At 46.4% G+C, this 142,582-nt stretch overlaps 3 protein-coding genes across 33 annotated transcripts; 1 reads left to right on the plus strand and 2 right to left on the minus strand.

The window, feature by feature from the left end:
- Positions 1-622: 622 nt before the first annotated feature.
- On the minus strand, positions 623-9,467 carry ANAPC13 (anaphase promoting complex subunit 13). 3 transcript variants are annotated; one of them, XM_014828704.3, is made up of 3 exons: positions 9,329-9,467; positions 6,217-6,342; positions 623-1,866 (listed from the first exon to the last, which is right to left on the minus strand). In XM_014828704.3, exons 2-3 carry the CDS (start codon positions 6,313-6,315, stop codon positions 1,741-1,743), a joined length of 225 nt encoding a protein of 74 aa, XP_014684190.1. In that variant the 5' UTR covers positions 6,316-6,342; positions 9,329-9,467; the 3' UTR covers positions 623-1,740. The 3 variants fall into 3 exon arrangements, with proteins under 3 accessions (XP_014684190.1, XP_014684193.1, XP_014684191.1); XM_014828707.3 differs by lacking the exon at positions 9,329-9,467 and adding an exon at positions 8,654-9,108; XM_014828705.3 differs by lacking the exon at positions 9,329-9,467 and adding an exon at positions 8,774-8,913.
- Positions 9,116-55,567, plus strand: CEP63 (centrosomal protein 63). Of its 28 annotated transcripts, none has more exons than XM_014828694.3 (16): positions 9,405-9,530; positions 12,071-12,108; positions 17,356-17,424; positions 18,366-18,543; positions 26,044-26,139; positions 26,923-27,045; positions 30,072-30,185; positions 40,833-41,066; positions 41,313-41,452; positions 42,267-42,404; positions 44,963-45,077; positions 45,959-46,156; positions 47,517-47,603; positions 51,837-52,042; positions 52,831-53,110; positions 55,061-55,460. In XM_014828694.3, the coding sequence occupies exons 2-16, from the start codon at positions 12,080-12,082 to the stop codon at positions 55,217-55,219; spliced, it is 2,166 nt and encodes a 721-aa protein (XP_014684180.2). In that variant the 5' UTR covers positions 9,405-9,530; positions 12,071-12,079; the 3' UTR covers positions 55,220-55,460. The 28 variants fall into 28 exon arrangements, 23 of the variants coding, with proteins under 23 accessions (XP_014684182.2, XP_070349427.1, XP_070349422.1 ...); XM_014828693.3 differs by having other exon boundaries at positions 9,445-9,566; XM_044753996.2 differs by lacking the exon at positions 9,405-9,530 and adding an exon at positions 9,543-9,871.
- Positions 55,568-73,021: 17,454 nt separating this feature from the next.
- On the minus strand, positions 73,022-117,396 carry KY (kyphoscoliosis peptidase). 2 transcript variants are annotated; one of them, XM_014828738.3, is made up of 11 exons: positions 116,260-117,396; positions 112,948-113,010; positions 109,106-109,168; positions 98,814-98,888; positions 96,667-96,729; positions 93,683-93,765; positions 91,028-91,136; positions 89,871-89,988; positions 82,101-82,289; positions 80,566-80,756; positions 73,022-77,462 (listed from the first exon to the last, which is right to left on the minus strand). In XM_014828738.3, the coding sequence occupies exons 1-11, from the start codon at positions 116,393-116,395 to the stop codon at positions 76,567-76,569; spliced, it is 1,986 nt and encodes a 661-aa protein (XP_014684224.2). In that variant the 5' UTR covers positions 116,396-117,396; the 3' UTR covers positions 73,022-76,566. The 2 variants fall into 2 exon arrangements, with proteins under 2 accessions (XP_014684224.2, XP_044610801.2); XM_044754866.2 differs by lacking the exons at positions 98,814-98,888; positions 109,106-109,168; positions 112,948-113,010; positions 116,260-117,396 and adding an exon at positions 97,893-98,037.
- Positions 117,397-142,582: the final 25,186 nt, after the last annotated feature.

Genomic DNA, 142,582 nt, shown 5'->3' on the forward strand with positions numbered 1-142,582 from the left:
AACTTGGCCAGAGGCTATTCCTGGGTGTGGGGGCAGTTCTCAGATGAGGGTCATAAGCCAAGCAGATAAACCAACAGCTATTTTACAGGCATCATACTCTGTTGGAATCAAGACAACTTTTATATTTTACTGGTCTACCAATATTCCCAGGGAAGGCCGGGCCCACAAGCAAGGCTGGATTCATGTGAACATCCACTAAGTTCCCAGACATCAAGGTCTTATATATTACATACCATGAATAAAGTTGTTGTAAAACTCTCATTTAACTAGAATGTGAAAGAAACTATGGCATTCTAGGTACCTTAATTTTTTGAAAAGCTTTGTTTTCTTTTGGTATAAACATTGTTTCTAAACATCCTAACTCTCTCTCTTCCTGGGTTGTCTTTCTTTGGTGACTGAGGGACTGGTGCCTTGGGGTCTTTCTTCTGAGTGAACGACTTCCGGGCAGGACAGAGACGCACAGGGGGAGCTCAGCCTGGATGTGTCTGGCTTACAGGAGAGCGACTACAACCATGTCTCTGACTGGAACTCTAAAAGAAACTCATTTGTTTTGTGATGTACTTTTTCCTCCTAAAACCTGGGTAAACAAAAAGACCCCGTAAAGAAAGGATGAGAAGAGAGATTTCCATTATTCAGTGTTTTCCTTTTTCAATGAGGGATACAGATGTATAAGCCAGGGACTCTTCCTAGAGTTTATGATCTGGGTAGAGAACAACAGACACACCACTCAATACCACTTAACAGAGGCAAATAACTCCAGGGGATAAATGTTCATGAATGGGTTCTACAGAATAAAATTTCTTATTCAAATGCATAACTAAATCCTGACTCCACAGTGTTTCAGTTACATCTGAAAGGGCTTTGAGAAAATAAGAAATGCCATTGCTGGATAAAACTAGCAGTCCAGGGGCTGGCCCCACGGCCTAGTGGTCAGGTTTGGCATGTTCTGCTTCGGCAGCTGGGGCTCAGTTCCCAGGCGTGGGCCTACACCACTTGTCAGCAGCCATGCTGTGGTGGTGACCCACATACAAAATAGAGGACGACTGGCACTGATGTTCGCTCAGGGCGAATCTTCCTCAGCAACAAAAACACCAGAATCTAGTGGTCCATCTAGCCAAAGTGGCTAGTGGTCCATTCCCATGGTACCAAAGGAAGTTGTAGGGAGAGCAAAGGTAACTGTTAGATAACCTTTTAATCTGTAAATGTATCCAAAGTTTGAAAATACCATGGGGAATCTTGGGAACCCCTGTAGCCCGTGAATAGGCTGTCTATCTATCCATTGCATCTATAGGCTTCACACACATCACTCAGAATCTTCTCAGAATTAGGCTGTATGAGACAGTAGTAATTCTCATGTCTGGCTTCCTCTTCTTTGCCTCTCCCTCTCATATCTTCAATCACCATGTTACGGGACACAGAAGAGCGGTTGGGATGTGTTAAACTCTGATAGCAAAGCAAAATCAGAGTTAAAGGCACATGTTTAACCAGTCATGTTCAAACACAAGCCAGTGAATGACGAACTTTAGGGTCAAAGGGCCAAATAGTCTGCATTCCTGAGAACTCTCAATCAGTTCCTCGTTCCGGTGAGTATTTCCACACTGCACTCTGCTGCCACAAACTAAGTGGGTGCACATTTTTGAGTGCTGATCTACTACTAAAAGATTTCAATTAGCAGACTGAAAGAAAACATTTTGTATCTACGTATTTTTTAAAAATCCATCCATGAAAAAGGAGCCAGTGTCAGTTTCCTGTGGGGGGAACGTTCTCGTGGAGGTACTGTAAGGCTAAGTCTGTCCACTTCATTTCTTGTTCTTTAACAGATTCTGTGGTGCCGCCGTTGTCCTGTTCAGGTTCAGGAAGCTCATTCTGAAATGGTACAATGGACATTCAGAATGACGGTACACACCACATTAACAAATGCCTTAAAACACAAGAGCACTTAGAAGTAAAACCTGTGGGGCCAGCCTAGTGGCATAGTGGTTAAGTTCGCATACTCCACTTTGGAGCCCTGGGGTTCGCAGCTTCAGGTCCTGGGTGTGGAACTACACACCGCTCATCAAGCCATGCTGTGGCGGCATCCCACAAACAAAATAGAGGAAGAGTGGCACAGATGTCAGCTCAGGGCCAATCTTCCTCACCAAAAAAATAAATAAATAAAATAAAACCTGTGAGTTCCTAGGAATAGGCAACATAATGATAGAAGTGTATTCCACAGAAAAGAGCTAGAATAAATAGATGTGAGGAAATATTAGAAATATCGCTCAAACATAGGCTGGTCTGCCTCCGTAGGGAATGATGGCATTATGACCCTGGCACTTGTGCAGGAGGCAGTGTGGCAGAGGCTAAGGGCACAAGCTACAGAAGCCACTGGGATCCAAACCCGCGACTCCACCATTTGGTGGGCTACTCGGGCAAGGTATTCAAACCCTTGGGGCCTTTGTTTCCTCTTTGGCAATGAGAGAAAAAGGCAGCCATCAGCCCACAGTACTGCTGTGACGACTAAACGAGGTAATCTAGAGCCAGTGCTCAGCACTGCACGGAGCATCCTGTGCTCTAGGAATATGTGCTATTATTATTAGGGCCTAGGAACACTGAGAAGAGCCAATACTAAGTCTCTTTTTAGGAGGCTGCTTTAATAGAATAACACGTTTGCTGACATATTCCTTAAGCACAAGTAATGTATTAAACTATCCTGTACCCAGCATGCCCATTTTATAATGGAGGCAAGTAGGGAGCCCAGAAACTGTAACATAAGGGATACAGGCTCCCCCTAGTGGTGGAGCGGGCAACATAAAACACAGCAAATGAACAATTCACAGCCTACCAGCAATTTTCTTAAAATGGTAAGCCATTCTACATGTAGTGTAGAATCTGGGACAGTTCCCTTATATATTTTTTTCCCAGCTTTATTGCGATATAATTGACACATAACATTGTGTAAGTTTAACGTGCACAACGTGATGATTTGATACACGTATATATTGTGAAATGATTACCACATTAAGGTTAATCATCTCCATCATCTCATAGTTACCATTTTTTTGTATGTGGTGAGAACCTTTAAGATAGTTTCCTTGTACTTTTCCATTTAAATTTATTACTACCAGAACTCTGTTTTGTACCAGAGTTCACTGATATCAATATTTCTTTTCAATTATCTGAATTTATACTTTTTTAAGAGTTAGCCAACTGTTAATATCCAGACTTATGATTTCCCACTAGATTCCAATTTGCAGGACACAAATATTATAATGTTTTTCTCCTTTAAAATTATGTTCAATATATAAAAACTGTTTTACTTACAATATGTACAAGTATATTTGAATAATACACATCTTACTCTACAAATGTAAGACAGAGTCAAACATGCTTGTACAAATTGAAAAAAATTATTTACTGTAAAGCAGTAATGCCCTCAAAGCAAAAGTTTGGTTCTAATAATTACCTATAGCTGACAAAGCACAAACAAGTCCTTGGCTAATAAATTATTTAATTCAGAGACAGGCAACTTTGCTTAATTTCATCCCATCTGTGGTACGCATTCTAAAATAATGTGTCTTGCATTTCACCGCTATTGTCTCCTGCAATGAATGGCAACATACAAAACTGCATATGTGTCTGGAAAACAAACACGAAGTATCATAAACACAACCACCTTCATGGTATACTGCAAAAATGGTCACGATTCTCTGCAGCTGCTGCTCTAAAAGGCTGAGTCTATTGCTCCAGTCTTGACCTGGACCGGCCATGTGATTTGCTTTGCCCCACAGCACGCAGCTGCAGTGCCAGTGTGCCAGTTCTTGGCCTAAGCTCCAGGAAGCTTTACAGTTTCCTCTCATGCTGCTCTTGGAACCCTGAGAGGCCATGTGAAGAGGTCTGGGCTACTCTGCTGGATGAGAGACTGTGTCCTCGTTACCTCATGATCCCAGCTGATGGCCTACTAACAGCCAGGACATGTGAAAGTGTCCTGAATTACCCAGCCATCAGCTAGCTGCTGGCTGACTGCAGAACACGGGCAAGGCCAGCAGGGAGCAGCCAAGCTGGTGAAGACCAGAAGACCCTCTCAGCTGAGCTACAAAGTCATGAGACAAACAGCTGTTGTTTCACACATGGACAAAGAAAACAGTCCAGTGGTTACAGGGGAAGGGGAGGGGGAGGTGGGCAGAGGAGCTGAAGGGGAGCGCTTACGCGGTGAGAAGAGATAACGTACAACTGAAATCTCACATTGATGTAAACTATTATGAACGCAATAAAAACAAAAAACAGCTGTTGTTTGAAGCCACTATGTTTTGGGGTGATTTGTTATGCAGCAAAAGCTAACTGATAGCTTTCCCATGATAGCAGACATGGGAAAAGAGGGATTAGCAACAGGCTAGGTTACAACCTGGGAGTCGGCATGGAAACTTCCCTCTCCCTCATCCCCTAGCACACAGATGGTCCCGAAATCCTGCCATAAGCATGTCTGGATTCAGAAATTCCCCTCCACTTTCGTACCTTTGTTCAGGCCCTCCTCCCTTGCCTAGACCACTGCAACAACTTCCTAATTGGTCTCTCTGCCTTGTCACTTGCCCCATTCTCCATGGCACACATTCTCTAACAATGCTGATTGTTTAACTGATTTTCCAAAACCCAAACCTGAGCGTGGCAGACTTCTATTCTGAAGACCACTCATTCCTGGACATCCCTAGGATGAGGTCTATGCGTGGCATCAAACACTCTTCTCAAATCTGCTCCGAGCCCAGCTTTCCTGCTGACTTATGTGACGAATGTATTCACCATCCACACTGAGCGCTTCAGCATCTCCCAAAGTCTTTACAAACCCTGAGCCTTCGTACCTCTGCCCCTCTGCTGAGTGCCCGTGTCCACCCCACTAAACTTCTGGTCCTCCCTTCTGACCAGCTTAAACATGACATTTTCTCTGAAGCCTTTCCTGACACCCAACAGGCAACCGAACACTTCCTATACTACACAGCTGATCACGACCCCCAGTTAGAACACTATTTATCACTATGCATTTCTGTGTTACTTCACTAGACCTCCAGTGACAGAATCAATGTCTTATGTTCACTTAGTCTTATGGTACACAGTGGGCTTCAAAAAATGCTTGTGGAATGAGAATGAACAAAAGTTTACAGGATCTGGAGCCTCAGAGACCTAGGTGTGAAGTCCAACCCAGACTTCGGCAAGTTCCCCTCTCTGATCCTATTTCCCTCCTGTACAATGGGGACAACACCATCACCCCCACAAGGTTGCTTTAAGGATTAGAGATAATGTACATCAAATTTCAACCTCAGTCCATGGCATAAAACTGATATTCAGTAAGTGGCAACTTTAATTCTCATTATGCTCTCTCTTTTGACTATTTTTCTAAATTCAAACTAAGCTGTGACTTATCATCTGGTGTGTCTTATTCATTGAACATATTATTATCTCTTATTCTTAAATGAAAATGTGGGTGAGCTGAACTTTACTTCTCTGTAAATAGCAGCAGCAGACCGTCTACCTGTAAGCTCTATTTTACTAATGACGCCTCTCAGGGCAGATGGCATGCTCTAAAGAAAAACAGTCCCTAAGTCCTGATCTCCTTGTTCTTTGTTAGGCCTCTATGACATAAATAGGATTTTTTAATAGGCATTTATAAAAGCAAAACTTTTAGATCACTTATTACATGAAGTTTAGCAAACTCCTTGCAGGTGAGTTTTCCAGAGATCAGGGAAGAAGAGTATTCTAGGAGCCTGTTGGTATACATGCAAAAGAAGAAAAGCCAGGTGTCTTCAGAATATTTTCCAGGGAACCTGGGATAGGCATGTGTTCCAAGAATGCGAGTTTCTAAAAATGTCAACTGAGAAACCACAGGTAGAAAGGTGAAGAAATGTAGTGTATATGCCACTGCTTCCTGTTCCTCTCCACCTTATACATTAAACTCTCATTATCTGCTTTACTAGTTTTGGTGTGGTGGACAGAACATGGCTCAGAAGACCTGTGTTCCAGGCCTGGGAGGACCCCTAGCTGAGCCGGTCATATCAGCTCTCTGAACCACATTTCTCTTCAAATAAAAGTCAAGCTAAATGCTGTCCAGAGGCTTCCAGAGATAGAGGACTCCACAGCTTTGACTTCTCCACCCTGCTAGTTTATTTGTCCACTGATTCCTACCTCTACTAGGACCCACCAGAGCACACCTTTCCCCCATCATCCTCAGCACAAACTAGAGCCTACCAGTGGTATTGCAACATCCTCATAAGGCAGCTTGTCTTCTCGCCAAGCATCGTCAATCAAATCCAAGATTCTTCCATCTCTCTGTACCTCACTGTCCATTCTTCTGCAGCTTTGATGTTGTCAGATCTGTAAGCCAAAGAAGTTATTTCTTAAACATGAAGACTGAGATGATGTAGTCCCACCCTAGGAGTCCCCCGGCTTTTTAGCCTGGATGTGTCTTTTGAGATATCATCACCCTGGGAAAGACTCATCTTCCCATCTGGGTCAGGTGACAACTTATTTTATAAAATAAGATCACAGTCCCTTTCTCCCTCTACCCCAGCTGATGGAGGCTTTATAGTGTACGGCAGAGAGACAACAGACACAGCCCAAGTGACACACCAGTGTCTTGTGTGACAGGAGGCCAACATATTTGAGGGCCTCCTTTATGAGGCCACAGCACATCTTGAACGTAGCTTTTCTCTCCTAACTTGCACATTCACCTTTCCCTGTGTGAGACGCCTTTGATGAGCCCTTGATTCACGACCAAGTCTCCCCTCCGGCCCCTCTAGCCTTTCCTGCACCATTTTTACAAAAGTCTCCACTCACCTTGGCTCTAATCTTAGGCATTCTTAGGCACAGGAGCTAAATGAACATACTGAGATAATGCTGAACAGGGTTACCCAAAGCGAGCAACTACAGAGCTGACAGAAATCCTCAGCTGAGCTTGCAAAGGAAGGTGCTTCCTTTCTTAAGATAGCGCCCAGCCTGAGCTCTGAAAGGAGCACCTCCAGGTGAACAACAGTGGCAGGACCCCATGCTGCTTGTTTCCGCTTCCTTTTGGGGTCCCTTCCTCCGATTCTTTTTTTTTTTTTTTTTAAAGATTTTATTTTTTCCTTTTTCTCCCCAAAGCCCCCAGTACATAGTTGTATATTCTTCGTTGTGGATTCTTCCAGTTGCGGCATGTGGGATGCCGCCTCAGCGTGGCTTGATGAGCAGTGCCATGTCCGCGCCCAGGATTCGAACCAACGAAACACTGGGCCGCCTGCAGCAGAGCGCGCGAACTTAACCACTCGGCCACGGGGCCAGCCCCTCTTCCTCCGATTCTTAACGCTATACCCCCTTCAACGCCTGGCCCAAGTGGTCAGGATGTTCACTTAGCTCCTTGACCACAGCTGATTCCCCATTTTTCTCCTAAACAGCTGCAGCCAGCTTGGAGGGTACCTCTGGATCTCATTCCCAAGTTTGGGCTCTTGCTTCTTCATCACAGGCACCACCCTACTGTGCTACCTGCTACAAAGCAGCCATCCTGACAGCCTGGAAGCCAATGACATCAAATGACATCTCAGTCACTCCCAGTTTGAGAATACGAAGATTCATAAAAGAAACAATCTTTAGGGGTGGAATCCAACTCCTTCATATAGGCCTGTGCTTCTCCCCAATAGTAGGATTGCAAGGTAGCCCTAACACCTGGGTAATAATTGTACAGGTTGGAGAGGGGAAGGGTTTTTACCCCCATGATGAGGATCCAGGCAAAACTGAAGCCAAAGGTGCCCAACTACTCCTGCCACCAGTGAACCTGATGAGGTCTTACTGGTTCACTCAGCAATTAATCCAGTATTGCCCAGTGGATAACTCAAATGGAAGGATTCTATCTTTAGGAAACTGACACACAAGGGGTTCCTGCCCTCAGTTCCAGCCGTACCTCTGGAGCCCTGGTCCTACAAGAGCCATCCCTTTTCCTGCTGCTACTCCTTTGTTCTTGCTGCTCTGTCCCCTGGGATACCCTTCTCACTTTTCTATGGTGACCAAAATCAGCCGACTTCCCCAGACACAGATTCCACCTTCTCTAAGGTTTTCTAAAATCACTGCAGCTTTAGCAGGCACTCTGCCCTGAACGCTTCCTTCTTCTTCTTATGATCCACCAAACAAGCCAGGTCGCCTCTAGGACCGATTGCTCAGGTGTAATTGTCTCCAACTGTTACACATAAATTTTGTTTCAATGCCTCAGCACATCTTTCTCCAATTTGGTCTCAATCTTTGATCTTTTTTCATCTGTTCCTCTTCTAAACACCTCTAACCCTGTCATACTTTCCAGCCTCTGCACTTAAAAGCCTCTTTTCCCCCTCACTAACACTAACGTTTCCTTCCAAACTCAAGGTGGGCATCAATTGTTCCGGATCAACGTCCCACTACCACACTTAGGTGCTAAAGTGTCTTGACTCTTTTTTTAAAAGACCTTTTTAATTTATTATTTTTTTTTAGGAAGACTGGCCCTCAGCTAACACCTGTGCCCATCTTCCTCTACTTTATATGTGGGACGCCTGCTACCGCATGGCTTGACAAGTAGTGCGTAGGTCCGCACCCAGGATCCAAACCCGCGAACCCCAGGCCGCCGAAGGGGAGCGCGAGAACTTAACCACTGCGCCACCGGGCGACCCTATGCCTTGACTCTTACGGGGCTGGAAGAGTGGAAAGCATCAAGACAGGCGATGTCCAGGGCACGGCCACTGTCTCGAGCACTCGCCACACTCGACAGAATGAACCACTCCCAGTTTCCTGAACAAACTCTTCTTACGCATGTGACAGTCGCACCGCCTGGAATGCTCTCTCCTCTTCCTTTCTTCCCAGCTAACCGCCAGTCTACAAACTCCCAGGTCGCTTCCCGTAGGAGGCCTTCTCCCAGACCCAAGGATGCGTGATGCCCGCCCCTGTGAGGGTCCCACAGCTCCCCTGGGGCACGAAAGGTCCCGATGGGAGCTTGTCACAACGCCCGTGACACGGTCCTTCCTCTGCGCTCTAGAGCTCTGTAAACGCGCAACTACAACTCCAAAGCAGGAGCGCCTTTCCCCTGCCTAGAAATGACCTTCGCAGGCCACCACCGTCGGCACAGGTGTGGCAGCCCCGGGCCGCAGCTTCCGGCCCGGGGCTGGATGTACCAAACGTGGAGCGGGGACGGGGGGGACGGGCCCTCCACGCAAGTCCTCTCCGCCCGAGCCAGCGCGTGGCAAGGGGACGAGCATGAAGAAGAAGTGAAGGCCTCGGCCGACGGGAGCGGGAAAAGGGCGTGGCTGAGGAACCAACGTGTTCCTGCCCCGCTGAAACCTAGGCCAGGGCCGCGGGGAACCCTTACCGGCGCCCGACCCACGCTGCACCCGCTTCCTCCGGACCCCGCCCTCTGCGTCACGTGACCCGCACGCCCTTCTCTACGATGGCCGGATGTGGGTGAGCCCATTCGCTGGCGCAGAGGGGAGGTCAGGGAGGACGTAGCTTCAATTCCAAGTGAGGGCGCAGTGGGCGGGACTAGCGAGCCGGCGACGGAGCCTGGACGTCAGGTTGGTGGTGACGCGCGTGCGCGTCCCCGGCCGGAGGTAACGGCGGGAAGGCTCGGGGGCGCGCTGCGGCAGCCCGTAACCGCCTGTGCGCACGTAGGGCTGGCGAGGGCCCGGCGGGTTCTGGTCCGGAGGCCGCCCTGGCTGCGGTGGGGCCGCCGGAGCCCCGGTGGCACGGCCCGGAGCTGGCTTCCCCAGCGGCCCGCCTGCGGCCAGGCCCGCCTCCGCCGCCCGCGCCGCCCCGGGTCCGCCCCGGCGCCCCGCCCCTCGGCCTCGCTGCGCACGCCCTGCGGGCCCGCGAAGGCGGCCATGGCCGTGCGGGGCGCGCTGTCCGCGCCAGCCAGGTGGTCAGCCCCTCCCCGGAGGCCGGGCGGCGGGAGGGCGGGGCGAGCTGCTCCCGGGCCCTCACCTTCCCCGGCAGAGCCAGGCTTCCTCCCCGGGGAAGGGCACTCGGCGCAGCCCTCCGCCCGGGCTCGTTGTCCGGTTAGCTGTCTAGCGCAGTTGTGACTTAGGTCGTTGACGGCAGGTGATACCGGTTCGTGTATGGTGGGAAGGTTAGCAAATTTTAGCAAGAGAGTTGTTTTCAAAAGGCTAATGTTAGTACAGGAGATACGGAACTGTGGCAGAAATCGTGAAGGGCTGAAGTTGGGGAACCCTGAACTTATGGATTGTTCCACGCAGATCACGGCTGGGAAATAAATGATAGAGTGAGGGTTTAAAAGGGACGGTTCTTTAGGAACACTTGAATCCTCAAGATGCTTGAAGATAGTAAATCTAGGCTCATAGTGTGGTTTTTCTTATGTCCCTTAAAACATAGGAGAGTCTGCTGTCTGTGACTGGTCTCCATTTACAGTGCACTTATTTGCACGAAGTAGTTTTCGTTTTGAGCCTTATGTCCGATTCCTTAAACCAGTCTTTAAAAAAGTTATTTTGTTCCTTTAATAAAGCAGTATTGTAGGGTAGGTACCCTGTAGTTACACAGTTCCCCACATGCTTGCATTTAGTTTTATTTTATAGGTATGAAGAGGAAATCGTAATAAGGATCATCAACTACATGTTAACTTCAAATATATTTACATTTATCCTTATTGTAGCTGTGGCTTAACGATAAGCTGTATGTATTTTCTTATTCAGGATGCAGTAGCATCTTCACATTGATTTTTATTCTGAGCGTTTTGCCCTTTGTGTCATTATCAGTGATCAGGATAGTAAAAAAGACTGAAATTAAAATGGGTTAGAGATTTATAAACATTCAGACAGTCACACTGCCCTTTAAAAGGTACATAGATTCAAGTTTTAAAAATTATTTGTAACAATTGTGTATGTTAATTGTACTGATGCCATTTTCCTTCCATTGAAAGGTGATGGAAGACTTTGCTTGGTCCTTCCTGTTCTCAATTATGTAGTAGTGCTAGCCGGTGGTGACAGCATCAGTGGTCTACTCTATCAGAGCTTCTTTAAAAGTCAACTTGATTTGAAGTTCAGCTGAAGCCAACATTAACATAAGTTTCAGGAACTGAATTTTTGTTTTTTTATGTTGCATTATGTTTTTTTTCCTCCCAGAACTAAGTTTGTTTTTTCAGTTTTACAAAACCACAGTATTGTCATTACACCTACGAAAATTTTACAAATTCCGTAATGTCAATATTCTTTTTGGGTTCACGTTTCCCCAGCTGTTCCTTAAATGTCTTTTTACGATTAGCTTGTTTGGCTCAAAATCCCATAGAGAGCCACATGTTGTATGTGGTTGATACATCTTTTAAATCTTTTAGCATAGTAGTCCGTTGCTTGTCTTTTTTCCCTGAACATTCTAGGTTTAGCTGATTGCATCCACATGGTGTCCTTTAACATGTACATCTATTCCCTTTATTTCCTTTAAACCACTAGTTAGATCTAGAATTGCTCTGTCCACTATAATAGCCGCCAGCCAGCTGTGGCTATTTGAATGAATTAAAATGAAATAAAACTGAAAATTAGTTCCCTAGTGGCATTAGCCACGTTTCAAGTGCGCAATAGTCGCAGGTGCCTAGTGACTACCTCTTGAATGGTGTAGATATAAAATATTTCCATAATTGCAGAAAGTTCTTTTGAACAGCGCTGATCTAGGAGCTTGATCAGATTCACCCTTGGTTTTTTTTGGTGGCGGGGCAAGATTTCCTAGATGGTGCAGTACACGTTCTGTTGCATTAATTATCAGAGAGGCACTGACGGCCTCAGATGTCACTCTTTTTGTGACAGTAAGATCGAGCAGTGTAGTGGGTTCAGGTGTTGTTAGCCCAATCCAGCCATCATGAAATTCCCGTGCGCCTTTCACTCCCTGATGGATTCTTTCTGTGGGTTTAGGTTGCCTATAACCATTATTGCATTAGGGGTTGCAAAATGGTGATTTTCTAATTCTGTCATTCCTTCAGTATTTATTAGTTGAAAGTCTTTTATGAAGATGAACTTGCCCCCACCAGCTATTTGAGTACCATCAGGTGTTTGAAATACAGTTTGGGCAGGAAAGGCAAAGAAAATACTTAATTCTTTCCCTCTATTTTCAGACTACAGTAATGAGCTGGTGGCCTAGCAACCTCGAAAGGTAACCATGAGGCTTTTGCCTTTTTAATTTTCATCATCATGAACTTACAGACTTGAATATGTTTAAACTGTTCCAACCTATTGTAGTCTTTTTTATTTTGTTTTTTTGGTTTTTTTTGATACTCAATTTGTCCTGTCTTTGGCCAGTGGCAGCCCATTTAAGTTGGCTCCTGTCCACTTTGAGATGACCGGTAATCTTTGATAATTTCCTTGTTTTCTGGTAACACCTGTTCCTGGCTCATTTGTCCGTTTCTGGCCACCAAGAAGCTCTTGTTCCTTTGAGTGGGAAATGATGTGTAGCGACTGCAGTCTGGGTGCTGCATGTGCTCTTGCTCCTTGGCCGGTCATCGGTTCTAGATAGTTTAAAAGAGAAATATGCAGACTTCATACTGCTGTTTCTGGTTTACGTTTAGTTTTATAGTTTTTTTCTTTGCATATTTGATTTTATATTTGTATCTTTTTCTCTTTTGCTGAAAATCTTAGTATCTCATGTCATTAACGTAATTAGTTTTTTCTTATCCTATATTATATTTAACAGTTTCAAACTAATAATAATAGTTTTATTGTTAATGATATGATTCCTGAATAGTGTTTAGGATTTCTTTGTAGTTCTTTTTTATCCTTTTATAACCTACTTGGGATATGTACGGTAAAATCATTGCATGTTAAAGACATATGAAACAATTTGTTTTATGGTTAGGCTGCCAACTTGATATCTAGTTGATTTATTTCATTTTGTTTCCAATTTTTCAATACTGCTTTTTTTTCCATTTGGATTTGTTTTATTATATGTAAAACATTAGCATAGTTCCTGTAAAACAAGTACCTGTCAAAGCTACATCCAGACAAGTTTAGCTTTCATCCCTGTTTTCTCCACCCTATTTCCCTTTCTTATAGGTGTCATATTTACTAGTTTTGGGTTTATCCTTCCATAAAAACAAAGGCACCATATATATCTATCTATATTTTTTTTCTCCTTTCTTAGATAAAAGGTAGTGTTTGCATACACTGTTTTGTATCTTGCTTTTTTTAACCTAATAATATATGAGCTGTAGATCCCTCCACAGAAGTATGTAGAGATGGTTGTCCCTTTTCACGGCTTCGTAGTGTTCCATTGGTGGATGAACACTCTACCAGTCCCCGGTTGATGGGCATTGGTGTTGTTTCCTACTATTGCAAATAGTGCTGCAGTGTATGTCCTGTGCATATGTGATTTTGTATTTTTACCAGTGTATCTTTGGGATAGTTTCCTGGAAGTGGCATCGTTGGATCAAAGGGTAAATGCATACGTATGTGTCAGTTGCTAGGTATTGCCAAAATCTCCTCTCGGGTAGTTGTGCCATTTTGCATTCATACCTACCGTGTATGTGAGTGCCTGTTTTCCCAAAGCCTTGTCATCAGAGTATGCTGTCAAACTTTTAACTTTTGGTTAATCTAATACAGAAGAAAGGGTAACTCCGTGTAATTTGTATTTCTCTTATTGTGAGCAAGGTTGAGCATCTTTTCATATGTTTAAGGTCGTTTGCATTTCTTTTTCTGTGAACTACTTGTTTGTATTTTCTGCCCATTTTTCTACAGATTTCTTTTTTCCCCTCAATTTTTAGAATATCTTTATGTATTTGGATAATTAACCTTTTGTAATAAAACTTTCAAATACTGTTGTCGTTTGTCTTTGAACTTTGCTTATGGCATTTTTCCCAAGTAAAAGTGTGTTTTTATCAACTCAGATTTCTCAGTCTTTCCCCTTATTATTTCTGGATTTTTGAGTCATAGTTTGGACAATGTTTTTAAACTTCATTTTTCTTTTGGAAAATTTCTTTGATTCTTTATCTGCTGATTTGTTTTCCTTTTAGTTTAAGTAGGAACCTTTCTGGGCAATGGTAAATTACATTGACTGTTTGTTGGAGCAGCCACAGTTTATCAGCCGTAGTGTAGCTGACACAGCCATGGGTCTCTGTAGTCACAGCAGCACCATGGCAGGTGGGGCAGAGCGCTCTTATCCTCCTTTACGTGAGACGTGATGGGTAGGCGTAGCCCTTCCATTAGTACACACAGATTCATAATTCTGTGTGGAGTTGTTTTTTTCCTGTGTCCCATTTGTGAGTAATTTGATCATGGGCTTATACTCTGGATGTTTTTCCTGATCTATAAAATGAAGAGGTTAAATTGGAGGTTTTCAGGTCTTTTCTAGCTGTTAAATTCCAGTATGTTAATGAATTTAAAAGATTTGCCCATTATCAGATATCCTATTTGGGTTTGTTTTTCCCTAAGATTTAAAGTGTGTTTTCCCTGCTTCCCAGACTTGGTGAGGAAGCCTGTGTTTCCTTTAACCATCCTCTTCCAGATTTCACTGATGTAAAATAGCCTTCATTCCAAAGGAGAGTTAAAATTAATAACTTCCGTTTGTTGATGTCTTGGTCCAGCTACAGAAGTGACGAAGATGGTTCTTTAACAACTGTAGGGCGGCATAGTTTCCATTTAACTGTACTAGCATTGTATGTTAGTGGCAAGGAGTAGCAGATCATCAAACAGTAATTACTTAAATTTGTATTTAGTATTGTGAACAAATATCTAACTTTATATAATTTTCACATGGCACAGGCAAAGAAGAAACCAAAGGGATATAGTGCATAACGCTGAGTGAGGATCAGGTTGGTTAGGAAAGGGATCAGTGATGTAGCTGTGAGGAGAGAAATCCACGGCAAATCCAAGTCCTTGCTTACCTGGTCCCAAAGAAGGAGAACTGATGGTGTCAGGCAGCTGCTCCAGCAGATGGTGAAAGTATTATTAAAGAAACACAGTACACATTAGGAAGATTATTTTCCATGGAGAATGTTGCTGGCCCCCCCCCCCCCCCCCCCCCCGCTTAAAACAGAGATCTCTTTGTCTTAGATCATTATTTTGGTTTCTGAAATGGCATTTTTCCCCTATGTGGACTATTTTCATTATTGTGCTCCTGCCACCTGGTGGCCATGGAGGTGATGTCATACGTTAGTTTGTGTTTTTTTCCTGTATCCAGACTTTGGTTTGGTTTGATTTTGTTTATTGCCAAGAAGACACTATTAAACTGAAAGAAGATATGAAGGTATTTTAAGATCTGGAATACTGTAAAATATATAAAGATTGAACACTGGCTGTCACACTGCCTAGGTTTGAATCCTAGGACTATAATTTGTAGTTTACTAGTCAGGTTATTGAACTGTCCAAGCCTCAGTTTCCTCAAAGTAATAGTATCTAAGTATTGTGAGGAATGAATTATACAGTATATACAAGGCAGAACAGTTGAGCATTCAACGATTTCTAGCTTCTATTATAAGTATTGCTAATCATTAAATCATGTCATCCAGAAAATATATTAATGTATTATATATTACTAAATATATTAATGTTTAAGAATAATATGACCTAAAGAAGTATAATTGTCTTAATGGTAATTTTGAGTAACTGTATCAGCACTGTCCTTAGGAATAGCACTTTCCTACATATTTAATAAATATCCATATGTAGTTGTCAGGAACATGGACATTTAATTGACTATTAGAATCCTATGAAAAAGCTGGAAGAAACCTTGGTGATTATAGTTCATACCACTCATTTTACAGATGCCAAAACTGAAGGCCAAGGGCACAAAGCTCGTTGGCTGCAGAGCAGGACTATATCCTGGGTCCCCATCTACATAGTACCCTGTGAACTAAGGACTGCCTTTCATTTCCCTAGAGCGGACCAAACGCGGGATCTGGGTTGCCTTGTGACTGACTGTGTTGTGATTTGAAAGAAAGTAGAGTAGAACATGAAAACTGTTTTCTTAAGGTTTTTATTTTTCTAATGTTGGTATAATGTGAAGGATAAATGAACTAGAAGAAAAACCTCTCTGCCATTCTTGTGCGTGAATCGTTAGTTTACTCCTCCTGTTAGTAACTGTAGAAGTCGATGTGGATAACGTGTAGTGGTTGTTTTTTCCAGGCTTTTCATCCTCCTCTGTGCCTTCAGGACACCCTGTGCATGTCTCTGACACTGTATTTATTACATTGGGGGAACCTTTTTGGTTAATTTTTTCTTTCCCTATTAATTCCTTGAAAAGAGCCATATCTTTTATCACTGTATGTCTCGTGGTTAGTACAACACTGAAATCTTTGTTGAACAAAGGAATCCCCTTCTCAGAGCAATATAATTTTTAGATGAGGCTTTAGGACGAAAGAGCAGAACCTTCACACTGGTCTTTGGGAACTACCTAAAGACTGGGTCAGGGTTGAGCCTTTGAAGGATTAAGGAAGTGAGAAGTGGTTTGACATTGATTAGTTGATTAACACGTTGAAGATTTGTGGTAAGAGGTGAGAAACCTACGGCAGGCACACTTACTGGTACTTCCAGATTTGGAGGTGATCTTTCCTCTCTGCCTCTCACCTTCGTTTCTTTGTGGTGGTCTTTCCTGTTCTCCGGCAAACTGTTCTGTCTCCCTTTCCTTCTTTCTCTTGCTAGACTCTTCTCTGTATTTCTCCGTCTATGTCCAGTTTGCACAGGAGGATAGGTCAAAGGGAGGGGAATTGGGATAAGTTCAGCCAAAAGCATCCAGCACCTGCCATGTTGAAATGCTGCACTGAGCTCTGGAGCTGCGGGCATGAATGACATTGGTTTTCTGCCCTTGAGGGATGAATAGTAAGGGGAAAAGGTGTGCAAAAAACTCATTTCCAGTGTGGTATAACTCCTGTGAAAGAAGCTGGTAAGGACCAGGAGTGATGAAGTGCTGAGGAGGGAGGGCCCACATAGCTGCCTTCCAAGGCCTGGAGGGTGCTCTGGGGCAGAGAGGGTGCTCCAGTGTGGGGGGTGGTGCTCCAGGAAGCTTCACGTGCCAGTCATCTCCAGAGTGAGTAGGATCTCCAGTCATGGACCAAGGAGTTCAAGGGGGTTTGTGTCAGTGTCCCTCAGCTTCTAGCGCCCCACCTCCGGCCCGGCCCCCCTTACATTAGGAAGTAGGAATACAACAATGAGGTGTGTGATATCAGTTATTTGGGGAGAGTGTCAACAGCCATTCAGATCCTTCTGAGTGATTTTCTTGCAGTCTGACATGTATTTGGTTGTAATACTTCTTGAAGTGATAGTCCTTTCCTGCTCCTACAGTCATCCTAAGAAGTGCCGCGCTTTCTCAGTGTCATCTGTGTGCTTCTCATTCACATTCTTAGATTTGTAAGTTGGAATATTAGAACTTAAAAAATGCTTTTCCTCCTGACTGATTTTTTTGCTTTCCCAGTTGCCGAAACCAAGGAGATTTGGCGATGGAGGCTTTGTTGGAAGGAATACAGAATCGGGGACGTGATGGGTAAGTTTGCTTGTGACCTTAAGCTTCTCACTGAGTTTTCAAAAGCATATCTGAGTTATGCCTCTGACCATTTTGTGCTTTGGGTACAGAAGAAAAAGTTGAGCAAAGCTAGGCTGATCCATGTCATGTTTGTGGACAGCACCTCTCTTGGGGGTATTTGCCTCATCTGAGCAGTGTGAGCACTGGCCTTCATCCCACTTTAAATTGTCTACTCTTAAAAAGCAAAGGTAGAAGTGCAGAGGCTTTGTGACATGAAGAACAAGTGCTTTTTTGAGAAAGGCTTTAAGCCTTAGTAGTTATAGCTCTCTGTGCCCGTTCCTGGACACCTCTTTGAATCCAGTACGTCTCTGTCCACTTCTCTTTCCGCCTCTGCAATACCTGGCATCTTCTGAAACTTGGAAGGACATCAGTAAGTTTATATAATAAGGTTGGTGCAGTAAGTGTCTCATAAGAAGGTGGGAAGCAATAGTTGAAATAAATCTAGCTCAAGGATGAATTTCTTGTAACAGCTCTTAAAATTGTATCATTTTCCTGATAGCCTACTTGCTTCCAAGGCTTTTTTCTGTGGCTAGCTGAGAAGTGACTTAGCCTGCCTGGGTTCTTCCTGAAAGCTTCCGTGGAATATTACAGAAGAGCTGGGTGTCAGTTGTGGACGTGTCACTCACAAGCCAGGCTTACAACATCAGCCTTGTGTTTGACCAAATGACTTAAGCTTGAGGTTGGTTATTAGGGGAAGACAAAATGTTCTGTGGAATAAGTAATCATCTTAGTAGGAACCTTAATGGGAAAAGCTGAGAAATCCTGTTCTTTGCTTCTGGTAATTTGTTTATTGACACTGTCCCACCTCAGGTAACTTTACATATGCTATATTTAACATGTGAAGGATGAAAAGCTGCTTGGACACATGTTCTGTGTTCTTAAGGGTCTGTTCTTATTTATAGGAGTTTTTTGACATCCTGTGAAGCAGAACTACAGGAGCTCATGAAACAGATTGACATAATGGTGGCTCATAAAAAGTCTGAGTGGGAGGGGCAGACACATGCTCTGGAAACTTGCTTGGACGTCCGTGAGCGGGAGCTGAAGAGTCTGAGGGGTCAGTTGGAAATGAAACACAAAGAGGTAAAGCAGCTGACTTGCTCCTGTTTTTGATATTTTGTTCTTGCCTTTTATATTAAATGTTTCTTAAATACTTGTTGAAGAAAGCATTTGTGTGTCAAATAAGTTTCTATATTGTCTTTTAATTCTGATAGTTTCTTTTAGGAGAAAAATTTGTCATGAAAATGCTAAGAATATTTATTTCAAGGATCATGTTACCTTGGTCACATGTGATACACACGTAACTTCTTTAAGAAAATGTAAAGGGTGTCATATGATCTTTGTATAGCTTTCATTCTGTTACATGTCCGTATTAACATTCACTGAGTTTAGTGAACCTTTTTTTTGGCCTCATTGTATGGCTAGTGTAAAAAAGTTAAGCCTGAAATTCAATAATTTGCCTCTTTTGGTTGGAGTTAAAACAAAATTCAGAAAACCCTTTTAAAAATATTTGTATTTTCCCTTGTTGAAAATTAGGAGAAAAGGAAAAGAAGAGGAAAATAAAAATTACTTGTAATCCCATCACCTATAATTACTGGTGATTTGGGGGAAAAGTTTGATAATATTTGCTGATTGTTTTCTTGTAATTTCGCTGGTACAGTAAGAAGGGGTACACTGACTATTGGAAGGGGAGCAGAAAGCGTTGATAAGTGCAAGAATTGCCTCTTAATTTCTGGCGTGAATGTCAATCTCAGAAGGATTGGAAGAGTTACAGAGACACTGGTCCCAAGCCCCACTGTGAGGGACTTGCCTGCCGGGAGGATCACCGCTCACAAGTGCTGTTACTCAGCGTGCTCAGGAACACGTCCCTGAGGGTTGCGCACTGGGACTGATTCTGCTGATGGCCTTATCAGGAGGTCGTCTCTTGATATTTTAGAAATGTTTCATTTAACAAGGGAAGAGTTAGGCTTGATAAAAGTGTTTTTATGCTTGTCAAGACAATCTTTCAGTGGTTGGCCATCTGCACTTTGGGTCAGAGCAGCGCATGGTAATACTGGCCGTGTCAAATTCAGTTTTCTGTGAATGCCATTTGCTAAACTGGAATTTATTTTAACATTTGGGTAGACCTTTGAAAATGTATTTTAAAATTACACTTCATGCAAAGATGTAGAAGGTGGTGAAAAAGTACGTGGACTGATAATCATGTTTGATTTTTTTAAGTGTAATGTAGGGAGGGTCAGTGCTCATTGTTTGGTAAGCTACCTAACCCTCTCTTTATTTCTCCTAGGGCAGAACAAAAGTAGTTGTGTTTGGTAAGCTAAAGTGATAGTGGTTTCCTAGTTAAGGAAAACACCATACACATAGATATCTAAGTTGTTTATTTTGTTAGAAGCTCATTAAAAAAATTCCTGTGTGTGTGATTATGAGAACATTTAGTCACTCCAAGGCTGTTTGAACTTATTCCTGTAGCTTAATTTTGACGTCAGGGGCATTATTGCCACTGCTTAATACTTTCAAGAGAAATTAAAGGGATCGAATGGATAGGTTCTATGGTAAGGATTTGAAGATTACAAGTTTGGCCTAGGGACATAAAAGAAATTTAGAGTTGTGGCTGTCTGGTCAGTTTGCTGCTTCATTGATTGGGCTGCTGAAAGTTGATTAAGTTTCTAGAAGTGAAGTGAAGTGCTTTTACCAAACACTAGTAATGGGGATTTATTCCATAAAGTTTGTCTGTGAAACTGTGTTGGTAATAATGTGTTTGTAATCTACTTTGAATGGTATATGATATAAGAACTAGAAAATAGGGCTTTAAGTTTTTGTCGTTCTTATTTGTTTGAAAGTTACAGACCTAAAAGCAGCTAGTCCTATGGTACAAACCAGTGGTACTCAGATTACAGGTCCACAGTGTGATAAAAAGCTTGCATCAGAGCATCTTTCTCTTCATAGGAAGTTTTGCTATATAAAAATGTCAATTACACTAAACAGTGTGTTTCGTGACACACTTGATTTACATTCTGCCTCAAGTTCCTTATCTCCTGCTGGATTGCTGTTGTGACCACTTCCACCCCTCTGCGGATCATACTTGGAGGAGTACTGGTATAAATGACTCGTTTTGAAGTGAATGCTTTAGGTGTTTGCTGATTACACTGTTGGGAATGCGTTAGTTTTGATGGATGTTTCTGCTGCTGTTACCTTCTAATGCCCTACAGAGCTGGTAGACCTAAAGATATGTAAGGAGTCTGGAGTCCTGGCCCTGCCTCTTTTCAGCTAAATGGCCTTGAACAAATAATCTCACCTCTGAGCCTGTTTCATCATGTGTAAAATTAGGATATAATTCCTATGTCCCAGTGTTGTAAAGATTGAGTTACTGTTTGAGAAACCACTTTGAAGGCTCCAGATTGTACTGAAACTGATGAGTTATTTCTGCTGTTTTTCTGTGACGCATACTGACAGTTTCAAATCTCAGCTCCCATTTCTCTACCTAGTGCCGCTCCCTCACTCTGAGCATTTAATCTGTTTTTCTCCTCTTCTTCTTTAAGAAACTTGAGTATTATTGAGTGCCCATTATGAACCAGACACTGGTACATAAATAAAATTAAGCAGTCTTTTCTTCATATTTAATACTTATGCTTGCCACATAGAGTAAATAAAAAGAAAAATGGTTCTACAGGGCTCGCAGGGAAAAACAGACCTCACCCGCACCATCCTCTGCACCTGGGACTCCTGCTTCGCTGAAGCAGTCCTTTCAATGCCTTTAGCTGTTTCTTTTGTCATGCCCCTCATGCTCTAATTAACATTTTATAGAATATTTCTTAATTGTCAGTTTTAGCTGTTTATCTAATGACTTGCTACTATAAAAGATAAGGGTTTGCTCCCTTACATACAATTTCCATCTCCTCGTCCTGCCAGGATTGTATACCTTAATTTTTGGTTAGATCAGCGTTCAGTATTTACGTCATTAAGATAGTAAATATTATTCACAGCTGAGTCAGATAGTATAATGATAATCAAACTTATTTCTTGTACAATTATTTGTTTTCCCAGGAATTACTAGTCTCCTTTTCATTTGCTTTTTAAAAATGTGCCACCATTGATTCTTCCCTAACTCTCTGACACGAGTGTAAATCTTCGCTCAGTGTGTTCAGATGTGTCAGGTATCCATCCACTTCCTTTTTCTCCTGTGAAGACATGTTTCCTGGAGCTCACAGTTCTCAAATGTAGATAAGGTACTCTTTGTGCTAGCTGTGGAGCTGTCCTCACCGTTATTCTGGAGGTTTCTATGCTTTTCTCCTTTTTGCTCCTTTGTAGTTCTGTCTTCTTCTTCATAAGGTTGTTTCCTCATTTTGGTAGAACATACTTTTGAGATCTTATATGTCTGAAAATATCTTTATTCTCATTTCACATCTGATTGAAAGTTTGATTGGCTGTAGAATTCTGCTTGAGAAGTAAATTTTACTCAGGATGTTTTTGGTGAAATGTGAGTCTTTCAGACTTTAACATTGGGTAATGGCAAACTAGGTAATTTGGGCCAGTCCACCCCCTGAGAACAACTAGGTAAGTTAGATTAAAAAAAAATCTGCTTGAAGTGGAATGCTAACAAGATAGTGAAGAATTACTAGGCCAGGATCTGGACCAGGCTAGAGGTCTGGGGAGGTGAGCAGAGGGTTTGGGGGAAATTATTAGCTGAAACTAGAGAAGGCAGCTGAGAGGATGAGAAGCTGGATGGGGTTTTTGATAACTTCAGGGGGCTAAGAGACTAAAGGATTTGGTGTCCAAGGTGGCTGTGAATACCTCCTCACCTTGGGTTGGGACCCTGAAAGCCTGCACCTTGGGAGTAAAGATGGGCCAGATGAAGAACAGACCCTCTTGAAAGTGCCACGTAGCTGCAGACACTTAAATCTCTGAAATCAGTTTAAGATGATCCTAGAGTGCCACTCTCCCCAGGTATCTCCAAAGTGGTAGGACTTCCAGGGGCCTGGAGAAGGCAATCCAAACTTTCCCCAAAGGAAAAGCACCATTCTGGGTCTTAAATTATTTCTTCAAATAATTTTGCTAATGCAATGCTTGATACCTACACAGAAAGTAACCTCACATACACAAGGAGACAAGACAACAAAAATGAGAAAAAGCAGAAGCAGTAGAAGATAGAAACAAACCTGTGGCAAATCTAGATATTGGCATTATCATGCTCAGACTTTACAATAGCTGTGTTTACTGTGTTCAAGGAGGTAAAAGATAAGATTCTCTTCAAGAAAGAGTTGGAAACTATAAAAAAAAGAAATTAGTGGAAATTTTGGTATTGAAAAATAGGTTAACTAGAATTAAGACTGTAAATATTAAGAGATAAAGAGTGAACTGGAAGATAGGACAGAAGAAAATGTTTAGACTAAAGCCCAGGCAAATGATGGAAAATATAGAAGAGAAAGTAAGAGCAGGAGGATACAATGAGGAGGTCTAACAGGAGCATTTTGGAATCCTTGAAGGAGAAAAAAGACAGAATGAGCAGAAGTAATGTTTGAAGATAAATTGGCAGAGATTTTGCCAGAAGTGAGAAAGGCATGTATTTAAGAAGTCTAAGAGTCTCAAGCAAGATAAATAAAAAGGAATATGTACCCAGGTTGAAAACTGAAGACAAAGAGGAAATCTGAAAAGCAAGAAAAGAAAAAAGAAGCAAACATTATCTACCAAGAAAAAAAGACAGATTGGCTGCAGCAGCTGACTTGTCAGCTACAACAGTGAAAGCCAGAAGACAATAGAGTGATATCTATGAACAAAGAAATGACTTTTTTTCCTGCCAAACCAGAAACCTGTACCCAGAAAAAAGGTGAAATAAAGACATTTTCAGATCAACAATAATTGAAAGAATTTGTCACCAGCAGACCTGCACCAAGGAGATACGGAAGAATGTTCTTCAGGCAGAAGGGAAGTGATCCCAGATGGAAGCTCAAGAGAGAAAGCGAGAAATGAAAGACAACAGTAAACACGTGGGCAAATCTCAATGAGCGTTGTCTGTATCTAACAACAGTAGCCTTCTCAGTTTAACGATAGTGGAATTATGGTGGCGTTTAAGTCAGTTCCATTAATAAATGGAATTAAAGTATCCGTATGAACTTGGGTTGCCTGGGGGTTGGTAAAACTAATTAACATTAGATCTGTTAAGTCACAGACTCATGTTTTAATCTTGAGAGAACCATTAAAAGTATATTACTATATATATAATTATATGCATATTAATATATCAATAGAGTGTATATCTTCCAAGCTAATAGGAGAAAAGTGAAATGATAAGAGGTTATCAGTCCCAAAGAAGGCAAAAGAGGAGAGAAAAAGGAATATTGAACTTATTAAGTACAAGTAGCACTTAATAAGGTGACACATTTAAATCCAGATGGATCTATTAAGTGTAAATGCACTAAATGGCCTAATTAAAAGATAAAAATTGTCCAAATGGGTAAAAATTGTTAAACTCAATTATTTGGTGTTTATAAAGATATAGCAAAGTTGAAAGTAAAATGTAAAATAAAGATATATACCATACAAACGCTTTGAATAGAAAGATGGTGTAGCTGTATTCATATTAGAGAAAGTGTACTTGAAGCAGAAGCAATGAACATTACTAAAGGTGAAGAGAAACATTTGAGTGATAAAATAGGAAATTTGAGGATATGTAGTAGCAGTCATTCTCTGTGGCCCGTACCATGTCCTCTTTGCCCCCTCATTTAACCTTGGTTATTACCTGCAGCTCCCTGTGCACTGCCAGCATCCTGCTACTCTAGGCTTCTCTCTCTGGAGCCTTAGAAAGCTGCTCTGGTAAAACGTGGAAGTGAGGGGCAGTTAACACTTCCCAGGGCAAGCCTGAGCAGTGGAGGGACTGGAATCGGTGGATCAGTTCTCCAACTTCCCTTCCCTTAGGGGACAACTCTGAAACAGTCTGTCTGGTTCCTTGGTGAGTTCCCCGTGGGAGTTAGCGTCGGCTGCTTACTGCAGAAATGGGCTCACTAACGCATCCTTTATTGGCTTTCCTCCCTTCCCTGGGTCCCTCTCCATTTCCTCACTGTGCTTCTGGGATCACCTCCAGGTACCTGTCCTGAAGTCTATGTCTCAGGCCACGCTTTTAAGGGAATTCAAACTAAGACAAAAAAATCAAAATTTTTAAGTAATACAATAGTCTTAAAAGACATTTCTGTCTCTTTTTCTCTCCCTTATCTGTATGCAAGATGTGGCAGAACTATAAGGAGAAATAGATGAAGCAGCAATTGTAGTTGGGGATTTTAACCCACTTTTCCTAGTATCTGATGGAACAGGAGACAAACATCAGGAAGGATATAGATTTGAGCATCCTAATCAATAAACTTGACCTAATTTACACATACAGAACATTGCGCAGGAGAACTGCAGTGTGCACTTTCTTTTCTAGCACAAGCAGAATTCTTTCCAAAATTGACCGTATTCTAGGCCATAATGTAAATCTCGACACAATTCACAAGCTTGAAATGATAAGAGTATGTTTTATGAACATAGTGGAAACAAGTTAGAAAAAGATACCTAAAAATTAAAAATCCCATGATAGGTTTTTGTAAATGTTTTTCTCAGTTTACTTTTTAATTTTAATGGGATTTTTTTAAAATATAGACGTTGTAAATTTTTACATAGAGCCATCATTTTAAAGTGACTTTTTCATTAATTTTAAGCTCAGAAAGTTTCCTTCTACCTAGAAGTGCAGTAAATATTCACTTAGAACTTTTTTTAAAAGTAGTTTTCTCTTTTCCATTTTATTGGCTATATTTAATCATTCTTTTAGTTTGAACTTCAGAATCATTTTTTCAAGTTAAAAAAAAATTAGACTAGAATTTTTACTTGGAATTGCATTAACTCCTTGTTCCTACAAGAAATTTATTTTTGTTTTTTTAAAATTACTCTTCTGTATGGTGATTGAAATTACTACCTCCTGTTCCTGTTCTCCCTCTCTCCTCATTCATCAATAGATGCAATTCCGACTGGTTATCGAGAGATGTAGAGAAATACTGATGGGTGGCGATGCGGCTGAGGGCTGGGCATGGACTAGCTGTGGCTGATATCAAGCCATTGAGAAATTGGTTAGGACAGCGTCCCTCCTCTGGTTGTTGGTACTGGTTTCTGTGAAGTCAGGGAAATGGTAAAGCGGGTACAAGGCTCCTACCGTCTGACGTTACCGTTCCACACTCTTGATTTATGGAGCTTATTCTTGAAGTCTCATAGATTTTTGTTCAATATTCTTAGTTCCCAAGGTTTTTATAACTTTATATCTCTTAATTTTCTCATGAGCTTTTTTGATAAAAAGGGTTAGGGAGAATAATTCAGACAGTGAGAGCAAGTTTTCATCTAAACCTAGAAATTTTAGAACAGTTGTTCATTTTCCGTGTTTTGGTAGTGTTATGGATTAGTAAATACTTAGATATTTGACTTCTTGGGAACTGGGGTATTACCATATACACTTGAGAACTTGTGTTTACAGATAAGTATAAGAGTTATTTCCTATTTTTGTGTTCCAGGGATACTGTTTCAATGCTAATAATAGAAATACTCCCACCTCTCTGCTTCCAGGTTGGAATGTTGCGTCAGCAGGTAGAAGAGCATGAAAAGGTCAAGCAAGAGATGGCCGTGGAGTATAAGCAGGAGTTAAAGAAACTACATGAAGAAGTGAGATTTTAATTCTGTGTTGTGTAATTCTCTCTTTTTAACCCTTGAGAATTTTGTTAATGGGCCAGTTTCTACCTATAAAGTGGGAAGTATGTATTCCGTGGGAAGTATAGGGTGGAAATCTATTTCTCTGTTCTTAAAGCCAGGCAGAGAATATTGCCTCACGGTATGTTTGATGCTACCTAGAACAGGGATTCTCAAATACATTTCTCACTTAAGTGCCTGAAAGGAATAGAGCTATTTCTATGTAATACTGTGAAATGTTGATACCAAAAACTTACATTAAATATTATGTTTTAAGTCAGTTACTAGATTTTAAATAATGGAGGATCCAAAGGTTTCAGAAGCATTTTGGGATTAAATAAGAAAAGTAAGGAAATTCTATATGTTAACTCAATTTTATTGTTTAGATTGGGGGGAAAACTGCTTTTATTTTTATTTAATTCCAAAGTACTCCTCTCCTGCTTACTGAATATCGGTGTTTCACAGGAGAATGGCTCAAGAACCACAGGCCTAGAGAAAAGAAAGAGTTTTTATTTGCTGCTTTTATTGTGGGGGAGAGTTGTAGGGCCCTTTTTTTCTTTGACTCAATATATTTCTTTTATAGTGTTTTTTATATGTAGTTTTGAGTTTTGTGTTTTAATTTGCAAATCTAACATGCTCTCAATCTGTTTTCAATAGTACCATTTATCATGCTCTTGCTTTCATCATACCAATTTGTTCCACCACATAATACCAATACAAATTCTTAAATTTTAAGTCTAGAAATAACTGTGTCTACAGTTAGGCAGACTGAAGAGAAGCTATGAAAAGCTACAGAAAAAACATATAAGGGACTTCAGAGGAAACACCAAAAATTACAGGGAAGATCCGTCTGAAATTGAGAGGTTAACTGGAAAAATAGAGGTATGTTCATAGTAATAACTTGTTCATAGTGATTGTCAGCCTTTGTGTAGGAAAATGCTGTTTCGGTAGTGCTCTTTCCTGAAACCAATTTTCTGCCATCTCCAGGACTGCTGCTGAGCTATTTCAAAGGTGGGCGGATGATCCAAGTACATCCTGTCATCATCTGGCTCCCTGTGGTTGACGGGGCTACTAGCATCAGTAGTTCTTAACAGGGCAGTACCACCCTTACAGGGCATTTGGAGTGTATGGAGACGTGGTTTCGTTGTCAAAATGACTGGGAGCAAAACTGGTGTTTAGGGGCCAGAGACCAGGGCTACTAAACGTGCCTGGGACTGTTCTACACAGGAAGGGTCATTGTACCCAAAATGCCAATATTGAGAAACATTGATCACCAGTTACTAGCAGTCCTCCACGGGCAGTGTCCTTGTCTTATTTATCACCTGCTGGAGAAGGGGCTTAGTAAATGTTGAAAGTACATGGCTTTTTTTCTACAGAGTACTCTGCATGATCAGATTGTTTATCCTTAGTTTCCATCTAGATATAGTAAGCCATTTACCTGCCTCTTTGCTGACTTCATTTTTATTAAGACGGAGTAACTCTGCGATTGTTGTATATATTGATTCCTTGCAGGACTTAAGGGAGGTGGTGAGTCAACACTGCTAAGAGTAGATGAAAGAGCAGCACAAGGCTATCCGTCTTTTCCCCTTGAATCCACCGCCCCCCTCCTCTGTCTGTACCACTGGTTCTCTGGTATACCTGAGAATCACCCAGGGTCCTCTTTGGGCTCTCTGAGATTCTGATCCAGTGGTATGGCATGGGACCTAGGAATCTGCCTTTTATCCAGCCCCCCTAGCTGCTTCTAATTTGAGAAACATTCACATCTTTGTATGATTACTTACAACTTTTCTACTCAGAGTGACCTGTCACCCTCAAATGCCAATATATTATTACTATCTAGAACTGTAATTTCTGTGTTTAATATTCTTTTACATCTCAATATTTTCATACATTTGAAGAGCTTACAATTAGGACTGCCTTCCTGCTAGAGGAAGTGTCCATGCTCTCCCCCATCCCGTTTGTCTCCAGTAAGACTTTTGCCCCCTCATTCTACAGAAGCTATTTACCTGGAGGTCACCAGTGTCTTTGACATTACTAAAGCCTGTGGCCAGCCCTTATCTTCCTTATCCTATCTGCAGCGTGGGACCCAGCTGGTCCCTCCATCCTCCTTAAAACACTTTCTTGACTTGGCTTGGAGAACAAACACACTTTCCTGGTTTTTATCCTACATTGTTAGCCACTCTTTCTCCATCTCTTTTGTTCCCCAACCTTTTAACATTGGAATGCCCTAGGGTCATGTCGTTGGACCTCTTCTTTTTTCTCCCTATGCTCACTCCCTTCATGATATCATTAAATCTCATAGCTTTAATCACTGTGTATATGTTGATAATTCACAGATTTATGTATCAAGTCTTGACCGCTCCTCTTTATTACAGAACAATTTCCAACTGCTTATTTCGCATTTCCACCTTGATATCTAAAGCTCTCAAACTTCACATGTCCAAAATAAAGGTCCTGATTTTATCTTCCCCCCATCTCCCCAGCACCATTCCTGTTTCAGTCAGTGGCAACTCCATTCCTTAGTTTGCTTAAGCCTAAAACCTCGGAGTCACCCTTGACTTCTCTTGTGTCAGCACCACAGCCAGAATGATTCTGTTCTAATGTAAGTCAAGTCATGTCCTCTCTTGGACACAAAACCCTTCCAGTAGCTGCTCTTAAAAGCTGAGGTTATCCTAATGACTACACAATCTCGCTCCCTGTTAACTCTCTCACCTTTCTCCTCCCACTTTTTCTTTTACTAACTCCATTCCAGCCATACCAGCTTTCTTGCTCATCCTTAAACATACCAGGATGCTTCCACTTCAAGGCCTTGTACTTGCTGTACCCTCTTCCCAGAATAGTATAACTTCATCCTCATGTCCCTGGTGTTTACTTAAATGTTCCTTAGTCTGGCCATCCCTTTTTAAAATTGCAACCCCCAAATCTGAGCACTCCCTGCTCTGTTTTCTCCAACACAGGTATTACCATCTAATGTACTATACATGAATGTGTTGTCTATTGCCTTCTAATTGAGCGGGGCTAGGATTTTTGTTTGTTTTATTAAATATTGTATTCCCAACACCTACCACAGTACCTGGCATGTATAGTAGAGTGAATGAATGGGTGGCTATCAGAAAGCTGGTTAACAGTAATTACCCTGAGCTAGCATGAGACTTCTGGTATTGAGGGTCCTGGAGGACAGTGATAGAAAGACCAAGTTTCCTTTCCCTTTGATTTGTCCTGTTTTCATGAATATTGAGCTCATTTTCTCGATCATGTGACTTGAAGTTACTATTGATCTATCATTAATTTTGAACTGTTTGGCTTTGAGTTGCAAATATCTGTTAAAATTTAGCATAGAGCTCCCTTGTTATTCAAGTCGTTGCAGTTCTGTAAGAGAGTAAAAATTTGGATATCAAAGAATATTTTGTTATTCATCTGAATCTATTTGGTTCCTGATTTTTAGATATTGAGAAGAATTCTGTTACCAACAGACTTATCTGAAAATTTATTTGAATCTGATCAATTCCTGGGTTTGGATATCAAGAACTTGGATAGTGAGGGATATCTGTAGTGATATTTTGAAATTTTAGTTATCTTAGGATCAGTTTTCTGAAAAATTATAACAACCCTTAGGTGGCAGCAAATCTGTGAGAATCATCGTGAACCCAGTATTTAGCATCTGTGTTTCATACTCTTCACCATTAGGGTGTTAAATTTAGAGAGACAGACATCCAGAGGCACAGTGTGTGAGGAATTCAGGATTACTCTACAGTTGTGGCAGCTAAGTGAGTAATGGGGCTCCTGCTGCGGAGAAAGGTGCGTGTATACAGGGGACGTGGGGAGAAATTAAAGGAAAAGTGACTCTAGGAAGCTGAGACAGCAAGGGGGAAGCACTTAGAAGTTAAGTACCTTAATTGCCTCTTCAGGAATTCCGCCAGAAATCACTGGACTGGGAGAAGCAGCGCATGATTTATCAGCAACAGGTGTCTTCTCTGGAGGCACAAAGGAAGGCGCTGGCTGAACAGTCAGAGATAATTCAGGTAGGTCACAGACGTTTTCAAATAATGAGAGGCAGAGATTAAATGAGTAAATTTGATTAAATATGAACCAGCTTAATGCAGTGCACGTGAGCTCCCACCTGTCTTCTCAAGTCCATGTGTCCATCTGCTCCTTTGCCTGCTTTTCTCTCTGGCTTCTTTCTCCCTCCCTCATTCTCTCTCTCTCTCTCTCCCCCCGTCAACTCTTGCATTCTCGTGTTCACCCTATGCTCACATTCACGTTCACTCTCCTCACCTTGGTCTCTCTCCACTTCTCTCTCTATCCTGTTCTCCCTCTCTATCTCCTATTTCACTTCCTTCTGTCTCTGTCCTTGGGTCTCTGGCTCCCTTGTTCTGTCTGTGTCTTGCTCCATCTCTGATAGCTAGGGGACCTTGGCTCGTCTGCCTGTTTGGGCACAAATACTGAGAGATTCACACTGTGCTGGTGTGCAGTCACTAAAAGCTGGATTTTTGTGGCAGAAACAGAACACTAGTAGAAACCTTTTTTTAATGAAGAACTAATGGCTTAAGCAAAAACAAAAAATAGACACCTAATTTAGGAATATTTCTTCTTAGAACATATTTTGCTTGTTTTTTTCAATTAAAAACCAAGAACATACAGGAAAGTGAACATAGAGGAAATGAATATTTGCGACCATCTATTATGTGCTGGTCAGTCTCGTTGCTTATTCTAGATGCATTTATCCAGAATATATAGTTATATGTTATCTGTTTAATTTCGTGGTAGTCCATCACTGTTGGTGGTGATCTTGCTTTTATAGAAGGAGGGAACAGACCGGATAAACAAAGAGAGCTGGAGGGAAGCTTGTTTTTTTTAACCATCTGCATTATTTGCTACTTTGTCTCAATAATGAGTTGGCTTTTGATCGTCCCACTGAAGTATCAGCTGGCTGATAAACTACCAAGAATGCTTCTGCTCTGAGTGCCTCCTCGCAGAATGGCAGGAGGGCCCACAGCAACCTCAAAGAAGGAATTATTTTCTAGGCTGCAGCAACCTCTGGAGCCAGAGTGGGCCAATAAGATCCTGGGTGTCTTGACCAGAGTTTTTTGACCTGAATGCTAAAGTACTATACAAACATAAGTAGCTATAAGATAGTGTTGTATTCTAATTGTAGCCTTCAGATTGGCAAAAAAGAAAATTGAGTTTTAATTTTTAATTCTCGGTTATGAATCTATGAGTATGCTTGTTATTGATTGCAGATCCTTTTTTCAAATTACTATTGTGATTATTCTGCATAATTAAAACTTCATTGTTAGTAAAAATTAAGTTATTTGCCATGGTTTAGCAAGGGCTAGAATAAGAAACCTGTAAAAGCCAACATTTGTTTTCCCTACTAAAGATATTTGAATTATTCTTCTGGTAATTTTGTTTAATATAAAACTCTGATTTTTTAACTCAAAAAATATCACTCATAACATATTTATCTTGATCCCTTAGCAAACTAAACAAAATGAAATATTTCTGTGATTCAGTATGTAGCAGTGCTGAGTGGTCATCATTTTTTTTTAAACTTTTAAATAAACTTCTGTATACCCATTACCTAGCATTAATATTTATCATCATTTTACCAATCTTTTTTTTTATTCTGGTAAAAAACATTAAAATTTACCATCTTAACCATTTTAAAGAGTATAGTACAGTAATGTTAACTATATGCATATTGTTGTGTAACAGATGTCTAGAACTTTGTCACCTTGTAAAACTAAGACTCTATACTCATTGAACAACAATTCCTTTTGCTAATCTTGTTTCATTCTTCCCTACTTTTTATTTTTGGCAGGAATATTAGAAAGCATATCATAGACATTCTTATTTCCCAAAAGATAAGGACTGTAAAAAAAACATAAATACATTAGACCAGTATTACATTAGCAGAATAAATAATAACTTCCTAATATAATTTAATATCCAGTCTGTTCAAATTTCCCCAGTTGTCTCAAATAGTCTTTTTTTTTTTTTTTGAGGAAGATTAACCCTGAGCTAACATCTGCTGCCTATCTTCTTCTTTTTGCTGAGGAAGACTGGCCCTGAGCTAACATCCATGCCCATCTTCCTCTACTTTATATGTGGGACGCCTGCCACAGCATGGCTGGCTGAGTGGTGCCATGTCCGCACCTGGGATCTGAATGGGGGAACCCTGGGGCCGCTGAAGTGGAACGTGTGCACTTAACCGCTGGGCCACCGGGCTGGCCCCTGAAATAGTCTTTTTACAGTTGGATGTTCAAATTGGAATCCAGTCAAGGTTGACGTGTTGCATTGTGTTGATATGTGGGTCACCATTGAATAATAAAGGTAGAAAGTCTGAGAGATTGGATACATGGATATCAGCATTCACACTTCCTCAAAATTTTAAAAAATTCTTGATATAAGCTTTTTTCTTATGTATTTTTTAAATCTAAAAGTGAAGTTCAGGGGCTGGCCCTGTGGCCGAGTGGTTAAGTTCACGCGCTCTGCTGCAGGTGGCCCAGTGTTTCATTGGTTCGAATCCTGGGCGTGGACATGGCACTGCTCATCAAACCACGCTGAGGCAGTGTCCCACATGCCGCAACTAGAGGGACCCACAACGAAGAGTATTCAACTATGTACTGGGGGGCTTTGGGGATAAAAAGGAAAAAAACAAAATCTTTAAAAGTGAAGTTCAGAATAACTTCTCACTCTGTGAGTCCTGTATTTGCTTGAGTTCTTTTCTTTTAGTCAGCTATTAAGATTACATAATACATGTTCATTTTAGAAAAATGAGAAAATGTAGATGAAATGAGAATTAAGTAAAATTACCCATAATTCCATCCTTTAGAAATTTACCATGATTAACATTTTGGTGTAAATTTCTTCTGACTTTTTTTATGCTTATATGCAGCGTATGTTGTATTCATGTACATTTGGTAGAAAAACACAATAATATGTGTGTGTATGGGAAGGGAGGGGTAGTTACAAACCTCAAATATTACCAAGAAGAGCAAAATGTTGATAATTGTTGAAGCTAAGTGATGAATATGTATAAGTTTATCGTCTTATTCTCTCTGTAAGTGTGTATATTTGAAAATTTACATAAAACAATTTTAAAAGGTAGAGTGCTTACTATGTGACAGGCACTATGCTAAGCACTTTATAATACAATATTTTATTTAATTTTCACAAGTAAAATATTTTTCTTTTTAAATATGACATGCCAACAAATGGGTAGTCATAATGATTGCATAAAAGTCCAGGCCACCATTAAATGTACCATAATTGGGGCTGGCCCTGGGGCTGAGTGGTTAAGTTCTCGTGCTCTGCTGCAGGCGGCCCAGTGTTTTGTTGGTTCGCATCCTGGGCGCGGACATGGCACTGCTCATCAAACCACCCTGAGGCAGCATCCCACATGCCACAATTAGAAGGACTCACAACGAAGAATATACAACTATGTACTGGGGGGCTTTGGGAGAAAAAGGAAAAAACTAAAAAAAATCTTTAAGAAAAAAAAATGTACCATAATTTATGTAACCAGTCGCTTATTGTAGAACATTTAGTTTTTCACTTTTTCACTTTTGTAATTAGTGCTTGAAAGAACATCCTTATGTAAACGTTTAGGAGTATATGTCCATTTATTTTCTTAGGAATTGGCCCGAGAAGTGAAATTGCTACATCAGAGTAGTTGTACATTCTTAGAGATTTTAAAGTTTATTATCAAAGTACTCTCCAAAAATAGACCGATACAGACTTTCACCAGCAATATTTAAGAAAGTCCGTTTCCTCACACCTTCCCAATTTTAGGCACTATTATTTCTTTTTATTTCCCCTACTTTTAGTCTTGTCTTTGCCTATCTGATAGGCAAGAAAAATGGTATCCAGTTATTTGTTTTAATTTGCATTTCTTTCATTATGAATGAGGTTGAGCATTTTTGCATCTGCTTATGGCCATTTCCATTCTTCTGTAAATTGTTTGTGTCCTTTGCTCATTTTTTTTTTAGGATATTTATGTTTTACTATTTTGAAAGAGCTCTTCATACATTAAATATACTAACCCTTTGCTATTTTGTTGCATTTGTGTGTGTCTTCCCAGTTTACCTTAATTTTGCCTAGTAGTTTTCATGGAAATATAATTTTTTTAATAAACAATTATTTAGAATTGCTTAATTCTATTAATTTTTTCTGTAGAGTTTCTATCTTTGATGTCCTGCTATAAAGGCTGACCTAAGCCAAGATTTCTTCTAATGCTTTATAATTTTCTTTTTTATATATTTGGTCTGAAAATTATTTTGGTGTAAAGTGTTTGATAGGGATCTAAATTTGTTTTTTTCCAAATGATTATCTACATAATTACTGACTGTTACATTTTGAGGACTTGACAGAATGATTCTAAAATTCGTATGGAATAATAAATGAGTGGTACTAGGCAACATTTTTTAAAAGGAGAGTAAGGGGGGTATTTGTTCTATCAAATATTAAAAGGTCTTATGTTAAAAAGTACGGTTGTTAAACAACGTGGCGTGGGTAGATGCAGTGACGGAGCGATGGTTATGTCAGCAGAGGAAAAGGACAGGATGGTCACTAAAACATAGGGTCGTTTCTGTTTGAAAGGCAAGGAATTGCCTGCTACTTTCTCTCTTATCCAAATAATACAAGTGTGAAAAGGAAATTTTCAGAGAAATCTTAGAGAACATTAAGAACGTTTGATAAAAATTAAAATATTAAGCCAGCACAAAGTATAAAATATTTAGTTGATGAATGGTATGTGAGAAAAGTAGAGGTTACATTATATATGTTTTCCTTTTGAAATATTTAGATCTGCTGTAGGATATTACTCAGGTTAGTTTTAAATCCACTATTCGATTATAAATATATTTATATTTATTTGTAAGTATAAATATATATCACTTTTAAAGGCACCATTTTCCTGTCACAACTTATGAAGAAAAGATGATCCTAACTCAAAAGTTAATCTGTCACCTTGGTAGAATTATCATAGAGTTAATTGAATTGGCTCAGATCTACTATTTAAAGTTTATGGTGACACAGACACAACAGAGATAAGAGGGTCTTACTGGGAGCTGTACTCTTGATGAGCTCTCCAAGCTGCTACCTCGTGGAAATGCTGCAAGGCTGTGGCCTGCACTGACACCTTTGGAGTTTATGCTCCTGGGGAGCTTGGTAAAGACTGAAGCCTGCAGTGGCCATGGCTTCACACTGGGATCCTTTGGAAAATTAAAGAACGCTCATCATCGCTTCGTTTCACATTGTTCTCAGTAATTTCACTGTCTGGGAAAGTCATTTCCTTGAAGCACCAACGTTACAGACCACGAAGCCGGAGGAAGATTTGACTTCAGCCCCCACTCCCAGCCCCTTCCCACCTCTCACATGTTCGATGCCCGACCTTGGCTTTTGTTTCATCTCCCTGATGTAGATTGCCTTCTTAATTCTCTTTACTTTTAACCACCTCTGCTCTGTTGTCAATAGAATTCCACCCACTTCAATAGAATAGTTAGAATGCTACAAGTTAGATTAATGAGAGGAAATTCTGGTTTCTGGTTCGAAAAATTAGTGGCAGTGATTAGGACAAAAAAAAAAGGTTCAAAAAATGTATTAGCCTTAAAATACCTCCAATGCCAGGTATTTAAGAAAAATAATCATTATTTTATAAGTAGTATATATGGTTATTTCTGACTTTCTTAGTATTGGAAGAGGTATTCTGGAGATATTGCTGTGCAGCTCTGTCCAATAGAAATATAAGGAGAGTCACATACGTAGTTTAAATTTTTTTAGCAGTCACATTAAGAAAGTAAAAAGAAACAGGTGGAATTAGTATATTTTATTTAACCCAACATATCAAAAATATTATCATTACAGTATTTACATTTTTGTTTCTTTAATTGTCTTTGAAATCCAGTGTGTATTTTACACTTTGAGTACATCTTAATTCGGATTAGCCACAAGTCAGATGCTCACTAGCCACACGTGACCAGTGACTGCCATATTGGACAGCACAGGCCTAGTGTATGAATTCTAGTTACTGAAAATTTAGAATTTGTACTTGGCATGATTATGTACTTTTCACTATGCTTAAAAACACTTTGTATTTTTGTGTCACTAAAACAGTGAATCAATAAAAGAAGGCGATGTTCTTGATTCTTCAAAACCAAGAAGTTGGTTAGTTTTTAAGTGTCAAATCTAGACTCACTGGTTAAACTAGTATAACTTCAACATTGGGTTTACTCTGAGATCACAGATTTTTAACTGAAGGGTATTAAATAGCTATTGCAGCGTTAAAAAGACAATGGGATGTTTTGCAATTGTGTATTGTCTTTCATCCTCAGTGTCCATTGGGCAGTGGTTTTCTAGCTGTGTTCTGCCAAGCCCCAGGGCTGCTGTGCGGGTGAAGCCAGGGTTGGGGAGGTTCTGCAAGCCGAGTTTCAGCCCTTTTCTCCTTCTCACTCTCGCCCAGTCTCTTCAATTATTTATTCTGCACAGGATTCTGTATAAGATTTCCTCTTGGGGAAAAAAGTTTATATTGTATTTTAAAAATTTGGAGACAGTTGCATGCTTCGCAGTTACTCTTGTGGATCTAAACCTATTTGATGTTCTTCTTTCTTGCTATTGTAGGAATCTGGTAAAAAAAAAAGTTTGATTTTTTACACCAGAACCTTGATCTGTAATTTATACAAACACCATTTGTCTGTCTCTTCGCCTTTCTCCTCCCACCCTCTCCGTAGCTCACTGGCATTATTGACCATCTACTTTATGTGACTACAGTATGGAATTTGGCCCTGTACTGTATGCAATAAAATCGTTAAATCTGCACAGAGTTCCCAGAGACATTTCCACTTTAATTTCTAAAATAAAATTGTGTATCTTTACCTTTTAAAAATATTTAGAATAAGAGGAGTTTTCCTTACCCAGATGATTTGTGTCCATCTTCCGTGTGTAGGTGAAGAATAGGATGCTGGAGTAAAACTTTTGAAACCTAGGAAGTTGGGAGCTGAAAACCAGTGTGCTTAGGATGCAGAGCCTAAAAATTGTCTATGTCTGCAGGAACTATATACTACAGGTCTGTGAGACTTGCTAATTGCTTTAACCATCAGTAGATACATCATTGAAAGAAACTAATTTGAGATGCACTATATTTGGTTAAATCTTTTAGCGCAGGGAATGTCCAAAAATTGATGATGGAGCCAATCCCTCCTCCCTCCGAACACCTTTTTCTTCAAGGAACAAAATTCCACATTTCCCTTCCTCCAACTCCCCCCTCCCCAGTTTAAACATTTTGTCGTCAGTTTGAATCATCTGAATATGTATGTTTATAATATATCTGAAAAGAAATTTAGAATAATTGACCACATGCAACATCTTCTTGGGTGGGCAGAGGGGAGAATTTGACTTGCAAATTTAAGAAGTTTAGTGATTTTTAAAAAATTTTAATTTCTGAACTTTCATAAGAAATACAATAATGCATTACAGTTCCTATTTCCTATATTTTAAACAGGAGATAAATCCAGTTTTTCCATATGATGACTCCTGAGTGCAGTTAAACTTCTGCATAAGGAGATAGAATAATGCAGCTGTCTTTTCAATAGGTGGGCAGGTCTCTTCTCCTGAGGAATCCCTTTACTCTCTCAATTCCTTCTTACCCCTCTTTCCTAAGATATTTATCATATAAATGTTTTTATGACTTTATTTTTTTAGAGCAGTTTTAGGTTTACAACAAAATTGAGAGGGAGGCACAGAGGTTTTCTGTGTACTCTCACATATGCACAGCCTCCCCATTATCAACATCACTCACCAGAATAGTACATTCGTTACCAAGCATGAACCTACGTTGACACATCATAATCACCCGAAGACCATAGTTTACCTTAGGGTTCACTTTTGGTGTTATACAGTCTTTGGGTTTGGGCAAATGTATAATGCTATATATTCATCATTATAACATCATACAGAGTATTTTTACCGCCCTAAAATTCCTCTGTCCTCTGCCTATTCATCTCTCCCCTGCCCCCTTCACTATAATCACTGATCTTTTTATTGTGTCTATAGTTTTGCCTTTTCTAAAATGTTTTCTAGTTGGAATCATGTATAATATAGCCTTTTCAGATTGACTTCTTTCACTTAGTAATATGCGTTTAAAGTTCCCTCATGTCTCTTCATGGCTTGATAGTTCATTTCTTTTTAGCACTAAATAATACGCCATTGTCTGGATGTACCACAGCTTGTTTATCCACTCACCTACTGGAGGACGTCTTGGTTGCTTCCAGGTTTTGGCAATTATGAATAAAACTGCTATAAACATCCATGTGCAGGTTTTTATGTGGACATATGTTTTCAGCTCCTCTGGGTAAATACCAAGAAGTGCGATTGCTGGATCGTATGGTAAGAACATGTTAAGTTTTATAAGAGAACACCAAACTGTCTTCCAAAGAGCCTCTGTCATTCTGCATTCCCACCAGCAATGTGTGAGAGTTCCTGTTGCTCCACATCATCGCCAGAGTTTGGTGTCATTGTTTCAGATTTTGGCCATTCTAATAGGTGTATAATTGTTTTAACTTGCATTTCTCTTATGACAGAGATCATTTTTTTATATGTTTATTTGTTGTCTGTATATCTTCTTTGGTAAAATGCCTGTTCAGGTCTTTGGCCCATTTTTTAATAGGGTTGTTTGTTCTCTTATTGTTGAGTTTTACGAGCTCTTTTTTTACTTTGTGCAACAGTCCTTTATTACGTGTGTCTTTTGCAAGTATTTTCTCCCAGTCTGTGGCTTGTCTTCTCATTCTCTTGACATTGTCTTTTGCAGAGCAGAAGTTTTTGATTTTAATGAAGCTCAGTTTATCAGTTATTTCTTTCAGGGGTCGTGTCTTTGGTGTCATGTCTAGAAAGGCAAAAGGCCTTGCTATACCCAGAATTATCTACGTTTGCTCCCATGTTACCTTCCAGAAGTTTTATAGTTTTGCATTTTACATTTAAGTCTATAATCTATTTGGAGTTAATTTTTTGGAAGGTGTAAGGTCTTTGTCTAGATTCATTTTTTTCGCATGTGGATGTCCAGTTGTTCCAGCACCGTTTGTTGAAGAGACTGTCTGGGCTCCATTTTGTTGGCTTTGCTCTTTTGTCAAAGATCAACTGACTATATTTATAGGCGTCTATTTCTGGACTCTCTATTCTGTTCCATTGATCTACTTGTGTATTCTTTCACCAGTACTACACTGTCTCGATTCCTGTAGCTTTCTAGCAAGTCTAGAAGCCAGGTAGTGTCAGTCATCCAAGTTTGTTCCCCTCTTTCAATATTACATTGGCTATACTGAGTCTTTTGCCTCTCTGTATAAACTTTAGAATCAGTCTGTTGATGTCCATAAAATAACTTGTAGGGATTGTGTTGAATCCATAGATCACATTGGGAAACACTGACATCTTGACAATATTGAGTCTTCCTATCCATGAACACTGAATATCTCCCCATCTGTTTAGTAGTTCTTCTTCTTCTTCTTTTTTAATTCTTCTTCTCCCCAAAGCCCCGCAGTACATAGTTGTATATTTTAGTTGTGGATCCTTCTAGTTGTGGCATGTGGGACGCCGCCTCAACATGGCCTGATGAGCGGTGCTGTGTCCGCACCCAGGATCTGAACCAGCAAAACCCTGGGCCACTGAAGCGGAGCACTGGAACTTAACACTTAGCCACGGGGCCAACCCCTAGTTCTTCTTTGATTTCATTCATCAGAGTTTTGTAGTTTTTATTTATTTATTTAATTTTTTTGTGAGGGAGATTTGCCCTGAGCTAACATCCATTGCCAAACCTCCTCTTTATTTTGCTTGAGGAAGATTGGCCCTGAGATAACATTTGTGCCAGTCGTCCTTTACTTTGTATATGTGATGCCTGCACAGCGTGGCTGATGAATGAAGTAGGTCTGCACCTGGGATCCAAACCTGCAAACCTGGGCTGCTGAAGCAGAGTGCACAGAACTTTAACCACTCAGCCGTGGGGCCAGCCCCTGTAGTTTTCTTCATATAGATCTTGTACATATTTTGTTGGATTTATCCTTAAGTATTTAATTTTTTTAAGAGTTAATGTAAATGGTATTGTGTTTTTGGTTTAAATTCCACATGTTCATTTTTGGTATATAAGAAAGTGATTGACTTTTTGTTTATTAACCTTGTATCCTGCAACATTGCTATAATTGCTTATTAATTCCAAGAGGATTTTTTGTTGATTCTTTCAGATTTTCTATATAGACAATCATGTTATCTGTGAACAAAGACAGTTTTATGTCTTCCTTCCCAATCTCTATACCTTTCATTTCCTTTTCTTGCTTATTGCATTAACAAGGATATCCAGTGTGATGTTGAAAAGCAGTGGTGAGTGGGGACATCTTTGCCTTGTACCTGATCTTAGTGGGAAAGCTTTGAGTTTCTCACCATTAAGTGTGATGTTAGCTGTGTGGTTTTTGTAGATGGTCTTTATTAAGTTGAGAAAGTTCCCCTCTATTCCTAGTTTTTATCATGAGGGTTTTTTTAAAATCATGTATGGGTTATTATATTTTTTTAATGAGTGAATGCTTTATGTTTTTATAGAAGTAAAACTCAAGTTCATTGTAGTCTTCCTTATTCATTGGTTATTCTTTTATCATTTCACTTTTACCTATTGATAATCTGTGTGTTTCTAGGCTCAGCTGGCCAATAGGAAACAGAAGTTAGAGTCTGTGGAGCTGTCCAGCCAGTCGGAAATTCAGCACCTGAGCAGCAAGCTGGAGCGGGCCAACGACACTATCTGTGCCAATGAGTTGGAAATAGAGCGCCTCACCATGAGGATCAATGACTTGGTTGGAACTAACATGACTGTTATGCAACAGCAGCAGCAAAAAGAAGAAAAATTGAGGGAATCTGAAAAACTGTTAGCGGTGTGTTTTAAAATTACTATAATTGGGGAAGTGTGTGTATGCATGTTTCAAGAGAAAATAATTAACTTAGAATTAGGTTCTAAAATCTATTGTTTCTTCCCTACCTTGTAGCCAATGGATCAGAGATTGATAGCCTTATTAATATTGTGTCTGTTGTCTAACTTAGAGTCTGACTCCCTGGCTTCCTTTTCTCATGAAATAGAAAAATTGTAATAACATCCGACTTTTTTCCTGAGTATTTTGCAGGTTCTGCAAGAAGAACAGAGAAAATTGAAGGCAACTCTTCAGTCTCAAGAAAATTTCATCCTTGAAGAAAGAATGGAGAAGGAGAAGCTACAAGCAAAATTAAAGGCAACTGACACTGAACATACAATAGAGGCCATAAGGTATATTTAATTGGAAATCTTAGCCACTTGGTGGTTTGGCATTGAGCACCAGTTTTAATATTGCATATTCATAATTTTGTGTTTCATCATATTATGGGGTTTTCTTTTACAGTTTTAATTTCTGAGTTAAATTTTTATAGTGTTAAAAAAATTTTGTGTTTAGTTTTTTCTACCTCCAGTTTGGATCTCTAACCAAGAGACTCTGATGTTTAGAAAGTTAAAAACCCCTTGGTCAATCCATATCCTTGGTGAAACTCCGAATGTGAAAGAAATTGTAGTCCACATCTCCTGGAGGCCTCCCTGCCTTGGGAGAATAGGTCATGATTAGTAGCTACTTATCATCAATGTCATCAATAAGCAGCTTTTGAGATAACCCTTGTAAAAAAATTCCTAAAACTAATTTTATTTCTATATGTGAATTATTGCTGTGAGGTTTGTGGTGGAAAGTAGGAGAAGGAGCTGTGTTCTTTTCACTTGATTTAAGTCTGCTGCACATTTCTCTTCTTGCCAGAACTCTCCTGTAACTTTTTAGTTTCTTTGACTCAAGGTATCAAGTGTCAAGAAGTGATTTTTGTCCTTTTGTCTTTTTCCCTTGAAAAAGAGGCCAAATTACAGTTAAATAAGGGGTAAACTGCTGCTGACTTTTTCGAGAAGCATCATCTCTTGCCTCTTTACTCTTTTCGTAAAGCAGGAGACAAACTGAAGAGTTCCAAAGAGTTTCACTACCAAGAACACTTGGGAAATATGAAGAGGTTGCGCATTATTGTTGTTTGCAAAGATAAAGGGCCTTTAACAGTCCTGTGTCCTTTCACAGGTCACTGGAGGAGGCTCAGGCAGAAAGGAGGTACAGCTCTCAAGGGCAGGGGGGCTTAGACAACGTGCTCTCCCAGCTGGATCTTACCCATACAAGTGAAGAAATTCTGCAGGCAGAGGTGACTCGTCTGGAAGGCAGGTAGATAATTATATACACTTTTTCAAAAATGTTCAAGTTTAAAAAATGATTTTTCATCAGCATATTGATAAAGTAAACTAATATAGTAGTTTTACTGAAAAAGTAAGTTTTTTTCTCTGGTGTCCACAAATGGCCTAACTTCTTATTTCATTGAGAAAACAGAAGCAATTAAAGAAGAACTTCCTAATCTTTTTCCCACCAAATCGACCAGGCCGCCTGCGTCTTTGCTCATAATCGGCTACAGTGGATGCACTGGTGGATGCTGTGTCTGTGCTCCTGCGACTCCACTTGTGTACTGTTTCTACAGTTTTTCTTTCTTCTTTTATCTCATAAACTTCTTTCTTCCTGCTAAATCATTTCCAGTGGTATAAAATATGCTTTAATATTTCTCATCTTGGGAAAAATATTAAAACTTTCCATTAATCTTATATCCCCATCAAGTTACTTCCATATTTCTCTGCTCTCCTTCAAAACCAAATTCTTCTAAAGAGTCGCCTATACTGACCATCTCTACTTCACCTCTGCCTGCGTGGCACTGCCTCCATCAGGCTTTCCTGTCTACCAACCGCCCCCCTGGAGCTGCTCTCGGCCAGGTCACATGGGACACATGGTGCACCTTCCTTCTGCTTGAGTGCTGTTGATATTTCCTTGGGCGTTAACTGAATCCTGGCTTACGCTCTACCATGCCCAGCTCACTTGTATTGCTGTCATACTTGTGAACATCTTTTGTTTTTCATACCTCTAAACTTTTTGACTAGGCAGAGTTTGATATTTTGTTTTGAACATGAATCATGATTATTTGTACACTAACATTCCTGTAAAATGTAAAAGATGAAATACATAAACTATTGGTCTTTAGACAAAGAACAAAAAAATTGCCATTTTATGCTTTTAAAAGTTTATCTTTAAGCAATACATTTTTTATTTTTACTTTTCTTTCTGTTTTTGGAAACCACTAAATATTTTCTGTACATATGAAATATACATGCATACACATAGATACACAGTTTTTGCTTTATTTCTTTTTCACTTTGGGATACTTACGATATTCTTGGTTATTATTGAGATATACACGCACACTTTAGATTGAGTAAAATGAAGTTTATTATTCCTTTTTGACATTAGAACCTAAAATTTACATTTTTATTATAGATTTTCCACTGATTGGCTTTTTAGTAATCTTTTACTGTGCTCTCATCAGGCTCGGAAAACATCTCTTGTTTCTGATTTCCAGTGTGACCTTAGACACTGTAGCCTCCCTAGGCCCCCATTTTCCCATCTGTCCATAGGGCAAGATTATCTCGGATTTTTCTTTTGTCTACCTTAGTGTTTGACACATCGGTAATCACATAGTAAGTGCCAAATAAATGAGCATTCTAGGATTTTTAGAAATAGGTAAAATTGGAAGAAATACATACAAACACCAGTGTTCAATATAAAACAATGACTTTAAAAAATTATTCCTTTGTATCAAAATGCAGGTAGAAAATGTACCCTTTTAGACAGTTTGTGGTGTTCAGTTTGAACAAAGTATTCTTTAAAACAAGAACTGGAGGAATTTAAGTGATTGTGTTTGTGCTGTGTTGCGAAGATGGTGTTTTTAGTGATAGCTTCTCAGGTAAGCTGACTGTGTTGTTGAAACAGTCTAGGTGGTTATTAAGCATTTATTGAGCGATCTAGAACCAGAGGATGCAGGAGCTGAGGGAGTGATGGACAAGGTTGGAGGGAGATAAGAAGTGAAACACATTATTTTAATCATAGAATTTGTAGTTTGAGAGACAAAATATATACATTAAAGGGCCTGAAAGCAATTTAAAATAGAAAATTCTAGAAAATTTCTACATTCAAGCTATAAAAATTAAAAATAAACTGTATTGAAGGTGATTAGGGGAGTGAGGGTGGGGTAGCTCTGTCAGGTGAATGCTGGTCTGATTCTTGAAAGGGTGTTGACCATCCATTGCCCGCTGGGAGGGGAAGGTGCTTTGTGGTCAAGGGGGTGGTATATGAAGAGACGACGTCAGGCATAGCAAATGGCACATGGCAGACAGTAAAGCCTATCGATTTAGAAGCAAAAGGTTTTATTAATAGAAATGAGCAGTGAGATAAGACAAGTGTAGTGCGCCTGAGGTTCTTCTATGTGATGAGAGATTGATTCTTAAATAAGGGTGACAAGTTGGAAACTCTTTAAAGAAGATTATTCTGGCAGCTGTGTGTAGGATGGAATTGTAATTAAGTGTAGTAAAGATTGGGATTATGATGGCAGCTTCTGTACAAGCAGAGAGAAAAAATTAGCTAAATTGCTGTAATCTTCAGAATTTTGTAACCAGTTAAATTTTAAAGGGAAGGAAAGACTATCGGTAAACACAGAAATCAAAAGTATCTTCAAAATTTCAATAGATTTAGCTTTCTCTAATAAGAAAGTTGGAGACGAGCTTTAATTTGGAGTGAGAGGTGAGGTTTAAGATATTTCTTGGACATCAAGAAGATAGGTTAGATAATTCCATTTGTGGCTTTCAGTGTTTTTCTTTTAAGTATGTGGTCTTATTTTTTTCGTACAGCTTGGAATCTGTGAGTACAACATGTAAACAGCTGAGCCAAGAACTAATGGAAAAATATGAAGAATTGAAGAAGATGGAAGTGTATAACAATGAGTACAGGGCAGAGATCAAGAAGGTAAAAATTGGCATGCCTGGGATCACAAAGTTGTGTGTATTTATGGACTGAGCTGTGGGCTGCAAGGTTATAGGCGTTATATCTAAGGAGAGAAGTGTGTAGTCCAAAGGGCCACTTGATACTCAGGAGTAGATGAGCACCTGGAATGTGTCTAGGAAAAGTGTCTTTCTTTGTCATCCTCAGGGATGCCATGTAAATATTTTCAAGATAATTGAATCCTGCCCCCTTTGAAAACTCTAAAACTTTATTTTAAACGTGTTTTAAGGAAACGCTTTCTAAAAGGTGTACATTTTCTTGCTTGCAAAAAGATGTTTTATATGAGCTATCATTGACTAAAGATGGTTATGGATATGTATTCTCTTCTGTGCTGTGGTCTAGTTAATACCTTCATTGACTGTTGAGGTTTACAGAGCTGTTTGTCTCTACGTTATGGGCCCTCACTGTCCTGTGTGCGGACTCGTATTTTTTTATCTCTTCTTTGAGATTACTCTAGCCCCTTTCTTCTTCTCATCTTTCTCTTATCTTCTGTGGACCAGGAAACCATATAAGCAAAATTTTTAGCTTTGCAACTAAAAAAAGTATGAAAATCACTGGTGCTGTCCTCTAAATAATGTGTCCATGGACTTTGATGCTGGCTTTCAGCATTTGGATAACGCATCTCTCCCTGACGTGAGATCTAATAAATGATTGTGGGTATAAACACCTGACCTTCAGCACAGATATGCAGCTTGGTAAATTGATAGTTTCCTGCATATTTAATCTAGGAAAAGATTCATGTCTGAGGTAAGGTAAAAATTACCTTATTATTTTAACTATTAATATATTTTCTTATCTAATGCTTTCTCATAATTTTTCATGCTTTCCTTTCTGTTTCTTTGTAGTTGAAAGATCAGATTTTACAGACTGAACAAAGTTACAGTTCTGCTCTAGAAGGAATGAAGTTGGAAATCTCCCAACTCACTCGGGAGTTACATCAGCGAGATATCACTATTGCCTCCACCAAAAGTTCTTCCTCCGACATGGAAAAGCGACTCAAAGCAGAGATACAAAAGGCGGAAGAAAAAGCCGTAGAGCGTGAGGTGACGCTTGAACAAAAACTCTTCTAATTTAAAGTTTGTTTCTGAAGATTGAGTTTATTAAAAATATAATTTCCACAGTATTTAATTAGACACCTGCTTCGGGTGAGAGTATGCTGGTGAACAAGCATTCTAGTGAGGCTTGGTGGGGAGGTGAGAGTGGATACAGACACGTAGAGAGACTGTTTCTGTGATGTGTGGTGACAGACTAGAGTTCCAGGGGCAAGTGGCAGGGATGAGACAGGAAAGCAGGGACCAGCTCCTGAGGGGCCCTGTCAGCCACATAGAGGAGTTTAGTGTTGTCCTGAAGTCAGTAGAGAATGGCTTTAAGCGGGATAAAAGGTCTCTGTGGTCATCACATGGGGAAGAAGCAAGGACACAAAGAGACCACTCAGCGCTATTTCACCAATAAGATGGTGGCCTGAGTGGGGGGCAAGGGTGGTAGAGGGAAGGGGATGAACTCTGGAGATATTTGACTGGTAAAATTGACTGGGCTTTGTATTTGGTTGGATGGAGAGCAGGAGTTGCACAGAATTAGGAAAAGATGTCACTCAATTCCAACTCGGGCAACTAAGTGGAAAGTGATGCTCTTTAGTGCAATAGAGAAAAGGTAGGGAGGTTTGGGGAGAATGCTGAATTTGTATGAAAAGTACAGAAAATAGGGAAGCCAGTGGAGGCACCTTGGTTTGGCACATTTGATTTGATTTGTAAAGGCTGGATTTTCATATGGAAATATCTAATATTCAGTTCCACAGATGGCCTGGGGTGCAAGATTGAAATCAGAGTTGGATTGAGCTGGAAGTCTGCATGAAACTGGCATTTGAAACAGCCCGAGGGACTTAGAGATTCTGATGAGAAAGCATAGAGTGTGAAGAGCAGAGACTTGAACCAAACTTAGGATACTACTCATTTAGGGTAAAAAAGGGTTAGAGTGGAGCTAAAAAAAGAAAAAGTAGCAGTAAGGAAGGAAATGACATAGTTTTCACTGAGGAAGCAGGAAGCCAAGAAGGCAGGAATCTTTTTAAGTAGGACTGGTCAAGCAAAAAAGCTAAGGAGAATGAGGACTGAAACAAATTAATATACTGTGAAAGGAGTGCAATACATGATGTTGGAGGTAGAAGCCAAATTAGAGGATTGCGGTTTGGGATTTACCAGTGAACTGATTCATCCTCTTAGAGTATTTTAATTACGTGTCTGTTAATTCATCTCGAAACACCTTTTTAAAAAATATTTTCAGAAAATATTTATGTATATATCAGTGAAGAATGTAACTTTGCTTACTGAAAATTACATGCACAAAGATTTTTGTAAGATGCATTTGATTTGTTATGTTTTTGTTTGTTTTCTGCTTTTCCCTTCTCAGGAGATTTTGGATCAGCTGGAGTCACTCAAGTTGGAAAATCGTCATCTTTCTGAAATGGTGATGAAATTGAAATTGGGTTTACATGAGGTGCATAAATAGAAACTTAAGTTTTTCTACTATCTAAGCCTTTAAACAGATCACTTTGTAAATACTCATATTGTAAAGAGAGAATTAAGATCAAACTATGGAATGATCCTTTGCAGAAACTTTCTCAAAAAAAGAAGTCAAGACAATGATAGAAATGAACAAAATATGAATCTCCACTCCAGCAATTGGAAGATATTTTTTATATTGTGTATGTGATAAAATACATGTACAGTCTGTGTTCTTAATAGGGAGAATGTATTTAAAGGGCTTAGCACAGTGCCTGGCATTTATTAGTGTGCAATAAATGTTAGAAGCTGTTATTATTATTGTAATTATTATGTTCACAATATCTTTTCATTATAAAGTATATCATCTTTTAAATAATTCAGTTTTAATTATATTTATACAAGATATAATTCATTTAATCAAATATTCTAGAATCTCTTATGTTCAAAGTATTTTAGTAGACTGTACACAAGAAAGAATAAGATAGGATTATTGCCTTTAAGAGATTGAAAGTAATCCAGCAGGGAAGATGAGAAATGTGGACAAACTCCTGTGAAACCAGAGAGAGTGTGAGTAGCTAACAGTGAATCAAAGAGTGCCGATGCTCTTTTAACTATTTTTTTATAAAATTTTTATAATTTGCAAAATGTTCCATCTATTCTGAGCCATCTTTTCTTGATGTAGGTCAAATGCCCAAAGATTGTAGAAATTCTTTTTTTCTGTACTTCCAGAGAGTATGTGCCTCTGAAGATGCATAGTTACACAATCCCCCTATTTGCTCCCAAGTAGTTCTGATTTCCTAATTACAGATTATGGGGGCTGGGGTGGGAGAAAGTGCAAATGCTAGATGAATACTTTATTTCAACTAAAAGAAAATATGGGGCATGACTTTTATAATCTTTTGGGAAGGTAAGATTCTCTTAGCATCATGAAACCATAAAGAATTTTACAACATAAAAATGTAAAATTTCTGGATAGAAAAAGACCCCATAAAAAAAGACTTAAGAGACTAGGGGAAAACAATCTCTAAACAGACAAAAGATTATTATAAAATATTAGTATATGGGGAATTCCTACAAAGATAGTAAAAAGATAATTCAGTAGAAAAATGGGCAAAGGACATAAGGAGATAATTCATAGAAGTAATACAAAAATCCAGTAAACAAGGAAAGCTGCTCAACCTCCCTAATAATCAAAACAAAATAAACATTCTTTTGCTAATTAGATTGACAATGATTTTTGAAAACTAATGTAGCCAGTGCTGGCACACTTATAGGGAAACAGCCTTGCTCATGTTCTGTTGATGAGAAAGTGAACTGATAGAGCCTTTCTAGAGGACAGTTTAGCAATATCCATCAAACTTGTAAATATGTTTAGTCTATAATCTCCTCAGTCATGTGCGTTTCTGATTTTGATAGTCATTGCTGAGTAGTTCTCCAGAAAGCCATGTTAGTTTGCATTCCCAAAGAACCCTTCCTATAGGAGCAAATGTGCAAAAATGGTCATTTCATTGTTGTTTGCAATAGCCAAAATTTTGAAATAAACTAAATGTTAATCTGTAGAGGGATGATTAATTTGTGGCTCTCTATAATATGAAATATTATGCTGTCATTGAAGGTGGCAGATGAAAATATGCATCTAATCTTGCTCCCTCCCCAGATCCTCTAAAACTGTAATGAGAGGATTTTTTAAAAAGCACAAACCTACAAGGATGGAAAAAATAGGAGGGGAGACAACAGCTAAACGTTTTGTAAGGGCGGGAGATGATGGATGGATGGAGGGAGGGAGGGTGGGAGGGAAGGAAAATGACTTTATATGCCCTGATAAAGCTAATAGTAAACCGGTAGTGGAGAAAGCCAAGAACCAATCTGATTTACACCACAGAATCTTCAAAAGGCTTAGGATTCGTCAATACCTGATTGAGAGGATCTTACGGAATGATTACCCATTCATATTTAAGAGTTGGGACCTCTCAGGGGCGCTTAAGCCAGACTATGTTCAGAGATTCCATTTAGCTTAATTTCTTCTGAAACCTCCATCTAACGGTGGTTTTACTGTCCTTTCCTTACACAGCCAGATGTGTGCTTGCTATACAGTTTCTCTATTATCTTTCACATTCATTTATCTGTAATTGTTATTAATAAAATAATAAATCTGAGAAAATTTTTTAAGATGCCTGGCAAAGGCAAGCATTATCTTTTTTACAAAAGTGTATTTAGTGACATCAGACATCAAACTCTGGCTGATGAAAATCCTGTCAGCAGTTTAAACTTCCTCTGGTCTTGAAGTTACACACTGTGTGAACATGTTGCACATATTAAGAATAATTATTAGAAAGTAACTTTTTGTGGGCCGACCCGGTGGTGCAGCAGTTAAGTTCGCCCGTTCCACTTCTGAGTGGCCCGGGGTTCTCTGGTTCGGATCGCCGGTGCGGACATGGCACCACTTGGCACACCATGCTGTGGTAGGCATCCCACATATACAGTAGAGGAAGATGGGCATAGATGTTAGCTCAGGGCCAGGCTTCCTCAGCAAAAAGAGGAGGACTGGCAGTAGTTAGCTCAGGGCTAATCTTCCTCAAAAAAACAAAACAAAAAGAAAGTAACTTTTTGCATTTTACCACCTAGGAAGGTGGAATACCTTTACAAATGAATGTTTGGGTTAAATAACTATTTTAATAAAATTAATTATCTTAATAATAAAAGCAATAGCTCTGATAACACAAATTATTTACCACATTTAAAAGATTGACAGTAGTCTACAGCTTAACTCCTATGTCCTGCAAATTTTTTCTTTTTGAGATTTTATTTGGCATTGACAACTTACTAAAAAATTTTTGTAGCTTATTGTCACTACAGGTACACAGATAGCTAAAGGTTGTATTTGAAAGTTTATGTTTTTGTTAGATAAATTCTCTTTGTCAAACCACCCCTTTCTTTTTGGAGGAAGATTAGCCCTGAGCTAACATCCACTGGCAATCCTCCTCTTTCCACTGAGGAAGACTGGCCCTTAGCTAACATCTGTGACCATCTTCCTCTACTTTATGTATGGGACTCCTGCTACAGCATGGCTTGATAAGCAGTGTGTAGGTCTGCACCAGGGATCTGAACTGGTGAACCCCAGGCTGCCGAAGCAGAGTGTGCAAACTTAACCACTGCTCCACGGGACTGGCCACTTTTTATTTATTTATTTTGTGAGGAAGATTGGCCCTGAGCTAACATCTATTGCCAATCTTCCTCTTTTTGCCTGAGGGAGATTGTTGCTGAGGTAACATCTGTGCCAATCTTCCTCCATTTTATGTGGGATGCCACCACTGTGTGGCTTGATGAGCAGTGCAAAGTCCACGCCCGGGATCTAAACCTGCAGACCCCAGGCTGCTGAAGCGGAGTATGTGAACTTAACCACTACACCACCTCAAACCACTCTTGACCCACTTATTTTCAGAGAATTCTTTATAGAAAAGACCAAACTAAATATCATGTTAAACTCAATAGAAGATTACTGTAATCTCTCAGAATGCTAATGAAAATATTTTGATATTAGAAAAAAATGGTCCAGACTACTGTTTTTTCAAATACTGTATTACCAGGAAACACCTAGAATTGAAGAGCAATAGAATTTATGATGACAGAACCCAGACCAGAGCAGAGCAGTAATTCCCACTTTATACTTGAATGCTGCCTTATCATGTCCAAATTTACTTCACACACGAGAATAGCTGCCAACGTTATGTATAAGTATTTAAGACCAGAGAGTACTTATTTAGAAGTTGTCCCTGCCAGCCAGAGTTCCTTTTCAGAACCTTTTGTTGAAATTTCTGTGTTTGGACTAAGTCTCTCGATTTTCTTCCACGGGTGTTCTGGGGCTCTTCAGCCTTCTCTTTCTTGCAGAACTGGTGGCTGCTATTTTCTTTCTTTTTCCCTGTTTCTGATTCTCACTGTAGCTTTCCTCCGTTCTAGTTCCAGCCTTCCTCCAGCTCCTTGGATATTCCATTGCTCATCGAGAAAGCCCATTGTGCTTCTAACTCCCCACCCCGTTTACTATAAGGAACAGTACCCTTTTCCTCTCTTAGTCTTAAGAGGGCCAAAAACAAATCTTCATTTTTTCCAAAGTCAAGCCATAGATGAACTAATTACAACTAAAAACAATGTGATTTTCCACCAGCAATATCACAGATCACAAGTATTCTTATACAAATTAAGTGACTCGAATATTCTTTTTTATTAGGCAAAAGAGATTTCACTAGCAGACCTCCAGGAGAACTATATTGAGGCCTTAAATAAATTAGTGTCTGAAAATCAACACCTACAGAAAGATTTGATGGATACCAAATCTAAGCTGGAGATTTCTACTCAGATGTGCAGGAAAAACCATGACAGGATCTTTAAACCAACACACAGCAGAGCACCTGAGTTCAAGAATACAGAGTTCAAGTACAATTTCTTCACAGTTTATTTAAAATGTCTCATTGTAATATAATTCTCATTTCTTTGAGAATAATTTCTGACTCACAGAGATTAAGTCTTCCTCAGAGGACTCTGTGTTAATTCTGAGGTACAGTGTGCACAAGTAAACTACTTTAACCTGCTACTCCCAGGGTAACGAGTGAAGGGGGTTATGTAGCACTTTGATTCAAGCTTTGGTCGTAGACGCTCAGGATGTAGATGTAAGCAACATCCTTATCCTCTGAGCCTTTTCATGCTGCCTCCCACCTCCCCAACCCCACTTGCTCTATAAGAAGTAAAAGTTGGCTTTTTATAAGAAGCTTCTTTTGTATCTTTGGGCAATTAATTATAGGCTGTTACCCTAAGAAGTCAGCATTCAATGAAAAACCGCCCAGCTTCAGCTCTTACTATATGGTTTATATGTTCTCCTACCCAAAGCCTTTGCTGACGCCCTCACCTCCACCCCACATGAGGGTAGGTGCCCTTCTGAGCACAGTGCTGCCCCTGCCCGAGCACTGACCACACTGGACTACTCTGGCGGCTCGTCTGCCTTGCTGTGTTGTAAGTGTGTGAGGGCCGAGGCCTGGCAGCGGGATTGGATATTTGGGGCCTGAATCAATGAAAGAACATCTGGTCTGAGTGTGCTGCTCGTTTTGTAAATTACAACCTCACTAGTTAGCCTGTTCGGTTATTTTAAGAGAACTTCTTACAACACTTCTGTTTTCAAAGAGAAAAGTTGCTACAATGTTTGTTTTGTTTTCTAATCTGCTATCCAGGCCAACCCATGGCCAGCACAGACATGATGGAATACAGACTGACCACTACAAAACAGGTCTGCATTCTCCGGGAGATCAAGTGTCGGATAGTACAGAGCTCATGTCCAGGGTCCTCAGCCCCCTGAGTGCTCAGAGCAGCCCTTACAGCTCCACCATCTCTCTGCCTTCTAACTTTCTGTGTAAAACTCAGTCTTTGCCTTCAGTGCTAGAAGGAAACGAAGCCAGTTTTTCTGACACTGTCTCTGAGAGTATAAATGACCAAGAAGAGTTTATATCTTCGGTATGGAAACTTTCTGATCTTACTAGTTTATTAAGTTTATTTAGTTTGATTTTACTTTTTATTTTAAGGGTGTGGAGGATGATGGGTTTTATTTTTCCTTCCTGGTTCTCTGTCTTAAGTCACCTGTATTATTCTCATGTATTTCTGTCTTATGGTTTTGCTTGAGAAGACGCATTCAGCCACGATTACTTTTCAAAATACGTCTTAGTTCTGAAATATGTTATAGGCATTCATTTGTTTTTAACCCTAATTGGAAATTCCCTTCCTGCCTTTTTCAGAGAGGGTCAATTTTGTGTTGGAATAGGGGGTTCGAGGGCTATCTCTGGATGCCAAGATTGTCCTGAGGCCTAGACAGTGAAGGAGGAAAAGAGGAACCATTGGAAGGAAAAGGGGATGGGTGGGGTGGAGGAAGGAGTTGCATCTGACATGTCCAGACCATGGATTCGGTGCCACACAGTGGTGGGCCTCATGGCAGAGGCAGCCATTTGACACTGCACTGGCCTCTTGTCCTTGCAGCTGCTCTGCAGCCTCCGCCATCTTTTTTGTCTGCTGTTCCGAAGCGCTTGCCTCAGGCCGTTCGTTCCCATCACCGGTTCTGTGGTCCTAGACCTGTGGAAGTTCCGTATTTTTGACTTTTTAATGTTCCAAAAAGTCCATGGAAAGGTTTTCTTTTTGTTTTCACAGTAAGTCCCCACTTCACTTATATGTAATTCTGAAATCCAAAAAAGTCCTGAGAATTAACTTTTTCCTGAGTTTGGCAGAAAAACTTATTTGGCACTGAAGCCTGACCTGATCTGAACTGAACTGATGTGATAATATGTTTAGACTTTGCCCCACTTAGCATTTTGCTTCAGAAACATCGGTGTGTTTGATTGTGGGATGTTACCTCAGACTCCACTAGGGTAATTTGGCTGATCTGCATTAGTCCTGGATTCTGTATTTGTGAATTTGCCTACTCGCTAAGCTGTAAAGTGTCTGTAACCCTGGTCCATATGGCACCTCCGCATTCCTTCACAGACATGTGCAGAGCTGCAAAAACGTGCCCCTGGCCTCGCGCGTCCCCAGCTGCGGTCGCCGGGCGGCGCTCTGCCCGCTCCCCTCCGCTTTGGTTCCGGAGCCCGTCGGATGGTGGGGCCCCCGGGGTGGGGCGCCGGTGCCGGACGCACAGACGGGGCCCAGGGAACAGGGTCTGAGCCCAAATGTGGCCCCATCATGGGGCGGCCTCAGAGCACTAAACTAGCTTCTGAACCTCGTTTTCTCTTTTGTAAAATAAAGAAAATAGAATCTACCAGCTTGAATTGTTTTTAGGATGATGATCTGTGTGAGGTGTGTGTGTGTTTCCCCCGGGAGCAATGATTCTGTGTTCACTCATTCAGTGCTTGAGGTGACTTTAGAGAAAGTAACTGCTGCGAATGAGGGTCGACTGTTTATGGTGTGTGTCCTGTGTTACCTTCCTAACATCTGAGTTCTGAAATACCACTGGCCCCAGGGGCTTCGGAGAAGGAACGTGGACTGAAATTTTGGAGGAGGGAAAATACTGATTTTAACTGGTATTTAATATGTTATAGGTAGATTTTCTGTACTTTACAATGAAAGTAACATATTCAGGTTTTAAAAGTGAGTATGAAAGGACAGCATTAAGTGTGTTCAGGGTTGCAGAAGGGTGTACAAGTCTAAATTGCGGTAGTCTCCCTGCTAGTAACCAGTACCTTCCGTTTATATGACGCTTTACGTTTATACAGCTTGGGTCGGGAAGGAAGAGAGAAGTGTTAATTTTTGCAGAACTTTTTTTTTTTTCTATTGTCACTAGGATCAAAACAAATATCTTCAGAGGAAAAGGTGTTTTTAAAAAGTCGCCTTTTGTTATTGCTAGTTAGAAAGTATCATGAATAATGTGTCTTACAAATATCCTATTTAACGTGCATATGTCAAAATTTGTTTCTCTTCCAGTCTGCCCTGCCTGTAGCTCCCCTCGGGTCAATAGCTACAAGGTTTTTGGAAGAGGAGGAACTGAGGTCCCATCATATTCTAGAGCGGCTGGATGCCCACATTGAAGAGCTGAAAAGAGAGAGCGAAAAGACGGTGAGACAGTTCACAGCTCTCAAGTAGCCTCTCCAGAGTCACACACGTGGAAATAAAAGCAAACACCGCAAAGCCACAGTCGTCTCAAGTGGCTGCTCTTTAAAAACATGAACGTATAAACATCGCCCAGATGAGACATACTTTACAAAGCTGTTGTGAAGAAATCTGAAAAGCTGATCCTTCTCTGAGGTGTCTTCACTGCACTGGTTTGTTTGAAGGACTTTTTCCAGCAATAACTTGTAAGAATAAACTACTTTGCTAGACTTTTTTTTCTCGTATTAATATTTATTATCTTAAAGTGATACTTTCCTTTTGCTGACTTAAATGTGAATAGCGATAGACTAATTAAAATAAAGATTTTTATGATACATGTTGAAAGTGAAGGCACTGCAGGAGGAAATACGTGGTAGAAGTATGAGTTTCAGAGTCAGCCTGATCTGGACCGATACACTGGTCTTGCTACTTATTGGCCAACTGGGCTGGTACTGTACAAAGTTGGGCTGGAAGTTTATAAAGGGACTTGAGAACTTTGACCTGAAGCCCTCTCTTGCTCAGCCGCAGGTGTAAGAGAGAGGTGGGGGGCGACAGGCTGGTTTTAGTGTGGTGCCTATGGAACATCCACGGAGATGTGTGGCAGCTGCATTTCTATGGAGAGGTTTAAAGGAGAGATCAATGTGCAGGAGGCCTTTGAAACATGGAGAGTTGATAAGATCCTCCTGATGAGCTCTACCAAGGAGGGTGTGGAGAGAGAGAGAAGAGCAGAATGCAGGGCCTGGGTCCCTGAAGGAGGCCAGCGTGTGAGGATCATAGGAAATAGATCAGCAGAGGAGCTGGAGTGTGCAACTGGAGACGAGAAGGTGAAGTGTCACGTGCTTGCCAGGTCAGGGATGTGGCCCTGTGGCTCTCCCCTTCCCGGATCTTTCCAGTCAGCGTACAAGCACCCTGTTATTTCTCCTTTCTTTAAAGCAAAACAAGACCTCAATTCCATATGCATTGCATCTCTACTGCTCCATGTATTTGCTCCCCTTCGCCCCAACATTTCTGGCAAGAGTTGGCTGCAGTGACGGTTTCTGCTTGCTCACCTCCCATCCTCTTCTTAACCCTCTCCAACCCCATTTCCATCACCACCATGAAACTGCTCTTTTGCTCCTGAGGTCACCCCTGACCTAAGGAGTCCCTGAGCATCGTTTCACACGCTTGACCTCTCTAACTCTCTGGGCTTCAATGACCTGACTTTCCTGGTTTCCGACCTATCCCACTGCCCACTGCATCTCATTCTGCTTTTCTGGCTTTTCCTCTTCCAAAGACTTCCAAGGCTTTGACATGAGTTTTCTCACTCAGCATACTCTTCCCTAGAATATTCCATTTGATTCTTAAGCTTTTAATCCCATCTAAAGGCCAGTGACTCCTACATTCAAAGCTAATCTTGGCCTCTCCCCAGCTGCTGTCTTAGATCCCCAACCGCTTATGGAATATCTTCACTTGAATGTCTGTAAAGCATCTTATGTTGAATGTTTCCAGGAGGGAACTCCTGAATCTCCTCTTGCTAAGATTCCATGTCAGGACAGCATCAAGTTTGCCCATTGCTGGGAGTTATCCTTAATCCCTTCCTTACCCACACCTCCATACCCAAGCCATTGTCATACCCTTCCTGTCAGTTCTGCCTCCAAAACCCATCTGAGATCCAGCCATTTCTCTGCTTCTCCCCTGCCGTCACCCAGATCCAGACTAACCCAGTCTCTCACTGAGGTTCTGGAAGTGGCCTCCTAACAGGTGTCACTTCTACTCCTGACCCCAGTGGTTTGTTCTCCTCGGTGCCTCCAGAGTTATCCGTAGAAATGTAAATGAAACAATGTCACTGCTACTTCCCTTGAAACCCTTCAAAGGCTTCTTCACTCAGAATAAATCTGAACTGCTTACTGTAGCTCCAAGCCCCTCCATGATCTGCGCCCGCCTCCATCACCCACTGTGTTGTCTTTCTGTCCTTGTGCTCCAGCCACCCTGGCCTCCAGTCTGTTTCGGAGTGCTGCCAGCTTTACCGGTCAGGGCCGTTGTGCTTGCCGTTTACCTGGAAGCCCTTGCTCCACCTCACCCATGGTTGGTGTGTTCTCCTCTCTCAGGTCTGCGGCCAGACTTCCCCTCTGGAGAAAGCCTTCCCTGGCTGCTGCATCCGAAACCCGCTTCTCCTCGTTTCTCTAGCTCACTGACCTGAGTTCTTTCCTTGCTAGTTCTCGCCACTCTCTGAAAGCATTTTATTACTTGATTTACGTTTTTATTGTCTATTTCTATCTTTAGAATTAAGCTCCTTGAGGCCAAGGCCTTTGCCTGTCTGGTGCATGGTGGGGTCCTCATCACCCAGCACAAGCCCAGCACTTCAGAGGTGCTCAGAGAGCGTGAACCGGTGATAAATGTCCTTTCTCAGATGCACCCCATCTTCACTTCATGCCTTTGCACGTGCTGTCCCTTGGGTCAGCCTCCTCCTCGCACACACTTTCATGTGCCCCTATTATCTTGTTTGGCAAAGCTTTCCTGCACCCCCTGACCACACTCAGGGAGATTTCTCCTCATTTCTCACAGCACGCTGTGGGTACCCCTCTCAAAGCACTGACTACACCGTGTTGTCCTCTTCAAATTCTGCCTCTCCCACCAAACTGGAAACCCCTTAGAAGCAGGGACCAGGTCCTGCCTAGATCCTCAGTTAGGATGCTGCCTAAGGCATATCAGATGCTAAGCAAACACTGGATGAAGAAAGTCCCTACCATTCTGGACTTCACTGTTCTCACCTGTAAATGGAGATAATGCCTCATGGGGTTGAGAGGATTTACTGAAAATAGTTTCCGAAAGGGCTTTGCAGACTCTAAAAGTACTGCACCCATGTGGATTGGTCTGAGGGGATTTCTGTGTCTCAGACTGTTCCAAGCTTCTGCTTAAAATATGTAGGATACAAGCCCTGCTTCTGAAATTTCCTCAGTACGTATTGACTGGGATGGACAATGACGGACTCCATAGTCACTGGATGTACCTGCGGAGTCAGGAGGCGCTATGTACTTCCTTAAATTTATATTGTGTTGTTTAAAGTTGAAGTAGTTAACTGATTGTCTAAATGGTCAGAACATTTGATTGTAATGTAATCTCTCAGCTTCATTTTTCAAAAAGATATGCCAGATATTAGCATGTGTCATAACTAAATTTGAGTTAGTTTCTTCATACACATTTTGGAAAATCTCTCAGTGATCAGCGTACCCAGATGAGATGAAAAGATGAGGGTGCTGTCGTCTGCTTTTGGTGTTTACAGATAATGTGTTGTTGGCTGAGCTATCTCATTCCTCTTGGCCTGGGTTCCCAGTGAAGTTTTGCCTGGATTTCTGTGCAGATTTTAGCTGAGGAGGACAAAGGTGAGTTCCCGTTGTAGGTTGGACACTACCTTTCCAAGGAGCCTCATTTGGTCTCAACAAGTCTAGGAGGCAGTGGGTGTCATTGATCCCATGTGACAAGGAGGATTTAAGTGGCTTGTCCAGGGTTCCAAACCCCGGGCTCTTTGTAGCAGAGCTAAGGGTAGAGACTGCAGGCAGAGGACCCTGTTCCTAATCCTGGCTCTGCCCCTTATTAGCTTTATGGCCTTGGGCAAGTTAATTAACCTCTCCTCGCCTCAGTTCTCTCCTCTGTAAAGTGGGGGAAATCAAAATCCTACCCTCCTCAAAGCGTTTTTGTGAAGATTAGATTAACGTGTGTAAAACACTCAGAATGTCTACTTAACTCCAAAAAATTCTACCTTCTCTCTCAAACACAGACACATAACACCTGGTAGCCTATGGGTGATGGTTATCTGTCTGCAAAACACCCTTGAGTCCAGTACCTAAAAGTTACGGGTGAGAAAAATAGCAATAAAATAAGCTGTGTCTGTCGTTGAGAACATACGTCAAACAGTTGTTGTGAATGGCAGTCAAGTGCAGAATGGCAAGTTTAGGAGAAGAAATTTGTTGACTTGTTCTAAGGCACTTTGAGATAGTGTACAAGAAGGCGTCAGAAAGGAACAAGCAGTGGAATCAGAGCAAAGGGGAAATGAGGGCTGGAAATGTTGATTGACAAATGAACGTCTAGTCCAGTCCAGTTGCTGGAGGCAGGCAGCAGCGTTACCTTTGAGCTTCTTAAGGGCGAAAGCAGAGAAGGGGACATTATTACTCACAAGCTTTGGGGCCGGCCTCGTGACCTAGTGATTAAGTTTGGTGTGCTTCGCTGAGTAGCCCGGGTTCCGTTCCCAGGTGTGGACCTACGCCATCGGTGGCCATGCTGTGGCGGTGAGCCACATACGAAATAGAGGAAGACTGGCACAGATGTTAGCTCAGTGACACTCTTCCTTAGGAAAAAAAAAAGCTTTATGGTGCCCACAAGATCAAAACAGACCCTGGGTTCAAGAGAAGCGTATCTTTTTCTGAGTGTGTATGAGCATTTGGCTAGGTGCACAGCATGAGAGGCCCTGCAGCGTTTTGAACTGATGATAATAAGAGCCTGTACAGCTGCCTTATGGTGGGCTTCAGTGCGGCTGACAGCCTAAGGCTGAAGTGTAGTTCAGAGGAACTAGTTCTGAGACGGTCCCACACGTGACGGCGCAGAGCTCTCGTGGCCTGGCTGGATGGAAGGGGGAAAGTTAGAGCAATGATGGACTGCAGGCCTTGAAAGCAATATTCTATAAAAGCTATTTCACCACAATGCCATCCATTCTGATAATTTGGACAGTTCACTCTTTTCGTCTGTGGGAGCCTAGAATTTGGGAATTTTATGTTGCCCATGAAGACCAGGTTTGAATGATTTGACAGTACAATCAGAAGTAAGTTTGTAAACCTCTTACGAAAAGAAAGAACCTAATCAAGGCAGTGCTTGAGTGGTGGAAGGTCCAGGAACTCCCTGATATTAAATGCAAAGTATGTACATATGTGTGTGTGCAGTCTTCTGTGGGAGAGTGTCCATAGTATTCATCAGACTCTTGAAGATATCTGTTAGCCAAAAAGAGATTAAGAACCACAACTTCAGGAACTGGAGTTCTTCCAGAAGGGGGTTGTTTCTGGGGTGGGGCCTAGGGGGGGTGGGTGGAGAGAAAATTGGAGGAGCCTGACCAGTTCCTGTTGGGGCTGAGTTTTAAAGCACAGTTGAATAGTCATTAAAAATTCAAGCTTTTCAATAATAAAAAGACACCCCAATTTAAAATTGGGCTAAGGATCTGAATAGACATTTCTCTAAAGAAGATACACAAATAGCTAATGAGCACATGAAAAGATGCTCTACATCATTAATCATCAGGGAAATGCAACTCAAAACCACATGAGATGCCACTTCACACCCTCTATGATAAAAAATGGACAATCATTGTTGATGAGGATGTGGACAAATTGCAACACTCACACCTTGCTGATGGGAATTTAAAATGCTGCAAGCACTTTGGAAAACAGTTTGGCATTTCCTCAAAAAGTTAAGCTTAGAGTTACCATATTACCCAGCAATACCATCCCTAAGTATATGCCCAAAGTCAATGAAAACATATGCCCACGCAAAAAGTTGTACAGGAATGTTCACAGCAGCATTATTCATAATAGCCCCAAAGTGGAGACAACCCAAATGTCCATCAACTGACCGATAGATGAACAAAATGTGATCCATCCAAACAATGGAATATTATTTGGGAATAAAAAAGGAATGAAATACTGATGCTATAACGTGGATGAACCTTGAAAACATTATGCTAAGGGGAAGAAGCCAGTCACAAAAGACCACATATGTATGGTGCCGTTTATCTGAAATGTCCATGATAGGCAAGTCTATACAGATGGAAAGTAGATTGGTGGCTGCCTAGGGTTGGGGGGTGTGGGCAGATTGGAGAGTGAAGACTAAAGGATATGGGGTTTCTTTTCGGGATGATGAAAATGTTCTAAAATTGATGGTGGTGATCTGCACTACTCTGAAAATAATACAACTAAAAGTTATTGAATTGTATAATTTAAATGGGTGAATTATATGGTATGTAAATTATATCTTAATAAAGCTGTTACCAAAAAAAAGCCTCTGATGCATAGCAACGTCTAGAAAGATTCAAGTTTATATTCAGAAAACATCGCAGCACATGCTAGTCTAAAGTGTGATATTTTCCACTCGCAGTGCATGATCAGGCATCACAGTGGTGCCCCTCTTTAGAGAGTGGGTGATCTGGCTCTGAATCACTGCTTGTGGGTGGGGCCATTCTGTACAAGTACCCTGGGGAAGGGCTTGGCCAGCAGCCGGGCGCACTGCAGGGCTCCTGCTCCCCGTGCAGCGCAGCGCGGTCTTGTCCTGCCCTCAAGGAAGGCAGTTTCCAGAGTTACTGAGGGCCCTGGCAGCAGAGTCCATAGTAACCAGCCAGGCAGAGTTTCTTGGCTAAGTATATTGTAGGGAGGGGTTGCAGGAATGTTTGGCACTAACCTCAGTGGTGAGGAGGACTGTGTACAGGACGTTTTAGAGACAGTTACAGACCACTGATGGCGCAATGTGGGCATAAGGGACCTCTGCCCTAAGACTGCTCGACAAGTCCCCCAATATCACCACCAACATGCCTGGGCAAAACAGAAAGAAAAGCCAGGAGCATCACATAAACCTGCTTCGCTGCTTCAGCTCTGGAAAACACGTCAGCTGAGACACCGCTTGACACTAGTTTGCCCAGTGCCTTTATGGAGGAGCCCCTCCTTTGGGAGGCATCCAGTGTGGACGAGCGAATTGCCAGTTCCCAGAGCTGTCCTGAGTCCTATGGCACTGGCTTGGGGAAACAATGTGGACATCTTGGTGGGCCACCTCCTGGATTTGTCTTGCCCCTGATGTACAGCATAAATGAAAACAACCTGCCAGTCCCTGAATCTTTCTGCAATCTAGGACATATATTTCAGATCCTCAGGCTAAAATTAAATGCCACATGCAAGGCATGAAGTGTTTTCTACCACTGAGTCCCATCAGCCATGATTGAGCGTAGCCCTCACTCCCAGCAGGAGCGTGTACTCCAAGTGTGCAGGTCATTGTGTCACCCAACAGAGAGGTGGCTGGGGCAGGAGCCCAGTGACTTCCCTGGTGACCCCCTCCTGGTTGACAGGCCCCTCAGCCCAGTGTGGACCCTAGCAGCAGCCTGTTCATATTAATAAGCACTGGACCACGAGTAAAGGATGGGAAAGGGTCTAGATCGCTGATACATTCAACCTGCTACCCCTTGCATGAACTACCATTTGTAGACTAAAAAGGGGTCCCCTGATCTCTTTATTTTGCTCCAAATAAGTTTAACACATTTTTTAACAACAACGAACAATTCTAGCATCTTCCCAGTCTCAGTCATTCCTTAAATCCACATTTCTCAAACTGTTTTCCAGAGATCTGAAAATTTTCAAAGTGTTAATAAGTCTTCCTTAGAAATATGTGAAAGCACAATGGAAAATCCTGCACATCATATTCCCTGGGGCCAGGATGGAATTGGGAGAGCTGCCTCTCTTCTTCCCACTGGCTGCCATCCCTCCACCCCTCTCCCTGACGGCCTCCACTCTTGCTTCCCCAATCACTGAACCTTTTGTGTGCCAGGGACTTCTGTCGCAGAGTGGTGAAGCCTAGAGACCCCTCAGAATAATGAGTAGGTCCATAAAATAGAATACGTAAGTTTCAAAGGAAAACCAATTATATCGACATTCAGTTATCAAAACCTAATTAAAACCAAGACCGTGGTGTGGTATTGTATATGCATCCTTATTAACTCATTGCATACCAATACCGAGTGGCAGTTCTGTGACTTACTATGCTTTTGAAGCAGTGGTGTATGAAAACAGTATTTCAAGATGTCAGCAACAACTGTAATGAGCTATGAAAATATCTGTGATTCCTATTGGAATAGAGCCCCAGGTACTGCCAGCACTGCTGTGCTTTATAACCTCTCTTCCTAATGGAATAAAAGTTATATTTCAGTTAGTATTGAAAATAAGGATGTCAATTTTCCCATCCAAGTTCATGGAGCCCTAAATTCTATCCTTGGACCACTTGGTAGGGGTTCTGTGGACTCCAGTTAAGAATTTGGAGGATTATGGGGCCAGCCCCGTGGCCTGGGGTTAAGTTCACGCGCTCCGCTGCGGCGGCCCAGGGTTTCGCTGGTTTGTATCCTGGGCATGGACATGGCACTGCTCGTCACACCACGTTGAGGCGGCATCCCATATGCCACAACTAGAAGGACCTGCAACTAAGATATACAACTATGTACCAGGGGGGATTTGGGGAGATAAAGCAGAAGAAAAAAAAAAGAATTTGGAGGGTTAGAACTTCTTCGTGCTTTTCCTCGTACCTTGTTAGTCTGGTTCTCCGTGAACACTCACTGGTGAAGAGGGGGCAGTATTTGTGCTTAGTGTCACCGACCTACACAAGGGAAACTTTTTTTTATTCATGGCGTATCTTTGGGCATCTTGAAGAACCAGTGCTGTGCATTTGACAGGTCTGAGCATTCCACCTGGGTCATTGGGAGACCCTGGGGTCTTGGAAGCCCTCAGCATTTGGGGTAGGCAGGTCAAGCCTAGGATGGTCAGTGCTCCTAGCCTGGAGCTCCTCGGAGGGAAGCCAGGTTTGGCCAAGCAGCCCACAGTCCCTATAGGTGACAAGCCCAATTAGTGATATGTGGCACCATGGGTTTGTTACATGTCACCAAGGAGAAGCTGGACCACTCGGATATCTCCTTCGACAGAGCTGCAGAGGGTGCTGCTGCCCACTGTGGACAAGGGGCCCATGGCATCCTGGAGGAGCTGGTGTTCTGTGTGCCCAGGGACAAATTTTGCAGTCCAGGCGCAGCCACTGGGGACTGCAGGGCAAGGGACAGGTGGGGGGTGGCTGGTGCAGGGAGGCCAGGTGTTCCTGTGGGTGTAACTCTAGACCGCCGCCACAAATCTCAGTCTTTACAGAACAATCCAATAGTCTCTGAATCTTTCTGGACTCTCAAGACATGTATTTTGGAGCCTTGGCCTAAAATTAAATACTACAAACAAGGCAAAAAATATTACCCAGCAATGGTCAGATAATTGTAGCTGTCTGCTAGTATATCCTGCTGCCTCTCACCCCAGGCCAGCTACAGGGTGACCGCTCCAATAAGAAACAGAAGTTCTCCAAATTTTGAGTTATTTCTTAAAACTAGATCTAAAAATGTTTGCTTGGATTCAAAATCTATCCATAATAATACTGGAAACTTCAACAATACCAGAAACTTCAACCATAAATTGTCAATGAAAGAAGAGGAATTGCAATGTTTTTAAATGCAATTTGTATTTAAATGTTTATTTGTATTTAAACTTAAATTTAAGTTACAATTTCCAAATTAATTCTATAAAGAGAATTATCACTACTCTGCAAAGTTTCCCATCAAAGCGAACTATGAAGAATTTAAAGACATTGTTAATTAAAAACATCTTGACTAGGAATTTTGTGTAACAATTTCAAACATAAATCCCAATATACAAAGTTAAGATCACAAAAGAAAGCTCAGGGTTTTCATTAAAAGCTTTTGAAAAGATCACATTGGAAGTGTTACATAAATTCAACGTCTTTCCTAATACTCACATTTTATTTTCATCATAATAATTACATATCGTAGAGAAAATGTAATGAGTCTCATCCCATATAGACGCCCTTACATCCTCTCCTGTGTACCCAGAGGTTGTGCAAATATTATTGTCTCTGCTTTTCATGGGAAGTCCTCTCTCACCCGTTCAGCCATGAGACGAGAAGATCGTGGTGGTGAGGGCCCGGCGTGGGTTCATGTGTGTTGTAGGCCAGCCCTTCCTCCTCTTCCTTTGTGCCTCAGCTAAAATATTTCTGCAGGTAAAATCTATTTTGATTAACGGTTAAACATATGTGGGCTACTCAGACGACAGTTCATCCGTTTATTCATTCATCAAACATTTAATCAAGCAAACCCCTCATCTCAGAAGACTGAGCTCCTGCTATTCCCTGAAGATGCCAGGATAGGCAACACAGACCCCAGCTCCCTTCATGTTCGCACAACCTCTGAAGAGTTTGCATGGCGGGTGCAGTAACACACCTGCGCCCTCAACAATTTGCATCACCAATGCTAAAAGGTAGCCCAGTGCCCAGGGCGATGGGCCCAGTGAAATGAGTCTAAGAGAGGGAGCCTCAAAGCCAGCTTGCACTCAGCAGCTGTACGCCCTTGGGCAGTTTCTTCATATGCAGAATGTAGACTCTGATCCTGCTCCACCAAGCTGTCATCAGGCCAGGTGAGATGCTGAATAGGGAAGAGAATCCAGAGCTATAGTTGGGGCCTCGCAGGTAACATCAGTCACTGAAGAGGGTGGCTGTGGGAAAGATTCCACTTGGGGTCAGACAGCTGTCCTCAGGGTCTGGGAGACAATCAGAGAGGCAGGCGTGGAGCTGCCTGGACGGCCAGTCTGTCCAAAGGGGGCGCTACAACTCGTTCCCCGTGGAAGTGCTCACAGGCTTCTTGAGAAAAGCTGGCCAGTCAGATTTTAATGCAGTTTTCCTGATTTTTAAACGTTGGCACCAATTAACTTTTTTTTTTTTAACACTGTGCAAGCTGAACGAAGTTTGCGACCTCCACCCACACCAGTGTTGGGGAGATAAGGATGCCCTGGGGCCAGGGTCCATGACCACAGGCAAGGCCACCAGGAGAGCGGGTGAGGAGGACAGCGGGAGGAGAGCCCATCTTCCTTTGTCTGTAGGCTCCAAGGGACACCGGTGCCACAGAGGCTGGCCACCCACCATTTGCTGTTCCTTCCATCCTCCAGGGAGAATGGGGCTCATTTACAGTAGAGTGACTTCTATTAAGAGCTAAAACTATAACATTTCTAGAAAAAAAACAGAAAACTTTTATGACCCTGGGTTAGGCAAAGATTCTTTTTTTAAAATGGTGGCATGGATGATGTGTCTCCCCCTGGATTTAACAAATGCTGACATTTCATCATACATGCTTCAAAACTTAAATATGTAAAAGATTGCCAAGAACTTCTTTGTGGCCCTTTCTAATTCTGTGCCCTTTCTTCTATCTCCAGAAGCATATGCTATCCTGGTGATGGTGTTAGCACTTCACAACCATATTTTTGTACTTGTACACGTCCACAGAGAACACATAGCATGATTTCCTGTATTATAATTGTATTTCTATACACTAGAAGCAAACAATTAGAGAATGAACTTAAAAATTGGTACCATTTACCGCATCCTGAAAAACACACCTGTAAAACCCAGAAATATATTTAATACAAGATATGCAAGACTCTACAAAAATCAACTAAACATTACTGGGAGAAAGTAAGAATTTGCTCCCTCATCCTCTAAAGGGAGAGATGAGAAATAGAGAACGGGGTTGGAAAGGCACCAGGTGTCCAAATACAGCATCTAACATGTCAGTATTCGACATTTATGTTATTAAAACCATGTAAATATCAATATATAGTATACTATGACTAAATTGACTCTTTTGGTACAATTTGCCTCCATAGAATTAACATTTGCTGTGTTTTCTGCATACCAAATAGTCCCCCAAACTCCTCATTGTCACTATAAAATTCCCCCAATAAAGGCAACTGCATCAGGTCACCCATTTGTTGGTCCCATTTTACTTCTTTCTGTGACATGCCTCCTGGACTGGTCTGCCCTGCTCCTTTCTAGACTGTTCCTCCTGCTGGCTGCACAGCCACATCCCATGACTGCTTCCCTTTGTCCCTCCTTTGTCGGAGCTTCCTGGCCCCAAGTGTACCCCATTCTTGGTTTATGTCCCTCGTGGGTTTGAGCACTCCACCAGAGAAATGGCTCACACGAGGCGGATTTTCTTTGAGATCTTGAATGTCTGCAAATATTTTTATTCTGCTCTCACCCTTGAGAGATTTTAACTAAGTGTAGAGCTCCAGGTTGGAAGTCGTTTTCCTGTAGAACATTGAAGGCATTGCTCAACTGTCTTCTCATTTCCAGTGTTTTCGTGAAGAGCGAAGCCATTCTGACTCCTGACCCTTTGCAGGTCACTTGTTTTATTTCTTCTCTGGAGGACCTGTTTGTCCCCAGTGTTCTTTAATTCACAATCACGAGCCTTAGAATGGCTCTGTTTTCATGCATCGTGTGTCCTGCAATCCTGGGAAATTCTTTTGAATGATGTGTTTAATAATTTAATCCTCAGTGGTTCCTGGCACAAACTAGGCACTATGATAAGTGTTTGCTAATATTGTTATTCTCTTCCTGGAACGCCTATTAGTCAGACATTTTCCTCAGCTCTGGGGATCTTTGGAGGTCCTTTCATTTTAAGGATTGAAATACTAAAATGCCTATTAGTCACCTATTGCTGGGTAACAAATTACCTTTCAATGTAGCAGCTTCAAAGAACAAACTTTCATCATCTCACAGTTTCCGTGGGTCAGGAATTCAGGAGTGGTATAAGCGGGTGGTTCTGCCTCAGGGTTCCTCATGAAGTTCCAGTCAAGAGGTTGGCCGGCGCTGCAGAATCTGCAGAAGGATCAGCTTCCAAGATGGTTACCACATGGCTTTTGGCGGGAGGCCTCGGTTCCTTACCACGTGGCCCCTCTCCAGAGGGCTGCTTGAGAGTCTTTACAGCAAGGTGGCTCACTCTCTCTAGAGCCAGTGACCTGAGAGAGGACGAGGAGCAGGTGGTAGTGCCTTATATGTCCTAATCTTGAACATCACAAGCTATTATTTCCATCACATTCTATGTGTTAGAAGAGTCACCAAGTATAGCTCCCACTTAAGGGGATGGGTTTTATGAAGGGAGGAGTACCAAAGAATTCGTGGACATGTTTTTAAACCATCACAAATGACATTGGCAACGAGAGGTGGTCATATGTGGTCCAGGTCCTTTCCCTGGAGTGCTGCCCACAGATAGCAGTGTGGGGCTTTTTCTTGGGTTGGTCAGTTTTCCAAGAGAGGAACACTCAGCCTTTGCTTGGAGGATAGAAGCCAGGCAGGCTTGGGGCAGGGAGTGGGATAAGGGCTTGGGGTCACTCAGGATGTGGATTGTATTGTTATTAACCATGACTTGTCTTCCTGTGGTGTCAGAGGTTGGTTTGCAGCCTCGCTCAAGTGTGAGATTATGCTCTTCTTTCTCTGTCTTTGGGCTCCCCTTCCCTGTTGAGGTATATTGCAGCTGTTTACCCAGCCCCGAGAACCCCCCGACTAGAGCTGGGCTTTGTGCTGGTGGCTCAGAGCTCCTGCCACACAGTGGTCCTGGAATATAGCAGATGCATTTCTGAGCCGGTGGGTGGATGGGCTCAACTGCTCTCATGTAAGGCAGTTACGTATTGGGAGGGCCTTTTAGCAGAGCTGCCCAATAATGGAATAGCTGCCTGTGGAGTAGTGAGCTCCCGGTCTCTGGAAGAATTCTAGGGGAGGCAGGGTGGCCAAGTGTTGGAGACCAGACTTCTTTTAGAGGCTGGAATCAGTGATGGCTATGATTGCATGAGAGGCCTGTGACCTTTGGATTCTTCAGGGAACAACACATGACACTTCAATATCATTCTCATAATGCTAATGACATTCATTCTCATAATAACAACTGTGGTGTGGCAGTGACGAGGGCTGACCTCACTGAGTACCTCCTCTGTGCCGGGCCTGTTGCATTCACTGTCTCGGTGTCCACTCATTCAAACCCTGGAAGGTGCTATGATCATCCCCATGTTACTACTGAGGAAGCTGAGACAGGAGGTTGAGTAACTTACCAAAGGCAGTGGGAGGTGGCAGAGCTGGGGTCAGCTCCAGGAGGCTGATTCAGGGTTTATACCAGCCTGCTGCTGTCCCACAGGTCTGAGCCCCACGTCTCCCCAACCTAACGACAGCCAGGGCTCTGCGAGGAGGGGTCCCTGGGTCAAATCAGCATTTACAGAGGGAGACTGAGGCTTCAGTCTTACACTAATGGCTCCTGACTGAGCAAGACAGCACACAAACAGGGACCAGCGGCCACGAGGGCATCTTTCCAGAGAGAAGCCCTTTGGCTTCTTTTTAAAATGGACTTTCAACACTCTTGTTGAGCTTTAAAAATGTCAAGTGACGCTTTTACTGACAGAGTGGATTTCCTCCCGCCGTCAGCTGAACGTGCTCTCTCCGCTCTTTTCCTCCTGGGAGATGGCCAAGGGGATCTGATGCTGATGAAATGGATGCCAACGGGTTCATGGTGCCCACACTCGCCCCAGTCCCGAGGGCGGGACCATCACAAAGGATGTCGGGGGCAGGGACAGCCTCCAAGTGTCTCTGGCATCTTGGCTACATTTAATTTTTTATAATATAATAGCATGCTAATTTTCAGATCCCCTTGGTGTCCACATACATACAAATACATGTAGGGAGCAGCAAAGTGTGCACTGGGCGACCTTAATCCCGTGGTCATGTGGGTTCCTCATTTTCCCTCATCTTCATTCTTTGTCCACATGGGAGCTGCCAGGCGCACACTCCTAACACCTGCACTCCCTTCTTCATGCAGTCGGATTGTTCCTGGACGTTCACCCAGAGGGGTGGGGCTGCCCCTCCGCCCTCACGCCACAAGTCTCTCCACGGTGCTCCCTGCCACCCTGTTGGGGGGGCGTCTCTGCCTCGGTCCCCGCACAGCCAGGGTGAAATGATGGCTGATTCCTTGTGTCACGGAGGCAGTCAGCCGTCCCCCCATGGAAACAAAGCAATCTCAGCACAAGCTGGGAGCGGCCGGTCCCCCGAGAAGAAGGGCACTCCTCCGGTCCATCGATCGGTTGCCCTGACTGCTTCCTGGTGGCAAAAACCATGAGCACTCCCAGCCGGGGGGCAATTTTTATCTTCCTGTAAATATACTTTTCCCACAGGGGCAAAGGAGCTCACTGCCCGGCATAGCCTTTTTTAGTTAGTTGGGAAAAAGAAGGAATGAATATTTAGGATGTTGTCACTCAACAGTTTTTTTTAGTCAACAGCCATATAAATAAATCCAGTGAAGGATTAATTCATTTTTGAAACGATAAATTGACGTTTCCTTCAAAAATTTACTGATCCACTTATTCTAAATGCAAGGTATTGTTTGATCATGGAGATGAAACAGCAAATAAGTTCTGCATGGGCTCCTTCTTCCTGGGGCAACATGCCAGCCTGTGTTTGTGTGCTCCAAGTGGGGATGTTGAGTGCATCCTCCCAGAGCCCAGAGCGGATCAGGAGGCCTCCAGCGTACCCTTGGACCTATGGTTTGGGAGTTGACTGGTTGTCAGTCAGTCGGTGGGCCAGGTTGCTGGGAAGCCAGTGCTCACATCTGTCTGAATAATCTCCTTCGTTATTGTGGTCTTAGCCTGATTTGGCTGCCTTTAACTCAGGATTGGCAAATACGTGGCATACCTCCCCCTTCAACCAAGCGTCTATGGATCACCAGCTAATCACAACACTCTTTCCTGCTAAGCTCAGTGTGACTTCAGAATCCTTCTTAACCCAGTGGACCACGCAGCAAGGACCAAACATCTGGGCAGCTGGTTTAAGGAGAGACATGAAAACACTCGGCTGGCCCTGTCCAGGTTTCCTTCTCATTCTCCAACCCTCATGACTCACCTTGGCCCCTGGAAACACCAGGAGCCTCAAGGCTCTTGGTCGTTTTTACTCCTCATCCTGCAGGTGCTTCTCTGTAGAGGACTGGCCTTGAGGACAGCCATGTTCAAAGCAGCCACCAGCTTGGAGCATCACTTGAGCACCATTTCCTGAAACACCAGCTCTCCTGAAGATAGTCCCACATACTCAGGCTTCGCTGGGGTAGAAAATATTTATGCGTTTTGATCTTAAATAACCAAAGATTTGCCATTTCGGGGCTCTTTCCTAAGAAAACAGGTTCTCCTGGGCAGGTGTATTTCCTGGGCTCTGTTTGGGTGGCTGTGGGGGATACTGGCAGACGCCTTTAGCGATACTGATCCACTCCTAAACAGAAGCACCAAGTTTAAGTAAAGAATCGCCTTCCAACAGGGTCTTGGGGGGGTGTGGATCTGGGGCAGGAATCATAACTAGATAGACGGAAGGCAATTCCCCAGGCTATTCACAGCCAAAGAGTCTCTGACTGTCCTCTGCCACCCACCTGCCCCTTCCCTGGCAGGGCGGCCCTTCTCTGTGGATAATCTGACTTACGAGGTGTAGCTTGCTCACCTTCAGGCTCTACCACTCATCCAGCTGTGGTTCTATGAGCCATCCTACCCACTACCACCTAGGAGTGAAGACCTCGGCCCCTTGCCTCTTCAGAGTCCAGAGAAAGGAGGCGACTCTGGGAGTTTTTCCTGCCTCCCCATTAAATCCATTTTTTGTTTGAAGACCCGTCTTTTCCATCAGTGCCTGACACAAATTATGCCTTCTTCAGAGATGGCCAACTTGTTCCGGAAGGCTTTCATGGAAATCTTGTCTTAACACAACCCAGTAGTCCTGGCATTCATATAAGAAGAAACATGGAGAGTCATGGGGCAGGTGGGGGTTCATGGCATCACAGGAAGCAACCACAACAGTGGAGCTGAGAGATAATGAAGGCCTGGGTCGCAGCAAAGGCCGTGGGAATGGAGCAGACGTGGATTGGGAGATAGGTCAGATATGCGACACAGCCAGAGTAGACCAGATTCCATCACTGAGAGGGATGGAGGAGTCATTGGTGGCCCCCATGGTACCTGGGGGATGGAGATATGTTTACCGGTAATTTGGGGGAGAAAAGTGACTTGGGTTCAGTATCTTTTGACTCAGGGATGCTTGGACAACACCCAACAGAGGGCATCCCAGGCGCCCCGTGACTTTCAGTTTTCTTTAGTTCTGCTTGCAGAGTCAGAGAGAAGCAACATCCTGTCAGGGACTGTTGCGTCCTCTTTGGTCCCTCTGCTGGGTTTTCTCCAGCCCCTTGGCCTCAGGCAAGAGAGGAGCCAGCAGCACAGTCTGCTGGGGGCTGCAGGGCAGGCTCTTAACACAGCAGGACCCTTCAGATGCTCTGCAACTGACACTCCCAGGTCTACCGCCTGCCAGCATCTGTTCACGGAGACACAGCATCACACACTCTCCGGACTGGAAGGGACAGTAGAGGTCACCCATTCCAGCCTCGGGGTGGCATTTGCAGACTGTTCTAATAACTCAAGAGTTCCTCCTTCTATTATGCAGGAGACTGTTTCTTCTGACATCCTCTTACTACGCTGTTATTGACATGGTCCACCACAGACCTCCTGCCTAAGGAGAGGCGTGCTGGGGCTCAGGTTTATGCCTCTAGCAGTGAGGGACACGATAAGGCCATATTTGGGAACACAAGTTCTTTTTGTCTTTCACACCACAGCTACGGAATGGTCTCCACGGTGACAGAAGCTTCTTGGAGGTGTCTAGATTTTCATTTTCTATATTCCCCTAAATGTCTAATTTATGAATAATCTGTTTAGATAACCTGCTGGCAAGTTTCTGCATGTATACGAATATCAAGAAATAGCTATATATATATTTAAAACAATAAAAAAGTACAGTGATAGGCACTTGTGGCACGTTTGTTTTTCTCCCACTAAAAACAGAAATTAGGAATTAGGATTGACTTTAAAATTTTTAAGTTAAACAAGATTCAATGAAAGAAACACTGCCTTCATGTTCTTCAAAGGCGTGTGAGCAGAGAGGGGCTGGAGCTAACCCAATTATGTTTTCTTTAATGTGAAAAAGCTATTTGCCTGACATCCCATTTGCATCTCACCATCACATTCAAAGGGCTGGGACATTGATTTTTTTTTTTTCTGTGGATTCTTTTGAACATGAAAGTGTTTTTCCCTGTTTTCTCCCCCCTTGTGAGAGCAGTGGTAAGACTGGATCGATAATTACATTGTTGGATAAAAATGAATATAAATTTTATTGAAAAACAACACCAGCAACAATGTGGGGAAAGCATAGTCAACAGCCACCGGCCCACGCAACTCAGTGCACACGTTATGAAAAGTAATCACCTCTCAAGAGTTCCAACTACCTACTCCAAATGAAAAGAAATTACAGACCTCAGATAAACCGATGTGGGACTCGGATGCACACCAGCTTAGAACGCTTTGCCAATGGCGGAGGGCGTGGCCCCACCGTTCACCTGTGTCCGCTGTGGACCATCTAGTGCATTTCAAGGGCTAACTGGCTTGGGCAGAACGTCCTCCTTCCAATGAGCTGGCCTCTCAAGCCCTAGACCACTGGGAAAACGCTTCTACTTTTCAAGTCCTTTGAGAAGAGGATTTCACAAACTTTCTTGGCAACTTGTCCCTCCTGCTTAACAACAGGAAAGAGTTCTTTAAGTCTAGCCTAAATCCTTCATGCTTCAGTTAATCTATTCACTTCCTTTTAAACTCAGCAGGCTGTGTGGGACGGGTTTGTCCTGGTGGGACACTGTAACATATGGGGAACTCACAATGATCGTAATCGGATTGAAAGTGGAGTCCTGCGGTGCCGGTGGCGCCTCCGAAACCAGTTGAAAAGAAGTCGCTTGCAGCCGTGGTGGTGGCCCATCTGGCCTAGCGCTTCCCCCATCCCGGACTCTCTGCATCCCCTTCTGCCTGTGGCCTGAGGGTTGCCACCCTAGGACCTGCCAGCAAAAGCTGCCTGAGTTCGCTCAGTTTCAGTCCTTCACTGGCACAGCAATGAGTGTGGTCAAAGCCGTCCCACCTAGTCCCGTATCCAGTGTTTCCGTTTCAAGATGGGATTTCCGGGCAAAGCACTCCCAAATCCTCTTACATTCCACGTCTTCTCACCATGCCGGGCTCGCCTCACAGTCTGTGCGTGGCAGCGATGTGCTCCGCGTACACACGAGGAAGCGCTGAGAGGCCACAAGAAAGCACCCAGTGAATTTAACATAAACGTCCCAAGACCATTTTGCAATTTTGGCGTAAAAACCTTGGTGACCGATTCAGCCTCGCGGAGGGGAGCAGCGCCGGCAGCTCCGCACGTTGGGCACCAGAGGGCGCCCGCCCCCTTCCACCGGCCGCCGGGACTCATCGACCGGGAAACAAAGATGGGCTTCAAAATGCAAGAAAAGATTTCAAAATGCAAACCCGAATTCTACCCTGAGCAGCACGCGTGTAAAAATTCATGAAGATTGGATTTCATTTCATGTATTTTTACTTAGGGGAAAGAAATGCAGGTGATTTTCTGACTGTGCCTGCAGCTGTCTTTACAAAGGGCTACCTGGTTGAACACTGGGGAGGGGCGCGGATGCGCTGCGGGCGCTTTGAGCGCTGGGCCTCGCTCGGGTTCTCGTGACAGCTCCTGCTTTGCTGGGTGGCATCCTCTGCACGCTCCACAATGTATTGACTAATTATACTGTTTTTGAAAAGATGTATGGAAGGCACTTATTTTGATGAAACACAGCACACTTCTTTCAGTTTATAAAATGGAAGGTGTGAGAAAAGGCTGTTTTCAGGGTGTAAAATCTCCCCTAGTTTCCGAGTCGTGGTTCACAGCGGTCCCGCCTCTGGGGCTTCTGTGCATTTTCCAGGTGCGAGGGACGTGGTGCCCAATGCCTGGATGGCAGAGCTTGCCGGATGGCGCTGGACACAGGCCAGGGCAGGTCAGCCCCCATAGGGGTGCTCCCCTTGGGTTCCAGGGCCCCCAGCCTGGTGGAGGACGGGCACCGCTGTAACGTCGATCTGGGAAAGGTCCATGCTGGTGGCAGTGGGGACCATTGGGGGAGGGACCCCAGGGAGATGCTGGAGCGAAGTGTTGGGAGCCTGGAACTTCAGACAGGCCTGGGTAACCAACGGAGGCTGCTGCCCCCCACCCTGAGCTCTGGGAGGCAGGGGCAGGGCCCCCTTGGTTCCCTCCGTAGGCCCAGCATCTAGCACAGTGCCTGGTACTTATTAAGTGCCCATGAATGTGTGTTGGATACACAAAGGTGAGGAGGAAGGCAGAGGCGGCTGTGAGGATCCCTGGCTGATCCTGGCTATAGCTGAGCCTGGGGGCATTTGCAGCACCAGTGGGGGGCAGAGTGAAGGGCAGTGTCAGCTGTCAGGGGCTGCAGAGCTGGAGAAGCCAGGAGGTCAGCAGGGACAATCTCAGGGGTCTCTGTGTGCTGGGAGCGTGTTGCAGCGGCCAAGCACGGCCTCTCGATCCTTCCCTCTCTGCTGCCCTGCCAGAGCCAGCCTTTCTGCTGTTGCCATGGCAACACCAGCCTGAGGTGCTGCTGAGGGTCAGCTGGGCAGCCCAGGCTTCTGGGGCCTGAGCCCCACAGAAGGCGGGACCCCGGGGGGTCTCTCTTGTCAGAGAAAAGGAGGGAGGAAGATAGGATAAGGACAAGCACAAAAACTGCTCCCAGGGCAGGTGGAGGCCCCCAGCTGTGGTGTTGGTGGCAGGGACTCCTGGGGGCCGGCAGAGCCCTGTTATCATGGGAGGCTCCTGGGCACTGCAGTTTGCACTATACCCTTGCCTGGCCTCCCTGCCCAGGTCTTTATTTTGGGTTGTTGACGAGGCTCCCCAAGGCCTAGCAGGCATCTTGGGGCACCCTGTGAAGGACGTAGGTGGGTCCCAGAGGCCCAGGCTCTGAGGGCGCCTGGAAGGCCACCCCAGACCTTAGACTGAACTAACTGCCCAGCAGGCTCCTCTGGAAGCCGAGCTGGAGGTCTTATCCCTTAGACTCAGGTGGCAGGATGGCCATGGGGTCCCTCCACCCCTTGGTCCCCCACCCAGGACACTCATGAGTGGGCACTGGCTGCTCTTTGCTTTAGAGTCTCCCCATAACTTTCTGTTGCCACATTCCCAGTACACACAGGGACTCTGAGGGCCCCCAGCCCCCAGCCAGGGGTGGTTGGCTAGCTTCCTCTCCACACCTTCTTTTTCCTAGGGCTCTTAAAGAGCAAGAAGCGCCCAATGAAGAGGCAGCAGGAATGTGGACGATGGTCAGGTCTGGGGAAAATGACAGTCCAACCGTCCCTGGGGTCCAGGAGGTGGTGAGAAACGCTGTGATGCTGCATGAAAGGGGCGCTATGATTCCAGATGACTCAGCCTGGCAAATCACGTCCCTCTCGGCACGGAGGAGAATTCTCGAATCATGGCGTGACAAGCCTGCCGCCTGGGCACCGTCCCTGCTTTCCCACATCGACGCTACGACAACAGCATGAGCACGAGAAGGGGCACCTGGGCAGTGTGGACAGTTTACAATACCTTGGATTTACATAGCACCTGTTTCTTCTAAAGGTCCTTTGCCTCTGTCCCCTTGGCCGTTGCCACAACTGAGTGAAGCCATCAGAACACAAACATCACAGCTCCTGCGGCAGAGCAGGGAAACTGAGGCAGAGGCCTAGAAGTGATTTCATGCAGACTCAGTGGTGTCCAGGGATCTCTGCACGTCCCTTGGGCCCTCTCCGGGCAGGCCTGGCCCTCTGGGAGGTGTGACGGGACACAGGCCCTCACTGGGCGTTCACTTTATACTTCAGGATATAGGAGTAGAAGTTGTGGTTGGCGTTCTCCAGCACCATGACATAGACTTCCTGGCAGCCGGCCGTGCTGCAGCTGCCCTCCCAGTAGCCCTCGCTGTTCAGGGTCAGAGGCCACGTGTCCTGCCCCTTCACTAGGGCTTTGGCGATACCGTGCAGCTTCAGTTTGAATGGGACGTTCCGGTTGGCAGGAAGCACGCCCGTCAGAGGCTCCAGCAGCTCATTGTCCTGCCCCCAGTTGCCAAAGCTCTCGGGGAACATGGGCCAGTTCACCTTGGTGTTGGTGCAGCACAGGAGATAATTGAAGACGAAGATGTAGTTGCCCGCTTCCTGCCTCTTCTTGACGAAGATCTTGAGGGCAAACTTGCCGGCGTGAGGCAGCTGGACCTTCAGCTCTGTCCGCTTCTCCCGCTGCAGCTGGAAAATGTAGCGCCGCTGTGTCTCCTCTGTGATGAGGCCATCGTCCCCGTGCAGGGAAGCCAGGACACTGATGCCCTCCTCGACACCGAAGCTCACGGAGCAGCGCCCATCGCTCGTGTGGATGATGGGGTGAGGGTGGGAGGGCTTCGTGATGCCCATCTGCTCCGAGAACCAGCTGGGGCCCACGGGCTGGTGCAGCTCAGCTGGCAGCTGGACCGTGTCATCCACGTAGTTACACTTGAGCGTGTACTCCAGCACCGAGCTGTAGATGTCAGAGTTGCCTTTGGCAAAGATTTGCAGCTTGTGGGTGCCCACGGTGGGAGGGTACACTTCCAGCTTCATCCCATTCTTCCTGAGGCTCAGCAGCCCGTGCTCCTGCTTGCCATTGAGCATAAACATGAAGAGCGTCGGGGCACAGCTCTCAATGGTCACCATGGCCTTCCCGTTCACTGCGGAGAGAAAGCCGAGGTCAGGGGACATGGGTCCAGCCGGTGCTGACGTGCTGGCAAGTGCTTAACAACTGGCTCTCTGGGGGAAAAAAGTCCTGACTGGTAGTGTTTGCTCATTTCTGTGGTGTAAATACTTTCACCAGGAAATTTAAGCAACCAGTGTGACGTCACTCTGAGCATGACATAAGCCAGCTGCAGCACACCACAGGAAGGGTCCCCCATCCTCTTTAGAACCTCCAAAGGAAAGCGACCAAGAACAATAGTCCTGTTCTCCTCTCGCTCGAACCCTTCCTCTCCCCTCACTTCCTCTCCAAGGCAGCTCAGTGGCAGAAGCCGTCTCAGCCCTCAACTGCTCAGGGTCCCTCCTGATCCAGCTCACATCTGAGGTGGTTGTGAGGTCCCCGTGCCATTCACTGCCCAGCACCTCCACACAGCACCCAAGGGGTCCCGTGAAAACATCCACCCATCACCCCTGGGCTCACGTCTGTGGGTCACATCAAACTGGAGACCAGTGGAGAGGCCTGCCCCCTCCTGTATCCTTCCCGGGGCCACAGAGCATCCTCTCGCATCCTCCAGGGGCACACTCCCTCACACCCCAGGGCCCTCACACACACTCTTCCCTCCACTGCCTTCCCCCAAGCCTGGATAAGACCTCAACATGATGTCCTGACTGCAAAGAAGCCCTTCCCAACTCATCAGACCAGGCTGAGGCCCCAGAAGCCTCTCTCCCAGCCCTGCAGCTCCCTCAGGGAACTTAGCCCCATTGTAAGGAGTTAGTTTTATGCAATGTCAGTCCTTGCTGCTGGGCGTGGGCACTACGGGGAAGGGCCAGCCTGCCTCCTCTCCTTCCTTGTCTCAGTGCCTGGCCGGGTGCCCCAGAGGGTCCTTGGCAAAGGCGAGCTGAACGGCTAGGAAAACTTGAAGTAAAGGGCTGGCGACCCTGGGCCTCTGTAGGAACCCGTGACCTGCTCTGCACCCTCTCTCTCCTCCCCTCAGCCCTTCTTAGCTCCCGCTTTCCCTGGCTCTCATCTTCCCCTCCTGTGTCCTCCTTCCCTGCCTCTTGCCCCCCTCAGTTTCCCTCTTCTGCTTCCTTCCCAGCCCCACTCTTCACCTAACTAGCTCCAACAAAGAGATATTCTTTGCATATGCATCATGAGTCCAGAATCAAATTTTAGACTACTGCACATTAAGAAACCCAGTGTTTCACAGACGAATGGATAAAGAAGATGTGGTACATATATACAATGGAATACTACTCAGCTGCAAAACAGAACAAAATCATTCCATTTGCAATAACATGGATGGACCTTGAGAGAATTATGTTAAGTGAAATAAGCCAGCGAGAGAAGGATAATCTGTGTATGACTCCACTCATATGAGGAATTTAAAACTAAGGACCAAGAACAGTTTAGTGGATACCAGGGGAAAGGTGGGGTGGGGGGTGGGCACAAAGGGTGAAGTGGTGCACCTACAACATGACTGACAAACATTAATGTACAATTGAAATTTCACAAGATTGTAACCTATCAATAACTCAATTAAAAAAAAAAAAAAAAGGAAACCCAGTGTTTCCATTTCTGTGTCTCTCGAAAAGGCAAACTCTGCTCAGTGGCATTAGTCTGACGCTGGTGCACCCTGGTCCCTGCTTCCGTGTCGTTCTGTGGCCACAACAGACAGGACAGGTTTCCATCTGACGTAAGGCAGGAAACGCATTCGAAAGAGAGCACCCTCGTGCTGTCATTTTGGGAGCAGGAGCCGCCAGGTATTTGTAGTTTTAAAAAGTATTCCAGAGCTCAGCAGCCTGGTTCAGGGAACCGTCGTGAGGTGGAAGGGACAAGTCAGCTGGCACTAACGTGGGTGCCCCTGTGCTCCCCGGGGTCCACGTCACCCCATCGTGTGGAGTGGGGATCCCTGGGGTTCTGGGACCATCCACAGGCACCCCTGTGCTAACAGCCAATGAGAGCTCAGCCTTCCTTCCTGGAAGGACACAGGCCCCCTGGTGGCAGAGATGGTGCAGACAGGCAGTCCCTGGAGGAAGATGGGGGTGCACTGACCCCCACAGGAGTCCGGGCTGTGGGCCCAGCCCCGGACCAGGCCCCAGGGCCTTGGAGATGCATAAGACACGGTCCGCTGGAGACAGCTTTGTGAGGCCCACAATCACAGTTCTGGGCCCCCATATGCCTCATAGTGCACAAACACACCCAGCTAGCTGCCTGCGGCCCCCGTGGGAGGCAGGGAGCACATGTCAGTCCAGGCCAGCCTTGGGGACAGCTCAGCTTGGTGTCCTGCACTGCCTGGCCCCAGGGAAGCTGCCTGCAAATGGCTGATCCTGCCTCCAGGAAGGAGGGGAGGAGCAACCAGCAGAGTCCACAGGCATCCGGGAGGTGAGGGAAGGGCACTGAGGAGGTCATGCTCTCTGGGGGACCTGGGCTCAGAGGATGGAGGGCTTGCTGTGCCCTTTCTGGAACACATCCGCCCTTGTCTACCACGATGACGATGCTCTCCCCCAGCTCCCAAGACCCAGCTATGGACCACCTCCCTAAGAAAGCCCCCTCCCACCCTCTGTCCTGGGAGACTCCCGGGGCTCCCGACCAGCTGGTTAGCCTACATACACACAGATCCCACCTCTGCTAGGCCAACACACACTCTCCGCCAGGAGCTGGGAGGAGAACACGGCAGGCTAGTGAGCTTCTCGTGGACACCTGGCCTGGGAGGTGGGTGTGGCCAGGGTAGAGGCAGGGTGCTCCCTGCGGTGTGAGCTGAGAGAGACTCACCGAGGGCACTGCCAGCCCGGCCCCCTGATGTGGACTGTGAGTGCATGCAGCCCCCAGGGGCCAGGGAAACCCATGGACTTCCTCCACACCCCCCTCTTGGTTTATGCTTCTGGGCAGACTTCTGTCCTTGGAAATGTGACCTATGGCCACATCCTGCCCTGATGGCCTGACGGCCTTGGCTGCCTCAGTAGTCCCCCAATGCCTGCACACACGTATAGCCTACACAGAGCTGGGGCCCTGGCAGCGCAGGCCCACGTGGACCAGACCTAGACACGCGAGCAGGCGGCCCTGTCCCTGCTGCCGGCGCCCTGGCCCCTGCCCCCGCTCACCTGTTTTGATCATGGAAGTCTCCGGGTGGGCACTGAGCATCCCCTTGTTGTAGAATTCACTCTTGTGATACATGTTGTTCTCAAACTGCCTCAGGGATTGAGGAGGTTTCAGCAGTTGCCAGTTCTTGTTGTCTGGAAAATGGTCCTCGATGAACAGTGCGGGATGGGTGAGGAAGTAGAATTCATTGTAGCTAGAACGGGGAGAAGCCGGTCAGTAGCCAAGCAGGGTGAGCAGGCCCCAGCTCTGTGGAGGGCAGGCGGGCTCTCAGGGGGGTCTCTGGGGCCTTGTTCTGGCTGACACACCCACAGGAGGGGTCCCACCGACTGAATGAGAAGAGGCACCACGTCCGATCCTAACGTGGGCACTGGAGCCTCCCGCTCAGTGTCTGCTTCCAGAAATGGGAGCTGAGGCAGGATCTGAGGCCCCTTCTAAGAGAAGGCCACAGCCCACAACTGTGTCCAGACAGAGATGTGAACAAGCGGAGGCACGGCTGGTGGAGCAGGTGCCAGCCAGTGAGAGGAGGGACAGCAGGAAGGGAGGGTGCAACAGCTCTGTCCACCCCAGCTGGTCTTGTGCCTGAGGAGCTGTGGGGGTGAGAGGCCCTTCCGCGGTCCCTGGGGCCCACTAGATGTGGCTGTCTGAGGTCAGTGATGGGGACCAAGGGAAGAATGGGGACTCATCTGAGATGGGGAGGTTCCACTCGGCCCAAGATGAGCAGCACCCAGAGCTGACAGAGGCAGAGGGGGTGTGTGAGTGCACAGCTCTGGGTGTGGGGGTGGTGCATGTACTTGTATTTGTCCCATGTGCAAGACTGTCAAGATTTAAACTGCAAAAATCAGAGACAACGCTCTCATTTTCTGGATACAAAGGAATCTGAGCTGCAGATGGACAGCACGACCCAGGAGGAATGTCACGGCCTTAGCTTAAGGCCGGGGTTGGCCAGAACCCTGGAGGTCAGACCTGCTCCAGTCTCCAGCACCCTAGCCCCCCACTCCAGTGTGGCTCACAGCGACTCTGCACACTGACAGCACTTCCCACAAACCATGACCCCCTCCTCAGAAATGAAATATGGCCTCCGACAGCCCAGAGAGGAGGAGGAAGCCCAGCCTCTGCGGGAGCAGGAGGAGAGAACCCTGGCATCCGCGCACAGTAACAGTCAACGGCCAGAGGCCTGGAGGGAACCTCCAGGCAGGTAAAGGAGCTTTTGGGCCCTGCCTTTCCTCACATGTGGCCAGGGCCAAGTGCTAAAGCCTTCTAGCACTCAGGGGGAGGGAGGTGGTGGGGGGGCACACGAGGAGCCAGAGCAGGGATTAGGTGGTGGAAGGTGAGGTGGCAGAAAGGTCTGGGCCCTTGTAATTGGGCTGGAGCGAGCTCACTTGGGCGCAGGAGGAAAGGGGGGAGCGGCCAGCAGCAGATTGAGCTGCCTGGCCTCCCTCCCCTCCCGCCAGGCCTTCTCCACCTGCAGCCTCCTTCATCCGCATGCCTCCTCCGTTTCCACCGCCCAGACACGCAGCACGCGGAGACTTGTACTCACAGGAAGGTGAATTTGGAGGTGGCGGAATCCACCAGGCCACTGCCCCAGGTGCTGTCCACCAGGTGCCATCTCCCCTCCAGATACACGGCGTTCCAGGCGTGGTCAAACTCCCCGGAGAAGCTCTGCCCCGTCTGGTAGCCAAAGCCCTTGGAGTAGCCAGGCACCGTCATGCACTGCACTCCAGCGATCCTGCGGGGGGAGGGGGTCTGAGAGGGGCTTCTGCTGGCTGGCCCCCTAGAAGTCTGTCTGTCTGTGGCCCCAGGCCTCGGGTAGGTCTGCTGTCTGTCAGTCCTTCTGTGCCTCTCCTCTTTCCTGCCTCTCACACAGCCACATGTGTACAGCCTGAGGGCTCTTATCTCCAGCACTGCGGGAGACCAGGGGCCAGGCTGGCCGCAGTCCCCGCTGTCTGCTCCTACCTCAAGACTGTGCAGATGGCTTCTGAAACGTCTCTCCCCAGACCCCACCTGAGTGCTGGGCCAGCAGCTCTTCAGGAGGAAGGGGCAACAGTGAGGATTGCCCCAAGAACACGGAAACCAGGGAAACAGCGATGTTTCTGAAGAACCAGGGCGGCTCCAAACACGTGGCTGAGGAGCTGGGTCCAGGTGACACGGGGGGTGGGCATCAGGGAGAGGTGCTAGACACGAGAGTGCTGAGGAAAGCTGAGCCTACTTCCCCCGCTATGTCCTGCCCAAGGACATCTGTGTGGGGACCCCTGGGGCAGGCCACTGGCAACTTTAGCCCTGACCTGGGAGGACTGGCCCACGGCCAGCATCGCTCAGGTCTGACTGCCAGGGCCACACGGTGCATTGTCATCTGCTGACTGATTGCCCTGGCCACAGGTTCAGAGTCCCTGGGAACTGTCCTTTGGGAAATGCTGACCAGTCAGCTGGAGCCTTCCGTGTGCTCCCCCACTGCTCACAACCAAGCTGGCATCACTTTCTGAGACCGGGACAATGGGGGTGGGCAGGTCACCACTGGGGACCACAGAAACCATGAGCAAGCTGCTATCTGGGCGTTTGTAGCTGAGACCCTGAGGCCCAGACTTGGGCTGTGGGCACCACCCCGAGGCCAAAGCAAGAACGCAGAGAGTCCTGCCGTGGCCAGCTGGCCATCTCTCCAGCAGCCTGACCCCTCACAGCAGCCGAGGGGGAGACTGCTACTCTGGCCTAGGAGACATCCTGTGCTAGCCCTTCCGGAGCCTTTGCGTGAGTTAGAAAAAGGTGCCTCGTCTTCAAGACACTCTCCTTGCACACTCTTCTTGGAAGATGGGTGTAGTAAATACACAAATACGTGAGATCAGCCTGCGCACGGTGGCCCCTTCACAGGGCTCCTTCGAGCACCGCAGAGCGCCCGGGCGGAGGCTGTGCTACGCTCAGATGGATTGAGGCTGCACTCCCGGGTCGCCGGGGTTCCTGCAAGGAGGCGGCCCCTGGTGGCCAGGATCCTTCCGTGGACCAGGTCTGCAGTCTCAGTTGCTCCACACAGGAGGGCCATGGAGCCTCTCAGAGTAATGGGGAGAAATGGCTATTTACTCACTATAGGAACGGGCGGAAATTTTCCCTCTAAAAACAATCACTTAAGTTAGTGGAATGTTAGATTAAATATTACTTATCTCTACCCACATGTCATTTGTTGAGAGAGTCAGTGAGGCAAAATGGAGAGCCTGGGGGTTCCCAGACTCCACCACACCATGGTGCTGGCTTGCGGTGCACACAATGACTCCATCCCCGATGATCCCGTCCCTGTGGGGCCTGCATCCCCCTCCCTGCAGTGCAGGCCCCTCTGCTGAGGTGCCTTCTGGGCTCGGATGTCCCACAGCCCAGCGCTTCTGCCTGCAGCTTCGCAAAAGGAGGTCCAGGCCTCCAAGGCTGTCCAAGAAATCCCACGAGAACAGACCAGCTGGGCCTGCGGGAAGGGTTCTGGGAGCTCTCGCGGGCTGGGGCAGAGCAAGAGAAGCTGCATCCTGATGTCCAGCTTGTCTGCTGGTAAAGACCAAAACCAACTCCTGGCGCAGAAGGGTGGCCCAGAGGCAGGAGGCCCCAGGAGGCAGCAGGCTGAGGAGACCTCGGAGGAGAGAAGGGGCAGTGGGCAGCCCTGGCGAAGCCGCTGTCTCATCAGCTGCCATGCTTCAGAGGACGGCCGGAGGGTTGCAGGCCGAGGGGGCGTTCTCGGGATGCAAGATCTGAATGTGTTTATAGTCTTAGAGAAACAGCTAGCAGGGACGGAGGGGCGAGGCAGGGCCAGGAGGGTGCCTGCATACATGGAAGAGGAAAGACGGGGGATGGCAGAGTGAGAGAGACTTTGCAAAAGTCACCTGGTCTCTTGGTATTGGGATTATGTGTGATTTTCTTTTTCTTCTTTAGACTTCTCTATATTTCCTAAATTTTCAATAACGATTATGTGTTAATTTTAGAATTTGAAAAAATCCATAAATACTACTTGAAATTACATTCTTTGATGAGTTACTTTCTTTCTTGCCCAGAATGTCTGTGCATGACAATTTCTAGGATGATATGGAGTATGGATAAGGGGAGTCCTGGGAACAATGAGGTTTAGAAAATGGCCTGCTTTGCAGTAAGGTGAATGGATTGAGTGGAGCCGTGGACCTCTGGACTCGCTGCCCACTGATGCTCGTCCTCCGCTCAGAGCTACCTGGAGTCAGGAAGGAAGGAAGAGCACCGACCGTCCACGTGGCCTCCAAGATTGTGGTAAAATGGAGCAGGCGCTGATGGGGGCAGCATGGCTGGCTCACACTCTGCCTGAATGTCCTCCTAGGAGAAGCCATGTCCCTGGGCAATGTGCCAGGGGGGTGTCCTCCCTCTGAGGGGGTGAAGTGGAGGGAAGATTAGAGAACCAATTAGGGGAGCAGGAGTGAGAGCCCCCGCCCCAAGTCTGGACAGGGCTGAAGGAGGGAGAAGTGAGAGGCAGGACGTCCACCTGGAGTGCTCCAGGCTGCAGTGGACATCACTGGGCCGAGCCAGGGGATCAGGACTCTACTCCCAGCTCTAACCGTCACCTCCAGTGTGACCTTGCCAGCCTCACCATGGGCCAAAGGAAAGGTTGGCATTAAGTGATCTCTGGGGGTCGATTCTCCTCTGACAGGCTGAGGAGAGCCTGGGAGGCTGTGGGGAATGCCTGGGGCAGAATAAAGATGAAAAAATAGGCTCAGCTGTAAGCTATGCCATGCTCGATGTCATGTGAGGGTATTTTATTACCTAGCAGCAATGTGCAAGATGAATTGGACAAAGAAGTCACACTGTAAAGCATTATTATTAATAATCCGTAATTCTCATGCAAAATTGTGGGACTAGTAATTCCAGCCGCTGGTTGCTAGTCAGGATGACGCAAGACCATTTTATGTCATCAAAAGATCACTGACCACACATACTATGTGCAAAGCACTATACCAGGCATGAGCGAATAAAATACCATTATGCTAGGCTATGCTAAGCGATGCTATAATATAATAACTACTGTAACATAATAAAATAAAATACTCCAAAAATAAAGCTCACTGGCTGCCCTAGATGTGCTCATGGTTGGAGGCGGGGGCAGATATGTGAGCCATCGCTAGAACGCTGGTGATAAGCACAGCCCTGGGGAACCCAAGGGAAGAGGAATTTGCTGGGAAGAGCTGGGAGAACACTGAAGAAGGGGCAGGGGATGAGAAATGTTTCCACGTCCGAAATAGCTCTGACCAGTCATCCTAGAGCCCAAAATATCACCCAAGGAGATCTAATAACTTCAGACTGCAGAATCTTGGCTTTTACTTGTGACGTTTTTGAAAACCCCAATGCCAGTGATATTAATTGAGGAGGCGGTGGATCCAGACCGTGACCGTCATTTTACACAGAGATGGTCCAGGCCCCGCCGTAGGATGGCTGAGCTGTTTGGGGAGGGCAGTGCACCCTGCCCACATCAGGTTTTGACCAGAGCCGACCCCCAACTCTGATCACGTCTCCGGGGATGTCTGAGCCACAGGGGATAAAAGGGAGGGGGAGAGACCGCAGCTGTGGGAGAGGCAACGAAGACCACTCTTTTTTTTGGTATCTTATTGAAAATATTGAGATTTCTAGTAGTGAAATGAGGAAATATGTTTTTATTAACTTTAAGCCCAATAGTCACTTTAACTGGGCAAGCATATGTGAATTAGAAATTTTAGGGTCTTGCTGTTCCCGAAACATTGGTCCTCAAGAAGGTTAACATTACTGCAATAAAGCTAAATTCTAAACTGACAAAAAAAATGGTGTTTTCTATACTGCACAGAACAAGCATCACCATGACTGTGTTTCATAATTTATGTAGTTGATTTCCTATAAATTTGACAGCGTTTTTCTCTTTCTGCTGTGTGCTCCCCTTTCTCTTCTCTTACACCACCCTTATGGCAAGGTCAGTACCTGTAATCACAGCAATAATTCTTTCTCCAGGGCCCTGTTTAGAGCCCCATGAGGTGTCACCTCAGGGACCTCTTCTCTGACCTGTGATGAGTCAGCTGTTCAGAGAGGGAGGCTGACTTGCCTGGGGACACACAGCCAGCCAGTGGCCTTATCAGCACCAGGGCTCAGTTGTCCTGATGCACAGTTCTGAGGACTTTGCAATTCACCAGTCCTTTTGTACACCAAGATTTGTTTTAATCTATAAACTTATGGGTGGTGTACAGAGCGAAAGTAAAGGAGGGTTTGCTGTAGTGACATAATTGGTCTTTGCAAGCATTATCCTTCGGTGTATCTGTAACGGTGGGGGGAATTTAGAGGTCCTTTTTCTGAGGCCCTATGTGACAAAGTCAGGTTTGGGGATAATTTAAGGTTATTTGATGTATCTGCCTCTCCCAGGAGCCTTAGACACTCACTCCCCAGCCTCTGCGGCCTTTGGAGCCAAGTGATGCTTTGGGATTATCAGGGACATCATGCTGAGTGGAAGCATGCCACTGCTCTTGCTCTCTGTGACAGCTGGAGGATGGATGGAAAACCGCTGACATCTGAGTGGTGACAACCAGTCCCCTCAGCACCAAAGCCTCAAACTGGTAATAAGCTCCTGGCTTTATCAAAATTTCTGGAAAATCTGCTACCTGGTGGTGGTGGAGATGTGATAACCCGGGGGGGGGGGCGTGGGGGGATGTTCTAGAGGCTGACTCGGTGGCAGGAAACTGGGGAATTAATCTTGGCCCCTGAGTGAGAATTAAGCAAAATACATTAAGCTTGTGGGGAACTGAGGCAAAAGGAGAGACCTCAATGCTGGACGATAGAAAGTCAGAAAGAAATGGGACCAGCAGTTACAAGCAATAATACCAACAAAAAACCTCACATCAGTTACTTGGGAAAGACGATGAGGAAAGGAATGATGTTGCAAAAATATCTGAATTCCCCACCAAATTACTTTATTAAATCAGTATTTAATGAGGCCATTGCAGAGAGGCGGAATGGACTGGCAGAAGTAATGATGGCCATGTGGGTACAACTCTTGCTAAGAGGCCACTCTGACAACTAAGCAAGAATAAATCAGCAAGTGTGGATTACATGTGTTCGATTATTAAGGAATCAGCTAACAAATTTACCAAACCTTCAGCAGTTATTTTAAAGGTAAGGGGAATTAGGAAAGTGATGCATGCATGAGGCTACTGATCTTTACAGCAAAAGCTGAAGGAATTCAGGCAACTGGGAGGTATTGGGCAATGTGAAGAAGCTTGCACATGGTAACTGCCAGGTTGCAACCTAACTTTAAATGATGCAAAATTTTGGACTGTGTTTTAATGATCAGCTGCAGGCCAGAATATGGCCATTGTTAAGCATCTGAACCAGGCCAAAAAGCTGACAGTTTCATTCAAGGCAAGTGTCAATTTTCTGAGTCTATGTGGGTTTACGTGATGGTAGCAAAGTTCCACAGAGCAAAACTGCTCTAGTACTCAAGAAAGGCAAGAAAGGTTTAAAAAAAAACCCCAAACTCGGGTTAGAAAACCCAAAACTGAATGTTCTCCTTTAGTCCTGCAGTCCTGCCACTAGGCAGTACAGCCCCCAGGGTACAGATGGGGAAACTGAGGCTCCAAGAGGTTAAGTGCCCTCCCAAAGGAACAAAACTAGGAAGTGGTAAAGCAAGGACTGGAAGTTAAGGACTGGTAAACTGAGGACTGGAGAAGTCTAGCACTCCTTCTGTGCCATGCGGGGAAGCTTGTACTGGATAAAGAAGGATATATTCTGCGACTTGAAAACCCTGAGTGTTTTTGAATTTGCAAATTCAGATGAAAATAATTATGTTCTGAAAAATGCTAGGCACAAATAAAGCTACAAACAGATAGACGGTTATTCCATTATATAAAAAGAGAATAAGGCCTATTTCAGATGAGTCTTGTGTATAAGGTGTGCTGACGAGGGAGGGAGAGCTGGTGGGCTGTCCTGGAGTGGGGCCTGGAAGGAGCAGCGGGGAGAAGGGAGCAGCGAGCATGAGGAGCAGAAGTGTGGGCAGCGTCAACGGTGCAGGGCTGGAAGGGCAGGTGACGTTAGATTTTGGAGGCCTGGGGAGCCTGGGCAGGGGGGTGGTGAGGATCCCAGTGCCTGGAGAGGCCCAAAGGCACGTGGGGGCACGTGGGTCTGGGGTGGGGATGGTGCTGGGAACATGCAGGGTGGAGAGGCTGCTCTTGCAGTGTGGATGGGGAGCGGAGGGGCCAGCATCTTCTGCACCCTGATCTGCCCTGGGTCCCTCTGGGGCTGTGGTCTCAGGGATGGGCCTTAGAGGTGAGGGAAGAGAACAGAGAGTGAGCAGGAGGGTTGGAGCAACATAGGGCCAGGCGCCTGTCCATGCCTGGCGGTGGTGATGGGGGTGGGAGGCCGTACAACTGGGGGTCAGGCCAGGAATAGGCTGTGTGCCCCCCAGGAGCAGGATGTCTTGCGGCTGCCCGTGCAACACTGACACATCACAGCTGCTGCCTGTGGACTCTAAGTGTTTGTTGCTACGCTTCAGTCCTGTGGGCTGACAGCTGGGTGCCTGAGAAGACCCTTCCCAGAAGCCTGCAGAGACACTGGGCAGCAGTCCATCCACCCCCCGTGGAGGGCGCTTTTTAGTGGCCCACAGGGCTGGCCGATTACTTCTTGGGGAGCCCAGCAGACCTCAGAGAGTGGGCCCAGGAAGCTGCAGGGGTCAGCGGGGCTCCCCTAGCCTTGAATCTGTCTCGAGGTCACTCGGAACCAGCAATAAATTTCCTTACCAGCCACGTGCCTGCTGTCACCCCTGCTGGCAACCTGGCCAGTGCTCACTTCCAGAGCAATGACAATGGAGCCCAGAGGCTCCAAGAGAGAAGCTGCCTCCTCGTTATTCAGCTTTTCCAACTGACGCATCTTTCCAGGTAGGAGAGTGTTTGTCTCCCCCGAGAGAGAGGTCCCCTGCGCCAGCCCCGAGGACAGCCTTTCACAGTCCCCTTGGCGACAGCAGCCACCGTCCTCCTGTTCCCAGACCTGCCATTCTTCTAACCTTCAGCTGCACAGAGATGGGAGAAGGTGGAAAAAGGGCCTTTTATAACGAAATTATCTCTGTGCATTCATCTGCCATTATGTTAATGCATCGCGAAGCCCGGCAGATGGTACAAAGTCAATTATGCTGGTGTTAAAAAGGGAGAAATTGACCTTTTCAGGACTCACTTGGATTCCAGGACAGAGTTTGCAAACTCAGGTTTCAGGCCTGGCATGTGGGCGAAGGCATACAGTGCTTTGGAAGGGGAAAGATGTGGGTCCGCGTGGTCAGCCCTGGGGCTGCCTGCCTTTCCCCAGACTCCTCTCGTACCTGCACATTTTCTCAAAGAGCCCGGCGTAGCCGTCACAGTTGGTCTTCTGGGTCCGCAGGATGTCAGTGGGTTTGAAGGCCTGGCGGTCCTTCTCCTGGGCAGCCTCGATGTCGTACTCTGGAGGGCAGAGGAGGAGGCCGTGAGAAGCCAGGTCCTGGGAGGCTGGTGCAGGGGAGAGGAGGGGGTTCCACTGCCCGCAGCACTGCCCCCGCCCTCGGCTGTGCTTTCTGCATCATTTGGGCTGGCCTCCCTCAGGCCCAGGAGAAGCCACTGTGGGCTGAGTGGGGCAAGAGCTTGCCCAGGCTGAGCTGCTGGAGTTGGGGTGGGAAGAGGTGGCCCCTCAGGCACTATGGCCCGTGTCAGGTGAGTTCATCCTCTCAGCTGCTGCATCCTAACTCCTGCTCTGGGAGGACGAAGGAAGAGCCCAGTGGCAGCGGGTCGGGAAAGCCCTACTGGTCATAATGTCACAGGGAAAATACCAGGTCTGCCTCACCACCTGGCTCCTCCATCGACTGCAAGGGGCTAGCAACCAACATGGGGCTTGGTTTGACCTGCTGAGACTCCCAAGGCTGTCCGGTGCCGAGCTGTGGGCAGCTGCACAGGCCCAGGCCCCTGAGGTGGCTCTGAGAAGCTGGAGACTGGGCTGAGATCGTGGCCAAGGTCGCCGATGTGGGAATAGGGAGCAGGGACAACAGAGCCTGCCCTTCCTGGTGCTGGTACTTTAAGAGGTTGGTGGTGTTGCAGTAACTTTTCAAACAGCTGTGACTCCTCCCCAACCGATGGTCATCCTTCTTGCAGATGACCTTCTGTCCTGAGTTCTCATCTCTGTGGAGCAGGTTTCCCAGGAAGCCAGGGCTGAGGGAAGGCTGCCCCTGGATGAGGGCCTCAGCTCTGGCCACTGGCTGTGGGCAAAGGGCCACAAGGGATCCCCCAGCCAACGACCCTTCACGGAGAACATTAGCACAGGGCGAGCTTTACCCTCCTCGGTTAGTCTTTGGTTATTCAACCCAGCCATCTGGGAACCCCTCTCCTCCACCTTCCATCTCACTCCACACACTGTGATCGAGTGAGTCCCAGAGACCCTCCCCTGGGAACAGGGGCCAGCAGGAAGTGGCATCCAGGGATCCCAGCGCAGTAGCGCCGCAGGTGGGCCTACCTATGTGGTGGCAGATCCAGATCCAGATGGCACGGACCCTCTCCAGGTCACTGTGGGCCTCCTGGAGTAGGTCGCTCACCAGCTCATCCAGGCCACTCTTGACCGTCACCTGGGGAGTTATTGCTTAATGGGTACAGAGTTTCTGTTTAGGGTGAGGAAAGCATTTGGAAGTAGATAGTGGTGATGGTTGTAGAACACTGTAAATGTAATTAATGTCACTGAGTTGTACACTTAAAAATGATTCAAATGGCAATATTATGTTATATATATTTTACTACAATAATAAAAAAGAATAAATTAGGTTTTCTCACAGGGACCCTCAGGAGGAAACAGGGTTGGTGTTGCTGGAAAGGCAGCCTGACCATGTTCAATCTTTGCTGAGAAGCCCGGGTGACTGGGGGTCAGTTCCTGCATTAGTTGCCCTGCCTTCCTCAGCCTCCAGCCCAGGGTACTCCCTGGCCTCGTTGTCTCCTGGAGCCACTGCCCATATCTGAACTCCAGGACTTTCTGCCTCCGACATGCCCAGCTGCCCCCACTTCCTTTTCCTCCAGCTTCAACTCCATAGTCCTGTCTTTTCCCCTCTCCTGGGGCCTGGAACAGCGCTGACACATGGCACGCCTGCACTGTGACAGCCTGGCTGACTCCCGACTTAGCCCCAGACTTTGGTCCTATGGCTTCTGCTCCTTTGGTCCCATCCTCTAGGTGGCAGCTTGCTCCGACCATCCACTGCTCTGTGGCTGGATCTCTGGCCTCAGCTGGGCTCCTGGCACTGCTCTCTGAGCCTGGCCAGCAGCCTGTCCCATCCCCTCTGGCAGCCATTACAACATACCCCACCCTCCTCAGACTCTGGACACTCGTGCCCCTCTCACTCCCCTCACTCTGGCAGATGACCTGGTCTCCGGCTCCACGAGGCCCTGGTGGGACTTCCTTACTTCCTGCTCCCCATCTTTCCTCTCTCTCGCCTGCTCAGCAGCCTCTCTGTTGGCCTGGAGTCCAGGCCTCCTGCCTTTGGAGGGCCTGCTCCTCCTCAAGGCATGCCCTTGCTCGCCTGTGTCCTGCTCCCCCTTCTGTCCTGGCTGTCCCTTCCCTTCCTGTCTGCCTGTCTCTTCCAAGCGGCCCCCAATCTCTCTCTCAGGACACCCCACGCCTAGTCTCCCCTTCTTTGCCGGGCTCCTGTGGGGTCTCCTCTCCATTTGTGCCTCAGCCAGACTCCAGCAGGCTGAGGCCTCCAACCCTCCTCTGAACTGCCCCTCCGGAAGTAAGAAGTGCCTCGGTGCCGGTGCCGGTGCCCATGTAGTGAAAACGAGTCTGTGCTACCCTCGCCTGACCAGACTACACAGCTCCCCTTGGGAGCCCCTCCCTGCACCTTCCAGCACACTGATCCTTCCTGGCCTTGCCCAGCCTCTTTGGTGGCCTCAGGCCCTGTGGACCTCCTGTCCTGCCCTCCCCAAGATGACACCCACCCAATGGCCTCAGCTCTTAGCTAAATCTGATGGCTCCCGAATCAGTGTTTTGGGCCCAGACCTCTCCAGGCTGGAAACAGCTCCCGGCTCGGATACAGCTCCGGCCCAGTGGTCTTTTCCACTGGACGTGCCACAGGTCCTAGAGCCCATCGCTCCCTAAGCAAATTGATCACTCTCCCCACCCCCCAACTTGCTCCTTCTCCCTTGCTCCCTGTGGTGAGGAATTGCCCCACCCTCCCTCCCTCCCTCAGTCCAGCGCCCCGGAGCTCCTCTCCTGCCTTCCGCCTCACTCCATACACACTGCGGACCGTGGCCTTCCTCTCTGCCTCTAGCTCAGCGCTGACCTTTCGGGTCCTCTCTGTTCTCAATGTCCTCGCTTATCCAGGTCATGCCTCCTGCCAAGACAGCCCGATGTCCCCCTACTGACATCCCTGCCTCTAATCTGACTTGATCCCTGCTCTATCCATCCACTCACCAATTCAACAAACAAGGATCCTGAGTACCTACTACGTGCCAACCACAGGGTGGTCTTTCTCAGACTAGACAGTCTCCCTGTCTACTGTCCTAGGATGACTCACTCTGATGTCAGCAATGGGTCCAGATCCTTGGCCCCTCCTACCAGACTGTGTGGGGAGGCTCTTGCCTGGCTCCCAGGACCCCAGTGTGTCCCTGGTGCTTCAGCTCTTGTAGCTGCCCTTCCTCACCCTAGATGTGCCCAGACCCAGAGGAGTGAGAGCTCAGAGCCCATGTGCCCCAGGGGTGAGCATGGCTGTGGTCACAATGGGGGCTGGCCATCTGCATCCATGGCCAGCCCCAATTCTCATGTTCTCTTCTTTCATGGTCTGGGGCTGGCATGGCTCAGCAGTAGCAATGCCCAAATGGGCAGGGGGAGGGCAGGATAGGGCTGGCCAGAGGGGCCTGCCAATGGGGCGGCCACAGGGGCTGTAGTCTGGGGTGGGAGTGCCAGGATCGTGGGTAGGGTAGGGGGATGGAATAGCCTTTGGTGCTGGGCAGGGGCCTCTGCCTTGGGCCTTCTGTCCCCCACCTATTTGCTGTGAAAGACACCCATGGCCATTCCTCCAAGGGGCTCAGAACACTCTCAGGAGGGGTCTGGGGAGAGGCTTTGCTACCCTGGCTTGGGGAACTCCAGCCACGCTAGGGGCCCCGTGGGGAGAGGGGCTGGCTCTCCTACCTGTGAGGCATAGGTGTCCAGTTTCTCAAACTGCCGCAGGTCCAGGGGCATGGATTTCAGGCTGGACCGATCCCAGGGGTAGGCTGGAAACACAAGCAGGCAGCTGCTGAGACCTGCTGACGAGGGCTGCCTGGCCCAGGCCTCATCTTTTTGAGGAGCTATGACTGCCTGACCTTTCACATGATTCCCAAAGTCTGGAACACTGCTCCCAGCACTCTATTTCCTAGAGGGTTTCTTGGTCTCATTGGTTTGGGAACTATGGCGACTCCTCTGGTCCTCTTGGAGACTCACAGGGAACGTGAGCCTATCTGTAGCCCCAAGGGGTCAGCGATAAAGAGACTGATCTCACCTCAACAGGCTTGCTGCCCCTAGTCCGATGGGTGATGGAATCCCCTTCTCCTCACCCTTGGGTTTTCTGCAGATTCCCTGTTAACTTTCCCAGGAATGAGCGCTCTGTGGAAAGTGTCCAGGCAACGTTGCTAGCCCCTGATGGGCTCAGGGTGGGAGGGTCCTGCCACAGCCATGGTGCCTGGTGGAGAGGGGCTACAGAGCACCCTGGGGGTAGGAGGAGGGTGCGGGAGGGCAGGGCCATCTGGGTCCCCATTGGGGGAGGTGGGTCTGGCACTCAGACAGGTTTCCTCCCTTACCCATGGTCAACTGGCAATAGAAGACCCCAAGAAAGCCAAGTGTGTTCTGGCAACAGGCACCCAAGGTACCGTGGGGGAGCCCTTGAGGCTGTGCCTTGTAGCCATTCATCCAAGTCTAGCCTTTCTCACAGGAAGCCTGGACACAGGACAGCCCTCATCAGCTGTTGCAGGGCTAACTGACCAGTGGTCAGACCAACAGATGGACAGACAGCAGACCTCTGTCCCAGCCCAGAAGAGAGCCTGGGCTTGGCCAGGATCCTTCTTATTCAAGGCCCCCTGAGCCAGGCTGACCAAAATCAGGCAAATTTGGTGGGAGACAGGGAGGGGGTGAGAGGAGGATGGGGCGAAAGGGGACAATCCCCTGACTCATGTGGACCCACCCACCTCTCAGCCTGCCATGTCAGGAGACTCTGAGTGTCGGGTGAGTGAGGGGAGCTGGTGGGGCCCCAGGGTATGGCAGCACTTTGGGAAGAGCAGAGTGACTGGGCAAGTGCCTGGTGGGGCTGCATGAGGCCAGGGTTCTAGTCGGGGCCAGACCTCCACCTCACTAGGGGGCGCTGGACCCAGACACTGGGCCTCAGGCGCATATCTACGGGGCGCCTGGGAGAGTGAAAGAGATGGTGGGTCACATTGTAAGGTCGTTGTCACTACTCTCCGGGGCTGTGGGGTACAGGGTGGGGGTCCTCGCAGGCAAGTGCGGGAGCAGGGGAATGAAGCTTCTCTGCCCCGTGGGGGGCTACAGCTGCATTTGTCCACATCCCTGAGGGTCCCTTACTCCCGTGCTGTAGATCCAAGAGATGTGGTAAGAGGGTGGGGGGGAGTTACCACCAGCTCTGGCCCGAGCTACCCCACAACCCCCTGGGAGTGTGGGATGAGAGGCAGTGCTGGTGGTTAGGCAGCTGGCCAATGCTGGCCACCGAGGAGATCCCTGCCCACAGTCAAGCACTTCCCCACTGTCCAAGGTCTGTTCCTATTAGGAACCAGGCCTTCTTCCTTCTCAGCCTCACTCTGCTCCCCTACTTCCTGCTGACACACTCTCTGGGGGGGTTTGGTCTCTTTGACTGGAAGCCCCTGACTGGGTTCTCGCCATAGCACATCCTCTGACATATCCAGGATCTGAGGGCTGTTCCTCTCTTGAATGGGGCAGGGCATGCTGTGGGCAGGCAGGGTATGGCTTCACCCAGCAACCTAGCATTTTCTTTCTTCATTTTTCTGCTCCTTCTACAAGAACCAAGACCTTTCCTGGACTCCCCTAAATCCTTTTGGCCTGTACAAGCTTACATTGGAGCTCCCTTGAAGCCCAGCGCCATTGTTGCTCACCCCTCGGGTGCTGGAGCTGGGATCTCTTGCCTCCCATTACTTAGATCACCATCAGTGCCCATCCTGTGTGGTCTGAGTGCAGCCCCGGCTCTGCCAGCCCTTCAGAAGGAGTGAAGACACAGCGGCTGGCCCTGCTGAGCTTCACACTTCTCAGCGCCCCTCCCTCTGCGGAATCTGGGCCTGCCATTCTCTGACAAGGACCATCACGGTGACCTAAGTGGCTATGAAGTGGACCTACACAGTTAACAAGTTTCCACTCAGAACAGCTCTGCAAATGAGGTCTCCCCTGACCCCATTTAGAAGAAGGATGGCATTTCTAAAATGGGACTGAAAACCTGATTACTGGTTTTACCTTTTTTTTGTTTCCATGTTACAATATCTGAACATTAAAAATAATTGTAATGATTTATGCCTCATTAAATTTACCTTTTGAACAGATTATATAAGATCCAAATATGATTTTGCATAAATACATTTAACGTACTAGTGGCGTTAACTAAAATTATTCTAATTTTCAAGCAAAACAACAGGAAGAAGTGCCAAGCTGCACCAACCCTTAGATGCCATCTGGTCTACTGAGGCCCAGAAAGGCGAGTGAGGGACAAAAGCAGGATTCGAACCAAGGTCATCTATCACCCAATTCAGGGTTTCCTCCTCTGCCCCACTCTGCTTATTCACAAGCCTCCTATCTCACAGATGTTTGGCATTCCATTTAAAGTTAACACAATTCTGAATTCTGTTCTCAATATGTTTCCTGAAATGGGCTGCGTTGTTATTGGTGGGTTTATCCTGTAGTTTTGGGATCCCATCTGGTGTGTGAGCTTTTCACTTCTCCACCTGTGTCCATGGCAGACATTGCTAATCAATCATGATACTCCTCTCCCCCCGGCCCGTAGCAGCCCCAGATCTCAGCACAGTGCCCTAGGGAGCCATTTCCAGTTGATGGATGATTGGCCCATGAGGCTAAACCAATTCGCCATCCCGGAGAATGGCTCTCAAGAAGGCTCTGTAACTTACCATGGGCGTCTTTCCCCCCAGGCTGCCGGGGTCTTGTGTTTCCATTTTTATCGCCTTGTAAACCTACAATATCCCAAAGGTCAGAAGTAGAGAAGACACTTCAGACGACATAGAAATGCAAGCACAGACGAGTCTCTGTGTGGTGATCCTTGCCTCTGACCCCTCATCTTCACTCTCCTTGACTCTCCTTCTTGCAGCCTTCTTGCTCCCATCCCCACCCACCACTGAACTGCTGCTGCAACTGCCCTGGGCTTCCTGGTGAGGCAGAGGGAGGACCAGGAACCAGGGAAGGGATGATGAGAGAGAGGCCTGCAGTCTGGAGCAGAGGTGGAATTTGCTCTGACATCAACACTCTGGATTACTCAGTGAGCCCACCTGGAGCCTGATGCTTCTGCCCTCATCTGATCCTCCTGCCATCTCGGAACACAGCGGGAGATGCTGAGAGCACCAGCGAATTCCCTGCCAGAAAACCCCGGACAAGCACTGACCGAGGGCAGACAGGAAGTGGGGAGAGGGGAAGGCAGCTTGTGTGGAGCTCGAAACCCAGAAAGACCAAGTAATTATAAAATTATTCCTGGGGAATGTTCTAGGGCAATCAAATCCTATAAATCCAGGACTGTTACGGCAGAATGGTAACCAATTGTTATTAGACTCTATGGGCAACAGGAAAGAAATTTTTCCTGCTTATTTGAAACAAGATCAGGAAGATTCGGGTGGGCCCCTGTTGGAACCAGGAGGAGCTAGGGAGTGGGGATGCTAAGGTGGGTTGTTTTCTGCCCTTGAAGCCACTGTAGGCTGGAAATACAACAATGGAGGGTTGCAAATGTATCTAGGCCATTCTGAGGAACAATGGGCTTTTGTTTCTTGCACCTACATTTTGTTTCTGCAGTAGAGTGACAGGGGGTCAAAACAGTAGCCAGCATTTACTGCATCCTTACTGTGCCTGCCTTGTGCTTTATACTGACTATCTCATTTAACCTCACAACAATCCTATGAGGGACGTTGATTTACTTTCCTCCTTTTATAGATGAGGAAATTGAGGTCGAAAGAGAGGTTAAGCTACTTGCCTAAGGTCACAGAGCTGAGATCTGAACCCAGCTAGTTGACTCCCAGGGCCTGCCCTCTCTCCACCTGACTGCCCTCCTGAGGCCCTGACAGCCGAGGGCTGCAGGACTGGGCAGCCTTGGAGGAAGCACCTTGGCCCACAGAGTGGACACGGAGCGAACCTGAGCCTTGGCTGTTCTGCAGCCTCCATTCCTTGGCCGGCATTTCCCCAGGCCCTCTGTTTAGCCACAAGATGGACAGATGCAGGGAGATGACCGAGAAGGGAGTGGAGGAGACATCGTGGACCCGGGCCTGGGCCTGTGCGCACTGCAGAGAAGGCAGCCAAGGACAGTGGTGAAGAGCACAGGCTTCAGTCGGTGCTCTTAACTGACCCACTTCTGACCCACTTCCTAGCTGGTGACTTAGACATTATTTCACCTCTCTGAGCCTCATTTTGCTGATTTAAAAAGTGGGGATAATATGAGTATGTATCAAAGGGGGTTAAAAAATTAAGGAGGGGCCGGCCCGGTGGTGCAGCGGTTAAGTTCGTATGTTCTGTTTCGGCAGCCCAGGGTTTGCTGGTTTGGATCCTGGGTGCAGACATGGCACTGCTTGGAAAGCCATGCTGTGGTAGGCGTCCCACATATAAAGTAGAGGAAGATGGGCACAGATGTTAGCTCATGGCCAGTCTTCCTCAACAAAAAAGAGAAGGATTGGCAGCAGATGTTAGCTCAGGGCTAATCTTCCTCAAGAAAAAAAAAATTAAGGAATGTATAATGCTTAGCACAGTGCATGCCACTCTTTAGGCAGTCAATAAATGGTATGTAAAAACAATACCACCACTCGTGATGAAATTCATTTTTAGCTAAATGCCTTGTGTTACTCACACCTAATTACAGAGACTTAAGAACAGTGGTTGTTGGGTATGGAGAACAGAGTCTCCCAGGATGAAGCTGTCATACCTCTGCCTCTTTCCAGTGTGTAGGTCCAGGTCACTCCTCTACTTCCCCCCGGAAGATGGCCAGGCTGGGCTCTGGCCCTTCCAGCTGCCTTCAATCCTCCCTGCCAGACTTTCCCACACAAGCAGCTCTGTACGTACGTACATTTAGCCAAGGAGAACTTCTTGAGCAGCTGGGGCATGGCGTCTCGAGGGTGGACCTCCACAGTCAGCTGTGTCCCTGCAAAGGAATATGAGGTGATACTCTCAGCCAGATGCTGCCAGGAAAGGGTGCAACATCTCATGACAGATGTTTGAACAACAAAATTCAATTGGTTTTAGAACTGTCTTTTGAATATGCAAGTAATTCTTATTTAAAAATACACAAAACCAAAAAATAAGCAGAGAGTTTCAAGATCAGGGCAAGATGGAGTAAACATATTCCACCTTGTCTCTCCCACGGAATGCAACTGTAGACCTGGGGAAGAATGCATAGGGCAATGAATTGAGGACTCGGCAAAGTAAACGATAGAAGGGAAATTGGGGAAGATTAGAATTGAAAGCATAACCAAACTGGAAGGGAGTCTACCTTCCTCTCCCCCTAGGGGGTTACCTAGACTGGACTCAAAGGCAGCCCCAAACGCAGAAGTGCACACTGGGGTGCAGAGAAAAAATGCTCCAAGAGAAGCCCTTCCTTCCGGCCTTTGGAGGGACAAAAGGGAAGCTTTAAGAGTCAGAGAGAGTGGGAGAAATCCCCTGTTGTTTTTTTCTGTGTGACTCAGCCCCCAGGAAATCCTGTTGGTGGCAGTGCAGCAGTGCTTTTGGTGCCAGGCAGGCACCTAAGTCTGTGAGGGAGTGTACCAGAGAAGCTATGATTCCCAAGAGTGTGGGGCAAACACTCATTGTTTTTTTTCTCTCTCTGTTCTCCACTGATTGACTCCAGATTCAGACACAGTAGTGAGAAGTGTCTGGCAGAGTAGGGAAACTAAAGCCCCAGCTTTAGGGCTGGAGGAACAGAAAGTGGGTTATAACAAGGAGGGAGCTCAAGAAAGCAATTCCATAAAGTTACAGATGAACTCCTGTGGTCACCTCTGCATGGATGGATAGCATCTACGTTGTGCATGCATGATCTTATAGTAAACATCATATCGCAGTCTTTGAGAACTACACGATAGGGTAGACTAATTCCCAGACTGCTCACTGGTTGTGTGTGAGCAGGGTAGATCTGGATAGCATTGCAAAGGCCACAATCCATAATTACTCAGCATAGGAAGACCCAGGAAAATCTCAACTTGAAAAGGAAAAGATAATCAACGGATACTAACCCCAGGAGACACAGATTTTGGAATTATCAGACAAAGCCTTTAAAACAGCTATAATGATCATGCTCTAACAAGTCAGAGCAAATAGCCTAGAAATCAATGGAAAGATAAAATATTAGCAAAAATTAGAAAATATAAAGAAGTAACAAGTGGAAATTTTAGAACTGAAAAATACAGCAGTTAAAAAATTCTCTGGCTATACTCAATAGCAAAATAGAGGTGACAAAGGAAAAAGTCAGTGAACTTGAAGAGAGAACAATAGAAATTATCTAATATGAACAACAGAGAGAAGGAGTGAAAGGAGTCTCAGGGAGCTGTGGCACAGTACGTAAAGAGCTAACATTCACGTCACTGAGATTCCAGAAGGACAGGAGAAAATAGTATGATGCAGAAAAAGTATTTGAAGAAATAACGACAGAAGAGTCAATGAAACCAAAAGCTGGTTCTTTGAAAAGATCAGCAAAATTGATAAGCCTCTGACCAGAGTGACCAGGACAAAAAGAGGTAAGGCACAGATCAGGAATCAAGACACCAATATCAGGAATGAAACGGGTATATCACTACAGACCAGACCCCATATATATTGAAGGAATAATACAAACAACTCTATGCACATAAGTTCTGCAGCTTAAATGAAGCGAATAAATTCCTCGAAAGCTACAAACTACCAAAATTCACCCCAAAAGTAGATAACCTGCATATTCCTATATCTATTTTTAAAACTAAATTTGTAGTTCAAAATCTTCCAAAAACAAATAAACAACAAACAAACAAATAAACGCCAGGCCCAGATGGTTTAACTGGCAAATCCTAATAAACATTCAAAAAGAAATTGCAGTAATTTTTCACAAGATTCTTTAGGAAACAAAAGAGTAGTGAATAGTTCATGCCCTTGTTATGAGGCCAGCATTAATCTAATACCAAAATCAGAGAAAGACAGTATAAGAAAAAATCACTACAGACCAATATTCCTTATGAACATAAACACAAAAATCCTCAACAAAATATTAGAAAACTAAATCCAGCAATATAGTAAAAGAATAACACACCACAACCAAGTATGGTTTATTTTGAGAAGGCAAGGCTGGTTCCACATTGGAAAATCAATGAATGTAATTCACAATATTAGCAGCCTAAAGAAGAAAATCCACATGATCATATCAATTGATGCAGAAAAAGCATTTGACAAAATTTAACATCTATTCATGACAAAACCTCTCAAGAAACTAGAAATAGAAGGGAACTTCCTTAATCTGAAAAGAAGCATCTACCAAAAACCTGCATCTTAACAGCATATTTAATGGTGAAAAGTGGAATGCTTTCCCCCTGGGATTGGGAACAAGTCGTGGATGGCCACTCTCACTATTCCTCATAAACATTGTACTTGAAGTCCAACCTAGTGCCATCAGTTAAGAGAAAGAAAGAAAGGTCATAAAGATTATAAAAGAAGAAATAAAACTCTCCTGTTCACAGATGACATGTCTGTCTACATAGAAAATCCCAAGTAATCTACAAAAGAAGTTCCTAGAACTAATAAGCAAATTTAGCACGGTCACAGGACACAAGGTCAGAACCCCCAAATCAATTATATTTATATTGCTAATAAATGACTAGAAATTAAATTTAAAAAATACTATTTTCCATAGCTCCAAAAAATGAAATACTTAAGTATAAATCTAAAAATAAATTGTAGGAACTGTATGCTGAAAACTAAAAAATATGATCAAACAAATTAAAGCAAACTTAATAAGTGGGGAGACATACCATGTTCATGAATTAGAAAGCTCAATATTGTCAAGTTGGCAATTCTCTCTAAATTGATCTATAGGTTTAATGCAATTTCAATCAAACTCCTTGGAGGAATTTTGTAGATTGTAGATATAGGCAAGATGATTCTAAAATTTAGATAGAAAGATACAGGAACTACAATAGCCAAAGCAATTTTTTAAAAAAGATGGAGGACTCCAACTATCTGATTTTAAGATATATTATAAAGCTACAGTAATCAAAACAATGTGATATTTACAAAGGGATAGATAAATAGATCAATGGAGCATAATAAAGAGTTACAAAATAGACCCACATAATTACGGCAAATTGATTTTTTACAAAAGTGCAAAGACAATCTAATTAGAAAATGAGTAAAAGAACAGATATTTCACCAAAGAAGAGATTCCAGATGGCAAATAAACACATGAAAAGATGTTCAACATAATTAGCCGTTAGGAAAACGCAAATTAAAACCACAATGAGATATCACATCTATTAGAAGAATAATAATAAAAAAGTGATATAATATGCTGACAAGGTTGTGGAGAAATTGGCTCTCTCATACATTGCTGGTGGGATTGTGAACTGGTTCAGCCACTCTGAAAAACAGTTTGACCATTTCTTATAAAACAAAACATACACTTAACATAAAACCCAACAATTATACTCTTGGGTTTTTACCCCAGAGAAATGGAAGCTTATGTTCACACAAAAACCTATACACAAATGCTTATAGAAACTCTATTCACAATCACCCAAACTGGAAACAACCTAAATGTCCTTCAATGGGTGAGTGGATAAATACCCTGTGTACATCCATATCAAGGAATATTTCTTAACAATGTAAAGAAACTCTCAGGAGTGCTGGGAGGATGTGACTACAGAGTCCACACAGAGAACTTTTGGGGTGACAGAACTGTCTGTATTCTGATTGTGGTGTGATTACATGCATGGGTTAAAACTCAAGAATGCACACCAGAAAATTCTATTTTACTGTATGTTAATTTAAAATAAAATTTAAATTAAAAAAAACCCAAGTGAACAAAAAAGCCCAAGCAGAATTAAAGCAAAACAAAAACTTGAATTATACAGAAAGATACAAAATAAAAAGTGAACATCCTCTTTGTAACTTCCTTCTTCACTAACATCTTTACACTTCAGTGAATGTAGTCACATGTCATCATTTTAAATGGCTGCGTAGTATTCCATTCTATAGACGTTTTTATAATCCATATAAGCAATCTCTTTCTGTTGGATATTTAACTTTTCCCAAATGTTTTGCTATTATAAACAGTGATGCAATGAACATTCTGATATGCATCTCTTTACAGACTTTTCAAATTAGTTCCTTTGAATTAATTCTTAAATGTGGATCAAACGGTATAGAGATTTTTAAGGCTTTTGTTAGATACTGGCAAGTTATTTTCATGAATGATTTTATCAGTTTATGATCACATCAACAGTGCAAGAGAAGGCCCATTTTGCTCATTCTTGCTGTGTTTGACTGCAAAATTGGCCACAATACTTTGTGCTTCCTCCCAATGAGAGGTCTTTTTTTCCTTCCCTTGAATTTGGGCTGGCCTTGTTATTTGGTTTGGCCAATTAGCATGTGGCAGAAGTGGTGTTGTGCAAACTCTGAGCTTAGGCCTCAAGAGACTTTGCAGCTTTTCCTCCCATTCTTGGGATTCCAACCACAACTGCCATGTGAATGGACCCAGGCTAGCCTGCTGCAGGATGAGAGACCACGTGGAACAGAGTAGAGCCATCTCAGGTGAGGCCATCCTAGACAAGCTGGTCTCCAGCCAAACCACCAGTTGACCACGAACACATGAGCAAGTCCAGCCAAGACCCGAGATCAGCTGGGTGTGGCTCACACAAGAAGGCCCAGCCAACTTGTAGACTTGTGAGCTGGTAAATGCTTATTATTTTAAGCCACTGAGTTTGGGGATGGTTTTAATGTAAAAATAGGTCACCCATACACCCACTGACATTTAATTCTTATCAATCCTTGAAATTTTTATCAATGAATAATTATATCTCGTTGTTTTTGTGTATTTCTTTAATTTTTAGTATAGTATTTTTTCATAGATTTATTTGCAATATAAAATTCTTTCTTTGTGAATTGACTATTTTCCTATTGATGTATTATTTTTCCCTTATTGATTTTGTAAGAGCTTTTTTATTAACCCTCTCCCTGCTAAATGTGCAATTATTTTTCACAGAATAACAATACTGACTTTCTTGTGTAGTTCATAAACTTGCTCTGTATGCCAAACAGGATAATTCTCAAATAATTCAAAAGATACAACATGGCCGGCCTCCTGAGGCATTACTTTGAAGGGTTAACATTCATTTTTGAGTGTGGCTCCAGCACATTAACTGTCAAAGAAAATCAGCCTGTGACTTTACAATTAAGACTTCAAGCATTTCAGAATTCAAAGTGTAATTCAGTTCTGGTCACAGGATTGAGTGCCATTGCCAACAGCAACTCTTTCCTGTGTGTCTTCCCATGATGCATGAGGCGTGGGCCTGTTCTCCTTTGCCTTTTCACTTTCTCCCCCTGATACATTCTGAGGTGTTCTTCAAAGCCGGTGCCAAGCAGTACTTGGCTGCAAGATGCCTTGTGAAAAAAGGATTTGAGAAACAAGCCCTTTCTCTCCCCTTTTGTGGGTTGCAATACACGCTCTGAGAAGTCCTGCAGCAAAGAAGTCTATTTGACCCAGTACTACTGCGTGAAACACAATTTGGAAAATGCTGGACTGGGACAATCTCCATAAGCTTCTAGAAGCTGCAAAACTGAACAACTTGTTGGTTTAGGGCTCAACAGCAAACCTCTTCCCCAAACTCCTCATAACATCCAAGTATTTCCAACCACTCCCAATTCAGCCATATCTTTTTGTCAAAAAATGAGCGAGCTGAAAACGGAGATACTGGCAAACGCCTTTGAAGGGTGGGCATTGAGGCAGTCTCACACTCAGACAGAGCCCTGGCCGGGAAGCTCCACCCATCACCATTTCTAATCCCTTCTCTCCTTCCGCACTTCCTCTTCTCTCTCCCCTCTCCAACAGGGGCCAATGCTCCACATTCGCCTGAGTCCCACTTCCTGGCTCTCTCTCCAAGCAGTGCTGCCGGTCGGCACGCCCTCGGGGAAAACGGCAAAGCTCCCCACTCCCCAGTCTGGGTGGGACTGTGATTCCCCATCCTTTACAGGGGTGTAAGGGCACTTCGGGGAGGCTTCTCTGCTCCAGGAACCGGGCCTGGGTGCGCGGTCTCCAGGCAAACAGCAATCACAGTACAGCCCCATGCTTCCGAAAGGCATGGAGTGGTAAGAGTTTGCCAACCATGACAGCCCTGTATCGAATAAAACTCTGAAGGAAAAGATTTAATTTGACCAATCTCCAATGACAAAGAGTGGAACATCATTTGGAGCAAAATTTAAAGTTAAGACCTAAATCCTAAGTGCAGTCAGACACCATTAGACTAATCTTAACAGTCACAGCCAAACCCAAAGGAGGCCCTTCCTGGGACTTTCGGCCACCTGGTGGCTCTCTCATGGCACCCCTTCCCAGTTCTATCAGTTGTCACCCAAATATCATTTCTGAAGCTGCATTTTTGGCTGTTTTAGTAAAAGTGTATTCGTGACTGTTTTCTGCCTCCCCTAAGGAGTGGCTCCCAGGCCCTTTTCCCACACGCCATGGGCTCTGCTTCCCTTTCCCTGCCTCTCAGAAATGGAGAAGCAGCTCCTGTGCGTACTGCCTCAGGCCTGCCTATTACCCAGTCAGGAGAGTTCTGCCGCCAACAGCTTCTCTCCAGCTCTCTTCAGGTTTGAATCAGGATTTGTGTAAAGGCCTAATTTGCTCAGAATACCTAATGCAAAGATGGCAAACAGATTTCATGTTGTTCATTAACCCTGACTGATTGGAAGTGGCTGCCTGGAGCGCTGATCAATTAGCAAAGACTGTCAGGGATGTGTGTGTGCACGAATGCGAGTGTGCACACACACGAGTGTCTATGTGTGTATAGGGGCTGTGGGATTCATGTCAGATATTTGCCATCATTGATTTAAGGTGCTCATTAATTCTTTCTAGAACTGGCTGCCACATTTACACCCTGAATTCTTTGTCCTGGAATGTTTTCCTGCAGTAGCTGAGCATCAGGAAACTTCAGCTGAAGCGTTTGTAATTTCAAAAACCCCCTTAAATAGCCCCTGGATAGGTGTTCAACAGAGATGTGCTGTGGTTTCTGCCCAGGGTGTAGTAGTCAGCTTTAGCGCAGGAAGTGGTAAGCTCTGACATCCCGGAAACAGCAAGCTGGATGGTGACAGCGACAGCCCAGCTCTGAACAACCCTCATCAGGTACTGCTGGACACAGTGAAAGCCCCGCTCAGCAGCTCTAGTGATGAGATGACAACTGAGCGTGCCAGGGCTCAGGGCTGAGACCACTGGGGCACCAGGCGGGGTGTGTGACGAAGGGCGTCTCTTGCAGCCCTGAATGACCTCCGCTTCCCCTGGGCTCTCAAAAACGCAGGGCCACTCACGATTCCTTCTGCAGAATGGAGCTCCTCAGGGATGTCCCAGGTCTGGAAACATGACAGCTTACTCTAGGGCATGCACGATCAAAGAGGGCAGAGTGTCTCCATGAGGATAAGAGCGGAGGATGACCCGGCAGGATGAAGCCTCAAAAGGAAACTGGCTCCTCACGAATGACTTTCTGGGTGAAGTCACGGGGGTCCAGTGACCACTCTGCTCTCTTTCAGCCCACACACCCATTACAGATTAATCTCCTGAAGCCCCCATGAGGTCCAAGACTCCAATCATCTTTTTGGCAACACGTGCATGAAGTCTACCATTGATGATGAGGTGAGGAGGAGGGAAAAAGCAAAACCATTCTGGCTGACAAGTTCTGACTGAAATCTTGGATTTCTTGTTGGGGGAGGTATGGAAGGTATTGCACCCTATTTGGCCCCCCTAGATTGGTCCCTGCCCCGTGTGGAAGGAGGTGGTATGATGGAGTAGCTAAGCACTGGCTCTGGAAGTGCACACACATTGGTTTAACTTCCAGACCTGGCACATGCTAGTTGTGTAACTTCAGGCAAGTTACTAAAACCTCTCTGGGCCCCCATTTCCCCGTCTGTAAAATGGGGATAACCAACCACACAGGTGGTTGTGGGGATTAAATGAAGTGAACCACAAAAGGGGCTTAGGTCAATGACTGGCCCACACCAAGTGTCCCCCCTGTGGCACTGTTATTACTGTGATATAAAGAATTTCCGAGAAAGCTTCTCTGGGGACTTGTGTGGTCCTTAGAACCGAGCTCATGAATTTCAAGGCTCATTGGATGAGAAGGAAAATGGCACATGGAATAACAATGTCCCTGGTCACCACTGTCTAAAGTAGTAGGCATGTGGTCGCTCGGCACTGGCCCCAACCTCAACAGAGCCAAAGCTGAATTCTTCACATTCCTTCTCCAAACTGCTCCTCCTGCATCTCCCCGTCTCCATCCTCAGGTCCCAAACCTTAACTCCTCTCTTTCCCTTATGCCCTAGAGCCGCGCCATGGGAAAACCTCTCTTGCCTGCATTATCATGATGCCTCCTAAGTGGTCTTCTTGCTTCCACCCTCGCCTTCTTCTGTTTACTCTCCACCAACTGGAGGCTGTCACATCTAAAACCATGTCTAAAACCATAACGTTTTCCAATCACACTCAGAACAGAAGCCGGCATACAGGCCCTGCAAGACCTGCCCTGTGTCCTCTCTGACTCACCTCTACTACCCCCACCTCACCCACGCCCCTCCAGCCACAGTGGCTCCCTCCTCCCTGAACAGGCCAGCAATGCTCCTGCCTGGGGCCCTCTCCCCGGTGCTCCCTCTGCTGGAAGCTCTTCCCTAGATGTCCACCTGGCTTGCTCCCTCATCTCCTCCTTTACTCAGATGTCACCTTCTCGGGGAGCCTTTCTCAACGACTCTATTTTAAATCGTCCCCCATGGTAGGCTGAACAACGGCCCTTAAAGATAGCCATGTCCTAACCCCAGGAACCGGTGACTGTCACCTTATATAGCAAAGGGGACTTTGCAGAAGTGATTAAGAATCTCCAGATAGGAAGATCATCCTGGATTATCTGGGTGAGTCCAATGTAATCACAAGGATGCTTATAAAAGAGAGGCAGAGGGAGATCTGACTACTTATATGGGGAGAAGACAATGTGAGAATGCAAGCAGAGACTGGAGTGATGCCCTGCCTCACCACCTGCCAGTGCCTCTCTGCGGGATGCTGGGATAGCCCGTCTTTCAGAGAGCAGTTCCCTGAGAGGCCCCGAATGTTCCAGGGCCTCCAGAGACGTTCTATTTCCAGGAGCCACCACTGCTCCCTGGACGTGATTAGACAATTTCTGTACAGCTTAGGACATCAGTGCTGAGAGCAACCGTGGGGAAATCTTAGGGCCAAGCCTCTGAGAGCTTGCAGACACCAGGCTTTGAGTCTTTAGTGCAGAGCAAGAAACCACAGCAGGGGCGAGGGGAGTGCGGAGTGGGGGGTGGGGGTCTCTAACCTGGCCTCACTTCCAGCTGTAGCTGTGAAGCCCTCCTGTCTCTACCCCACCGTATTCTCAGATCTGATCAACTGCACAGTCACCACGGTGAGGCCCTCACCTGCCCTCCCGGAGCCCCCAGAACCTGTCCCGGCAAAGCCAGGATTCCCAGGAAGGGCCCTCTCACTCCCCACTGCTGAGTTAAACCCCTCCCTGGGTGGAAGGCCCTGGAAGGCTGAGTGTTGGGAGCAGAGGCAAGGGAACCACCATGACTCAGAAGAAGGGAAGGCTTGGACACCGTGAGCCGGCAGGAGGAGGCTGGGTTCTGGGGGCTGTGGAAGCTGAGCTGTATGAAAGTTAACAGCTGAGGCCTTGGTGGTGGTTGGGGAGGTCAGACTGCCCCAGCTCTGCCTCCTGCTGGCCATGTGATCTTGGACACAGGACAACCTTTCCAAGCCTCAGTTTACTCAGGTGTAAAATGAGAATAGTAAGAGTACCAATGATAGGATTGTTGTGAAGTTCAATTTACACGAGAATAATCATGTGAATGGCCTGGCAGGGTGCCTGGCACATGGTTAGCACTCAATAAATGTCAGCCATAGTGATGACAACAAGGGTGTGATGATTACTCCAGTGGGATCTGCGGCCCAAGGACTTTATTCCTCGATCCCACAACACTATGCGGCCTCTCACTGCTTCCCATGGGATGGGGGAGAGGGAAAGTGGGCTCCAACATCCACCGGCAGAGAGGACCCTGCTCCCTGCAGTTGGCACTCTGTACTGGCCGTCTCTGGCTCACAGCAGCCGGAGGAGAGGTCACGGGCAGTGTCAAATCCCTTACCTTGGTTGTCGTAGGAAGTGATGATCTGGGTCTGCTGAGGATGCTGCTTCTCTGCCAGGTTTCCTATTTAAGGAAGACAGAGAGACCGGCAGTGACTACTGGGATCACAGTGGAATTTTCCCTGGGCAGAGCAGAGAGCTGTGTGTGTCTGCAAAGAAAGGCAGGCCCTTTCTTTTAAAGAAAGGGTGGTGGCCAAGCTCCTCCCAGGCCTGGCCCAAATGCATGCACACCCCCATGGCGTGCACACCCCCACAGTGTGCACACCCCCATGGCATGCACATCCCCACGACATGCACACCCACATGGCATGCGCACCTGTGAATCAGCACACTGACACACCTGAATGCAGAGGCAAATGCCTGGGAGCCCGTGTGCACACACCCTCATACCTCTCAGCGGTGCCAGCATGGGCTGGGTTTCTTCCCAAGAAGCTGAGGAAGTGTCCTGTGGGCTAGGTAACCACAACTCCTGACTTCAGTGTCGCCAGGCACAGTTCCCACAGTGCACAGGGATGCCCCGCTGATCTTCCCACCTTTCTGTGCAGCGGGCTGGAGGGCCCTATCCCGATTATACAGCTGAAGAGCCTGCAGCTTGGACTGGTCACCTTTTTGTCAGGGAGGGTCAGACCTGGGACTTGAACTTCAAGTCTCTTGACTCCTAGCTCAGCCTGCTGCCTCCCCCTGAGAAGAATGAGCGGGTAGCCTTCCTGGTTCAGCTTGACAAACATTTGCATGGCAGTCCCATGCGAAAGCTCTCTCTGCACACTAGCGATAGGTATGTCCCCAGGACACAGAGCTGTCCTCAGAGCCTAGTGCAGGCAGGCTGCTGTGGAGAGATGCCCAGTTCCTGCAATGGGCATGAAGGGGAACCTGCAGGCTTACTTGCCCCTCCTACAGGAGGCACCACCTTTCCTGCATCTCTCCCTTCACAGCTACTGCAGTAGCCTGCCCTCGCTGAGACTGCCCTTGAGCCTCTGCTTCAGAGGGGCTCGGGGAGGGGCTGGGGAAGGGCCAGGGTCATGGCAGCAGGAGGTTCCCACGCCACTATCACCCTGGCCTGCCATATTCTCCCCTGGCCACCTGCTGGTCTGCAGAAAGGCTGCCACTGGAATTGACCACTGGGACCTGTGCCTGAGCCTGGAAACAAGCACGCCTCTGGGGTGCTGGCCTAACCAGGCTCCATTCAGATGACATGCCCTGTGTACCCGACCAGATCTGCCACTCAGTGCTTCCCACTCAGTTCCCAGTGGGCTGGACTTAGGATCCACCTGGCAGGGTCCTGCCCTGGAGAAGCCTGCCTGCTCCAGCCTTCTCCTACAAGCAGGCCCAGCCAGGCCCCTCAGCCCCCCAGGGCATGTTGGTCAGTCGGCTGAGGGCCAGGTCCACTGCGTGCGCCAACCCAGGGTGATGTGGTATGCTGGGTTGGAGCTCCAGGCCAGACTCAGGCGAGGACAGGGAGGCCACCTCCTGCGGGCACAGCTGGCTGCAACTCTGCTCCACTGGCCGAGGGAGGAAACAGGATCTGGGAAGGGAATCCTCAAGGAGGGTGATTGGCTGGCGTAGCTGCTCTGGGGTATTTATAGTCAGGGCTGCACAGTTGGTTTCCCTGTAGCTGTGGGGTGTCAGTCCCTTTGCTGCTAGGCAGACTTCAGCCAGGACCAAGGAAAGCAGCCAATCACAGCAGGGAAGGCCTGTTGCTGGGCAAGCTAGTTGGGGTTGCTCGGCCCAAACACCTGCTGCTTGGAAAAGTCTGGAGCACTCCAGGCTCCCCCTCCCTGCCAACGCCCAGGCCCAAGGAGTGCATAGGCAGCAAGAGGGGGAACATGTGCCCTTTTGGATCAACCCCACATTCAGCCACATTTGTGCACACTCCACCAGCACAAGCCGTCAGCTGCTTCCTTGTCAGATGAGAGCCATCCAGTTTCCAGGGCCGGGCTGCCTGCAGGTAACCAGGGCTGGGGGCCTTGGGCACCAGCAAGGCGAGCATGTACCCAGAATCCCGCCATCAGAAAACACAAAGAGAAGCTGTAATCTTAATTTCTGCGTGCATGCAAACATGCCATTCGAAAAATGAATAAAATTTTACTTTAAATTACATCTATGGGTGGAGTGGTGGACCCATCAACTTTTCCAGGCTCACAGTCTCTGTAGAGCCCCTCTCCAGCATTTACCCGAAACTCTCTGTTCTCAGGTAGTTTTGCAAGAACTACTTTAATCACCCTCTTTATCGGCTGCACATTGCACTAAGACTCACTTCATGTCTTCTAGAATAGTCTTGTGTGTCCTGTAATAGTTACCCTGTCCCTTTGTGTTTTGTTGTATTTTTCTAACTTTCCCCCAAACCAGAACCTTAAAGATGGCAAAAATAGGATGAACTCAGTGTGTTTCTATCCTCTTCTGATGTAATAACATGCCTAAGAAGCCACAAGATGGATGTCAGACAACTCAGGCAGGAAGGAGAGCCGCCACCAATGAAGATGCTGCGTCTCTCTCCTCCCATTTCGGCCTGCTCCCCCACTCACCCACTCGCACCCTGGCCCAGCATGCCTGCCTGCATGGGCTGCTGTGCATCTCTGTGGCTGATTCGTCTCTGGAGGCCTGATTCTTAGTATAATTCTCACCAGCCCACAGCAGAGCTTTGCTGACTGCGGCCAGGGCTGGTGCATCTACTATCTGAGGGCCCTGACAGCAAGGTTAAGGAAGCTGTTCTGCCCATGGATGCCCGTCAGCTGGGACTCAGAGTGGTGGTCCTCAGGGGGGTGTCTTGAGGATGACTGGTCCCCATGCACAAGGCAAAGGACACACCTTGGCAAGCTCTTCACTTTCAGGGTGTCAAGACTCGACTGTAGTGAATGGCCACCCCTCTGAGGGCAGGGATTCCTGACTGTCTTGTCACTGTTTCATCCCCAACAATCAGAATCCTGCCCAGCACAGAGTAAGCACTGTAGACCTTTATTGAGGGAATGAATGAATGAATGTACTTTGGAACGTCATCCTTCCCGTTTGTTACTGTCAGAAGGATGGCCGAGCTTGTTCAGTTGTGGTCCTGTTTCCCCTTCTCTGGAAGGTCATAGAGGTGGTTCCTTCACCCTGGCATGAAGTGATTCAGTCCTCCGATCTGGGGTGTGACTGAGCCCCCTACTGGGCCCTGGGATTGCAGATCTGATTCTTATTAGAACCCTCATGGGCCCACGGTGCGGTGTCACTGATGTTTGCTCCTGGAGGCTGAGCTAGAGACTCTCTGGTGGGCACAGAATAAGGGCCAGCACGGTCAGTCCACACATAGCGTGCCCAGAGAGCTCTCAGCCTGCAGGGCAAAAGACACCTGGCACTAGTGAGAGGAGGCTTTGGAAGCTGACTTCTCTCAGATCTTATTGTATTCTCCATCCCGGGCCAGCAGGGAGCTACAGAACCCTTGACTGGCATCTCCCCAGGCCTCGAGTAATACCGTCCCCAGGCAGGCTGCTGTCCTCTCTGCTGGGAAAAATTTTCAAAAGATGGATGCCCGCATGGTGTGAGCAGCCCCGCCTCCCGCAGGAACACACCCAAATCTCACCCACCCAAATGACGCAAGTCCTTCCCTACAGCTCAGCCAGCAAACAGTTGGGTGCTCAAGCTTCCGGCATTGCTCCCCCAGCAACAGCCTCAAGGACCTGATGCCAGGGAAGACTTTCCAGGGTAACAGTGGCCCCAGAGGCCTGGATGAGTCACAAGCAGCCACTTTCTGGGTGGTTAGATGTCTAGAGCCAGTCTTCAAACACGTGACCCAATCCTTCCAGTCCTCCTCCAATGAGCTGAATTCCAGAGATTGAAAGGAAAATGAAATGAAAAGAGAGAATTTACCATGCAGCTCGTTCCCTTCTAATTTCTGCCATCTCCGGAGTCCGTTTCCGATGCCCTGGAGCCCTGAGAAACAACAAGGACTGGCGTGAGTCTCTGTGGAGAAGAGACTCAGGCCAAGGGAATGAAGACCTGGTGGCAAAGGGTTAAAGGGAGGCTGGTGGAGCCTGGCTCTCTCCGGATCCGAGGGAGGCTGCCTGTGAATGAGATGCAGTTGGGGGAATGAACCCTTAACTTTTAAAAAATACTAAATCAGTAGTTTTCAAGGGTGGTGGGGTCGGTTATTAGGATCATCCAGGGAGATTTTCCACAATACAGGTCCCATTTTTCACTCTCACATCTCCACTGCATAAACGTGGAAGTATTATTGTAGAAGACACTTGCCATTCATTTTGCCTGCCTATTTCTGTATGTGGGGAATCTTCCACTTTTAAGATTCTTGATGTGGGGTGGGGGTGGGCAAAGACTGCCTATCCGAATGGGAACTGAAAGTGATAGCTGCCCCCTATCCCAGCCTCCCTTGCAGCTAGAGCATGGACATGTGTGGCCCATGCATGGCCAATCAGAAGCACCCGTATCCAACTCTGTCTTGGGACCTGGTGATGGCACAGTGAAGGGGATGGAAGCTCTCTCTCTCTCCCTGGTGGCGGCTGGAAGTGGTGGCTGCAAGGTCGAGTTCCCAGCCCAGAACTGGCATACATTCTGGCAGCGTGAGCAGCTGCAATAAAATCAAGTTCCTGGCATGGAAGGAGCATCTAGTGCTCCTTGGTGGCAGTGAAGGTTTCCTCACCAGACGAGCTCTGCTGTGCAACTAATGGCACTGTTCCTAGAAGCTCAGCCTCAAGCCTGGTTCTCCAGCCCTTTTAGCCACTCAGAGGCCTCTGTCGCTTTCTGACACCCTTCTTTTCTGCAGAGTCCTCCACAGTCAGTGTCTGGGGCTTCCCACTCGAAACCCTCACTGACACACTGATGGAGTGGAATGCACATGTCACATCGACTTTGGGGATAAAACTTAAGACCTCGAAGCTCTTTCAGACTTGGTGCAGGCAGCTTAGGCTACCTCCTCCATGGCCAGGGGAATACGCGACAGGAGTTGAGGGCTTCCAGGCCCGTTTTTGAAAAGTTCTGCTCTAAGGGACTGGCTAGGAAAATGCTAGGGCCCCAGAGGAAAGGGGAGAGGGCACCTGCTGGCCTTGCAGCCCACATGCCTGTGCACACACTCCTTGCCTCCTTGTTCCTCTGACTCTTCTCTGCCACAAGGACACAGCAGAAGAGCCACTTGGCCACATCTTCACTCAGTCCTCTGTATAGTGACAGTATCTGAGCTTCACTCTTTTCTGATGTGGAGCTCAGGCCCTTCTTTGCAGAACCAAGGAAGATTCACTCCCCAGCCGAGGACCTGGGGCGGGGAGGAGACAGGAGGAGACGCCTGGAGGTGGGTGTGGGTGAGTTTTGGATTTGTGCACCATCAGTCAACAGAAGGCCTTGGAACAAGCTAGTTTTGTTCAGTGTTTCCCCTCCTCCAGTCATGTCCCAAGGAGTGGGCCTGCAAGCTGGCATAGCCAGGGGTCTCCTGGACATCACCACTACTCAGACAGCCCTGGAGGCCACGCACTGTCCCTCTTCTCTGCTCTGGCGCAGAACTGTCTGTGAATAAGTGACACAGGTCTCCCCAGTGCCATAGTGTTTAGGAGAAATGTCCGTCAGGAAAATATTTGGAGAAAAATATCAGCAGAAAAGGCTCAGCAAGCAGGGGTCTTCTTTCCCTGAGTCACGGTCATGAGTGTGAAGTGCGTTGGTCTGGAGCCATGAAGGTTTTGTGCTAGGCGTTGGATACTTCTCGGAGCCGTCCTGATCCCTGGCATTTCTGGGGCTTCTCTGTGTTCTTCGCCCTCCCTTTCTAGTGTTAGAGCCGTTCAGAGAGACGTGGTCAGAGGCGGAGAGGGAGGTGGGGCTCGTGGGCTGACCCAGAGCTGGGCCTCATGGGGGCCCTCTGGCCTTGCCACACACTGGGGAGGCCATCTGGACAGCGTGCGTGTAGCAGGAGCAGCCTCATTTCTATCAAGGAGCCAATGGCCTCTGCCAATTTCCTTATTAAATACCCTGGGCAGGCCATTTTCCCTTCTCCAGGAGCACTTCTGAGAACTACAGAACCAACTAACCTAAACAACACCTGGCCCTCAAATCCCTCCTGAGACTGGAGTGCCTGTCAATGTGCTCAGCTCTCCAGAATCTATTCTTTCTCCTGCCTGACTCCCCAGAGGTCACCAGGAGCTATGCGGCAGCTCCAGCCTGTGTGGTTCATGGGGGCAAAGCCATTCCTGGCACCATTGCTCCAGTGGGGCAGGTGGAAGGTAGATGTTCAGTGTGCACAGGGGCTCTGGGGAAAGAGGAGCCTGGAGCAGACTCCAAGGAGCTCTGCAGCTGGAGGCGAGGAGGGAGGCAGAAGTGTGTGGGCTGTCAAGCATCACTCCCAAAGAACTGGTGGACGTCAGCCTGATGCATAGGCACACCAGGCTTGGCCTGGGTTCCCGAGAGCTTCTTCATAGACCCAGGAGGTTCGCAGACGTTTGAGGGGGCTTATTTAACCTCTGCTATCATCCATCTGTACTCTCTTCACATGTCCTCTCCTCTGGAGAATACAGATGCCTGGGTCCTACTTTCCACCATCGCTCCATAAATGGTCACTGTATATATATAGTCTCCCCTTCCCCAGAAAGTCTGTAGGACAGGTAAAATGACTAGATAAGGGCAGGTGGGGAGAGCAGATTTCAATCTTACCCCTGCCCAAGGCTGTGTGCCTTTTACATCTTTTACGCCTTCTACAGGAGGAGGCTGGGAGAGGGCTCAAGAAAGGGGAAACTGAGGCTGAGTTGTGCAAGGACACTAAGGGAGCTCCCCATTTCGAAGTCCAACTCAGCACACAGATTCCCCTGGGTCCCCTGTGCCCTGCACTGTGCCGTGTGGGGAGCAGGACTCGGCCACCCAGGGGTCAGTCCTGAGGCTCTGGCCCCCTTTCTCTAGGGCGTCTTCCAACCCTGATCTGCACCCTTCAGAGTCTGGAAGGAAACTGGCTGCCTGGGGTGACAGAAGCACCCACAGGCCTGCACAGGGAGTCAACCCGGGGCAATCACGCGGCTGCGCGTTGCCACGGGACGCCAGAGCCACAGCGCGGAGGCGCAGGCAGCCATGGGGAGAGGGTCGGTCTCGCTGACCTCGTTCGGGGGCGCGTGGGGCGCCCCCCGGCGGGCAGGCCCTGGGGCGAGGAGGCCGAGGTGCCCGGGGGTCCAGGGGCCCATGCCGGGCGCGCTTTACCTCCTCTGCGCTGGAGCAGCGCGCCCGGGTCCGCCTGCCGGTCCGAGTGCGCGCCCTGCGCGGCCCGCCGCTTCTCCGAGTGCACGATCAGCAGCATGTCGATGGACACGGAGTTGCTGTCCTTCTTCAGCTCCATGGTGCCGCCTCGCTCCGCGCCGGCGCGCCGCTGCCGCTCGTGAGGCTGCTGCGCTGCAAATGGCCCCGTGCGCGCCGCTGGCCGGCGCGGGAGACGGCGAGGGCGCGGGAGAGGGCGCTCCCCCGCCGCCGGGCCGCTGGGCGCCGCGTTTCGCTGACTCTGCCAAACACGCCATTAGAGCCCGCCTGGGAGGGCGCTACCCTAATGAAGCGGCTCTAAGTCACCTTTGAAAGGAAATCCCCGGGCCGAGCCCGACCTGCACCCAGGTCGCAGCCGGCAGGGGCCGCCCGCTCCAGAGCCTCCTGCCCGCGTCCCCGGCCTCCTACCCTGTGCGCTTGAAGCGCTCGTCCCGGCTGCAGGGCTGCCGGGCGCTGCCTCATCCCCGCCGTCTCCGCGGGGCTTCCCGAGAGGCCCGAAGCGGACCTCCTGAGAAGGCCACGGCAAATACAGAAATCGCTCAGCGCTGTCAACAGGGAGAGGCAGTTCAGGAAAAGCAAACACAGCAAGGGGCTCAGACTGAATTGCAAGGGATGGAGAAGTTGGCCAAGTTTTGGCCTTGGCCCCACTCCTTCCCCAGGTGGGTTTTGGAGGTCGACGGCTCCCTCTGAAGAGGAACATGGGTGAGATGTTGGGGTCAGGACCTCCCCACCCCATTATGGCCCCACCAGAACCTGGAACATGCCCACTGGCGTCAACCTAACAGTTCTCTCTGGGCTGAAGTGAACGTCTTAACATCTCTGTTCCTTCCAGCAGCCTGGCTCTTGCTCATGGGGAGGGGAGCGGGGAGTGGGGAGGCTGGGTGCAGGGAGCAGCTTGCCCCTGCCATCAGGGAGCTGGACCTGACAGCCCATCTATTTTTAGCGGCCACAGCAGCAGGGCCTTTGGCTCTGGATCTCAGGAGTGTTTATAGAGGCATCTGCCTGGTAGCCCTTGGCACAGTGGGTCCACCTGGCTGGGGCCAGTGCCCTAACTTAAGTTTCCACCATTAATAAATACCATGCACGTGGAGGCCTTTGCTCTGGGACCCTCCTCACTGTGGACTGTAGTGACCTCACCTTGCAGCGTGGCCCCTCTGCGCTCCCACCTTCCCCTGGGAGGCAGACTGTATGGCACAGGCCTGGGTTCCAGGCCCAGCTCTGACACTTGATGCCCACGTGACCTTGGATAAGCCATTTCCCCTCCATTTTCTCACACTTATCATGGGCATCATACACATTCTCACAGGGCTGTTGTGAGAATGACGTGCGCATGAGGTGCCTGGCACATGGTAAGGAGCCTCCAAATGGTAGCTGTCATTCTTACTTCATTTTAAGGGTGAGGAAAGGGACAGGTGACAAGTCAGTGATGGAGCTGGGGGTCACACAGCTGCACCCTCAGACTCTGAAGATTTCCCCGCTGACTGTGGCTCACAGCTTGGTTGCCTACAGGCAACTGTAAAGGCCACCACCTCATTGCATCACCACTGTCCCCTCGCCCACTGGGCATCTGATGAAAGGAGAGGCCACTGGCTTCTAACAGGGTTGACTGGAGTCCCTAGAGAGCTGAGCTGCAGGACCAGTGGGGGTGGGTGACTCCCAAGGCAGGTTTCCTCATGCAGCGAGTCCTGTCCTGTCCTGTCTGCATGTGTGTGTGCGCACATGCACGCTCACTCTCTCTCTCTCTCTCACACACATACACACACGCGAGCGTGTGCACACACACACACACACACGGCTGGGAGGCTGGCTAAGCCTTGCTGCTCTCTTGATGGCTGGGGAAGTAAGAACTATGGATTATTCGAAGCTCCTGGGGTCTCCGAGGTTGCCCAGGCAGCTCTCTGGTCCCAGTGTCCCCTCACCTGACCTGGGACAGTGGGGCCTACCTCCTCCGAGGGTGCAGATCCCAACAGAAGCTCTTGTGCAGCACCTTTCATTCCTGAATGGGGCTGAGAGGGGGTACAGGAAGCTGAAGCCCCCTTACCTGACATTTGCGTTCCAACCCCCCACCCTTATTCCCCTGCTGGAGAGGAGCTTGCTCACCATGGCACTCCCTCCCAGAGCTGCATCTGGGGGAGAAGATGATGAGCTGGGAACGTGCCAGCCAGAGGTTCAGGAAGACAGTCTCAGGGCCTTCTGCCTCTCCAGGATGTCTGAAAACAAATCCTTTGGAGCGGGGCTTCTCATCCATGGTGCTATGGACATTTGGGCCAGAGAATTCTTTGTTATAGGGGTATGTCCTGTGCATTGTAGGCTATTTAGCAATATCTCTGGGGCCAGTCTACTAGATGCCAGTAGCTCCTCCTTCCCAGTTGTGGCAACCCAGAATGTCTCCAGGCATTGACATATGCTCCCTGGGGGACAAAATTGTAGTGAGAACATTGCTTTGGAGCAAACTCATGAAATAGGAGGCGTGTCATCTTGACTGCCATGGGAGATGCTGCTGCTGCTCGATCCCGATGCTGCCCAGACCCTGGACCCACTCCCCAGAGGCTCCCACCCATGGTCCTCAGTCCAGCAGCTGGCTTCTTAGGGCCTGTAGAACTGCTTGCTGCCGGGTGCAGGGGCAGAAAGATGAGATCGTTTCTTCGCTCCCCTCCTCTTCCTGTCCCTGGCCTCTGTTGACTCTTCCCTTCCTCACTACTACTTGTTTTGGGCTGAGCGGGAGACACCATGGGAAGGTGGGAAGGTGATGTGGCTTAGAGCAGTGGAGATATCCAAATAGGAGAGGGGGAGCAGGAGAGAAGACTGAGGCTATGTGATGTCGTTCGGAGGACCCTTGTGCTCAAAACCCCCCTCCAGTTGATCCCACAACCAATGAGACAAAGAACAGACCCTCAGCCTGTGATTCCCACCCTGCCTCCAGCTTCCTTCCACAGGCCCCTATCTTTCTCTTCCCTGCCACCCACGCATGCTGCAGCCGCGCCATGCCCGCTGTTCTCCAAACACATCTGTCCTTTCTGCTTCTAGGCTTTGCTCAGACTACTAGCCCCTCCATCCTGCCACCATCTTGAACAACATGGGCTTCAAAGACCTCTATTCTGACCTAACTAATTAATCTACATCCTTGTCTTAGGATCTGACAAACCAGGGGATATCTCCACTCTTGGGAAGAACTTTAATTATTTTAATCACAATGAATTGGAAATTTCAGGACACAAAAGACAGAGAGCAGTCAAAATGGCTGTGTTGTCATCTTTATCCTCCATCACATGTAACGCTCCGACACGTCCAGCTGTCACCCATGCTGCTTCATCCCTTTGTTTGATGGTGGGATTTCTCAGTTGTCTGAATGGTTCTGAGCCCTGAGCAGACTTTGCTGCCTTGGAGCTGGGGTGTGGGCCACAGGGGGAGGCTTGCTCCTGGCAGTCGAGACCCTCACCAGAGAGGGACGTATTGTGACTCATGTTGTTGTATTTCCTCAGAAATGGTGGTTCCTCAGGGACCACCAGCCATAACTCTTTCACCTCTCTTGAGATCCCAGGAGGCACGTTTCTGTCTTCTCTATAGCAGGTGATGTGTAGACATGACTTGCTTTTCTCCGTTAGTGCAATGAGGAGTGCACGCAGGGGCACGCAGAGAGTGGGGCCACATGGTGAGGAGCAACAGACAAGGCCTAGTCTGTTAATTCCCTTGCTTCCCTTGAGATGGGCAAACCGTGACACGGGGGCCAGACCGCTTTCCCAGAAACCTTTTCCACAGCTGGTGTAGGCTTCTCGTGGTGTCTTGACCAACCTTGGCTCACCTCCACTCCTGAGCCTTTGTTATTGCTGTCACTTCTTCCTGCTGCCCACCTGAACAGCAATGCCTGTCATTATTAGTGGGAACTGGACACCAAGGACTGGTCATGAGGGCAGGACTGGTGGTTACCATGGGCACGATCAAAACCATTGCCACTGGAGACCAGCCTTCTGCAAAGGGTGCCAGGCAAGGGCAGTGATGGTATGAAAGGGTAGTTAAACACCACACCTGTGCTGTGTGAGAAAAGGAGCCGCTGCGAGTGTGGGGTGGGGGGCCTAGATGAGGTGGGGAGCTGGGCTCGGAGCGAGAGCACAGGCAGGTGCCAGATGCTATTCGGAGAAGGCTGTGAGACACAGGGCCTCCACGCCAGCTGGACAGCAGACCCCAGCTCAGTCCTCAGCCACAGGTGACCACTCTGGCTGAGTGGGGCCATGGGGCTCCATAGGCTGTCCATGAAACAAGTCGCTCTGCCAAACTCATGCTCATTATTGAAAATCTAGAAAATGCAAAAGCTATATAAAGAAGAAAATAAAACCACCTGAATCCCATCAGCTAATCACTTTTAAACATTCTGTTATTTAGCATTTCCTTCCATTATTGCTACAACATATACAATAAATGTGTATATGTGTATATACAAACATATACATTTAAAAAATATAATTGAGATCACACCATATACAGTTTGGTATCATGAGTTTTTTTTTCCCACTCAACACATAACAAATAGTTTACTAAAAATGCTTTAAAACCCAATTTAAAAGGCTGCCTCATCACCCATTATATCGACGTGACATAATCCATTTTTCCATTTTCTTTTTGTTGGACTTTTGGTTTGTTTTGCATTTTCCACTTTTATAAATAATGTGATGATAAACATCTGTGCACTTATACCTTTGACCACGTATCTGGTTATTTCCTTAGAATAGATCCCTGGAAGTGGAATTACTGAGTCAAAGGTTGTGACTATTTTAAGGCTTGAGATATATATAGTCAAATTACTTTCCAGAAAGATCGGGCCTATTTACAATCTCACTAGCTGTATATGTCAACCCCCCTCCTGCATACCATCACAAGCATTGTATATTATCATCACCCAAACCTTTGCCATTATATTATTGATACATGGTAACTCTTCCTAATTTTCATTTTTCACTACCACTGAGATTGAACAATAGTTTTTACATAAATTTACGTGTGTGTGTGTGTATATATGTGTGTGGGTGTGATGTTTTTGGATTTGTATCCTTAGTTCCTTTTTCCTGCTGGAATGGCACACACATTTAAATATTAGTTTGAAAAAAAGAATACTCTCCCAATCTACCTCAGATCTTTTCTATCTCATAGCAAAGTCTGTGGTGAAGTCACCGCCATACCTCAGACCATGTTAAGCTCTGTGAGGGCCAGGTCATGGTCTGCCTTGCTCCCAAATTCCCCCTCCTCCCCCCACACACTGTGCCTCCTATGAGCATTGCACACAGGTGCCCAACGAGTGTTTGAATCAAATTGGACAGAATGAAGGCTCCCAGCCAGTCAAGACTTCTCCCATTAGCCTGGAGGGCTAACCGCTTTCCAGAGATTCGCAGCATTTGCTCTTCTGCCTTTTTCTTGCAGACCTTCAGGGAATGGAGGAGAAGGAGGTTAAATGAGGACAAGCAGCTCTGAAGGCACCTTCCCCCGCTGCTGCCAGAACCATCTGGAGCATGAATTTGGGGAGAGCTTGGTTCTGACAATCCTCTCAGTCCCGTGCCGCCGCCTCCACCCCCACCCCAACCAGGAGCCATAAGCCATGACTCCTTCCGTTAAACACAGTTTCCGTTCTCAGCTTTCTGGGATGCCTTTCCCTGATTGGCCCACCAGCTGTTCCCTGTTTCAGTATTTCTGTCCACGACACCTTCGTTGCTTTCCCCTATTTTTCTGTCCATGGCTTATTACAACCCTGTCTTCTTGCATATAATGATGTGCAAATGTGTGAAGCGCTACATTCCTAATTCCAAGTGGTCCGAATTTTGGAGTCTTTATACTCCGTGGCATTCTTGGCCTTTTCCTGCGGATGGAGATGATGAAAATCAATTTGTCTCTCACCACCACTTCCAAAATATCTCGGGCCATGCCAAGAGAGGTATCCAGTGGCACACGAAAGCCCATGAAGAGATTACCTCTTTGGCTTTGCCAAGTGTTTATTGCCGAGCTATTGAAATGCCCCTGCATATTCCTCGAGCCGCCTCTCTCTGCGATGGAAACAAGGAGTCCTTGCACCCACTTCATGCTTCAGAGTTCGTTCCATGGCAAGTCACCTACTTCTGGACAGAGTTCTGCATTTTTACTTCCATGAATTTGTGTCATCATTGCCATAGCCCCAAACGGGGCTGATGCCTTTAGGCCCATTTTATCTACAAAGAGATAGAAGATCAAGAAATCAGCTCACGCAGTTTTCCCAGTGAGTCAGCACTGGCTTCTGGACGGGCCCGTGCTGGCACCAAGCCTAATGCACTTGCCATTCTGCATGTTTTAGTGAAAAGGGCACAGATGTCTTTTCCAGGCACAGGCTGAGATTTGGAATGGCTGCCTGCAGGGCCCAGGCCAGTGCTCCAGGTAACACACATCCCCTGGGAGAGATCTCTCTCGTGGGTGGTGTGAGGTTGTCTAATGAGGTGGTGGGAGGGCCATAGAAAACGGCTTTGGAGTATCTGATTGAAAACACAAATGAAGTCAGAACAGCCTTTGATCATTATTGTAGACCCCTGGGAGGAGTTGGGAGGAGGTTGGTGCCCACCTGCCCCAAGCAGGACAGGCCCAGTGGCCTGGATCCCAGGGGGCACAGGAGAGCCAGTTTTTAGTGTCAGTGCAGACTCCAGGCTTGCCCATCCCTGGGCCAGAGCCTCTAACAGGAGACACGGGTATTTTTAGTCTCACGTGTGCAGGCACAGGACAAGGCGAGCTGGAAGGGAACAGCTAATAAGCCATGCTCCTTATTAAGTCGGCAAGGATGAAATGAGGGGAGGGCAGGGAGCCTGGTGGAACTTTTGCACATGCCTCATTTTTGGAGAACTCTCTTTCCATAATTCACAGAGAAAGATTGAGGTCAGGGTGATTATGCACAGCCCCAGTTATAGAAACGTGGAAGTGGAGTATCTTCCCCTCCTGCGGTCTTCAGTCCCCTCCCCACAGGGGAGGTCCCACTCTGCCCTCCGGGTGAGCAGTTTGGACAGGAGGGATGTTCAGCTTTGGGGATTGACTATCAAGACTCCTGGGGTGGGGGGTTCTCAAAAGGACCAGATTAGAAGCCAATTCCCAATGTGATCCTTGCAGCCTCAGGAGATAGTTGAGCGTTATCAACTGTTATTCTGATTTCACGGATGAGGAAATGGAGATTTAGAGAGGTTCAGGCACTTGGGCAAGACCCCACAGTTGGGAAGTGGTGGAGCTGGGATTCAAACTCAGTGTCCTGGATCAAGTTCTACTATTGGCTTCCAACACATTCCACTTTTCTCCAAATGACAGGCAGTTGGGTCTAAGACTCATTATCCTTGTTATTTAACCCACAAACATTTTTTCTGTGCCAACTCTGTGTCAGGAACTCTAACACTAGAATGAGGTAGCGAGGATGACACAGTTGCTGCTCTCAAGAGCTCTTGACTTAGTGAGGGCAACACACAAGCACCTCCCAGCTGAACCTCTGTGTGGCCAGCACACAAGCTTGCCCCGTGGGAGAGGCAGAGGGGGAAGTGAAATTGGCAGGTTTCCAGCCTTTGATGTTGAGCATGAGGACAGTCAAATCTCTGCTAGTACAGTCAGTTCCCCTCCTGTATAGCATCTTCCAAGGGTGAGACTCCGGGGGGATGGCCCAGGGGGCAAGCGTGCTCTCAGCCCCTTCCCCAATCCTGTGACTCTGAGCTGTGTGACGCACTCACTAAATGAGGGCTCGGCAAAGCCAGAATGAAGGTAGCACCTGGCCCCTGCTGCTGTCAGCCACTCCCTTCATCCCCTGCCACATCTTTATGTTTTGAGAGCAGTGGGAGACAGAGGAAAAACACTGATTGGGGATGAAAGCAGGGAAGTGAATTCCTTGCACCTCCCTTCCCAGTCCAAAGCCTGCCATGGCATGGGCCTCTGTCTGTCTGTTTCTCTGTCTACCAATCCATCCTTTCATGTACTCTTTTATATCCATCTATCCGCTCATCCATTCACATTCTCATCCATCCATCTCACTTACCTATTTGTTCACCCATCCCTCAATCTCTACCTGGACATCACTCCTCAATTCATGTGCCAACCTCATCCCTCTATCCCTTCCATCTAACATGTTCCTTCCACCCACTCATTCATTTATTCATCCATTCATTCCCTATCCCCATACAATTACCAATTCCTTCATTACATCTAGAACCAGACACTGTGTTCCAGGCCTTGTGTCTGGTGTTGTGGGGACACAGAGATGAACGAGACTCTCTCTCCCAGTAGACCTAGAAAACAGCGTGCGTATCTATTTATGAAAGAAACAGTGAGATTGAAGAGGGTCCTGAAAGGAGCAACAGAAAGAATATGGCTGATGGAGAAGAGAGGGGCTAAAGGAGAGTCAGCTAAGATGCTTAGACTCTTCTTTTGGGGAAGACTCAATAGAAAGAAAGAGAGAGAGAGAAAGGAAGGAAGGAAGGAAGAGAGAGAGAAAGAAAGAAAGAGAGAAAGAAAGAAAGAGAGAGAGAGAGAGAAGGAAAGAAAGAAAGAAAGAAAGAAAGAAAGAAAGAAAGAAAGAACAAAAGAACGAAAGAAAGAAAGAAAAAGAAAGAAAGAAGAAGAAAGAAAGAGAAATGGAAAGAAAGAAAGAAGAAGTGTGGGGGGACATAAGCATTGGGTACCCTCTCCATGCTGAACCCTGTGCTAGGTGCTTTGCTGGTCTTAATCATCCCAACAACCTTTTGAGGTAGTTAACTGTATTTTAGAGATGAGGAATTTCAGCTCAGAGAGGGCACCTGTTCAATATGAATAAAACATGAAGAGCAGGGTTAGGTTGAATTTTCTTGCTAACACAGAGCATCCGAATGAGAGCTTGAAGCAGACAGGCCAAGGACAATTGAAAAGCAGGCTATTTGACAGTTGACTTCTCGACTGCTTGCCTGAAGGTGTGTGTGGATAGAAACCACAAAGTCTTTACATTCCTACAGTGTCTAGTGAGAAGGAAGTTGCAGGGGTATGCACAGCTGTTGGAATTTAATGCCAGGTCATGTCTGTTGGACATAGAATTGGAGCATCCTTTGGTGGCTGCACCAGATCCAGGGTCCTCCTGGAAGATACCTGGCCTGGACTCTCTCTGCCAGGATGCACCAAGCAGCCTCAGGCCAGTTCTGCAGGCATTCACACAGCCAGTTCAATGTCCAGCTTTGCTGTGGTTTTCTGGTTCCAAGATCTCCTCTTGGAGGTGGGGGCTTGTGAAGACCTAGAAGAGCCCCAGGAGGAGAGATCAGCTTCACCTCCCGTCTGTTAGGGCTTCACCCAGGGCCCCACGAGCCCTAGACCCAGGCACCTCTGGCACCCAGGATGCGCAGTTTTCCTTCCTGACGCTTTCTGGATCCACATCCAGTTCCCACTGTTTGATGCCACCAAACTATTCCCTAACTATTTTGATGAATCTCTGAGGACCATTGATTGATAACGTCTGTCTCAAGGCTGGAGTATTCCCAAATGGGTAGGTAGGTGGCCCACGCAGCAAGGGCTCTCGTGACAACGCGGGGAGAGGGGCTCAGCTGGGATGAAGTAGTCCTGTAATTTGCCAGATAGATGCCTTCTAACAGCTGCAGAGCTGTGGAATGGGGCGAATGGTGGGGGCTGCGTGGGGGTGGCGGTACTAACTAGAGATTCTAGTGTTACACAGCTCTCACTCACTTGAGTCCTGCTGCTTCCTACAAACTTGTGGGTCTTCTATTCTCTGAAGTCAGTCTGTCTGTCTGTTGAGAAACCTCTTTGGCTTGGCTTTGCCTACCCTGGAGAACAGAGTTTGGGGGAATGGGAGAGCAGGTGCCCAGGTGCAGGGCTGAGTCCAGTGGCTCAGCACCCCCGGCGCACAGAGCCCCAGAGTGGCCGGGAAGGGGGCATGTGCAAGGAGAGCGGCTGCTCTGGGCCCGACTTACCTCAGCCGTCCTCCCTCCGCAGCTTTCCCCTCCGCATCGCCAGGCCACCCACCTGCCAGCTCAGCTGTCCTCCTTGCTCACCACATAATCTCTGCCAGGAAAAGAGGGGGGAAACATGAGCCGGGCCTTCTCCCACTGCATCCTGCCATCATGTCCTCCCTCCAGCCAGGAGGGAGGGAGGGGGCTGGGGACAGGGAAGGGCAGGGCTGGGGAGAGCTCCCAGGCTCAGCTGCCTTTGAGCTGCTGCACTGCGGGGGGCCTCCTGGAAGCTCAAAAACTGCCTGACTCAGGCCTTCCTTCCCGCTCTGGTCTCCTCTGGCACCTGGACATCCTCTGGCCTGTTCAGTTCAGCAGAGCCTCTCCTGCCTCCCCTGGGCTTGATCTTCCCTTTTGTTTCCCTGGGTCTGGGGGAGCCCCTGTTGGGTGTTTTTATTTTCATCCTAAAAAGGCTATCCAGGAACCAGGGAGTTCAAGTCCCAGAGTTGCCAGGCAAGTCCCCTCATCTGTAACCCAGCAGCAATCATGCCCACTGGCCAGGGGAGAAGGCAAAAATGAGTGACGCAGAATGTGGCTTCAGCACACGACCCGCACGCAGGAGTGGCTGTTCACAAGTGGGGCCAGGCCTGTCTCTGAATCTTGGACATGACCACAGATGTGCAACCGTGGCTGCTTTCATTCTCAGGGCGTCTGTACATTAGATGCGAGGAGCAAGGACAGAAACAGCCCCATATGTGCCCCTCACTGTGGGATCTCAGGGTCGTGAGGCTGGTGGCGTGCGCACTGGGCTGTGTTCGTGTGCGAGCTCTGCTGCTGGGACGGTGCCATTTGTCTGTGTCCCTAGAGCAGCCTACTTCCTGCCATGACAGGTGTTCCTTGAAGGCACTTCCATGTGTGTGCGTGCGTGCACATGTGTGTGCGCGCAACAAGGCCACTTTGGGGCCCCCACTGGTGCTGTGGGACCTTGGAGGAGTCACATCACTTCTCTGGGCCTTTGTTTCCTTGTGTGACCAGTGGGTGTGTCGATTCCCGCCTGACGCGGTGTTCTGATCCCAGCAGCTGCCCCTGCGTGGCACACGGCAGGTGCGGGGTCTGGTGGCATCAGCTCCCTACCCCTCCAGTGCAGAGTTTTCCTCGGCTGCCTTGAGATCTGTTCCAGGGAAGAGGGAAGGGAACGGTGGGGCACAGGGTGGACACAGGGGCGTGGGGTGCCCTGGATTCTGGGCAGAAACTTGGCTCTCTGCAGACTGAGGCAGGCAGGGCTGGCCTCAGGTCAGCACACAGGCCGCTCCTGCCCTGCCCCCACAGGTCTGGGAGCAATCAGGCAGGGGCATCAGGGTACTTCAACCAACCTGGCTCCTTCTCCCCTGGCTCCTGGTAGAGGAGGGGCCTGGGTGGAGGGCTTGATCGTGCCCTCAGTGAGGGGCAAAGCCTCTGGGTGCAAGGCTTCCCCCATCAAGTTCTCTTGAGGCCAGGCCTCTGGCCCCCGGAGTGGCTATTGCGCAAGCAAAACAGGGAGCTTGGCCTCTGACAGGGTTACTCAAGACAGGCTGGGCCCAGGGCTGGGCCAGGCCCTGGATCACACTGGTGACAGTGACCTGTTTGTGGCAGGACAGTTTGCACTCCCCAGGTGGTCACTAAAAAGCCTCCACTGAGGGAGGGGCCTCTGTGATGACACGGGCCTCTGGCCAAGGCCTGACAACCATCTGTTCTGGGCCACCAGCCTGGAGGCCTCCGGGGAGGGAGAAGACAGGGAAAGAGACAGAGAGAGAAACAGGGGACAGAGAGAGAACCAGAGAGACAAAAGGACGCAGGGACAGAGAGAGATAGAGAGAGACACAGGGCCAGAGAGAGGAAAAAAGGGCCACAGAAAGGCAGAGAGAGAGATACATAGAGAGAGGAAAGACAGAGAAAATGAGACAGAGAATGAGAAAAATAGAGGGACAGAGAGACAGAAAAAGACAGAGACAGAGACATAGGGAGAGAGATAGGAGAACAGACAGTCAGAGAGAGACAAAGAGAGACAGAAAAAGGGAACAACAGGAGTGGGGGGCAAAGAGAAATCAAGAGACAGAGAGAGAGAGAGACAGAGACACACACACACACAGGAGAGAGTACGAAGGACAGAGACAGGGAGACACTAGAGATAAAGAGAATCAGAGAGACAGGAAGATAGAGGTGGAGAGAGAGACAGAGAGAGAGGTAAGAGACCCTGGGAGAGATTGGAGAGAGGGATTATGGGTTGGAGCGGGGGTGGACAGGCAAAGATGCTCCTGCTCAGGCTCCTGGGGGAAGGAGAACCCTCATGAACCGAGATCTTTCAGCCTCCGCACATTTAGAGGGAAGAAGTCACACCTGACCCTGGTCCCCTCAGTCCAGCGCCTTGACCATAGCTTTCAGGTGTTACCAGGCAGCAGAATGACTGTGGGGCACATTCAAGTTCAGAGTCTGATTTGCTGGTCAAGGGGAGGCTGAGAATCTGCATTTCCAGCAGGTTCCCCAGGAGATTCTATTGTGGGGTCGCACGGACCACAGTCAGAGAAGTGCACCAGGAGGAGCCACGAGAATGTCCCCCCCACCTACTCTCCCCACACTGAGGGGCCCTGCTGGTCAGGGACCAGGGTTGGGAGGGCTCTGAGGACACTTTCTCCATAGACCTGGGGGCTTTCTCCATCTTTTATTTCATCAGCCAGTGATCCCCAGGAAGAGCTGGAGGCCCTCTGTCTACCCCTGGGTGGGCAGACTGGGATTCAGTCTTAGCCACCCTGTGCAGTGGAGGAGACCCAGTGGCTGGGCCAAGGCAACAAAGATAACAGCACATGTTTGTTTATCAAGCTCCTGCTATGGCCCACGCTCTGTGCTGAGTACTATTTCACTTCATTCTCTTGAATAGGGTAGGGATCATCATTGACTCAACCTTAGGGATGAAGAAATGAGGCCAAGAGATGGCAAGTAACATGTCCCAGGTCACACAGCTAGTAAATGGCAGAACCTGGACCAGAATCCAAGTCTGTCTTCCCTAAAGTCCATGCTCACTCCCAACTTCTCCTCTATTTCTATTAATGTCTCTAATGCCTCTCAGGCTGTGTTCCCAAACTCAGCTCTCTTGGTTCCACCCCCGCCCATCCCCATCCACTCGTGTCCAAGGCATGCCAATGCCAGCCCCACAATAGTGCTCTCATCCACCACCATCTTTTTCTATTGTAACGTCTCTTCCCAAATGCAGCCTTTATATCTCTTGCCCAGGCAGTTACCTTCTAATTCCATTTTTCCCTAAAGTTGTTACCTATACCACTGGAAGTGAGGGAGATGATTTTAGGTAGCTGTCTTTCCAGTTACTTTAGAAAACAGAGCCTGAGGCAAATTCACATGCTAACACGGTCTGAGAGGACGGGCAGGGGTGCCATCCCAGGACAGCGAGAGTGAGGCGGTCAGAGGGGAAGGTGAATTCAGGAGGATGTCTTACCGAGCTGCCCCTCTCGCAAGAAGCAGGGCCTGTTTCTTCAGGCACATGGGTTGTTTCCAGAAAAAATTCATGGAACATCTTTCCTTGAAACTGTGTGTATGTGTGGTTGAAAGGGCAAGGAATTCATCTGTCAGCTCCTTCTTGTCTCTTACCCTCGCTGGTAAAAGTTCACCCCATGAGGCATTAATTTCCCTGCCCTTCCAGGTCATTCCCTGGGCAGCTGTGGGACACCCTGACTGGGTGTTGGAGCTGTTGGAACTCCCGCTGTGGTGGGTGTAAGGGAGACTGTGTCAAGCCCAGCCTTCACCCCCAGGGGAAGGCAGAAATGGCTGGCAGTGTTAGGAGATGAAGTGAAGGCACCAGGGACTGGGCTGTCCCTCTGAGCCGGCAGCTGAGGCCCAGATGCAGAGAGAGCCGAGTGGATCTGCTGAGATTCCTAGACTGGGTCCGTGCGGGAGGGCACTTGTTGTTGGTGGGTAAGATGATGTGGAGTAAATAACACAACAAAATATACATGAGTATGGTCAAGTTCATACTGTGTTCATAAATAGGTAGCCTCGTGTCCAGGAACGACTCACTGTGTTTCTTCACTCTCACACCCACAACACTTCTGACACACCAAGCAATTCTGACATAACTGCCTGGAGCTAGAGTAGACCGTGCTGCTTAAGGGCTCAGCCCCACAAGACTGCGCTCCACTTTAGACACCAATCAGAAGTAGTAGGTCCCCAGGCCACCCATAACGTCTATCCAACTTGGCTACAAATTGGAGGTTCCTATGACCCCCCTTCAGGTTCAAATATTTGCTAGAGTGGCCCACAGAACCCCCAAAACAGTTTACTTAATATTGCCAACTTGTTATAAAGGATATGCTCAAGGATACACATGAACAGCTATGTGAAGAGATTCGCAGGGTGAGGTCTGGAAGGATGCTGGCCCACGAGCTTCTATTTCCGTGAGAGTTGGGGTGCCTCACCCTCCTGGCACATAGACGTGTCACCAACTTGGAAGCTCTCCAAATGCCATGTTTTTGGAACTTTTATGGAGGCTTCATCACAAAGCCATGATTGATTATTAACTCATTTTACAGCTCCTCTCCCCTCTCTGGAGGAGAGTGGTTGGGGCTGAAAGTTCTAAGCTTCTAATAACGGTTTGGTGTTTCCGGTGACCAGCTCCCATCCAGAAGCCCAGGAAGAATCACCTCATTATCCTCTTATCACCTATCCTCTTATCACCCAGGAAATTTCAAGGGTTTTAGGAGCTCTGTGCTGGAATCCAGGCTCAAAGACCAAATATTAGGAGGCACTGGGGGCAGAGACTAATATATATATACATTTTATTATTTCACAACTTGACAATAAGAAAAACCCAGTAGAACGCCCATGGGGCTGCTTCACAGACATGTCTGCCTGGTGACACATCCTGGGAGGGGGCTCTCTGGCTTCAAAAGTGGTGTCCGGCATACTTCATGCTCCAGCCACTGAGGAAGGACCTGCAGGGAGCTGCCCATCAGACCACCCGCCTGTGCCCAGACCCTCCTGATGGAGATGCCAGGAAGTGTGGGGCTCCAGAGGGCCCAGGGCTGCACGGTGAGGCTGCCCTGGAAGGAGGAGTTTGGGGCCTGTAAAAATGTGTAAATCCTGGGGCCAGCCCGGTGCAGGGGTTAAGTTTGCATGTTCCACTTCTCGGCAGCCTGGGGGTTGCTGGTTCGGATCCTGGGTGTGGACATGGCACCGCTTGGCAAACGCCATGCTGTGGTGGGCGTCCCACGTATAAAGTAGAGGAAGATGGGCATGGATGTTAGCTCAGGGCCAGTCTTCCTCAGCAAAAAGAGGAGGATTGGCAGCAGATGTTTGCTCAGGGCTAATCTTCCTCAAAAAAAAAGTGTAAATCCAAGCCTATACTTTGTGAACTACTGACTTGTGAACTACTGACCTTCTGCTTCTTGTGCAGCCCTGGCCAGGTCAGGGGAGGGAGGAGGCTATGAAGCCCATGACCATTGGCCTCCATGTCTGCCCAGCTGTCCATCTCTGCATGAGGATGAAGTCAAGTATTGAGAAAGGTTATCTAGGTGTGAGCTGGCCAAGAGGGGGAGCTGCCAGGCAGCCCTTGGCCCTCAGGAGCTGGGCCCGCCCAGAGCAGGAGCAGAACTAAGAGGTGACATTATGAGTTCACTGCCTTCTTGACCATCAAAACAAGCCAAGAACACATCTCAGAGCTGCTTTCAACAAAGTGGGCTTTCCATGTCTTCTAAATAAATCACTTTCTTTCTGAGTGTTGTCCAGTTTACTCTCATGACAAAATCATTTCTGTTTCTTCTTTTACCTGAACTCACTGGCTCTTCAGTAGACTGCCACTCACATCATGTAGATTTCCACACAGGTGAATGCATTCTCTACTTTTTCCTTGGATTCGTTCCTTCTTAATAAAGCACATCTTATTGCCACATTTCTATCAAGAGAACACCTCCACTTCTGTTTCCACCTCCACTACCCTCACCTCCATCACCACCTCCACCTCCTCTGCACCACCACCACCACCTCCATCTCTACCACCACCACCCCCTCCACCCCCCCCACCCCATCCACCACCCCATCCACCACCATCGCTATCTCTCCCACCTCCACTAACTTCACTCTCTCTCTCACCACCAAAAAATTTGTCCTACCTCTCAGAGATCCCCAATCTTCAAGGAGCAGGTAATGAAAGGGAGGCAGACCAGTATAGTCAAAGGAGCACAGACCCTGGATTCAGAGCAGCAGCCCTTTTCCTCCTCTTTGGGAGCCAGTTCTTGGGGTTCTGGTCAGACACTGTGTTGGGGTGATGTCCTGGCTTTCCCCTCTACCCACGCCTCCAGCCTTGACTCCTGTGACCCATATAATGCAAGGGTCTGGCAGTGTGGTAATGGTCGGGGGCTCTCGGGCCCAGCTTGCTCTTTAGCTGGTTTGCACGGCATGGCTGCACCAGGTGGTTGACAGCTGCTATCTGATCTGATTGATCAGTTCCTGTGTGGTGTGGATCCTTAAATATTTTGCATAATACGAATGCTACCCCAGGTAACTGTGACTCAGTCCATGTTACTTATTGATGAGGCTGATGATGATTTCAGTCATGATAAAGCTGTTTAGCCATTATTCCCTGGTTTCTAGAGGACTAAAATGCCTGGGTAATTGGACCAAAGATCTTAATAGCCAGTGCGTGTTAAAAAGATGGAATTTGTGGACTGGCAAATAATTTCCGAGAACAAGAAAAGGTTATTACCAACTAAATCCAAATCAAATATGATTTTTGAGTCTCTCTGAGCTATTTTCACAGACAGTTTTACAAGTTGTTTACCTCCCATATGAACACACTCCTCCCAAAACCACACACAGCCTCTCTGCAAACAAAATTTAAATTTGAGTGAAAATCAGTTGCTAAGTGTGGGTTATCTGGTTTGATAGGAACAGTTGGGGAAATGCTCTGGAGGACCTTAGGTGGCCGTAATCTGAGAACAGAGTGAGGATCAATGGGGAAAATGAGGCAGAAGTTCATCATTGTAAGGAAGTTCCCTAAAGGGTCAGCCATGGAAAAGAGACGGTGTTACTGAGAACAGCAGAGAGCGCCCACCTGTCACGTGAGAGAGTAGTGAAGCCTGCAACGCCATGCTCTGCTGTGGGCAAATGGACTGCTCATTGCTGACTGGTGGGAATATAAACTGTTGTAACAAATTTAGACAGCAATTTAGCAACAACTAATAAAGTTGCAATGTGCGCGCCCCATGACCCAGCTCAGATCATGTACAAGACTGTTTATTACAGCAGAGTTTCTAAAACTTACAAACTGGGAAGTGTCCACGGTAGGGATGGTTGTACAATCATGGCATCCTCCACACTGGAATTCTGTACGGCAGCTACCACGGATGGACTCGACCCACGTGGAACTGCGTGGATAAACGTTCACGACAAAAACTGAACGAGTAAAGAAGGGGGAGAAGATATTCGAGTCTGACGTCACTTAGATATAGTTTTAAAACGTGAAAAACAATATTACGTATTGTCTACAGATACACACGTGTGGCAAAAGTTTACAAAATAAATGGAACATGCCCCTACTTGAGGATGCGATTCCTCTGCGGAGAGAGGCAATCGGGTGGGGATTCATGCTGATCATCAATCCATCTGTAATAGTTCACTTTCTTCAAAAAAAGCTCTGAAGCAAACATAGAAAAAATGTTAACCTTTGTTCACCTCCGGGGTGGGCATATGGGTATCTGTTATATTATCAATGGTACTTTTCTGTGTGTTTGAAATATTTCATGATGAAAGAAAAATACGTGAAAAGGAAAAGGAGACCCCGGAGTCCTGCATTTGTGGAAATGTTTAAACAGAGGCTGCACGAGCATCTGCTGGGAATAAACCCTTCCTGCACTGGGGGTTTGCGGGGTTGTCGTGGATGCCCTAGAAATCTCCTAAAAGGATTGAGCCCTTGCCCTGGCTTTCAAGAGTCATTGTGTTTCATCCGTGAAACGGGGCACTGGGAGCTGAGGGAGGCTGTGTGTGGATGGGGGTGGGGAGCACAGAGTCACCAACAGTGAGCGTCGTGACCTGGGCAGGCCAGAGGTGTCCCTTGGGGACCTCCAGTGACAGACGTGTTGTCAAGTCAAGCGATACTTAAACAAGTGTATAGGGTGGAGTGTTTTAACAACTTTTGAAAGTGATGTTCTTGCCTCTTTAGGGACCACAAAAGCCCCTCTGTCTAAAAAGGGGGTGCACTCATGAAATCACTGAGCACTGGAGTCAGATTGAACCCATATTATCACCCAGTCACTGTCACTATGTCACCTCTGAGTTTTCTTGCTTTGAAATAAGTAATAATAAACAATAATAATATAACAATATAATGTATAATAATATAATAATGAATAAGTAATAACAGCAGCATCTGCCTTGATGGGTTATTCTGAGGAATAAATGACATTTCACATATAAAATGCTTAGTACAGACCCTGGCACTTAGTAAGCAGCCCACAAATGTTAACTGTCATTGTGACCATCACTGCTTCTGCATTCAAGTCTGATGACATCTAACAAAAAGAACATTTGCCAGCTTAGATCCAGTAATACTTTATGACTTGAAAATAACATCCGTCTTCTCCTAAGCCCTCTGTTTAGTCTCCTTCCTGCCTGCCCTCTGGGAGATGACCTCATCTCCTACTTCACCTGCCCGCCACCTGCAGACTCATCCTTGGGCACAACGCTTTCTCCCTGTTATGGACCAGCCTCTCCACCCAGGTTCTTGATCCCATCCTGTGGTGGACATCTACTATTTTTGTTGCCTGTATTATTTTGCTAGGGCTGCTATAATAAAGTACCACAGACTGGGGGCTTAAACAACAGGATTTATTTTCTCACGGTTGCTTTCCTCTGAGGCCTCTCTCCTTGGCTTGCAGGCAGTCACCTTCTTGCTGTGTCCTCACACGGCCTTCCCTCATGTGTGCGCATCCTTGGTGTCTCCCTGTGTGTCCAACTTCCTCTTCTCATTAGGACACCAGTCAGATTGGGTTAGGGCCCACTCTATTGCCGCATTTTAATTTAACCACCTCTTTAAAGGTCTTATCTCCAAAGACAGCACATTCTGAGACGCTGAAAGTTAAGGCTTCAACACATGAATTTGCAGGGAGAGGGGCATAAAATTCAGCCCATAACACTACCTATTATCTATCAACCATTTTGCTCATGGTAAACCAGAGGCCCAGTGTTCCTTTCGGGACTCACCCTCCCTCATTCTGATCCCAGGTTTTTCTGAGATTGATTCTGTGCTCAGACTCAGGCCAATCAGCAAAACACAACCCCCTGACCGCAGTGATCGTCCCATGGTGGGGTCATCACTTAATTTGGGTTAATGAGAGCTAGGCCCTGACTTTTGCTAAACTGTTGGGTGAGAGTCTCTCTCTTTCCCACGGGACGCAAACCTTGAACTGCAGACGGTCGTCTTGAGGTGTCAAGAGGCAAGTCTGTCCTCAACAAAACACAAACAAACCAAATCCAGCAACATATTAGAAGGATTATACACCATGAGGAAGTAGGATTTATCCCAGAAATGCAAGGTTGATTTACATAAGAAAAGCAACCAACGTAATATATCACAGTAATAGAAAAAGGATAAAAATCACAGGATGATCTTAACAGATACAAAAAAGATCTTTGATGAAATTCAATCCCATTTAATGTTAAAAATATTCAACAAGGGGTTGGCCCAGTGGAGTAGTGGTTGAGTTCACACGCTCTGCTTTGGCAGCCTGGGGTCTACAGGTCCAGATCCTGAGTGTGGACCTATGCATCATTCATTGAGCCACGCCGTGGTGGTGTCCCACATACAGAGTAGAGGAGGATTGGTACATATGTTGGCTCAGTGACAATCTTCCTCAAGCAAAAAAAGGAAGATTAGCAACAGATGTTAGCTCAGGGCTAATCTTCCTCACCAAACAAAACCAAAAACAAAAGCAAACCTCAACAAGCTAGGAATATAAGGGAACCTTCTCAACCTGATGAAGGACATCTATGAAACACCCACAACTAGCTTCAATTTAATGGTAAAAGGCTGAATGCTTTCCCCCTAAGATCTGGAATAAGACAAGAATATCTGCTCTAGCCACTTCCACTTGATGTTGTCCTGGAGATTCTCTCCAGGAAAATTGGGCAAGAAAAAGAATAAAAGGCAACCAGCTTGGATAGGAAGAAGTAAAACTGTCTCTATTTGCCAATGACGTGATCTAGCAAATGGAGAACCCTACAGAATTTCTAGATATTAGAAATCCTGCAGAATCCTACATTAAAAATTTATTAGAGCTAATAAATGAGGTTAGCAAGATAGCAGGTTACAAGATCAAAACACAAAAACCAATTGTATTTCTATACACTAACAGTGAACATTGCAAAATAAAATCAAGAAGACAATTCCATTCACAATGGCATAAGAATGAATAAAATACTTATGAATAAATTTAAGTAAGTGTAAGGCTTGACACTGAAAAGCAAAAAACATCATTGAAAGAAATTAGAAAAGCCTTAAATAAAAAAAAAGACAGCCTGTATTCATAGATTGGAATATTTAATATTAAGGTAGCAATACTCCCCAAATTGATCTATAGATTCAACACAATCCTTAGCAAAATTCCAGCTGCGTTTTTAGAAGAAAATGACTAAAATTCAAATGGAAATGCAACTCAGAATAGCCAAAACAATCTTGGAAAAAAAGAACAAAATTGGAAAAACTCAAGGTTCCAATTTCAAAACTTACTACAAAATTGCAGTCATGAATTCTGTACAGTCCGGCATAAGAATAGACATATGGATCAACGGAATAGAATTGAGAGTCCAGAAATAAATCCATACATCTATGGTCAATTGTTTTTCCATAAGGATGTCAAGACAATTAAATGGGGAAAGAACACTCTTTTCAACAAATGAGCTGGGACAACTGGATAGCCACATGTGAAAGAAAGAAGTTGGATACCTGCCCCAAACCATAAATGAAAATTAACCTAACATGTGTCATGGATCTAAATGTGAGAGCTGAAACTGTAAAACTCTTAGAAGAAAACATAGGTAAAATCTTTATGACTTTCGGTTCTCTTAGCTTCTAAGTTTCTTAGATATGACACCTAAAGCATAAACAATCAAAGAAAAATAGATAAATCGGACTTTCTCAAAATTAAAAATGTTTGTGTTGCCAAGGACACTATCAAGAAGGTGAAAAGACAACTCACAGAATGGGAGAAAATTTTCCTTTTTTTTTTTTTCAAAGTAGGGTATGGGTTAACAATTCTTTTTTTTTTTTTTTAATATACTTTTTGGTGAGGAAGATTGTCCCTGAGCTAACATCTGTTACCAATCTTCCTCTTTTTTTTCCTCCCAAAAGCCTCAGTGCATAGCTGTATATCCTAGTTTAGGTCACTCTAGTTCTTCTCCGTGGGACGCCACCACAGCACAGCTTGGTGAGCGGTGTGTAGGTCGGCACCCAGGATCTGAACTGGTGAACTCCAGGCCACTGAAGCAGAGTGCACAGACTTAACCACTTGACGATGGGACCGGCCCAGAGAAAATATTTTCAAATCATATTTCTCATTAGGAACCTACATCTAGAATATATAAAGAATTCTTACAACTCAATAATAAAAAAACAACCTAATTAAATAATCAAAATTTAAACATAGGGTTACCTTGTGACCCAGAAATTCTACTCCCAGTTGTATACCCAAGAGAATTGAAAACACATTCACACAAAAACTTCTACACAGCTGTTCATAGCAGTATTATAGTATTCAAAAACTGGGAACAACTCAAATGTCCATTGACTGATGAATGGATAAACAAGCTGTGGTATATCTACTCAATGGAATATTATTTAGGCATAAAAAGGAACTTATACATGTTACAACATGGGTAAAAACCATTATGATAAGTGAAAGAAGCCAGACACAAAAGTCCACATATTCTATGATTTCATTTACATGCAATGACTAGCATGAGCAATTAAGTAGAGAAAGGGAATAGATTAGTGGTTGCCAAGGGCTAGGGATAGGGGGAAATGGGGAGTGACTGCTGATGGCTACAGGTCTTTGGTAGAGGGTGGTGAAAATGTTCTGGAATTAGATAGCAGTGACAGTTGCACAACCTTGTGAATATAGCTGAAATAATTGTAAAGTGTAACTGTACACTTTAAAAGGGTGAATTTTATGATACATGAATTACATCTAAATTTTTAAAAAGAAGAATAAAAGAAGGCGAGCTCGTCTGAGAATGGGGTGGAGAGTGAGGACTCAGCGTCGGGAGATGGAGGGAGAGAAACTGGATCCTGCGCTGTGGCCTGAGCCCCAATATCCGGTTGTGCCAGAAGTCAGACTCCTTGGAATGCTTCAGTGAGGGGAGCCAACACATTCTCTGCTTCTTACTGAGGTCGGGTGGATCAGGTTTTCTGTCACTTACCCCCGAAGGAGCCCGGGCTGGCACACACGCCCTCTGACCTCCTGGAGGCTGGGCCCCTCAGGCGGTACTTTTTTTCCCCAATTCCACCTCTGCCTTTATTGGCTCCTGGTTCATGCTTCTTGCATTTAAGAAGTAAATTTTCCCAGCGTCCGCTTCACCTTTTTCTCTTCTTCGTTTCATGCAAACCTCCCACAGAGTGGCCCACACTCGCCCTTCTGTTTCCTTGCTGTCCTTTTCCTCTTAACCCTTGGTCCCTGCCCCACACTCCACGGGCACTCTACCGCCCTCCTGTGGCCAATCCACGGGCACATCCTGGCCTTCAAGGTCCAGGTCTTCGCTCCCTCCGTTTGGGTGGGCTCTGAGCTCTCTGGGCGGCCCTCTGACCTCTCTCCTCAGCTTCCTGGTGGTCCCTGCTTTGTCTGCCCATCCCTGGACACTGTGGCCCCCCCCTGACTCTGGGCTAGGCCTCTGCTCTGATCCTCTGCTCCCTCTCCCTGGGCTGCTGCCTCCACACTCAGGATTGCAACTTGGTTCCTCACAACTGGACCCCCTTCCTGCACTTCAGACTCGCCGTCCTCGGTTCCCCTTCTCCTTTGGAAGCAACCTCATGGGCCAGTCACTCACGCTGGCGATGCTGCCTCCTCCCTCTCCTTCTCTTCATGTAGTCACCCAGTCCTGTCATGCCATGCCCCTCCTAAGCGTGCTTGGCGGCCTTGCTCTCTCTGCATCCCCATCACTGTTGCCCCCAGGCCGGTCGGCTCTCGGGTCACTTCACCTGTGGTGTTCTGCCCTCCACTTCTACCTCTTGCTCTGCTCAGATTTAAAACACAAATCTGAGGATGCTGTTCTCTACTCAAACCCGCAAGGGATCAAGTCCAAGCCAAGTCAGGTTCTGGCTCCTGCCTGCTTCTCAGATATGTTTCTCGGTCCCCTCTGCTTGTGCTTTAGCTCCTCCAACCCAAAACTCTCCAACATGGGGACCACCAAGTCTCTCTGCACGTGATGCCTTCCTACCCTCACCCCCTCTCAACACATTCCTACTCTTTAAGATTGGTAAGATTGGGCCAGGTGACACCTTCTTGGAGATGCTTTTCTAGACACCCCATCCCACGTCTGCCCTCCCTCCACCCCCACCGGACCGGGTCACTTGCTCATCCTGGTTTCCACGACTTGTTGGGCTTTTCTCAGTGAGACCATTTATAACATTGTTTAAATGGTTTTCACATCTATGCATGCTGTGTGTTTCTGGAAGGCAAGGCTGTGTGTTCCTGGTGCCTTGCACAGTGCCTGGCGCCTTGCACATACCAGCTGCTCAATCAATGTTTAACGAAAGAACAGGATGAACCATAATGTCTAACGCTCCCTGGCCGCTCACTTTGTGCCAGTCACCACTCCAAGACCTCTTCATATATTAAGTCATTTAAACTCCACTGCAGCCTTATGAAATGTGCACCACAACTGTCCCTGTTTTACAGGTGAGGATACTGAGGCACCGTGGGGCTAAGTAACTTGCTCAAGGTTGAGCAGCTGGATTCAAGCCCAGCTCAAGGGGCTGGGCTGTACCCACCCCACTGTGCTACATCCACACCTCTGCCTATGCCCATCGCTGACTTCTGCCCTGCATCCCCACCACTTGGAACACCAGTGCCCAGTCACTTCCTCCACATTGCTCAGGCCCCGCCACCCTCACCTCTGCACGACTCTGCTCAGCCCACCTAGAGCTCCCTGGCCCAGCAGTGAATGTGCCCTTAACATGTACCATTTGTCAGAACAAAGCACACCACCCCAGAGTCATTCAGGTCTCAGCACGAGTTGCCTTGTAGCTTCCCAAAGAGAGCTGGTGACATACGGGTCCATTGGACACCGGCCGTTAAGAATCACCATCATTGATAGCTGTGCCTTTGGAAATGTCATCTTTTTGTGGGGGATATGGTAGTTTACCAAAAGGAAAAAGAAAGAGGAGTTTTAATTACTTTCACTTATTTGGTACAATTACAGTTCACATAATCGTGCAGCTTATTTGCTTTATCATATTAGATCTCCCTACCTTCCTGTGACGTGTCCAGGACAGGTTAGCCCCATGTTATTGAAGGGGCAACTGAATGTCAGCAGCACGGAGTAACTTGCCCAAGGCCCCGCAGCTCGTTGGGACCCAGGTTTGCTGGTTCTAAGCTTGCACTGGTTCCTTGCTTGATGGAAGCGTCTAAACACCACCTGGTCACAAGCCAGCCCACAGGAGAATGTCATTCAGCTGCAGGTAACGGAGGACGCCCTGCACCTAGTCCAGGGGCCTGTCCTTGGGGCACTAGGACTTCAAAATATGAATCTCGGGGACACGATTCAGCCCATAACAATACATATGTTCTTAAGAGAGAAAACGTAACTACCTCGGGAAAATAAAAATATAGTGGGAAGCCCTCATGGGTTGAGTGCTGTTTAGCACATATTGAGATCCTAACCGCTAAGACCTCAGAATGTGGCTGTATTTGGAGGTAAAGTCTTTAAAGAGGTAGTTAAGGTAAAATAAGGCCATTGTGGTGGGCCCTAATCCAATGGGCCTGGTGTTCTTACGTGAAGGAAAAGAGATACTGTGGAGGGCACGCACAGAGGGATGGCCACGTGAGGACACAGTGGAAAGGTGGCCATCCGTGAGCCAAAAAGAAAGGCCTCAGGAGAAACCAGCCCTGCTGACACCTCGATCTCAGACTTCCAGCCTCCAGAATGGGGAGAAAATTAATTTCTGTTGTTTAAGCTGCCCGGTCTGAGGTATTGTTATGGAATCTGAGCAGACTAAGACACATGTGTCTTTTAAAATTCTGTTTAATCCTGTGACCACTTGTTTATGTTTAGTTTTCAATAAGCCTAGTCTTGTCAACGTTGTTAAGTTTCCCAAAACACTGGCCATTGAGGAATGGGCTCCGTAACGCTTGCTAAGTCACCCTTCGAGGAGGCCGTGCACCGGACAGCATACGGATGAGGCAAGAATTCTGGATGACCGTGCGCCTGTCCAGCTCGGCCACTCACCCGCGAGAGGTCTGGGAAACAAATAGACCTTACCAAACCTCAGTTTCTTCATCTGTGAGGTGAGCACGTTGAAAGGTTTGACTAAGTTCCCTTCCGACTCAAAAATGCCATCATTCCCTGACGGGAGAGAGTGGGAGCTTTCTGGCTTAGCGAGGCTGTGAGATATTCATGTTTCAGGTTGGGAGGGTCCACAGCTCCCCGCCAGTCCCTCTCTACTGAAAGGCTCAAACACAAAAAGCCCTTTGGTTCCTTTGTAGGACGGGAGCTGGTGGCTGAACCAGGAGATCTGCTCAAAGAGATCTAAAAGAGGCTGGAACTGCCGGCTCACAGAGAGGTGGCAGGACTTTTACAAGGACTTCAGCGAGCGCCTTTGAAACTTTCTGCTCTTCAAGTCTGTTTAGAGCTCGCTTCTGAAGCCTGATATCTTTCAACTCCGGTAGCTTAATTCTTCCCTCCTGCCTTGGCGGCTGAGCCCGAGGAGCTTTGCAGGACAGCGGCACTTGTTAGTGAAGCCACAGGACAGGTGGCACTTGGGACAGGAGCCTGGGAACACGCAGGGCTGGGCCTCACAGTGGGACGAGGTTCAACGATGGTGAGAGCCAGGGGGCTGGGGTGGAGAGGTGGACCCTCTGCAGGCCCAGCTCCTGCAAGGGAGGGACGCTCCGATTTTGAGGAGAGAGCTGGGAAAGCACATCTTTTGAGGCCACGAAAAGGGAGCTGAGGAGGGGTGGAATTAGCCTTCCGTGGCTGTTGGAGTGAGAACATGTCACTTTGTTCTGTGGCACTTTGTAAACTGTGAAAGCTAGGGACTGTTACCCTGCACCTTCGGGGATGACTTGTGAACATGTGGCCAGCGGGAGCACTGGCCAAGCACTGACGAGAAGGCC

The sequence above is a fragment of the Equus asinus genome, chromosome 21 (genome assembly GCF_041296235.1).
Source record: "Equus asinus isolate D_3611 breed Donkey chromosome 21, EquAss-T2T_v2, whole genome shotgun sequence".
NCBI lineage: Eukaryota > Metazoa > Chordata > Mammalia > Perissodactyla > Equidae > Equus > Equus asinus.

Coding starts and splice junctions, on each gene's coding strand:
- ANAPC13 (XM_014828704.3), bottom strand. CDS start 6,315: ATGGACAGTGAGGTACAGAGAGATGGAAGAATCTTGGATTTGATTGAC. Junction 1,867..6,216: donor AGGATGTTGCAATACCACTG/GTAGGCTCTAGT, acceptor GTACCATTTCAG/AATGAGCTTCCTGAACCTGA.
- CEP63 (XM_044753993.2), top strand. CDS start 9,837: ATGGCCGTGCGGGGCGCGCTGTCCGCGCCAGCCAG. Junction 18,544..26,043: donor TGGAAATGAAACACAAAGAG/GTAAAGCAGCTG, acceptor CTCTGCTTCCAG/GTTGGAATGTTGCGTCAGCA. Junction 46,157..47,516: donor AAAAAGCCGTAGAGCGTGAG/GTGACGCTTGAA, acceptor TTCCCTTCTCAG/GAGATTTTGGATCAGCTGGA.
- KY (XM_014828738.3), bottom strand. CDS start 116,395: ATGGAGCTGAAGAAGGACAGCAACTCCGTGTCCATCGACATGCTGCTG. Junction 109,169..112,947: donor AGAAGGGAACGAGCTGCATG/GTAAATTCTCTC, acceptor TTCCTTAAATAG/GAAACCTGGCAGAGAAGCAG. Junction 98,889..109,105: donor CACTTCCTACGACAACCAAG/GTAAGGGATTTG, acceptor ATTCCTTTGCAG/GGACACAGCTGACTGTGGAG.